The sequence below is a fragment of the Chelonia mydas genome, chromosome 5, assembly GCF_015237465.2.
Source record: "Chelonia mydas isolate rCheMyd1 chromosome 5, rCheMyd1.pri.v2, whole genome shotgun sequence".
NCBI classification, from domain to species: domain Eukaryota; kingdom Metazoa; phylum Chordata; order Testudines; family Cheloniidae; genus Chelonia; species Chelonia mydas.
The window spans coordinates 110182084-110299028 of NC_051245.2; the positions used below are offsets into that span (position 1 = coordinate 110182084).

Consider the following 116945-nt stretch of genomic DNA (forward strand, 5'->3'; position numbering starts at 1 on the left):
ACACCAACCAGGCACGGGTTGTGTATTTCCCCTCACTGAGGAAGCCCAAGCCAAGCTTCAGAGACTTCCCAGCTGATATCCAAGCCAGGGTGACCAGACAGCAAGTGTGAAAAATCGAAGCGGGGGATAATAGGCGCCTAGATAAGACAAAGCTCCAAATATGGGGACTGTCCCGATAAAATCGGGACATCTGGTCACCCTAATCCCAGCTGCCCAAAAATGACACTTTAAAAGGTTGTCTGGGGCAACTGCATGCAGCCTGGAGCAGCCCTGGGAAATACTACTTGGCACTGAAAAGGCGGGGGCAGAGAATCTAACTAATACTACTTGGCACTGAAAAGGTGGGGACCAGAGCTGAGAGAGATGCTGCAGATCTCTGTGTCTCGAGAGACCTTTTTGATCGGTGCAGAAACCATAGAATCTGCTGAGTGTGGAGATGGAACGACAGCCACTTCCATGAGGAAGTCTACGGATGAACCCGCCCCTCCTTCTTCCTGCCCCTGAGTGGAAGCATGTGGGAGAATCTCAGAGGGAGATATTTACAATTTTTTCCTCTCTTTTAAGAAGTGTGAGCTGGTTTTTTCCACAGGCATGGCTGCTCCTTATGATACGGGTGATATTGTCAGAGCTCAGCTGAACATTGCGTTCAGCATTCCCCTTCTTTTATTAAAGATGTGATGGAATGAAGGGGAATAGTTTTCCCCCAGAGCTGAATGGGTTTGGGGTTGTTAGACTTTTTCAGAAGAATTCCATAGTTTTCGTGGGCAGTAACTGACTGACGCATTCCACCCAATGGGGAAATGCGTTTTAGAGGTGACAAAGAGAAACTTTGATAATTCTAATACAGAATGCCCCATTCCTGCTCTCATTATTCACATGTAATTGGTGAGTGTTAAGGGGTGCATGCACTCTTGCTTAGTGGGGGAAAGGGCACCAATCTAGCCTCTTCCAACACAACTGTCTACTACACCAAACATCCAAATTGACAAGTTTTTGGGGGGACAAGTAACCTGGTAAAAAGTAGAATAGTAAAAGGTGGGAGAATTCAGGTGTGGTGTGTGGTCTGTTTGAATGGAAAGGCTAATTATCGTTCTGTAAGGATTATTTTTAAAATGGAATTAGTGCAAATTGGGACACTGGTTCATCAATGTATTGAAGCATGTTCCCAACTGGAAGCACTAATATGAGCGGGATGGCTCACCTACTTTAAGTTAGTCACATGCATAAGTACTCTCTGGAATTGGGGTTTTCAGGCTGAACAATTACAGGGGTTTTTTTATTCTCCTTTTCTTTCTTTTTGGTTCAATCGGTATTTTATTCAAATCATTACTGGTATAGGTTGCCATTTTATATAAAATAATTATTTATTGGTAAGTAACAAATATCTATGATAAATACATAAATAAGAACAATAAATAAATAATAGATTGACATAAATGCCCTGTTACAAATATCGTAAACGGATCTGAAAATATTTTCAGAAGATATAGTAACACCACCTTTTAAAATTCCACTGCATCAGATTTTAAATCATGTAAAAATTATTACATGATTTCGGTTAGTACTTCTAAAAATGTTGATATTTAAATTTCTAAACTTCTTTGTGAGTTTATCCAACATTTGAAAACCCCATAATTCCGCATGGATTCTCCTGGTAGCAGAGAGGCTGAACGGCTTGTCTTTTATGAAAGAATTGGTATCTCTTCACGTTCATCCTGGGAAACTGTTGGTCCTTTCTTCCTGGTCAGAGAGTCCCATTTTCCATCGCTGCAGCCGAACGTCTCCAGGTGTCCAACTTGCTGATGAGTCTGCGCTGTAATCTCTGAATGGAACTCCCACCTCAGGTAGTTTTGGAGAGATTTTTGCCAAAGCGGCAGGAAATATGTTGGAAGATTTCCTGGATTGCCACTTGGGCATTCCCCTTCAGGGACACTCGAGGCCTGAAAACCTCTTGGGGCCACCTGAAACGTCTCTCTTCATTTCGACATTAGAGGAAAATTATGCACATCTTTTTTGTTGGAAAGTTTTTCCAGTTCACATTTGTTTTGCTGTTGTACTGTGGTTAAGCTGCATGTTACGGTTCAGAGATGAGATTTGATCAGAGAAGAGTTTAACTATAGAGCAAACATATTTTGAGTGAGTGTATTGCATAATACAAGGACAATATTATGGAGTCTGAGAAGTCTTAGACGTCACTGTGGGAAGGATCAGTAGAGAGGACGGAATCCACTGAACGGTACAATTTCATCCAACTGTTTTAACCTCTGTAGTCGCTGCATCCTCAGCTGGAGTGAAATGAGATTTGGTTGAAACAAAAAGGAAAAAATACAATAGAAAATTTATGAATGTCAATCTTTTCTGCAGCTCATCATCTTATGAGTCTGACGCTATGTTCATATTTTTTATAAATGTCTCTAGGAAACTTCTCAAGCTGTGGTATAGGATGAGGACAGATTAATAAATAGCAACCATGCTCATAATAGAAACATACTACATGTATAGAAGTCAGAGTACTTTGGGGGTATCATTATCTGATGACCAAAGTACTGGTGAGGTGGCTAAGGATTCCAAATATACGTACTTTATTGCATGGTCTGCCAATTATGCAATACATAACATCACCTGATATGTGAGAAATTATGAAGAATCGCAAACCTAAATGACAGTAGAAACACAGAAAAATAATGACAGGTTTCAGAGTAAAAGCCGTGTTAGTCTATATTCGCAAAAAGAAAACGAGTACTTGGGCACCTTAGAGACTAACCAATTTATTTGAGCATAAGCTTTCGTGAGCTACAGCTCACTTCATCGGATGCACGATGAAGTGAGCTGTAGCTCACGAAAGCTTATGCTCAAATAAATTGGTTAGTCTCTAAGGTGCCACAAGTACCCCTTTTCTTTTTACAGAAAAATAAATGCATGTAATTGCAAATCCATTTCCAGTACAGGACAGGAAGAGCCTGAAGCTGCTGCCAAGGAAATCAGTTGCGATTTGGCCATTGACCCTGTAGAAGAAGGATCAGGCCCTATATAAGCAGAGTTCTAAAATATCCGTTATCTCTGTTCAGCTGTATAAATTACCTTAATGTGAATTCATTTACTCCAGGGAAAAGTTTTGTACTGTACCTTAGTTACTCAGCCTTCGAGTGAGTTTGTCAACCAGCACAAAACATCTGGGTATTTCCACGCGAATGATCTCCCAGGCGCACAGGCTGTATTGCTTTTCTTTCAGGAAAGCATCTATCCCCTGAAAGTATTGTTTCACACTCCGACTGGTGAGCTGGAGGTCCTGACTTTCCGGGTTGGTTAATTCCTTCTCCATCTGTGCTCTCAAACATGCCTCCAGCCGCTGAATTTGCTGGTAAAGGCCATTTTGGAACTTGACTATGGAAGTGGCATCCCAGGCACTTTGGGTGAGGTTTTTGGTAAAGATGTTGAAGATCTCTTGGAGGATCTCTTGAATTACCACCTTGGCATTCTCCTTCTGGGCCACTGAAAGTTGGACAATATCCTGGGTGGGCTTGAAAGTTGCCCTTTCATTTGTGCATTGTGAGGGGAAATTTCTGCTCCTTTTCTGCAGAAGCTCTAAGCTCTCTTTGTTCACTTTGTTCTGCTGGAAGTGAAGCATGGTACAGAGTCGAGATGAGATTTCAGTGGAGAAGAGCAGTATGAGGCAAACGTGCAGCAAAAACCTGGTGGTCATGATGATACCTTTTCGCTCCTTTACTTTGTGTGGAATCTGGAGCCTGGAGTTCGTTGAGGGTCCTAGGTAGACTGCTGTGTCTTTCCTTTTTGTCTCGGAATTTAAGTATTTGGTTGGAGAATGTTTCTTTGATCATTTTCTGTTTACAAGATTTTCCTTCTTGAAGGTTGCAGAATTTTTCTTTCTGTTTTTCTTGCTGTTTTCTAGTTCTTTTACCACACTTCCTTTTTCTTTCTTTCTTTCTTTCTTTCTTTCTTTCTTTCTTTCTTTCTTTCTTTCTTTCTTTCTTTCTTTTTGTGTGTGTGTGAAAGTGACCGCCCCTGACATACAGGCATTTTGTCATATTTTAATTTCTGTGATTGAAGAAGGTCAGCCACAATTCCACAGTGGTACAGAAAAGACCTCTAATTGGTCAGACAGTGCACTTGCCATTCATTACCTCCTTCATTTGAGAGACAGAAATAGTTTAGGAATATTTAAAGTTCACCAGGCATTGAAGAAGTAAATGTGGGAGGAACGGGTTAGGCCTCCCCAAAATATTGGCAAATCTCTACTTTAACGATTTCCTCCATTTAGAAGGCACATTTAAAATCTAGACAGCACAAACCATCGACATCTTCCTTCTGTGAAACCATAAGAGAGAGAGTGCTCTGAGAAAATGACACCTTAACTCATTGTTATTTCCAGGTCTTAATATACACAGTGGAGCTTAGGAATAGATGAAGCTGAAAGGTGTGAAAATCATGTCCTGTCGATCACTCCAAGTAGCTGACAGGAGTAAAAAATTGAGAAGAATTCATAAAACAGGATGAGTAATTAGTATAGTAACACATGCTAGAGAGATACCCACGTGGATGACTATGATTTACAGTGTGGTCAGAAGGAGGTTATGCAGAGAAGTCACATTATGTGTTTTTTACCAAGTGTGTCCCGGAATGAAAGAATTCAAATGTATTTTTTTTAAATGAAATTCAGTGTTCACCATTTTTGCTGGTTCCTTCTCTTTTAATATTGGCCTTCCCTTGGGCTTGGGCAGGGAAATTCTTCTGGTTTGTTTAATTCTGTTCACTTCCTGTGGACACGTTTCATTTTCTGGATCTCAAGCCCTAGCACAGACTGTTGTTTGGAGTTTCCATCATGGCAGGGAAATCTGTTTTAATTCAAGAAGAAAACTATTTTCACTGAAATTAAAAAAGACAAATCACACGAAGAAAGCATGAAAACATTTTTGTGCATATTAATTTTAGTTAGAGTCTCCCAAGTCTTCCTGCACTTTTGTAAGAAATTTGAGATTATAGCTTTAAATTTTTGAAAGACACCCTGCAAAGCAGAGAAAGCAGACTTACCGCAGCCCCCAGGTTGTAATGGGCTCTGCTCCCTATTCTCCCATGACTTTCCAGGGTTGTTGGGCATCTGTATTCCACACCCGGGTGAAATCCCAGGGGAAGACGTTGCAAGGTACTGAAAGCAAATGAGCAACACTGCAAACCCAGGATATAAATGAGACCATGCTTTTGGTCGCTCTTATTGAAGTTTCACACCCCCAGCAGCCATTGTTCCAGCTTGGGGCAGCCCTGACAGGGTGACTGTAATGGAACCACGCTGATAGGGACTGGAAGGGAGGTCTGACAAAGCCCTAGAAGTGATGCAGACACTCAGGTGCACTGTTTGGAAAGATTTTGTGTTCTGTGCAGAAGCCATCGTGTCATCAGTTTCCCCAGCTTTCATCACAGAAATCATTTCCTCCTGCCTGCTAGTGGAATGAAAAGGAGGAGCTTAAGTGGGGATGTATTGGTGGTGTTTTTCTCCCTTTTGTCCACCTGTGGTTGGCTTTCCCACAGGAAGACCTAAAGTCATAGATGATGGATAACACTAAATGGCTCTTAAGTAGATTAAAAGCTTCTTCCACGCAGCACAGCTTCAAAACAATGTGATAGAATGATTGTCAGGCAGTTCTCCTCTGCACGATAGGGGTAGTGAAGAAGTTAGACTTTGAAGAAGAGTTTGTATGGCTCCAGGTGCAATGTGACCAGGTCAAGGCCCCTCTTCAGCCACTCCCCAAAATTGAGGTTCTGTTTCAGCATGTAGCTGTAGATATTCTGGGTCCTTTCCCTAAGAAGACACCCAGAAGAATGGTGAACAAACTGACTTGCAGGGCCGCAAGGGCAGGGCCAGCACCTCCTCTGGCCACAAGTTTCATAAAGATGTGTCCAGCTACTGAAAATCTAATCCTCCCAGAAGAAATGGAACAGTTTCACGGTGAGACATTCTACACCTCGTGGGAACAGCCTACACCTCCATGTTCATCCCTATAATATGATTGTGTGGTATCTAATGCAAAGTTTGTTGTGTCGGGTGTCTTTGGAAGACTCAAGATGCACTGAGCATTGTGGTCATAGTGATGTGATAGTAATTGTTGTTACTGCAGTGTTATAGTAATGTTATAGGTTCTAATTCCATGTCTAGAGTTGTGAGGCTGAAAATGTGTCTTCATGGCTTAAAATAAGCCAAAGCAAAAACTCTCGAAGAGCAGAGAGGCAGTTCACGCCTCATCAGGGCATGTACGGGAGAAACCCAGCCCAGCCTCACAGGAACAAAGGATGCTGGCCTAGGTAGCAACAAAAGAATCTGTTGGACTCTCCAGGAGTCACCGCCTCCAGTTCCTGTGGACAGTTTGGGACTGCGATGGGGTAATGCTCACCTGACTTTGAAGTGGTGGGCGGAGGGGGCAAAGCCAAGAGGGAAGAAATAACATGAAAAAAGGGAGAGATGTTTGCCATGCTCTTCCTCTCTCTTCCAGCTACGCCTACAGCCACCACACCAAGCCACTGAAGGGCTGATGGTAGGGGAGAGCTTGGCTGAGGAGCAACCCTCCCAGAAGACATGTAACATATTCATGGAGTCTCATTATGATTGTGATATGTTTTCACCCAATAGTATACAGAACTCCATTGGTGAAATGCTGTTGAACTAATATGGAAGCATAATTAGTCCAAATAAGAAGGTCCAAATTATGGTAATCTTTGCTCGTGGGCTACTTCACAGTAAAGCAGGGAGAGCTTGTATTGAACAAACTACTTGTATTTAAACGTAGTGGAACACAGTAACCAGGGACTGGACTAGTCAACCTAAGGGTGGCAGAATCTGGCCCAACATGAGAACAATGGGCCAGATCCTCAGCTCATGGAATGCAGCCTGGCACCATTGGCTGGCCCAATATCATTAGAAGAAAACAGATAAGCCAGAGTAGAAGTCAGTTACAGTGATTGGTGTAAGAGGGTCAGAGCCAGAGGCTGAGAATAAAATTAATCTCCATATGGAGAGAGAGAGATGAACACTCAGAGATCATCCAGAGCTCTGAGATGATACTAATAGAGAGCCCCTGACTGAGCCAGCCCTGATACCAGAGTGGGCCCCACCTGAGAGAAATTAGGTGATTCCAGGTTTAACTGCTGAGTGGGCCCAGCTAAGGAAGGGCTGGAGGAAAGAAAATGCAGGGAGTCAGAAGGTGCCTGCAGGGTCTGGAGTGAGCAGGGAGGCACCCAGAATAACCAGGGGACAGATTGGAAGACCTAGAAGGGAAGTAAAGAGGTGAGGAAGGAAATGGCGCAGGGAAAACTGCAATATGGGTAGAGGATTTGACGTAGCTGTGCAATATTCTCCATAGATTGTGCTGCTTTGGAACAATAAGTAAACTCCAAACTAGAAAAGGCACAAAACGAAAATCTGTTTCTTTACTGATTGTTTTCCCCTCAATTTAACATAGACGTGGTAACTTGTAGGGAGTTAGGAGAACTCACCTTGATGGTGTCCCTTCTTGGCATGCAAATATTTTATTTATAAAAGTGGATATTATTGTTACTGACCTTCTGGGAAGGACTTACGGACAGGCAGAAGATATCGAAAAGGTGGCGGCAATCTTTCAAAGCCATTAAATAAATTAGCTATCTGCTTTAGAAGTAGGTTTTAGTTTCCTGTTTGAGTGCTAGCTAACAGATCTTTTAGAGCCAAACCTCGGCATTTGCACCAAGTCTTATGGAAATCCAGAAACTACACGTAACTGACCAATTTGCCTTGCAAATAAATCTGCCTACAAATGTTGAGGAAGCCTTTCAGGAGGTCTGTTAAACATTTGGCCCTGAGAGTCATACAAGAAAGGTAGAAATGTAAAACTTGTTCCACTTATTTGTCGCAGATTGCTTCTCTAATGTCCATGTCCAGCATATGTACGTGTGTCTGTATGACAACAGTTAAGGGACTGGGTGAATCCGCTTTAAATTGAAAAATCTGGTGGGAAGAGGGACATTGTCGGTAGCCTCTGTTTGCCCGAAGTTGGGAATGGGCGATGGGTTGGATCACGTGATGATTACCTGTTCTCTTCATTCCCTCTGAAGCACCTGGCATTGGCTACTGTTGGAAGACAGGGTACTGGGCTAGATGGACCTTTGGTCTGACCCAGTATGGCCATTCTTGTGTTGAATACGTTTCATTAAAGATGTGTTCAGCTTTTCAGGATCTAATCGTCCCAGAAGAAATGTAACCTTTTCATGGATTCTTGTTGTGCCGGCGCCCGACTCTGGCGGCAAGGGTTTCACTACATAGTTTACCTCATTCAGCTGCCTGATGACCTTCAAGGGCCCATCCCAGGCATCCTGTAGTTTGTCCATTGTCAAGGGAATGGGAACCGTCACCTGGTCCCCGGTAGCATAGGAGCAGGCACACGCTGAGCGATTGTACCAGTCTTTTTGCTTCTGTTGGGCCCTGGCTAAATTCCCCCTGTTCAAGTCCGAGACCTCAGCAAGCTTTTCTGGGAAAGTCAGTACGTACTCCACCACTGATTTTTTCCATCTGGGGAAGCCTTTCCCTCCCATTCGTCCTTCATCAAGTCCAGGGGTCCCCTCACTCTCCACCCATAAAGGAACTGGAAAGGAGAGAACCCGGTTGATTCCTGGGGCACTTGCCGGTACGTGAACAGCAGGTGGGGTAAGTGCTTGTCCCAGTCCTGTGGGTGCTGGTTCATAACGGTTTTCAGAATCATCTTTAGGGTCCCATTGAACCTCTTCACCAGCCCGTTGGACTGAGGGTGATACGCTGAGGCCCAGGTGTGTTGGATCCCACGCCTCTCCCACAACTCTCCCGGAGCAGAGTTGACATGAAATTGGAGCCCCTAGTCTGTAAGGACCTCCTTGGGGAACCCCACTCTGCCGAAAACAGTCAGCAGTGCATCTGCCACAGTGTCTGCCTCGATAGAGGACAAGGCCACTGCCTCTGGACAGGGAGTAGTGAAATCTACCACCATCAGGATGTATTTTTTCCCTGTCCGAGTTGCTTTGCTGAGGGGTCCCACTATGTCCAGGGTCACCTTCTGGAGAGGCTCCTCTATGATGGGTAGGGGCCTCCAAGCTACTTTCCCTTTGTCCCGGGCCTTCCCTACTCTCTGGCAGGGGTCGCAGGACCTGCAGTACTTCTGGATGGTATCAAAGATCCAGGGCCAGTAAAAGTACGGTAGCAGCCTCTGCTTGCTGCACTGGATTCCCTGGTGTCCTGAGAGAGGGACATTGTGGACCAGGTACAGTAGCCTGCGGCGGTACTTCTGGGGGACCCTCCTCCGGCTGGGCTCCCACCCAGTTAACCCTTTGAGGGCTCAGTTTGCTCATCCTGTCCCTTTGCTTTTGGCACCGGCCCCATCTGTGGGCCCCCCTGCCCACAGTAATTACACCTCAGGTCCAGCTGGTCCTCTTGGTGGGCCTGTCCCCCTGGGATTTCATTCCATATCCCAACCTGCTGTCTACAAACTCATCAGGCAGCTGCCCTGCATGGCGCAGGTCCTTCAGCCTCTTGTCCATGAACCACATCCTCAGGTCAGGGGGACGGAGTTCATGTCATCGCTCCAGCCCCATTAGTTCAATCACATCCTCCTTGGTCTGGACCCTGGCCCCATTTACCGATTGGTGGGTGTATTTCCCCCATCAGCGTGACCAGTTTCAGAAAGGTCATCCCCTGGGTCTTCTGCACACTCCGGAACCTTTTCCTGTATGGCTTGGGGTCAGCTCAGATGTGCGCAGCAGGGCTTGTTTGAAGAGTTCATTGTCCCCTGCTTCCACCTCATCTATCTGGCTGAACATCTCTATGGCTTTGGGACCCAGTAAGGGGGCCAGATGCCGAAGCCCGTCTGCAAGCCAACCTGATGCACATTGCAGGGCTTCTCAAAGGCAGTGAGGAAGGCATCTGTATCATCCCCTTCCTTAAACGGAGGCAGTTTCAGTCCCATTTCCAACTCCAGCCGTCTCAGCTCCACCAACTGGGAACTCGGTCGGGAAGATCTCCTTCTGGTCAGATAAGTGGATCCTGGGGCTGCCTGGCTGCTTTCAGCCCCTCCCGCATCCCCAGTTGGGTCAGTGGCTGGGATGACCCCCGGGGCTGCCTGGCTGCTCCCAGCCTCTCTCGCGGCCCCAGCTGGCTCAGGAACCGGCTACTTCGCGTGATCATTCTCTTCCAACTGGGCAATCAGCTGTGCCTTGGTGAATTTTCCAATTCCAACGCGCAGCCCTCTCCCTTTGCACAGCTCTACAATGTCTGGCTCAGGATTTCCAAGATGGACTTGGCTGAAAGTCACCGAAGTCTGTAAAGCAAGCTCCGTTCTATGCTGTGTTCCTGTTGATGACTAAACCTTCTGTTAACGCTGGCTAAGAGTCACCTCTGACTAGGGAGTTGGGGCACAGGGCTCTTTCGCTTCCCCAGGACCCCGCCTGTGCGGACTCACTGTGGGAAGCGCACAGTGTGAAAAGGGGATGCTGAATACTCTAAGGTCAGACCCAGGAAGGTCGAAGCTGTGTAAGCTTCTTGCCCTGGAAACACTATAGTAAAAGAGAGGAGGCATGCTCCCAGAGAGTCCTGACTGGCGTCGTATGGAGTAGTTCCAGAGCGTCGCACAGTGACTCTGCGACAACTGGAATCAAATGTGCACCGCGTGGACAGAGAATCCTGCAGTAACTGACTGGAGAGCAGCAAAACAAAGGGGGATGAGCGAGAGACAGGCATGCTGGAATCTCCAAGAGGTGAAATTACAGGAGGCGGAGGAGCCTACGGCTTAACCGGTGGCCGCAAGGCCAGAGGGGGGCCAGTGGCTGCAAGTTTTGTGAAGCTGTTGTGCTAAATGAAGGTGGGGAGGAAGCTCCCTTTTATGGACAGCCAGTTAGATGTAAAATCCATCGTAGCAGCTGTTCTCTACTTGCTTTACCTGTAAAGGGGTAAAAAGGCTCTTTGCAAAGCATAAGTGAAAGGAAGTGGGTGCTCACCATGCTGGAACTTCTTAAAATGGAGGAAAAACTCTCCCTTTATCTGTCTGTCTGTCCTCCCAACTGGAGAGTTCGAGAAGGCAGCAGCTCTGCTGTCAGAAGCCTGGGGCCAGGTATGAAATATCATCAGTATCATACCTAGAAACTACTCATTTGAAACCCCAGATATCTACGTAGATCAGGAAATGTCTAGAAAGACGCAATTAGCTTTCTCTCTCTCTCTCTCTCTCTTTTTTTTAATATTTACCTTTTTTAAGAACAGGGTTGTATTTTTGATGTCTTACGAGGTTTGTGCACAGGGTTTTTACTTAGCTGGTGGCAACAGCTGATTTCTATTTTTTTTCCTTTTCCTTTCTCAGCTCTTCCCTGGAGGGGGAGTGAAATTATAGTGATAAACCTGCTGGTGGCATCAGATCTAGTGAGGCTCCACCTCTCCACCAAGTTTTGTGTAGGTGGATCATAGATCTGAAAATACTCTTTGGCACTGAAAGGACTGGGAATCTAATGGGACCAGAGCTCAGACAGATGCTGCAGATCTGTGTCCGGAGAGACCTTTTTGCTGGGTGCAGAAACCATAGAATCTGCTGAGTGTGGAGATGGAACGACAGCCACTTCCATGAGGAAGGCTGGGGTCCAACCTGCTCCTCCTCCTTCCTGCCCACCATTGGAAGGATGTGGGAGAACTTCAGTGGGGGATATTTACACAGTTTTCCTCTCTTTTAAGAAATGGGAGCTGGGATTCCCCACAGGCATTGGCTGCTCCTTATGATACAGGTGATATTGTCAAAGAGCTCAACTAAATTCTCCACTCAGCATGGCCCCTTTTTTAATTTAAGGTCTGCTGGCATGAATGGGAATAGTTTCTCTCTCGCACAGAATAGGTTTGGGGCAGTTAGACTTTTTCAGAAGAATTCAGTATTGTTCTTGGATAGTAACTGACTGATGTATTCCCCCTGTCATAAGTATAAAGGGAAGGGTAACACCTTTCTGTATACAGAACTATAAAATCCCTCAGCCAGAGGCAAAACCCTTTCACCTGTAAAGGGTTAAGAAGCTAGGATAACCTTGCTGGCACCTGACCAAAATGACCAATGAGGAGATAAGTTACTTTCAAAGCTGGAGTGGAGGGGGACAAATGGTCTGTCTGTCTGTCTGTGTGATGCTTTTGCCGGGAACAGATCAGGAACGCTCTTCAGAACTCCTGTAAAAAGTTAGGAAGCAATCTAGCAAGAAATGCATTAGATTTCCTTTTGTTTAAATGGCTGGTAAATAAGCTGTGCTGAATGGAATGTATATTTTTGTAACTTAAGGTTTTGCCTAGAGAGATTCTCTATATTTTGAATCTGATGACCCTGTAAGGTATTTACCATCCTGATTTTACAGAGGTGATTCTTTTACTGTTTCTTTCATTAAAATTCTTCTTTTAAGATCCTGATTGCTTTTTCATTGTTCTTAAGATCCAAGGATTTGGGTCTGTGTTCACCTATGCAAATTGGTGAGGATTTTTATCAAGCCTTCCCCAGGAAAGCGGGTGTAGGGCTTGGGGGGATATTTTGGAGGGAAGACCTCTCCAAGTGGGCTCTTTCCCTGTTTGTACCTTGAGGAAGATTTTAACCTAAGCTGGTAAGAATAAGCTTAGGGGGTCTTTCATGCTGGTCCCCACATCTGTACCCTAGAGTTCAGAGTGGGGAAGGAAGCTTGACACCCCCAAACTGGGGGCTGCATTTTAGAGGTGACAGAGAAGTTTGATAATCCTCATTCTAATGCCCTATTCCCGCTCTCATTACACACATGTACTTTTGTTTGTGGTGTGCACTCAAGAATGAATTTTGTCTGTGATGCGCTCACACAAAAATGATGGAACCGAATGTGTATGTGGGACACACAAATGATGAGCATTCATGGAAGCCCACACTTAATGGGCGGGGGTGGTGCTTGTAAATGTATTGTGGGGAGGTGGTATGTGAAGGCACACAAACCTGATTGACGGAGTTATGAGCAAGCTAATTAAATGGTAACTTAACTGGTGTGTGTTTGAGGGTGTATACTGTCTTGATTGGTGCCCTCTTCTCCCCTCCTCTACCCCTCCTGGCAGTAGTTTGGCCTCTTCCAGCACATCTACTCCACCAAACATCCACAAGAAGAAGTTATCTGCTCGGGGAAAACAACCAAGGAAAAAGTAGCAGAGGAAAAAGAGGCAGAGATCAGGTGTGGTGCATGTTTTGTTATCGTGGAAAGATTAATTATCACTCCATACCTTCTTTTTTCCTATGGAAGTACAGTAAACTTGCACACTGATTCATCCGTGTATCTAAGTATGTTCCCAACTGGAAGCATGAACACCAGTAGGATGGGTCACATACTATAAGTCACGTGCATAGGTACTTTCTGGACTTGGGGTTTTAAGGCTGAACAATAATAGAGTGTTTGGTTGGATTTTTTTTTGACCAAATCACTACCACTCTGTTGCCATTTTGTATAAAATAATAATTTATTCCAATTAATCTATGATAAAATATAAATAAGAGCAATGAATAATAGACTGATATAAATATCCTGTTACAAATATCATAAAATGCCCTGAAACTATTTCCACAATGCACAAATAGAATAAGTAGTCACAACAGCTTTTAAAAGTCCACTGTATCTCATTGTAAATCATGTCTAAAATGTTCATTGATTTCAGTTAGTCCTTCTAAAACGGTTGGTATTTTTAACTTCTAAACTTCTTTGTGACTTTGTCCTGTAGTTGAAAACTGCGTAATTCCACTTGGATTCTCTTGCCAGCGCTGATGCTGAACTGCTTGTCTGCTAGAGGAAATAACTGGTATCTCTTCATCTTCATCCTGGTGAGCTGAAGGTCCTTCCTTCCTTCGTGGTAAAAGAGTCCCGCTTTCCATCATTGCAACCAGACCTGTCTCCAGATGCCCAGCTGGCTGATGAGTCTATGTTGGAATCTCTGAATGGAACTCCTGCCTCAGGTAGCTTGTTCGGAAGCTGTTCCAGTTCACATGTGTTATGCTGTTATACTGTGGTTATACTGCATGTTACAGTTCAGAGGTGAGATTGGATCACAGAAGAGATCATAGAAATATAGAGCAAACACACAATGTCAACAATGTTTAAGGTCCAACCCTTTCTTTTAAAATTCTTAATTGTCTTGTAACTTTTTTGCATCGATATCCTTCATTTTGCATTTTAAACACTGAGTAAATGAACAGAATATTGTCACATAAAATGAAATTTGTGCAGTTGGAATTTCATGAGAGTGAATGTACGGCATAATACGTCAAGCACTATGGAGTGTTAGACGTCACTGTGGGAAGAACCTGCAGAGAGGAGGGATTCCACTGTATCTGTCTGTCTTCACCTCAGTAGTTGCAGCATCCGGAGCTGAAATGAAGTTGGAAATCGTTGAAACACAAAGGGAAAATATATAATCTTCATTGAATTGATCTCAAGAAATTAAATGACAATATCGTTTCCACACATAAGCTCGCAAGTCTTTTAGTATGTTCATATTTTTTTAAAAAGTCTCTAGGAAGCTTCTCAAACCTTGGAATAGTAGAAATAGTTCTCATGAGGACAAATTAATTAATAGCCATGCTGATAATTGTAGAAACACACTACGTATGTCGAAGTCAGAGTGCTTTGGTCATCAGATAATGATACTTCCTTCCCTCCCACACCACAAAGTGCTGGTGAGGTGCCGAAGGATTCCACATATGTGTACTTTGTTGCATGGTCTGCCAATTCCCTACTGCACAACAGTACTGATATGTGAGAGATTATGAAGAGGTGCAAAAATAAATAATAGTAGAAACACCAAAAAATAAATCCATGTCACTGAAAATCCATTTCCAGGACAGGACAGGAAGAGCCTAAAGCTGCTGCCATGGAAATCAGTTGCAATTTGGCCACTGATCCTATAGAAGAAAGATCAGGCCCTATATAAGCGGAGTTATAAAATATCCATTATCTCTGTTCAGCTGTATAAATGACCTTAATGTGAATTGATTTACTCCAGGGAAAAGTTTTGTACTGTACCTTAGTTACGAAGTTTTCGAGTGAGTTTTTCAACCAGCACAAAACATCTGGGTATTTCCACGCGAATGATCTCCCAGGCACACAGGCTGTATTGCTTTTCTTTCAGGAAAGCATCTATCCCCTGAAAGTATTTTTTCACTCTCTGACTGGTGATCTGGAGGTCCTGACTTTCCGGGTTGGTTAAATCCTTCTCTGTCTGTGCTCTCAAACATGCCTCCAGCCGCTGAATTTGCTGGTAAAGGCCATTTTGGAACCTGACTATGGAAGCGGCATCCCAGGCACTTTGGGTGAGGTTTTTGCTAAAGATGTTGAAGATCTCTTGGAGGATCTCTTGAATTGCCACCTTGGCATTCTCCTTCTGGGACACTGGGAGTTGGAGGACATCCTGGGTGGGTTTGAAAGCTGCCCTTTCATTTATGCATTGTGAGGGGAGATTTCCGCTCACTTTCTCCAGAAGCTCCAAGCTCTCTTTGTTCACTTTGTTCTGCTGGAAGTGAAGCATGGTACAGAGCTGAGATGAGATTTCAGTGGAGAAGAGCAGTATGAGGCAAATGTGCAGCAGACACCTGGTGGTCATGCCGATGTCTTCCACTTCTTTTCTTTGTGTGAACCTTGAGCCTGGAGTTTGTTGAGGGTCCTATATAGACTGCTGTGTTTTTCCTTCATGTCTCTGACTTTAAATAATTGGCTGCAGAATTTTTGTTTCATCATTTTCTGGGTTTTTTTTAAAGGTTTTTCCCTCCTGGAGGCTTCAGTCTTTTTCTTTCTGTATAATTCACTGCTTTCTAGATTCTTTTACCACGCTTCCTCCTTTTTGTATTGTTATGAAAGTGACCAAACCCCTTTCACTTATGCTGGATCCACATACATACAGGCTTTTCATGATGCATTAATTTAAAGATCTAATTTAATAAGATCATCCACACTTCAGAAGTGGTAGTGAGAAGACCGCCAATTCATCAAACCCTACACTTTTCTCATTCATCACTTCCTGCATTTGACAGACAAAACTAGTTTAGGAATATTTAAAGTTTTGAGGCCTGGAGGAAGTGGGAGGAAAGGGTTGGCCTCAGGGGAGCTGGAACAGTTTGTGTAGTGGGGCTGTTGAGAGCCATTGAACCAAACTGTAAACCGTGAAAATGAAGGAAACCACTTCAAGCCAGGGGGTATGGTAGCACCTATGTTAGGCCTCCCAAAAATAATGGTAAATTTCAACTTCAGTCATGCAACCTGAAAAGCACACTTAATATGTAGACACCAGAAAATATCGGTATCTTCCTTCTGGGAAAACACAGGAGATAGAGAGTGAGCTCTGAGAGAATGGAAACTTTTTTCATTTTATGTTTACTTCCAGATCTGAATGTATATACTGTAGCTGAGCAATCGATGCAGTTAGACGGTGTGAACCTGTTGTCCTGTTGGTCACTCTGAGTAGCTGACAGTGGTGAAAAATGGAGGGTAATTCGTAAAAGAGGATGAGCAATTAGTTACACATACTAGAGAGGTACCCACATGGATGATTGTGATTTACAGGGTGACCAGAAGGAGGTTATGAAGAAAAGTCCTGATTTGTATTTTTAAGAGGCATGTCCCTGGGTTGTAGTCATTCAAAGAAGTTTTTAAAAATCAAAATCAGTGTTCACCATTTTGGCTAGTTCCTTCTCTTAACTTTTTTGTTTTCCCCTTGGCGTGGGCAGGGAAATTCTTCTGCTTTGTTTTAGCCTCTTTGTTTCCCTGTGGTCACATTTCATTTTCTGGTTCTCTTCCCCTAGCACAGACTGTTGTGCTGGATTTTGCCATCATGGCAGGAAAATGTGTTTTCCTCCAAAAAGAAAACTCTTTTCACTGAAATTAGAAAGGAAGAATCACCTGAATAAACCATGAAAACATTTCTGTGCATATTAATTTGGTTAGAGTCTCCCAAGGCTTCCTGCACTTTGATAAGAAATATCAGAGTCTTGCATCAGCTACATGAAAGTTTCTGAATAGTGCAGAGAAAGCAGACTTACCAGAGCCCCCGGATTGCCACGCACTACACTCCCCATTCTCGCATTACTTTCCATGGGTGTTGGGGATGTTTATCCCACACGAGGGTGAAGTCCAGAGAAGATGTTGAGGAGAGAGGGAAATAAGTACTGTAGTATGAATACTAGGAGAGGATAAGGTAACAAAGTAATCAGAGGGTAATGTGGAGCGGGGGAGCCAAATCATCTTTTTCAGTAAATCTATATGGTGACAGCAATTTAGCGGCACTGGAATACTTGTTGTTGTATGGCTGCTGAAAGCCATTGAACAAAACTGTAATCACTGTATATGATGGAGACCATGCATTCACTTGCTAATATTACGTGATGCTGCTCAACCCCAGCACCCCTACTTCCATCTTCCCTGCAGCAAGTAGGCAAAGAACCAGTCTATTATTTGAGAAAAGTTGGTTACAAGGGCCTCAGAGCCTACTGCAGAGGATCCATGCAGGGGTAGAGCCCTCTGCTTATGCCTTTTATCTGTGCCACATGGAAGTGTGTGTGGGGTGAGATGAGGTGCCATGGAGTCAGAAGCTTTTGCACCCAGTTCCCTCTCGGGGTGTTCTCCATACAGTTATGATCCATGTGTGGGGTCTGGAATGAGCAGACGCGCATTGAGCTGGGGCAGTGCTACTCCAGGTCTGGTGGGTGCATCTCTCCATGTCAGCTGCACAAAAAGGACACCTACAGAGAGTGTCTGAGGCAACTGCAGTCTGAAGGAAACCCTGGTATCATGGCTGTAATGGAACCTCGCTGACAGGGACCGGAACGGGGCTCTGAGTGGTCCCAGCAACTGATGCAGAAACTCAGTAGCTCTGTGTGAAAAGACCTAATGTTCTGTGTAGAAGCCACAGGCTCATCTGCTTCTATGATGAAGGCTGGGGACAAACCTGTGAGTATCCCCTCCTGCCTGCCAGCGGAAGGATAAGAGAGAGCTGAAGTGGGGATGTATTATTAGCATGTTCCTCCCTTTTTATCCCCCTGTGGTTGGCTTTCCCACAGGAAGGCGTGAAATCTTAGATGATACATGTCATCAGATGGCTTCTTCAATAGATGAATGGATTGTTTTCCACATAGCACAGCTCATAAACAATATGATGGGATGAATGTCAGGAGGTTCCCCATTGCACTCCATGGGCAACAAAGCAGTTAGAGTCTGAAGAGTTTGAATGCCTCCAAGTGTTATATGATGGCCATGTTCCATCAGAGGGGGGGGGATAAATTATGGGGGTGGTGATTTTGTAATCCTTGACTTTTTCATGCAGTCTAATTTTGCTCTTATTATTCTCAGATGATTGTGTTGTGTCAATATAACCTTTGGCTCCAACTACATGAAGGAATGAATGAAGGGAGAAAGATTTGGGCAGGAAAGAACTTGGACAGCTGATGGCTACAGCTCTTGGAATAAACTGCACCACAAGAAAGGAGAGGCATTTGTTTTAAGAGTTAACTCCTTGTACATGCCTCTAAACCAGCAGGTCCCAAACTGAGTTTCTGAATCAGTGGCAGTACATGGAGTACTGGGTGATGGTCTTCAGAGAACTGGGAGATCCCACGTTCCTTTAAAGACCGCTAAAATTATATAAATGCGTTTCTAGTACTACCTTTCTTTGTAAGCATTTGGTGTACCTGCCACACAAATGTTACCTGATCCTGAATGGGAGGGGAAAGGATCAATTTTTGTAAGATGAGGCCCACATAATGATATGTTTGAGAACCCCTCAGCTAAAGAGAACAGAGGGCAAAAGCTTCTGCAGTGCTGCCATCTGTTGACTGTGAAGAATTTAGTCTCCTATTAGAGACATCATAGTTTGGACTGTGTTAGAAAAGGGATTTAAAATGGGACATACCTTCCTGGTTTTTTTCCCAAAGGCAGTCTTTTCCCAATCAGTGTAAAAATTCACACACACTTTGTTTTTTTACTATTTGAACATTTAATGTAGTGGTTGTTTGACATCTTTAAAAACTTTTAAATAAGAAATCTCCAGATTTAGAGTGTGACTTAAAGTAATGCTAGACAATGATGGGACTGAGTAATAGCTCTTCAAAAATACTATCTACATACCCGAACTTGGCAAAGAGATCCTTACAAGATTTGGTCCAATGGATGGTTTTTGTTTTTGTTTTTTGCTTTCAGGTAATTTTTAACTATTGGGTTTAGGGTAATTTTTAGTCATTCACAGCTCAACTGAAATTTTGATGCACTGTGCTCCTTCAGCTGGTGGTTGTTGGTGCAACATGCAGTCCCTAAGCACACACGCTTGTTTTGGGAGCACCCGGGGGAGAGCAAAGGGAAGCAGCAGCAGATGCTTACAAGCCTGAATGACAGGAGAGGTTGGGTATGTACAAGCTTGATAGTGTTTGTGAGCCAAGTGTACCCAAACCTGACTGGTGGAGAGGGAAAATTAGACCCACATAAGCCTCCCTGATGGTGGTGGTGTGGGAGATACGGAGTCTGCGTACATGGAAACCTGACAGTTCACACACATCTCATTGGGGAGGAAGGGGACAAGCAACTTTGTACCACGACAGCCTGAAGTCTTCCCCTTAGGATGCCTGTGTCTCCATCCTCCCTTTCATTTCATCACAATGAGCTACTGCTCCAAACACTTGCAACTACAAATGTTGTGGGTGAAAATGATCTGTTAACGGGCAGAAACAAAAAAGCTGCAGAGTTGAGGTTGTGGTGTGTGGTCTGTTGGAGTGGTAAAACTAGTTACCCAAGCTATTTTTCTTATGGAGTCACTGCTGAATCAGGGTTTATGTTCACAATGTACTTGAGCATGTTCTCAAGTTTAACTACTTATGTCAAAGGAAACCTTGTGTACTTAAAGTTAGGCAAATGTTTACAAGTCCTTTTCTGAACTGGAGTCTTAAGGTAAAACAAGAGAAGATTTTTATTGGGTCTCTGTTTTTTTAAAAAATCTACTTAGTATAAATCACTACTGCTGTAGGTTGCTATTTTGTAGAAATAAATATTTATTTATAAATATTATAAAACCTCTGAAAAAATAAATAAAAGCAATACATTAATATTGTGAATAAATATAAATGGATCAACATAAAAACACTTTTACAAATCCAGTAAAATGATCAGAAAATCTTTTCACAGTGCAGGAAAAGAATATATATTTGCACTAGTTTAAAATTTCAGAGTGCCTAATTATAAGTGATCTAGAAACTGGGATATTCTTCTTTCTTTGTTATCCTTGCCACAAAATACACCTCCAGAAGTTTCCCTTGCTTATGAGTCCCTGGCAGGATCTTTCCATGCGACTATCTTTCCAGGCAGCTAGTGAGGGTATTTTGCATGAGATGTAGGCAGAGGTGAAAATAAGGCGGCCCGGTCTGGTCCAATATAACGGCAAGAGCCGGTACACCATGCCATACTAGACCAGCTTCATGAGGCTGGCCATTTAAAGGGTCTAGGGCTCCTGGCAGCGGCCAGAGCCCCTCGGTAGCGGAGGCAGCTCAGGCTGTGATTTAAAGGGCCCTTTAAATCCCCACCGAAGCCCCTGGCTGCCGCCGCTACACCGGGGGCTCTGGCAGGGGGCTCGGAGAGTGATTTAAAGAGCCCGGGGCTCCAGCCGATGCAGGGAGCCCCAGGCCCTTTAAATCTCCACCAAAGCCCTAAGCCCCGGGGTAGCGGAGGCAGCCGAGAGCCCCTGGGGCTCTGTCCGAGATTTAAAGGGTCCGGGGCTCCACTGCGGTAGCAGTGGACGGAGCCCTAGGCCCTTTAAATCACTCCCAAGCTCCGGGACACCCAGCCGCCTCTGCAGCTGGTAGCCCAGGATTTAAAGACCTGGGATTTAAAGGCTGGGCCTCTTCCGGTTGAAGCCACGCCTCTTACAGTTGAGGCCTACCCCCTGCTCAGGACTCTGTCATACCGGTAAGTCCTTTAAGTTACTTTCACCCTTGGATGTAGGAAATCTGTTGGAGGATCTCGTGGATGGCCACTTTGGCAGTCTCTTTCTGGGTTTCTCTGGGCTTGAGAAAATTTTGGGGCCATGTTAGGTGTCTTTCTTCATTCTGCCTTTGGAGGAAAATTATACTTCCATTTTTTTTGGAAATTGTCCTGGTTCATATTTGTTATGCCGAAGCGAAGCCTGTTACAGTAAAGAGGTAAGATTTCATTTTTAAAAGCAGCCCAAGGCAAATTCGGAGCAAACGCGTAATATCAATGATTAAGAAATAGTAAGGTTTTTCTCCTTCGGTTCAAATACTGCGCTGTCTTCTGCAATATTTTCAGCAAAATCTTCTGTTTTACATATTCTCATGTGAATAAATCAGTCTTGGTAATGGCAAGGAGGCTATAAATAGTGCAGTTGAAGTTTGGCAGTTTGCTTAATTCAAGATGGACTGAGAGGAGTCTCGAAAGCTGCTGATTCGAGAATCAATTTAGAGAGGAAGGACTCCAGTGGAGGTGCAGTTTCATTCAGCTGTTTTCATAGCATCATTACTGGAAGCATCACGTGCTGGAATGAAAAAGGGGAATGGTTCAAAAATGGAGAGATTCAAATGCCAAATAGAGGCCATCTTTTTCTAACCAGATGTCAAATCCTAAATCCTGAGCCTTCGTGCACTTGTCATCTTGTCACAATTTGTTGTTACTAAAGCTGTTGAATTTAGCGGTAACCAAAAGAAAGAAAAGCAGAATAAGAACCCTTGGCCATCCCTATGTGCAAAATGAGCTGATGGAATAGAAGAGTGTGAACACAGACCCCCCGTTTTCTGGTGTCCTAACTGGAACGTTGTCTAACGAGGCAGTTGTTGAAACGGGGCTTCTCACTGTTCTTTTCTATTTGGCATAGTTAGTTATCACTTAACAATATTTTGTCTTTAGTTAGCAGTTATGATATATTTGTGTATTTTTTCATATAGAATATTGTGTGTGGTAGAGAAGCACTAAATTATATGCTACTGTGAGGAGATTTGAGCACGCGTTTGAAATAGCTGTATGCATAAAATTACTGTGGGAGAAAGATTGGGCCCGACGTATTAGGAGTTATAACCCTATCAGCCATCTTTCACCAGCTGTTTTATTCAAATAATATTATTTGAGTTTTTCTAGGAAAAAAGAAAAGATGGTACCTTCATTTTCAAGTCTCTTGGTGAGTTTGTCGAGCATGAGGAAACATCTGGATATTTCCACACGGATGATCTCCCAGGCACACCGGCTGTATTGCTTTTCTTTCAGGAAATCCTCTATTGTCTGGAAGTATCTCTTCAGTTTGAGGCTGGTGAGCAGGAGGTTCTCATTTCCTGGGTAGGTTACCTCCTTTTCCATCTCAGCACTCAAACACGTCTCCAGCTTCTCAATCTGCTGGTGAAGTCCATTTTGGAATTCCTTTATGGAAGTCCCATTCCAGGCAGCTTGGGTGAGATTGTTGTTAAAGATATGGAAGAGCTCTTGGAGGATCTGCTGGATGGCTACCTTGGCATTCTCTTGGTGGGACAGTCGGAGCTTGAGGATATCTTTGGGCTTGGAAGCTGTCCCTTCATTTAGACATTGGAAGGGAAAGTTGCCACCCATTTTCTCCAGACGCTCTAAACTCTCACTGTTCATTCTGGTTTGTAGAACATGCAGCCTGTTACAGTCCAGACATGAGATTTCCCTGGAGAAGAGCAGCACGAGGCAAAATTGCAGCAAACTCCTGCTGATCATGATGATGTCTTAGATTCCCTGTGTTTGTGTAGAACTTGAGCAACTGGTGTCTGTTCAAGGTCTTCTGTAAACTTTTGTGTTTTCGACCCCTGTCTCTGAATTTAAGCATTCTGTCAGAAAAGATTTTTCTTTCATCACTTTCTACTTTTCAAGGTTTTTTCTGCTTGAGGTTTTTACTTTTGGTTTCCTTCTTTTTAGTTAGTGGAAGCGAACAAGGCATTAGAAGAACCAAATCACAGTTGGTAACTACTTTAATATTACTGAACCCCAACATTTCTTTCCTTCGGTCCCCCCTGCCCTCTTAGATAACGAAAATGTAAAAGGTAAGAAGAATATGATGATGAACAGTGTCATCCAGTTACAGGTTAGAGTAGGGACCTGTCTGTCTACTCCCAAGTTCCTGTAGTTAGCACCGCTAGTCAGGGTCTGAATGTCTGTCACATCAGCAAGACTATCCATGCTTTTAAGTGATAACAATGAATTTTGGCAGATGGGGGGAACTACTGCAGAGCTTCTTTTTGCTAGACTCTGCAAATAACAGCAGTGAAGTGATGTGTAAAGCTGCTGTTCCTTCACTTTGCCAGCAGGTGGAAAACTTTCCCTTTCTGGTGTGGCACTCAAAATCAGAAAAGCCTGCTATGCTCTGGCTGTCTCATTCCTTCCTTCCAGCCTTTGAGAGGGAGTAATACTATAGGGACCTCTTAATATTTGATAAGCCTGGAAAGAATTTCTGTGGGAGATTGGGGCCAGAGAAGTCTCTATTAATCTCTCGCAATTTCCTGGCCATTTGAAATATGAGAGATGAAAAACGATGTGTGTAGGCCAATACCAGAGGATGGACAGAGAGCAGGTTTACTTAAGAACCTGATACCAGTTGTGAAAAGCCCAAGGAACAGGTACAGTTGAAGGGTGTGAACATGCTGTCTTCTTGGGCACTTCTGAGTAGTTCCCAGTGATGTAGTGTAGTGACATGGAAGGGAGTTGTCCAAAAAGATTGTGTGGCTGGTAATAAATATGCTAGAGCGACTGACATAAATGCATCCTATGCTATGCATCCGATGAAGTGAGCTGTAGCTCACGAAAGCTCATGCTCAAATAAACTGGTTAGTCTCTAAGGTGCCACAAGTACTCCTTTTCTTTTGACATAAATGAATGTCACTTTCAAATGTGTTTGCCTTTTCACCATTCAAGCTTCATTCTTTTTTCAATGTGCATTTCACTGAGCTTGGACACTGAAATTCAAGTGGTCTGATGAGTGTTTGCAGCCTTCTTTCTGTAGCAAGTTTCACTTTCTGTTTTTCATACCATAGCACTAGGCTGTCATGTTGGAGTTTCCATCAGTGAAGGGGAATGGTTTTCAACCCAAAAATTGAAAAGGAATGTTTTCATATTAATTTTAAAGAAGGAAAAGTAGAAAAACATGACCATATTTCTGTTCGTGTCACTTCTTTTACATCTCCCTCTCCCATCACCTCGAGCACTTTTAAAAATCATAATCTAGAGTTTTGCCTGAACGATTTGGAAATGTCACTTTAAAGAATGCAGTTTATTGTACATAAGTATACCACATAAGGGACCCAATCATACCAGAGGCGCTGCACCCCAATCTTGCATTTACTCCACTGGGAGTTCTGCGTGTGCATTTCCTGGCAAGTTGAAGCTTCAGGAGATAATAGTTATGTGAAGGAGAGAAATTAAATAATCTGAATTTAAGCTTTTCCTGTTAAATTAAGAAAGCTATGGGAGGAAAGACACATAGTCTTTCAGCATATTTTCATCAGTAATGAGCCTGTTTTCCGGGAAAGGTTAGATGGAGACTGAGCTGGTTGAAATATTTGCTCGAATTTGATTAAATCCTGTCCATTTAAATTTCAGTGAAAATAGCAGGAAATATTATTGGAATTTTTTTTTCTGTGTCAGCCAGCTTAATTTGAATATGAAATAAGAGATTAGTTTAGCCCATTTTCCTATTTGCAAATAATTTGCAAAGAAATTCAGAATTTGCCAATGTATTTATTTTAAATGATTTGACAAATGATTTATACACATTCCACTCTGATTGCTCAGGACCTTGTCACCACATCTTTTCCCTTTGCTGTTCATAATTTGCTACTTGTTCTGTGTGATGGTTCACCTGAGTCAATGCTATTGTGTCTGTTCCTGGGATGGTTGCCTTCAAATTCAAAACTGCTTTCCAGATGGCTGCAGGAACTTTTCTGGAAAAAGTCTCTTTAAAATATGTATTTATATGAGTGTTTCTTATACTTTCTGACTGCAGAGATATTCTTTTCCAACAAAAACTCACACGTACAAATATTTCAGAAAATATTTACAAAGGGCCAAACATTTTTCATAAAGGTTTAATCAGTCTCAAATGTTCAGGCTGTGGCTGAATTATGTGGTTAGCAGCGCTACTGTTGACTGATAGCTCTTCAGAACTACTATCCACCTACACCAAACTTGGTAGAGAGGAGGATCCTCACTAGATCTGATGCCACCGGCAGGTTTATTACTATAATTTTAAATGTTGGGTTTAGGTAATTTTTAGGCATTGTTGATGTTATAACTGAAAGTTTAATCCATTCTGTGCACCAAACTGGTTGTTGGTGGCAAGGAGCACACACGCCTGATGTGGAGGGTGTGGAGGGGTGGCACCAGCTGGTCAGAAAACTGGGGGATAGAATTGCTGACTTGAGTGTACACAAGCCTGATTCATATGGCTTGATTTTTGTGTGTGTATGTGTGTGTGTGTGTGTCAGGCGGAGGCCGGGGGAAGGGGGGGAGTCTCTGTAAGACTTGTTAATTTTAAAGTGATATTATGAAGTTGTTGTCATGAAATTTCATCATCGTAGGAAACCTCTTTCTATGTGTATCCATCCGGTTGGACAGGACCTCGAGAAGGTACTCACTAGGCTGAGGACAACGGGAAACCAGTTGGGAAACCAGTTTGGTGAAGTTGGTGTTGAGGAGAATGGGGATTAGGAGTGGAAAGTTACTGAAGGTCAACAAAGAGCAGATGACAAAACCAAAAGGTTCTAAAAGAAATCACAGGGGGAAGACCCACAGGACATTTGGGCAAGAGGAAGGAAGGGGATGAACTGGCCAAGGCCAGGTTATGTGAGCTGGAGGAGAATGCTCTGTTTTTGTGCGTATAAGTGATGCATTGCAACAGAAGGATGTTGGATGACCCCAAGTGATTCTGATACAGGCTCATAGAATGGCCTGGTGTGTTGAGGAAACTGAGGCAGGGAATTGCGGATAGGGTTTACAATTTTTGTTCCATTTTCTGTATTTCCGAGTGATTAAGTAAATAGCAATAGCGTGTTAGAATCCTGTGCAAAGTGTCTCCGTATTATAATCTACACGTACTACATGGCCCCTGGAAGAGGTAAACACCTCTGGGTATATTTCTGGGAGAGGACATGTTAAAGCACATTCTGAGCTTCAAAGACTTCCCAGTTGACATGTTAGATGAGCCCCCACTTGTAACGTTGACAGGCTGAAGTTGTCAGCGGGCAGGATTGAACCTTGGACATTTGAACCTTAGTGTATGAGCCTTGACTGTGTGAACATGTCATAATGCGTCTTAAGCCAGGGTTGTAGCTCTTCAATCTCTAAATGGTTCAGGTGCCAGTAGAGGGTGACAGAGCACCACACCAACCAGGCACGGGTTGTATATTTCCCCTCACTGAGGAAGCCCAAGCCAAGCTTCAGAGATTTCCCAGCTGATATCCCAGCTAGGGTGACCAGACAGCAAGTGTGAAAAATCGAAGCGGGGGGTAATAGGTGCCTAGATAAGACAAAGCTCCAAATATGGGGACTATCCCGATAAAATCGGGACATCTGGTCACCCTAATCCCAGCTGCCCAAAAATGACACTTTAAAAGGTTGTCTGGGGCAACTGCATGCAGCCTGGAGCAGCCCTGGGAAATACTACTTGGCACTGAAAAGGCGGGGACAGAGAATCTAACTAATACTACTTGGCACTGAAAAGGTGGGGACCAGAGCTGAGAGAGATGCTGCAGATCTCTGTGTCTCGAGAGACCTTTTTGATCGGTGCAGAAACCATAGAATCTGCTGAGTGTGGAGATGGAACGACAGCCACTTCCATGAGGAAGTCTACGGACGAACCCGCCCCTCCTTCTTCCTGCCCCTGAGTGGAAGCATATGGGAGAATCTCAGTGGGGGATATTTACACAGTTTTCCTCTCTTTTAAGAAATGCGAGCTGGGCTTTCCCACGGGCATTGGCTGCTCCTTATGATACAAGTGATATTGTCAAAGAGCTCAACTGAATTCTCCACTCAGCCTGGCCCCTTTTTTAATTTAAGGTCTGCTGGCATGAATGGGAATACTTGCTCTCTCGCACAGAATAAGTTTGGGGCATAGACTTTTTCAGAAGAATTCAGTATTGTTCCTGGATAGTAACTGACTGATGTATTCCCCCTGTCATAAGTATAAAGGGAAGGGTAACCACCTTTCCGTATGCAGAACTATAAAATCCCTCCTGGCCAGAGGCAAAACCCTTTCACCTGTAAAGGGCTAAGAAGCTAGGATAACCTTGCTGGCACCTGACCAAAATGTCCAACGAGGAGATAAGTTACTTTCAAAGCTGGAGTGGGGGGGGGGGGCGGGAACAAAGGGTCTGTCTGTCTGTCTGTCTGTCTCTGTGATGCTTTTGCCGGGAAGAGATCAGGAACGCTCTTCAGAACTCCTGTAAAAAGTTAGGAAGCAATCTAGCTAGAAATGCATTAGATTTCCTTTTGTTTAAATGGCTGGTAAATAAGCTGTGCTGAATGGAATGTATATTTTTGTAACTTAAGGTTTTGCCTAGAGGGATTCTCTATATTTTGAATCTGATGACCCTGTAAGGTATTTACCATCCTGATTTTACAGAGGTGATTCTTTTACTGTTTCTTTCATTAAAATTCTTCTTTTAAGATCCTGATTGCTTTTTCATTGTTCTTAAGATCCAAGGATTTGGGTCTGTGTTCACCTATGCAAATTGGTGAGGATTTTTATCAAGCCTTCCCCAGGAAAGCGGGTGTAGGGCTTCGGGGGATATTTTGGGGGAAGACCTGTCCAAGTGGGCTCTTTCCCTGTTTGTACCTTGAGGAAGATTTTAACCTAAGCTGGTAAGAATAAGCTTAGGGGGTCTTTCATGCAGGTCCCCACATCTGTACCCTAGAGTTCAGAGTGGGGAAGGAAGCTTGACACCCCCAAACTGGGGGCTGCATTTTAGAGGTGACAGAGAAGCTTTGATAATCCTCGTTCTAATGCCCTATTCCTGCTCTCATTACTCACATGTAATTTTGTTTGTGGTGTGCACTCAAGAATGAATTTTGTCTGTGCTGTGCTCACACAAAAATGATGGAACCGAATGTGTGTGTGGGACACACAAATGATGAGCATTCATGGAAGCCCACACTTAATGGGCGGGGGTGATGCTTGTAAATGTATTGTGGGGAGGTGGTATGTGAAGGCACACAAACCTGATTGACGGAGATATGAGCAAGCTAATTAAATGGTAACTTAACTGGTGTGTGTTTGAGGGTGTATACTATCTTGATTGGTGCCCTCTTCTCCCCTCCCGCACCCCTCCCGGCAGTAGTTTGGTCTCTTCCAGCACATCTACTCCACCAAACATCCACAACAAGAAGTTATCTGCTCGGGGAAAACAACCAAGGAAAAAGTAGCAGAGGAAAAAGAGGCAGAGATCAGGTGTGGTGCATGGTTTGTTACCGTGGAAAGATTAATTATCACTCCATACCTCCTTTTTTCCTATGGAAGTACAGTAAACTTGCACACTTATTCATCTGTGTATCTAAGTATGTATCCAACTGGAAGCATGAACACCAGTAGGATGGGTCACATACTATAAGTCATGTGTATAAGTACTTTCTGGACTTGGGGTTTTAAGGCTGAACAATAATAGAGTGTTTGGTTGGATTTTTTTTTGACCAAATCACTACCACTCTGTTGCCATTTTGTATAAAATAATAATTTATTCCAATTCATCTACGATAAAATATAAATAAGAGCAATAAATAATAGACTGATATAAATATCCTGTTACAAATATCATAAAATGCCCTGAAACTATTTCCACAATGCACAAATAGAATAAGTAGTTGCAACAGCTTTTAAAATTCCACTGCATCTCATTGTAAATCATGTCTAAAATGTTCATTGATTTCAGTTAGTCCTTCTAAAACGGTTGGTATTTTAATTTCTAAACTTCTTTGTGACTTTGTCCTGTAGTTGAAAACTGCATAATTCCGCTTGGATTCTCTTGCCAGCGCTGATGCTGAACTGCTTGTCTGCTCTAGGAAATAACTGGTATCTCTTCACCTTCATCCTGGTGAGCTGAAGGTCCTTCCTTCCTTCGTGGTAAAAGAGTCCCGCTTTCCATCATTACAACCAAACCTGTCTCCAGATGCCCAGCTGGCTGATGAGTCTATGTTGGAATCTCTGAATGGAACTCCCGCCTCAGGGAGCTTGTTCGGAAGCTGTTCCAGTTCACATGTGTTATGCTGTTATACTGTGGTTATACTGCATGTTACAGTTCAGAGGTGAGATTGGATCAAAGAAGAGATAATAGAACAATATATCAAACACAATGTCAACAATGTGTAAGGTCCAACCCTTTCTTTTAAAATTCTTAATTGTCTTGTAACTTTTTTGCATCGATATCCTTCATTTTGCATTTTAAACACTGAGTAAATGAACAGAATATTGTCACATAAAATGAAATTTGTGCAGTTGGAATTTCATGAAAGTGAATGTACGGCATAATACGTCAAGCACTATGGAGTGTTAGACGTCACTGTGGGAAGAATCTGCAGAGAGGAGGGATTCCACTGCACCCGTCTGTCTTCACCTCAGTAGTTGCAGCATCCGGAGCTGAAATGAAATCAGAAATAGTTGAAACACAAAGGGAAAATATATAATCTTCATTGAATTGATCTCAAGAAATTAAATGACAATATCTTTTCCACACATAAGCTCGCAAGTCTTTTAGTATGTTCATATTTTTTTAAAAAGTCTCTAGGAAGCTTCTCAAACCTTGGAATAGTAGAAATAGTTCTCATGAGGACAAATTAATTAATAGCCATGCTGATAATTGTAGAAACACAGTATGTATGTCGAAGTCAGAGTGCTTTGGTCATCAGATAATGATACTTCCTTCCCTCCCAAACCACAAAGTGCTGGTGAGGTGCCGAAGGATTCCACATATGTGTACTTTGTTGCATGGTCTGCCACTTCCCTACTGCACAACAGTACTGATGTGTGATAGATTATGAAGATGTGCAAAAATAAATAATAGTAGAAACACCAGAAAATAAATCCATGTCACTGAAAATCCATTTCCAGGACAGGACAGGAAGAGCCTAAAGCTGCTGCCATGGAAATCAGTTGCGATTTGGCCACTGATCCTATAGAAGAAAGATCAGGCCCTATATAAGCAGAGTTATAAAATATCCGTTATCTCTGTTCAGCTGTATAAACTACCTTAATGTGAATTCATTTACTCCAGGGAAAAGTTTTGTGCTGTACCTTAGTTACTCAGCCTTCGAGTGAGTTTGTCAACCAGCACAAAACATCTGGGTATTTCCACGCGAATGATCTCCCAGGCACACAGGCTGTATTGCTTTTCTTTCAGGAAAGCATCTATCCCCTGAAAGTATTTTTTCACTCTCCAACTGGTGATCTGGAGGTCCTGACTTTCTGGGTTGGTTAAGCCCTTCTCTGTCTGTGCTCTCAAACATGCCTCCAGCCGCTGAATTTGCTGGTAAAGGCCATTTTGGAACCTGACTATGGAAGTGGCATCCCAGGCACTTTGGGTGAGGTTTTTGCTAAAGATGTTGAAGATCTCTTGGAGGATCTCTTGAATTACCACCTTGGCATTCTCCTTCTGGGCCACTGGGAGTTGGAGGACATCCTGGGTGGGTTTGAAAGCTGCCCTTTCATTTATGCATTGTGAGGGGAGATTTCCGCTCACTTTCTCCAGAAGCTCCAAGCTCTCTTTGTTCACTTTGTTCTGCTGGAAGTGAAGCATGGTACAGAGCTGAGATGAGATTTCAGTGGAGAAGAGCAGTATGAGGCAAATGTGCAGCAAACACCTGGTGGTCATGCCGATGTCTTCCACTTCTTTTCTTTGTGTGGAACCTTGAGCCTGGAATTTGTTGAGGGTCCTATGTAGACTGCTGTGTCTTTCCTTCATGTCTCTGATTTTAAATAATTGGCTGCAGAATTTTTGTTTCATGATTTTCTGTTTTTTTTTTTAAAGGTTTTTCCCTCCTGGAGGCTTCAGTCTTTTTCTTTCTGTATAATTCACTGCTTTCTAGATTCTTTTTCCACGCTTCCTCCTTTTTGTATTGTTGTGAAAGTGACCAAACCCCTTTCACTTATGCTGGATCCACATACATACAGGCTTTTCATGATGCCTTAATTTAAAGATCTAATTTAATAAGATCATCCACACTTCGGAAGTGGTAGAGAGAAGTGGTAGAGAGAAGACCGCAAATTCATCAAACCCTACAGTTCCCATTCATCACTTCCTGCATTTGACAGACAAAACTAGTTTAGGTATATTTAAAGTTTTGAGGCCTGGAGGAAGTGGGAGGAAAGGGTTGGCCTCAGGGGAGCTGGAACAGTTTGTGTAGTGGGGCTGTTGAGAGCCATTGAACCAAACTATAAAGCGTGAATATGAAGGAAACCACTTCAAGCCAGGGGGTATGGCAGCACCTATGTTAGAGCCTGCTGCAGAGGATCCATGCAGGGGTAAAGCCCTTTGTTTATGCCTCTTATCTGTGCCACATGGAAGGGTGTGTGGAGTGAGATGAGGTGCCCTGGACTCAGATGCTTTTGCACCCAGTTCCCTCTCGGGGTGTTCTCCATACAGTTATGACCCATGTGTGGGGCCTGGAATGAGCAGACGCGCATTGAGCTGGGGCAGTGCTACTCCAGGTCTGGTGGGTGCATCTCTCCATGTCAGCTGCACAAAAATGATACCTAAAGAGAGTATCTGAGGCAACTGCAGTCTGAAGGAAGCCCTGTTTTCATGGCTGTAATGGAACCTCGCTGACAGGGACCGGAACGGGGCTCTGAGTTGTCCCAGCAACTGATGCAGAAACTCAGTAGCTCTGTGTGAAAAGACCTTGTGTTCTGTGTAGAAGCCACAGGCTCATCTGCTTCTATGATGAAGGCTAGGGACAAACCTGCGAGTATCCCCTCCTGCCTGCCAGCGGAAGGATAAAAGTGAGCTGAAGTGGGGATGTATTATTAGCATGTTCCTCCCTTTTTATCCCCTTGTGGTTGGCTTTCCCACAGGAAGGCCTGAAATCTTAGATGATACATGTCATGAAATGGCTTCTTCAATAGATGAATGGATTGTTTTCCACATAGCACAGCTTATAAACAATATGATGGGATGAATGTCAGGAGGGTCCCCACTGCACTCCGTGAGCAACAAAGCAGTTAGAGTCTGAAGAGTTTGAATTCCTCCAAGTGCTATATGATGGCAATGTTCCATCAGAGGGGGGAGATTTTGTCATCCTCGACTTTTTCATGCAGTCTATTTTTGCTCTCATTATTCTCAGATGATTGTGTTGTGTCAATATAACTTTTGACTCCAACTACATGAAGGAATGAATGAATGAAGGGAGAAGAATTTGGGCAGGAAAGAACTTGGACAGCTGATGGCTACAGCTCTTGGAAAAAACTGCACCATAAGAAAGGAGAGGCATTTGGTTTAAGAGTTAACTCCTTGTACATGCCTCTAAACCAGCAGGTCCCAGATTGAGTTTCCTGAATCAGTGGTAGTACATGGAGTACTGGGTGATGGTCTTCAGAGAACTGGCAGATCCCACATTCCTTTAAAGACCGCTAAAATTATATAAATGCGTTTCTTGTACTACCTTTCTTTGTAAGCATTTGGTGTACCTGCCATACAAATGTTACCTGATCCTGAATGGGAGGGGAAAGGATCAATTTTTGTAAGATGAGGCCCACATAATGAAATGTTTGAGAACCCCTCAGCTAAAGAGAACAGAGGGCAAAAGCTTCTGCAATGCTGCCATCTGTTGACTGTGAAAAATTTAGTCTCCTACTAGAGACACCATAGTTTGGACTGTGTTAGAAAAGGGATTTAAAATGGGACATACCTTCCTGGTTTTTTTCCCAAAGGCAGTTTTTCCCCAATCAGTGTAAAAATTCACACACACTTTGTTTTTTTACTATTTGAACATTTAATGTAGTGGTTGTTTGACATCTTTAAAAACTTTTAAATAAGAAATCTCCAGATTTAGAGTGTGACTTAAATTAATGCTAGACAATGATGGGACTGAGTAATAGCTCTTCAAAAATACTATCTACATACCCAAACTTGGCAAAGAGATCCTTACAAGATTTGGTCCAATGGATGGTTTTTGTTTTTGTTTTTTGCTTTCAGGTAATTTTTAGTCATTCACAGCTCAACTGAAATTCTGATGCACTGTGCTCCTCCAGCTGGTGGTTGTTGGTGCAACATGCAGTCCCTAAGCACACACGCTTGTTTTGGGAGCACCGGAGGGAGAGCAAAGGGAAGCAGCAGCAGATGCTTACAAGCCTGAATGACAGGAGGGGTTGGGTATGTACAAGCTTGATGGTGTTTGTGAGCCAAGGGTACCCAAACCTGACTGGTGGAGGGGGAAAATTAGACCCACGTAAGCCTCCCTGATGGTGGTGGTGGGGGAGATACGGAGTCTGCGCACATGGAAACCTGACAGTTCACACACATCTCATTGGGGAGGACGGGGACGAGCAACTTTGTACCAGGACAGCCTGAAGTCTTCCCCTTAGAATGCCTGTGTCTCCATCCTCCCTTTCATTTCATCACAATGAGCTACTGCTCCAAACACTTGCAACTACAAATGTTGTGGGTGAAAATGATCTGTTAATGGGCAGAAACACAAAAGCTGCGGAGTTGAGGTTGTGGTGTGTGGTCTGTTGGAGTGGTCAAACTAGTTACCCAAGCTATTGTTCTTATGGAGTCACTGCTGAATCAGGGTTTATGTTCACAATGTACTTGAGCATGTTGTCAAGTTTAACTACTTATGTCAAAGGAAAGCTCGTGTACTTAAAGTTAGGCAAATGTTTACAAGTCCTTTGCTGAACTGGAGTCTTAAGGGAAAACAAGAGAAGATTTTTAGTGGGTCTCTGTTTTTTAAAAAAAATCTAATTAGTACAAATCACTACTGCTGTAGGTTGCTATTTTGTAGAAATAAATATTTATTTATAAATATTATAAAACCTCTGAAAAAATAAATAAAAGCAATACATTAATATTGTGAATAAATATAAATGGATCAACATAAAAACACTTTTACAAATCCAGTAAAATGATCAGAAAATCTTTTCACAGTGCAGGAAAAGAATATATATTTGCACTAGTTTAAAATTTCAGAGTGCCTAATTATAACTGAACTAGAAACTGGGATATTCTTCTTTCTTTATTATCCTTGCCGCAAAATACACCTGCAGAAGTTTCCCTTGCTTATGAGTCCCTGTCAGGATCTTTCCATGCGACTGTCGTTCCAGGCAGCTAGTGAGGGTATTTTGCATGAGATGTAGGCAGAGGTGAAAGTAAGGCGGTCCGGTCCGAAATACTGGCAAATGCCGGTACACTGTGCCATACCAGATCGGCTTCCTGAGGCTGGCCATTTAAAGGGTCTTGGGCTCCTGGCAGCGGCTGGAACCCAAGGCCCTTTAAATTGCCGCCAGAGCCCTGCTGCCAGAGCCGCTGGGTAGCGGAGGCAGCTCAGGCCATGATTTAAAGGGCCCTTTAAATCCCCACCGAAGCCCTTGGCCACCGCCGCTACACCGGGGGCTCTGGCAGGGGGCTCGGATAGCGATTTAAAGAGCCCGGGGCTCCAGCCGATGCAGGGGGCCCCAGGCCCTTTAAATCTCCACTAGAGCCCCAACCCTGGGGTAGTGGAGGCAGCCGAGAGCCCCTGGGGCTCTGTCGTCGATTTAAAGGGCCCGGGGCTCCATTGCGGTAGCGGCGGACAGAGCCGCAGGCCCTTTAAATCACCCCGAGCTCTGGCACACCCAGCCGCCTCTGCAGCTGGTAGCCCGGGATTTAAAGACCTGGGATTTAAAGACTGGGCCTCCTCCAGTTGAGGCCATTCCTCTTCCTGTTGAGGCCTACCCCCTGCTCAGGACTGTGGCATACTGGTAAGTCCTTTAAGTTACTTTCACTCCTGGATGTAGGAAATCTATTGGAGGATCTCCTGGATGGCCACTTTGGCAGTCTCTTTCTGGGTTTCTCTGGGCTATTTTCAGCAAAATCTTCTGTTTTACATTTTCTCATGTGAATAGATCAGTCTGGTAATGGCAAGGAGGACATAAATAGTGCAGTTGAAGTTTGGCAGTTTGCTTAATTCAAGATGGACTGATAGGAGTCTCAAAAGCTGCTGATTCGAGATTCAATTTAGAGACGAAGGACTCCAGTGGAGGTGCAGTTTCATTCAGCTGTTTTCATAGCATCATTACTGGAACAGCACGTGCTGGAATGAAAAAGGGGAATGGTTCAAACACTGGAGAGATTCAAATGCCAAATAGAGGCCATCTTTTTCTAACCAGATGTCAAATCCTAAATCCTGAGCCTTAGTGCACTTGTCATCTTATCACAATTTGTTGTTACTAAAGCTGTTGAATTTAGCGGTAACCAAAAGAAAGAAAAGCAGAATAAGAACCCTCGGCCATCCCTATGTGCAAAATGAGCTGATGGGATAGAAGAGTGTGAACACAGACCCCCCGTTTTCTGGTGTCCTAACTGGAACGTTGTCTAATGAGGCAGTTGTTGAAAGGGGGCTTCTCACTGTTCTTTTCTTTTTGGCATAGTTAGTTATATCTTAACAATATTTTGTCTTTAGTTAGCAGTTATGATATATTTGTATATTTTTCATATAGAATATTGTGTGTGGTAGAGAAGCACTAAATTATATGCTACTGTGAAAAGATTTGAGCACGCGTTTGAAATAGCTGTATGCATAAAATTACTGTGGGAGAAAGATTGGGCCCGACGTATTAGGAGTTATAACCCTATCAGCCATCTTTCACCGGCTGTTTTATTCAAATAATATTATTTGAGTTTTTCTAGGAAAAAAGAAAAGATGGTACCTTCATTTTCAAGTCTCTTGGTGAGTTTGTCGAGCATGAGGAAACATCTGGATATTTCCACACGGATGATCTCCCAGGCACACCGGCTGTATTGCTTTTCTTTCAGGAAATCCTCTATTGTCTGGAAGTATCTCTTCAGTTTGAAGCTGGTGAGCAGGAGGTTCTCATTTCCTGGGTAGGTTACCTCCTTTTCCATCTCAGCACTCAAACACGTCTCCAGCTTCTCAATCTGCTGGTGAAGTCCATTCTGGAATTCCTTTATGGAAGTCCCATTCCAGGCAGCTTGGGTGAGATTGTTGTTAAGGATATGGAAGAGCTCTTGGAGGATCTGCTGGATGGCTACCTTGGCATTCTCTTGGTGGGACAGTCGGAGCTTGAGGATATCTCTGGGCTTGAAAGCTATCCTTTCATTTAGACATTGGAAGGGAAAGTTGCCACCCATTTTCTCCAGACGCTCTAAACTCTCGCTGTTCATTCTGGTTTGTAGAACATGCAGCCTGTTACAGTCCAGACATGAGATTTCCCTGGAGAAGAGCAGCACGAGGCAAAATTGCAGCAAACTCCTGCTGATCATGATGATGTCTTAGATTCCCTGTGTTTGTGTAGAACTTGAGCAACCGGTGCCTGTTCAAGGTCTTCTGTAAACTTTTGTGTTTTCGACCCATGTCTCTGAATTTAAGTAGGAATTTAAGGATTCTGTAGGAAGAGATTTTTCTTTCATCACTTTCTACTTTTCAAGCTTTTGCCTGCTTGAGGTTTTTACTTTCATTTTCTTCCTTTCTATTTAGTGGAAGCGAACAAGTCATTGGAGGAACAAAATCACAGTCATTACCTTTTTTTAGAAGAAAGAATCCCTATATTTCTTTCCTTAGGGCCCCCGCCCCACCCTCTTAGATAAAGAAAATTTAAAGGTAAGAAGAGTGATGCTTAACTGTTTCATCCAGTTACAGGTTAGAGTAGGGACCTGTCTGTCTACTCCCAAGTATCTGTAGTTAGTAGTGCTAGGCAGATCTAAATATCTGTTACATCAGTAAGTTACATCAGCAAGACTATCGGTCTTATGAGAGAGGAAAATCCCTGTGTGTAGGGAATAGCAGAGGATGGACAGAGTGCACTGAGAAACTGGGAGGTTTACTTAAGAAACTGATAACTGAAAATACTGTTCCAGAGTAGGAGCCGTGTTAGTCTGTATTTGCAAAAAGAAAAGGAGGACTTGTGGCACCTTAGAGACTAACAAATTTATTTGAGCACAAGCTTTCTTGAGCTACAGCTCAATTTGTTAGTCTCTAAGGTGCCACAAGACCTCCTTTTCTTTTTGAAAAGACTGTATGGTTGGTAATATGCTAGAGTGACTGACATAAATGAATGTTACTTTCAAACGTGTTTCCCTTTTCACCATTCAAGCTTTATTCTTTTTTTCAATGTGCATTTCACTGAGCTTGGGCATTGAAATTCAAGTGGGCTGATGAGTGAAGTTTGCATCCTGTAGCAAGTTTCACTTTCTGTTTTTCATACCATAGCACTAGGCTGTCATGTTGGAGTTTCCATCAGTGAAGGGGAATGGTTTTCAACCCAAAAATTGAAAAGGAATATTTTCATATTAATTTTAAAGAAGGAAAAGAAGAAAACATGACCATATTTCTGTTCGTGTCACTTCTTTTACATCTCCCTCTCCCATCACCTCAAGCACTTTTTAAAATCATAATCTAGAGTTTTGCCTAAACGATTTGGAAGTGTCACTGTAAAGAAGGCAGTTTATTGTACATAAGGGACCCAATCATACCAGAGGCGCTGCACCCCAATCTTGCATTTACTCCACTGGGAGTTCTGCGTGTGCATTTCCTGGCAAGCTGAAGCTTCAGGAGATAATAGTTATATGAAAGAGCGAGAAATTAAAAAAATCTGAATCTTAGCTGTTCTTGTTCAAGTAAGAAAGCTATGGGAATAAAGACACAAAGTCTCTCAGCATATTTTCATCAGCAATGAGCCTGTTTTCTGGGAAAGGTTAGATGCAGACTGAGCTGGGTGAAATATTTGCTAGAATTTGATGAAATCCTGTATATTTAAATTTCAGTGAAAAGATCAGGAAATTTTATTGGAATATTTTTCTTCTGTGTCAGCCAGCTTAATTTGAATGTGAAATAAGAGATTAGTTTAGCCCCTTTTCCAATAGGCAAATCTGCAAATAAATTCAGAATTTGCTAATGGATTTATTTAAACTGATTTGACAAATGATTTATACACATTCCGCTCTGATTGCTCAGGACCTCGTCGCCACCCTCATTTCCCTATGAGTATTTGCTATTCATAATTTGCTACTTGTTCTGTGTGATGGTTCACCTGAGTCAATGCTATTGTGTCTGTTCCTGGGATGGTTGCCTTCAAATTCAAAACTGCTTTCCAGATGGTTGCAGGAACTTTTCTGGAGAAAAGTCTCTTTAAAATATGTATTTATATGAGTGTTTCTTATACTTTCTCACTCCAGAGATGTTCTTTTCTAACAAAAACTCACACGTAGAAATATTTCAGAAAATGTTTACAAAGTGCCAAACATTTTTCATAAATGTTTAATCAGTCTCAAATGTTTAGGCTGTGGCTGAAGTATGTGGTTGGCAGCGGTACTGTTGACTGATAGCTCTTCAGAACTACTATCCACCTACACCAAACTTGGTAGAGAGGAGGATCCTCACTAGATCTGATGCTACCGGCAGGTTTATTACTATAATTTTAAATGTTGGGTTTAGGTAATTTTTAGGCATTGTTGATGTTATAACTGAAAGTTTAATCCATTCTGTGCACCAAACTGGTTGTTGGTGGCAAGGAGCACACACGCCTGATGTGGAGGGTGTGGAGGGGTGGCACCAGCTGGTCAGAAAACTGGGGGATAGAATTGCTGACTTGAGTGTACACAAGCCTGATTCATATGGCTTGATTTTTATGTGTATGTGTGTGTGTGTGTGTCAGGCGGAGGCCGGGGGAAAGGGGAGGAGTTTCTGTAAGACTTACTACTTTTAAAGTGATATTATGAAGTTGTTGTCATGAAATTTCCTCATCATAGGAAACCTCTTTCTATGTGTATCCATCCGGTTGGACAGGACCTCCAGAAGGTACTCTCTAGGCTGAGGACAACGGGGACACTTAACTTTAAAACTGTGTTTCCGAGTTGGTGTTAAGGAGAATGGGGGTTAGGAGTGGAAAGTTACTGAAGGTCAACAAAGAGACAGATGACAAAACCAAAAGGTTCTAAAAGAAATCACAGGGGGAAGACCCACAGGACATTTGGGCAAGAGGAAGGAAGGGGATGAACTGGCCAAGGCCAGGTTATGTGAGCTGGAGGAGAATGCTCTGTTTCTGTGCATATAAGTGATGCATTGCAACAGAAGGATGTTGGATGACCCCAAGTGATTCTGATACAGGCTCATAGAATGGCCTGGTGTGTTGAGGAAACTGAGGCAGGGAATTGCGGATAGGGTTTACAATTTTTGTTCCATTTTCTGTATTTCCGAGTGATTAATTAAAGAGCAATAGTGTGTTAGAATCCTGTGCAAAGTGTCTCCGTATTATAATCTACACATACTACATGGCCCCTGGGAGAGGTAAACACCTCTGGGTATATTTCTGGGAGAGGACATGTTAAAGCACATTCTGAGCTTCAAAGACTACCCAGTTGACAGCAGGCAGGATTGAACCTTGGACATTTGAACCTTAGTGTATGAGCCTTGACTGTGTGAACATGTGATAATGCGTCTTAAGCCATGGTTGTAGCAGACTCCTCAGTCTCTAAATGGTTCAGGTGCCAGTAGAGGGTGACAGAGCACCACACCAACCAGGCACGGGTTGTTCCTCGCTGAGGAAGCCCAAGCCAAGCTTCAGAGACTTCCCAGCTGATATCCCAGCTAGGGTGACCAGACAGCAAGTGTGAAAAATCGGGGCAGGGGGTGAGGGGTAATAGGCATCTAGATACGACAAAGCTCCAAATATGGGGACTGTCCTGATAAAATCCAGCTGCCCAAAAATGACACTTTAAAAGATTGTATGGGGCAACTGCATGCAGCCTGGAGAAGCCCTGGGAAATACTACTTGGCACTGAAAAGACGGGGGCAGAGAATCTAATGGGACCAGAGCTGAGAGAGATGCTGCAGATCTCTGTGTCTGGAGAGACGTTTTTGATCGGTGCAGAAACCATAGAATCTGCTGAATGTGGAGATGGAATGACAGCCACTTCCATGAGGAAGTCTACGGACAAACCCACCCCTCCTTCTTCCTGCCCCTGAGTGGAATTCTGTGGGAGAATCTCAGAGAGAGATATTAACATTTTTTTCCTCTCTTTTAAGAAGTGTGAGCTGGGCTTTCCCACATGCATGGCTGCTCCTTATGATACGGGTGATATTGTCAGAGCTCAGCTGAACATTGCGTTCAGCATTCCCCTTCTTTTATTAACGGTGTGATGGAATGAAGGGGAATAGTTTTCCCCCAGAGCTGAATGGGTTTGGGGTTGTTAGACTTTGTCAGAAGAATTCCATAGTTTTCGTGGGCAGTGACTGACTGACGCATTCCACCCAATGGGGAAATGCGTTTTAGAGGTGACAAAGAGAAACTTTGATAATTCTAATACAGAATGCCCCATTCCTGCTCTCATTATTCACATGTAATTGGTGTGTGTTAAGGGGTGCATGCACTCTTGCTTAGTGGGGGAAAAGGCACCAATCTAGCCTCTTCCAACACAACTGCCTACTACACCAAACACCCAAATTGAAAAGTTTCTGGGGGGACAAGTAACCTGGTACAAAGTAGAATGGTAAAAGGTGGGAGAATTCAGGTGTGGCGTGTGGTCTGTTTGAATGGAAAGGCTAATTATCATTCTGTAAGGATTATTTTTAAAATGGAATTAGTGCGAATTGGGACACTGATTCATCAATGTATTGAAGCATGTTCCCAACTGGAAGCACTAACATGAGCGGGATGGCTCACCTACTTTAAGTTAGTCACATGCATAAGTACTTTCTGGAATTGGGGTTTTCAGGCTGAACAATTACAGGGGTTTTTTTATTCTCCTTTTCTTTCTTTTTGGTTCAATCAGTATTTTATTCAAATCATTACTGGTATAGGTTGCCATTTTATATAAAATAATTATTTATTGGTAAGTAACAAATATCTATGATAAATACATAAATAAGAACAATAAATAAATAATAGATTGACATAAATGCCTTGTTACAAATATCGTAAACGGATCTGAAAATATTTTCAGAAGATATAGTAACACCACCTTTTAAAATTCCACTGCATCAGATTTTAAATCATGTAAAAATTATTACTTGATTTCAGTTAGAACTTCTAAAAATGTTGATATTTAAATTTCTAAACTTTTTTGTGAGATTGTCTGACATTAGAAAACCCCATAATTCCGCATGGATTCTCCTGCTAGCAGAGAGGCTGAACGGCTTGTCTTTTATGAAAGAATTGGTATCTCTTCACGTTCATCCTGGGAAACTGTTGGTCCTTTCTTCCTGGTCAGAGAGTCCCATTTTCCATCGCTGCAGCCAAACGTCTCCAGATGCCCAATTTGCTGATGAATCTGTGTTGGAATCTCTGAATGGAATTCCCACCTCAGGTAGTTTCGGAGAGATTCTTGCCAAAGAGGCAGGAAATATGTTGGAAGATTTTCTGGAATGCCACCTTGGCATTCCCCTTCAGGGACACTCAAGGCTTGAAAACCTCTTGGGGCCACCTGAAATGTCTCTCTTCATTTCGACATTAGAGGAAAATTATGCACATCTTTTTTGTTGGAAAGTTTTTCCAGTTCACATTTGTTATGCTGCTGTACTGTGGTTTAGCTGCATGTTACGGTTCAGAGATGAGATTTGATCAGAGAAGAGTTGAACAATAGAGCAAACACATAATGTCAACAATGTTTAAGGTCTAACCCTTTCTTAATTTTCTTGTAACTTTTTTGCATCGATATCCTTCATTTACAATTTAAATTTTGAGTGAGCGTATTGCACAATACAAGGCCAAGTAGTATGTAGTCTTAGAAGTCTTAGACATCACTGTGGGAAGGATAAGCAGAGGGGAGGGAATCCACCCCATGGTACAATTTCGTCCAACTTTTTTAACCTCTGTAGTCGCTGCAACCTCAGCTGGAGTGAAATGAGATTTGGTTGAAACACAAAGGAAAAAATACAATTAGAAAATTTATGAATGTCAATCTTTTCTACACCTCATAATCTTACGAGTCTTACGCTATGTTCATATTTCTTATAAATATCTCTAGGAAACTTCTCAAGCTGTGGTATAGGATGAGGACAGATTAATAAATAGCAACCATGCTCATAATAGAAACATACTATATGTATAGAAGTCAGAGTACTTTGGGGGTATCATTATTTGATGAGCAAAGTACTGGTGAGGTGGCTAAGGATTCCAAATATATGTACTTTGTTGCATGGTCTGCCTATTATGCAATACATAACATCAGCTAATGTGTGGGAGATTATGAAGAATCACAAACCAAAATGAGAGTTGAAAAAATAAATCCATGTAATTGCAAATCCATTTCCAGGACAGGACAGGAAGAGCCTGAAGCTGCTGCCAAGGAAATCAGTTGGGATTTGGCCACTGACCCTATAGAAGAAGGATCAGGCCCTATCTAAGCAGAGTTATAAGATATCCGCTATCTCTGTTCAACTGTATAATTGACACTAATATTTAATTCATTTACTCCAAGGAAAAGATTTGTACTGTACCTTAGTTACTCAGCCGTCGAGTGAGTTTGTCAACCAGCACAAAACATCTGGGTATTTCCACGCGAATGATCTCCCAGGCACACAGTCTGTATTGCTTTTCTTTCAGGAAAGCATCTATCCCCTGAAAGTATTGTTTCACTCTCCGACTGGTGAGCTGGAGGTCCTGACTTTCCGGGTTGGTTAATTCCTTCTCCATCTGTGCTCTCAAACATGCCTCCAGTCGCTGAATTTGCTGGTAAAGGCCATTTTGGAACCTGACTATGGAAGTGGCATCCCAGGCACTTTGGGTAAGGTTTTTGCTAAAGATGTTGAAGATCTCTTGGAGGATCTCTTGAATTACCACCTTGGCATTCTCCTTCTGGGCCACTGAAAGTTGGACAATATCCTGGGTGGGCTTGAAAGCTGCCCTTTCATCTATGCATTGTGAGGGGAAATTTCCGCTGCTTTTCTGCAGAAGCTCTAAGCTCTCTTTGTTCACTTTGTTCTGCTGGAAGTGAAGCATGGTACAGAGCCGAGATGAGATTTCAGTGGAGAAGAGCAGTATGAGGCAAATGTGCAGCAAAAACCTGGTGCTCATGATGATGTCTATACGCTCCTTTGCTTTGTGTGGAACCTTGAGCCTGGAGTTCGTTGAGGGTCCTGGGTAGACTGCTGTGTCTTTCCTTTTCGTCTCTGAATTTAAGTATTTGGTTGGAGAATGTTTCTTTGATCATTTTCTGTTTACAAGATTTTCCTTCTTGAAGGTTTCAGAATTTTTCTTTCTGTTCTTCTTGCTGTTTTCTAGTTCTTTTACCACATTTCCTTTTTCTTTCTTTCTTTCTTTCTTTCTTTCTTTCTTTCTTTCTTTCTTTCTTTCTTTCTTTCTTTCTTTCTTTCTTTCTTTCTTTTTGTGTGTGCGTGAAAGTGACCACCCCTGACATACAGGCATTTTGTCATATTTTAATTTCTGTAATTGAAGAAGGTCAGCCACAATTCCACAGTGGTACAGAAAAGACCTCCAATTGGTCAGACAGTGCACTTGCCATTCATTACCTCCTTCATTTGAGAGACAGAAATTGTTTAGGAATATTTAAAGTTCGCTAGGCATTGAAGAAGTAAATGTCGGCGGAAAGGGTTAGGTCTCCCAAAAATATTGGCAAATCTCAACTTTAATGATTTCCTCTGTTTTGAAGTCACATTTAAAATCTAGACAGCACAAACTATTGGCATCTTCCTTCTGTGAAACCATAAGAGAGAGAGTGCTCTGAGAAAATGACACCTTAACTCATTGTTATTTCCAGGTCTTAATATACACAGTGGAGCTCAGGAATAGATGCAGCTGAAAGGTGTGAAAATCATGTCCTGTTGATCACTCCAAGTAGCTGACAGGAGTAAAAAATTGAGAAGAATTCATAAAACAGGATGAGCAATTAATATACACGTTGCATCCGAGAGTGCTAAAGGAATTGGCTGCCGTGATTGCAGAGCCATTGGCCATTACCTTTGAAAACTCGTGGTGAATGGGGGAAGTCCCGGGTGACTGGAAAAAGGCTAATGTAGTGCCAATCTTTAAAAAAGGGAAAAAGGAAGATCCTGGGAACTACAGGCCAGTCATCCTCACCTCAGTCCCCGGAAAAATCATGGAGCAGGTCCTCAAGGAATCAATCCAGAAGCACTTACACGAGAGGAAAGTGATCAGGAACAGTCAGCATGGATTCACCAAGGGAAGGTCATGCCTGACTAATCTAATCGCCTTCTATGATGATATTACTGGTTCTGTGGATGAAGGGAACGCAGTGGATGTATTGTTTTTTGACTTTAGCAAAGCTTTTGACACGGTCTCCCACAGTATTCTTGTCAGCAAGTTAAAGAAGTATGGGCTGGATGAATGCACTATAAGGTGGGTAGAAAGTTGGCTAGATTGTCGGGCTCAACAGGTCGTGATCAATGGCTCCATGTCTAGTTGGCAGCCGGTATCAAGTGGAGTGCCCCAAGGGTCGGTCCTGGGGCCGGTTTTGTTCAATATCTTCATAAATGATCTGGAGGATGGTGTGGATTGCACTCTCAGCAAATTTGCAGATGATACTAAACTAGGAGGAGTGGTAGATACGCTGGAGGGCAGGGATAGGATACAGAGGGACCTAGACAAATTGGAGGATTGGGCCAAAAGAAATCTGATGAGGTTCAACAAGGATAAGTGCAGGGTCCTGCACTTAGGACGGAAGAACACAATGCACCGCTACAGACTAGGGACCGAATGGCTAGGCAGCAGTTCTGCGGAAAAGGACCTGGGGGTGACAGTGGACGAGAAGCTGGATATGAGTCAACAGTGTGCCCTTGTTGCCAAGAAGGCCAATGGCATTTTGGGATGTATAAGTAGGGGCATAGCCAGCAGATCGAGGGACGTGATTGTTCCCCTCTATTCGACATTGGTGAGGCCTCATCTGGAGTGCTGTGTCCAGTTTTGGGCCCTGCACTACAAGAAGGATGTGGATAAATTGGAGAGAGTCCAGCGAAGGGCAACAAAAATGATTAGGGGTCTGGAACACATGACTTATGAGGAGAGGCTGAGGGAACCGAGATTGTTTAGTCTGCAGAAGAGAAGAATGAGGGGGGATTTGATAGCTGCTTTCAACTAGCTGAGAGGTGGTTCCAAAGAGGATGGTTCTAGACTATTCTCAGTGGTAGAACAGGACAGGACAAGGAGTAATGGTCTCAAGTTGCAGTGGGGGAGGTTTAGGTTGGATATTAGGAAAAACTTTTTCACTAGGAGGGTGGTGAAACACTGGAATGCGTTACCTAGGGAGGTGGTAAAATCTCCTTCCTTAGAAGTTTTTAAGGTCAGGCTTGACAAAGCCCTGGCTGGGATGATTTAATTGGGGATTGGTCCTGCTTTGAGCAGGGGGTTGGACTAGATGACCTCCTGAGGTCCCTTCCAACCCTGATATTCTATGATTCTATGATTCTATAGTAATGCATGCTAGAGAGGTACCCACGTGGATGACTATGATTTACAAAGTGGTCAGAAGGAGGTTATGCAGAGAAGTCACATTATGTGTTTTTTACCAAGTGTGTCCTGGAATGAAAGAATTCAAATATTTTTTTAAAAAATGAAATTCAGTGTTCACCATTTTTGCTGGTTCCTTCTCTTTTAATATTGGCCTTCCCCTGGGCTTGGGCAGGGAAATTCTTCTTGTTTGTTTAATTCTCTTCACTTCCTGTGGACACGTTTTATTTTCTGGATCTCAAGCCCTAGCACTGTTGTTGTGGAGTCTCCCTCATGGCAGGGAAATCTGTTTTAATTCAAGAAGAAAACTATTTTCACTGAAATTAAAAAAGAAAAGTCACATGAAGAAAGCATGAAAACATTTTTGTGCATATTAATTTGGTTAGAGTCTCCCAAGTCTTCCTGCACTTTTATAAGAAATTTGAGATTTTTAGCTTTAAATTTTTGAAAGACACCCTGCAAAGCAGAGAAATAAGACTTACCGCAGCCCCCAGGTTGTAATGGGCTCTGCTCCCCATTCTCCCATGACTTTCCAGGGATGTTGGGCATCTGTATTCCACACCCGGGTGAAATCCCAGAGGAAGATGTTGCAGGGTACTGAAAGCAAATGAACAAAACTGCAAACCCAGGATATGAATGAGACCGTGCTTTTGGTCACTCTTATTGAAGTTACACACCCCCAGCAGGCATTGTTTCAGCCTGGGGCAGTCCTGACAGGTGACTGTAATGGAACCACGCTGATAGGAACCGGAAGGGAGATCTGACAAAGCCCTGGAAGTGATGCAGACACTCAGGCGCACTGTTTGGAAAGATTTTGTGTTCTGTGCAGAAGCCATCGTGTCATCAGTTTCCCCAGCTTTCATCACAGAAATCATTTCCTCCTGCCTGCTAGTGGAATGATAAGGGGGAGCGTAAGTGGGGATGTATTGGTGGTGTTTTTCTCCCTTTCGTCCACCTGTGGTTGGCTTTCCCACAGGAAGATCTAAAGTCATAGATGATGGATAACACTAAATGGCTCTTAAGTAGATTAAAAGCTTCTTCCACGCAGCACAGCTTCAAAACAATGTGATAGAATGATTGTCAGGCAGTTCTCCTCTGCACGATAGGGGTAGTGAAGAAGTTAGACTTTGAAGAAGAGTTTGTATGGCTCCCAGGTGCAATGTGACCAGGTCAAGGCCCCTCTTCAGCCACTCCCCAAAATTGAGATTCTGTTTCAGCATGTAGCTGTGGATATTCTGGATCCTTTCCCTAAGAAGACACCCAGAGGAAAGGTGTACATACTGACTTGCAGGGCCGCAAGGGCAGGGCCAGCACCACCTCTGGCCACAAATTTCATAAAGATGTGTCCAGCTACTGAAGATCTAATCCTCCCAGAAGAAATGGAAGAGTTTCATGGTGAGACGTTCTATACCTCGTGGGAACAGCCTACACCTCCATTTTCATCCAATATGATTGCAAAGTTTGTTGTGTCGGGTGTCTTTGGAAGACTCAAGATGCACTGAGCATTGTGGTCATAGTGATGTGATAGTAATTGTTGTTACTGCAGTGTTATAGTAATGTTATAGGTTCTAATTCCATGTCTAGAGTTGTGAGGCTGAAAATGTGTCTTCATGGCTTAAAATAAGCCGAAGCAAAAACAAGAGCAGAGAGGCAGTTCACGCCTCATCAGGGCATGTACGGGAGAAACCCAGCCCAGCCTCACAGGAACAAAGGATGCTGGCCTAGGCAGCAACAAAAGAATCTGTTGGACTCTCCAGTGAGTCACCGCCCCCCGTTCCTGTGGACAGTTTGGGACTGTGATGGGGTAATGCTCACCTGACTTTGAAGTGGTGGGCGGAGGGGGCAAAGCCAAGAGGGAAGAAATAACATGAAAAAAGGGAGAGATGTTTGCCATGCTCTTCCTCTCTCTTCCAGCTACGTCTACAGCCACCACACCAAGCCACTGAAGGGCTGATGTTAGGGGAGAGCTTGGCTGAGGAGCAACCCTCCCAGAAGACATGTAACATATTCATGGAGTCTCATTGTGATTGTGATATGTTTTCACCCAATAGTATACAGAACTCCATTGGTGAAATGCTGTTGAACTAATATGGAAGCATAATTAGTCCAAATAAGAAGGTCCAAATTATGGTAATCTTTGCTCGTGGGGTACTTCACAGTAAGGCAGGGAGAGCTTGTATTGAACAAACTACTTGTATTTAAACATAGTGGAACACAGTAACCAGGGCCTGGACTAGTCAACCTAAGGGTGGCAGAATCTGGCCCAACATGAGAACAATGGGCCAGATCCTCAGCTCATGGAATGCAGCCTGGCACCATTGGCTGGCCCAATATCATTAGAAGAAAACAGATAAGCCAGAGTAGAAGTCAGTTACAGATCGGTGTAAGAGGGTCAGAGCCAGAGGCTGAGAATAAAATTAATCTCCATATGGAGAGAGAGAGATGAACACTCAGAGATCATCCAGAGCTCTGAGATGATACTAATAGAGAGCCCCTGACTGAGCCAGCCCTGATACCAGAATGGGCCCCACCTGAGAGAAATAAGGTGATTCCAGGTTTAAATGCCGAGTGGGCCCAGCTAAGGAAGGGCTGGAGGAAAGAAAGTGCAGAGAGTCAGAAGGTGCCTGCAGGGTCTGGAGTGATCAGGGAGGCACCCAGAATAACCAGGGGACAGATTGGAAGACCTAGAAGGGAAGTAAAGAGGTGAGGAAGGAAATGGCGCAGGGAAAACTGCAATATGGGTCGAGGATTTGACGTAGCTGTGCAGTACAGGGCCCTGGGCTGTAACCCAGAATTGAGGTTGGGACTGGATTCCCCTACCAGCCCCAAGGAAGTGGTGCGCAAGGGTAGCTGATCCCAGCGAGGGGGCTACAGGCTGAATGTGACCTCGGTGAAGAAGAGCTGTGGAGAGGGTGGAAGCTTTTCATTTCTGTTCAGATAGTTTTGAACTTTAGTTTGGATAGCTGACCCTGGAAGGAACGGGCTAAAGACTGTGCCCTGGCTGGAGGGATGAGTTATCTGAAAGAAACCACCACAGCCCCAGAGTGACTGGTGACCAGGGCTGCTACCCCACAAGGACACTGCGATGCCAGGCCTGGCCCTGAGGAAGTGCATCATGGTGAGTAAACCCTGTTACAATGCTTTTTCTTACATTACTGTAACTGCAGCATGTCTGAAACAACGATATTTTTGTAGTTTTCCTTGTCTACTCTCTTTTCCTACACCCCATGGAAAGCGCTGTATCTCTGCCCTAGTCTATATCCAGCTCCTTCTTCCTTCAAAGGCAGTCTCACTGATGATATCGCCTTTTGCATAAACTAAATGACGGACTGTCCTTGACCACTTTTATATTGTGTGAGTACATGTGCTGCCAGACCCCTATCTGCAGAAGGGATTCTTTCAGCAGCAACTTAACAAGAAGTGATTTACTTTGCCCGTATTGGGCACACGGTTAAGGGGCTGGGGGTGGGGAATCACCTCAGGTTGCGCTTGCTTTTGAAATCTTTGCTTCCATGTTCCATAAGTCCTTTGGAAGAAATTTCATACAAAATGAAATCAAAGATTGCCTACTTGAAATTTCTTTTTTGGATGGGTAAGTATTGCTGGTAAGTCATATAAATAATTGTGCTGCTAAGATTTGAATTTACTTAGCTCCTGGCCTAGCCCAAATGTGTGGGGGTTTTTTGTTGTTGTTGTTGTTTTTTAATTCTCCATAGATTGTGCTGCCTTGGAACAATAAATAAACTCCAAACTAGAAAAGGCACAAAACAAAAATCTGCTTCTTTACTGATTGTTTTCGCTTCAATTTAACATAGACGTGGTAATTCATTGTAGGGAGTTAGGAGAACTCATCTTGATGGTGTCCTTTCTTGGCGTGCAAATATTTTATTTATTGAAAGTGAATATTATTGTTACTGACCTTCTGGGAAGGACTTACGGACAGGCAGAAGATATTGAAAAGGTGGCGGCAGTCTTTGAAAGCCAGTAAATAAATTAGCTATCTGCTTTAGAAGTAGGTTTTCCTGTTTGAGTGCTAGCTAACAGATCTTTTAGAGCCAAACCTCGGCATTTGCACCAAGTCTTATGCAAATCCAGAAACTACATGTAACTGACCAATTTGCCTTGCAAATAAATCTGCCTACAAATGTTGAGGAAGCCTTTCAGGAGGTCTGTTAAACATTTGGCCCTGAGAGTCATACAAGAAAGGTAGAAATGTAAAACTTGTTCCACTTATTTGTCGCAGATTGCTTCTCTAATGTCCATGTCCAGCATATGTACGTGTGTCTTTATGACAACAGTTAAGGGACTGGATGAATCCGCTTTAAATTGAAAAATCTGGTGGGAAGAGGGACATTGTCGGTAACCTCTGTTTGCCCGAAGTTGGGAATGGGCGATGGGTTGGATCACGTGATGATTACCCGTTCTCTTCATTCCCTCTGAAGCACCTGGCATTGGCCACTGTTGGAAGACAGGCTTTGGTCTGACCCAGTATGGCCATTCTTGTGTTGAATACGTTTCATTAAAGATGTGTTCAGCTTTTCAGGATCTAATCGTCCCGGAAGAAATGTAACCTTTTCATGGACTCTTGTTGTGCCGGCGCCCGACTCTGGCCGCAAGGGTTTCACTACATAGTTTAACTCATTCAGCTGCCTGATGACCTTCAAGGGCCCATCCCAGGCAGGTGGGGTTAAATGCTTGTCCCAGTCCTGTGGGTGCTGGTTCATAACGGTTTTCAGAATCATCTTTAGGGTCCCATTGAACCTCTTCACCAGCCCGTTGGACTGAGGGTGATACGCTGAGGCCCAGGTGTGTCGGATCCCACGCCTCTCCCACAAGCACCGGAGCAGAGTTGACATGAAATTGGAGCCCTAGTCTGTAAGGACCTCCTTGGGGAACCCCACTCTGCCGAAAACAGTCAGCAGTGCATCTGCCACAGTGTCTGCCTCGATAGAGGACAAGGCCACCGCCTCTGGACAGGGAATAGTGAAATCTACCACCATGAGGATGTATTTTTTCCCTGTCCCAGTTGCTTTGCTGAGGGGTCCCACTATGTCCAGGGTCACCTTCTGGAGAGGCTCCTCTATGATGGGCAGGGGCCTCAAAGCTGCTTTCCCTTTGTCCCGGGCCTTCCCCACCCTCTGGCAGGGGTCGCAGGACCTGCAGTACTTCTGTATGGTATCAAAGATCCTGGGCCAGTAAAAGTACGGTAGCAGCCTCTGCTTGCTGCACTGGATTCCCTGGTGTCCCGAGAGAGGGACATCGTGGGCCAGGTACAGTAGCCTGCGGCGGTACTTCTGGGGGACCCTCCTCCGGCTGGGCTCCCACCCAGTTAACCCTTTGAGGGCTCAGTTTGCTCATCCTGTCCCTTTGCTTTTGGCACCGGCCCCATCTGTGGGCCCCCCTGCCCACAGTAATTACACCTCAGGTCTAGCTGGTCCTCTTGGTAGGCCTGTCCCCCTGGGATTTCATTCCATATCCCAACCTGCTGTCTACAAACTCATCAGGCAGCTGCCCTGCATGGCGCAGGTCCTTCAGCCTCTTGTCCATGAACCACATCCTCAGGTCAGGGGGACGGAGTTCATATCATCGCTCCAGCCCCATAAGTTCAATCACATCCTCCTTGGTCTGGACCCTGGCCCCATTTACCGATTGGTGGGTGTATTTCCCCCATCAGCGTGACCAGTTTCAAATAGGTCATCCCCTGGGTCTTCTGCACACTCCGGAACCTTTTCCTGTATGGCTTGGGGTCAGCTCAGATGTGCGCAGCAGGGCTTGTTTGAAGCGTTCATTGTCCCCTGCTTCCACCTCATCTATCTGGCTGAACATCTCTATGGCTTTGGAACCCAGTAAGGGGGCCAGATGCTGAAGCCAGATGCCGAAGCATGCTCCCCCAGAGTCCTGACTGGCTTCATATGGAGTAGTTCCAGAGTGTCGCACAGTGACTCCGTGACAACTGGAATCAAAGTGCACCGCGTGGACAGAGAATCCTGCAGTAACTGACTGGAGAGCAGCAAAACAAAGGTGGATGACCGAGACACAGGCAAGCTGGAATCTCCAAGAGATGAAATTACAGGAGGCGGAGGAGCCTACTGCTTAGCCGATGGCCGCAAGGCCAGAGAGGGGCCGGTGGCCGCAAGTTTTGTGAAGCTATTGTGCTATATGAAGGTGGGGAGGTAGCTCCCTTTTATGGACAGCCAGTTACCTGTAAATTCCATTGTAGTAGCTGTTTTCTACTTGCTTTACATGTAAAGGGGTAAAAAGTCTCTCTGCAAAGCATAAGTGAAAGGAAGTGAGTGCTCACCATGCTGGAACTTCTTAAAATGGAGGACAAACTCTCCCTTTATTTGTCTGTCTGTCCTCCCAACTGGAGAGTTCGAGAAGGCAGCAGCTCTGCTGTCAGAAGCCTGGGGCCAGGTATGAAATATCATCAGTATCATACCTAGAAACTACTCATTTGAAACCCCAGATATCTACGTAGATCAGGAAATGTCTAGAAAGACACAATTAGCTTTCTCTCTCTCTCTCTTTTTTGTTTTTAATATTTATGTTTTTTAAGAACAGGGCTGTATTTTTGGTGTCTTATGAGATTTGTGCACATGGTTTTTACTTAGCTGGTGACAACAGCTGATTTCTATTTTTTTTCCTTTTCCTTTCTCAGCTCTTCCCTGGAGGGGGAGTGAAATTATAGTGATAAACCTGCTGGTGGCATCAGATCTAGTGAGGCTCCACCTCTCCACCAAGTTTTGTGTAGGTGGATCGTAGTTCTGAAAATACTCTTTGGCACTGAAAGGACTGGGGCGGGGAATCTAATGGGAGCAGAGCTGAGACAGATGCTGCAGATCTGTGTCTGGAGAGACCTCTTTGATCAGTGCAGAAACCATAGAATCTGCTGAATGTGGAGATGGAACGACAGCCACTTCCATGAGGAAGTCTACGGACGAACCCGCCCCTTCTTCTTCTTGCCCCTGAGTGGAAGGATGTGGGAACACTTCAGTGGGGGATATTTACACAGTTTTCCTCTCTTTTAAGAAATGCGAGCTGCGCTTTCCCACAGGCATTGGCTGCTCCTTATGATACAAGTGATATTGTCAAAGAGCTCAACTGAATTCTCCACTCAGCATGGCCCCTTTTTTAATTTAAGGTCTGCTGGCATGAATTGGAATAGTTGCTCTCTCGCACAGAATAGTTTTGGGGCATAGACTTTTTCAGAAGAATTCAGTATTGTTCCTGGATAGTAACTGGCTGATGTATTCCCCCTGTCATAAATATAAAGGGAAGGGTAACCACCTTTCTGTATACAGAACTATAAAATCCCTCCTGGCCAGAGGCAAAACCCTTTCACCTGTAAAGGGTTAAGAAGCTAGGATAACCTTGCTGGCACCTGACCAAAATGACCAATGAGGAGACAAGTTACTTTCAAAGCTGGAGTGTGGGGGGCGGACAAAGGGTCTGTGTGTGTGTGTGTGTGTGTGTGTGTGTATGTGATGCTTTTGCCGGGAACAGATCAGGAATGCTCTTCAGAACTCCTGTAAAAAGTTAGGAAGCAATCTAGGTAGAAATGCATTAGATTTCCTTTTGTTTAAATGGCTGGTAAATAAGCTGTGCTGAATGGAATGTATATTTTTGTAACTTAAGGTTTTGCCTAGAGAGATTCTCTGTGTTTTGAATCTGATGACCCTGTAAGGTATTTACCATCCTGATTTTACAGAGGTGATTCTTTTACTGTTTCTTTCATTAAAATTCTTCTTTTAAGATCCTGATTGCTTTTTCATTGTTCTGAAGATCCAAGGGTTTGGGTCTGTGTTCACCTATGCAAATTGGTGAGGATTTTTATCAAGCCTTCCCCAGGAAAGCGGGTGTAGGGCTTGGGGGGATATTTTGGGGGAAGGGCTCTCCAAGTGGGCTCTTTCCCTGTTTGTACCTTGAGGAAGATTTTAACCTAAGCTGGTAAGAATAAGCTTAGGGGGTCTTTCATGCAGGTCCCCACATCTGTACCTAGAGTTCAGAGCGGGGAAGGAAGCTTGACACCCCCAAACTGGGGGCTGCATTTTAGAGGGGACAGAGAAGCTTTGATAATCCTCGTTCTAATGCCCTATTCCCGCTCTCATTACTCACATGTAATTTTGTTTGTGGTGTGCACTCAAGAATGAATTTTGTCTGTGCTGTGCTCACACAAAAATGATGGAACCGAATGTGTGTGTGGGACACACAAATGATGAGCATTCATGGAAGCCCACACTTAATGGGCGGGGGTGATGCTTGTAAATGTATTGTGGGGAGGTGGTATGTGAAGGCACACAAACCTGATTGATGGAGTTATGAGCAAGCTAATTAAATGGTAACTTAACTGGTGTGTGTTTGAGGGTGTATACTGTCTTGATTGGTGCCCTCTTCTCCCCTCCCGCACCCCTCCCGGCAGTAGTTTGGCCTCTTCCAGCACATCTACTCCACCAAACATCCACAAGAAGAAGTTATCTGCTCGGGGAAAACAACCAAGGAAAAAGTAGCAGAGGAAAAAGAGGCAGAGATCAGGTGTGGTGCATGATTTGTTATCGTGGAAAGATTAATTATCACTCCATAGCTCCTTTTTTCCTATGGAAGTACAGTAAACTTGCACACTGATTCATCCGTGTATCTAAGTATGTTCCCAACTGGAAGCATGAACACCAGTAGGATGGGTCACATACTATAAGTCATGTGCATAAGTACTTTCTGGACTTGGGGTTTTAAGGCTGCACAATAATAGAGTGTTTGGTTGGATTTTTTTTTGACCAAATCACTACCACTCTGTTGCCATTTTGTATAAAATAATAATTTATTCCAATTAATCTACGATAAAATATAAATAAGAGCAATGAATAATAGACTGATATAAATATCCTGTTACAAATATCATAAAATGCCCTGAAACTATTTCCACAATACACAAATAGAATAAGTAGTCGCAACAGCTTTTAAAATTCCACTGCATCTCATTGTAAATCATGTCTAAAATGTTCATTGATTTCAGTTAGTCCTTCTAAAAAGGTTGGTATTTTTAATTTCTAAACTTCTTTGTGACTTTGTCCTGTAGTTGAAAACTGCGTAATTCCGCTTGGATTCTCTTGCCAGCGCTGATGCTGAACTGCTTGTCTGCTAGAGGAAATAACTGGTATCTCTTCATCTTCATCCTGGTGAGCTGAAGGTCCTTCCTTCCTTCGTGGTAAAAGAGTCCCGCTTTCCATCATTACAACCAAACCTGTCTCCAGATGCCCAGCTGGCTGATGAGTCTACGTTGGAATCTCTGAATGGAACTCCCGCCTCAGGGAGCTTGTTTGGAAGCTGTTCCAGTTCACATGTGTCATGCTGTTATACTGTGGTTATACTGCATGTTACAGTTCAGAGGTGAGATTGGATCAAAGAAGAGATCATAGAACAATATATCAAGCACAATGTCAACAATGTTTAAGGTCCAACACTTTCTTTTAAAATTCTTAATTGTCTTGTAACTTTTTTGCATCAATATCCTTCATTTTGCATTTTAAACACTGAGTAAATGAACAGAATATTATCACATAAAATGAAATTTGTGCAGTTGGAATTTCATGAAAGTGAATGTATGGTGTAATACGTCAAGCACTATGGAGTGTTAGATGTCACTGTGGGAAGAATCTGCAGAGAGGAGGGATTCCACTGTATCTGTCTGTCTTCACCTCAGTAGTTGCAACATCCGGAGCTGAAATGAAATCGGAAATAGTTGAAACACAAAGGGAAAAAATATAATCTTCATTGAACTGATCTCAAGAAATTAAATGACAATATCTTTTCCACACGTAAGCTCGCAAGTCTTTTAGTACGTTCATATTTTTTTAAAAAGTCTCTAGGAAGCTTCTCAAACCTTGGAATAGTAGAAATAGTTCTCATGAGGACAAATTAGTTAATAGCCATGCTGATAATTGTAGAAACACACTACGTATGTCGAAGTCACAGTACTTTGGTCATCAGATAATGATACTTCCTTCCCTCCCAAACCACAAAGTGCTGGTGAGGTGCCGAAGAATTCCACATATGTGGACTTCGTTGCATGGTCTGCCAATTCCCTACTGCACAACAGTACTGATATGTGAGAGATTATGAAGATGTGCAAAAATAAATAATAGTAGAAACACCAAAAAATAAATCCATGTCACTGAAAATCCATTTCCAGGACAGGACAGGAAGAGCCTAAAGCTGCTGCCATGGAAATCAGTTGCGATTTGGCCACTGATCCTATAGAAGAAGGATCAGGCCCTATATAAGCAGAGTTATAAAATATCTGTTATCTCTGTTCAGCTGTATAAATTACCTTAATGTGAATTCATTTATTCCAGGGAAAAGATTTGTACTGTACCTTAGTTACTCAGCCGTCGAGTGAGTTTGTCAACCAGCACAAAACATCTGGGTATTTCCACGCGAATGATCTCCCAGGCACACAGGCTGTATTGCTTTTCTTTCAGGAAAGCATCTATCCCCTGAAAGTATTTTTTCACACTCCGACTGGTGATCTGGAGGTCCTGACTTTCCGGGTTGGTTAATTCCTTCTCCATCTGTGCTCTCAAACATGCCTCCAGCCGCTGAATTTGCTGGTAAAGGCCATTTTGGAACCTGACTATGGAAGTGGCATCCCAGGCACTTTGGGTGAGGTTTTTGCTAAAGATATTGAAGATCTCTTGGAGGATTTCTTGAATTACCACCTTGGCATTCTCCTTCTGGGCCACTGAAAGTTGGACAATATCCTGGGTGGGTTTGAAAGCTGCCCTTTCATTTATGCATTGTGAGGGGAAATTTCCGCTCTTTTCTGCAGAAGCTCTAAGCTCTCTTTGTTCACTTTGTTCTGCTGGAAGTGAAGCATGGTACATAGCCGTGATGAGATTTCAGTGGAGAAGAGCAGTATGAGGCAAATGTGCAGCAAAAACCTGGTGGTCATGATGATGTCTTTTCGCTCCTTTACTTTGTGTGGAACCTTGAGCCTGGAGTTCGTTGAGGGTCCTAGGTAGACTGCTGTGCCTTTCCTTTTTGTCTCTGAATTTAAGTATTTGGTTGGAGAATGTTTCTTTGATCATTTTCTGTTTACAAGATTTTCCTTCTTGAAGGTTTCAGAATTTTTCTTTCTGTTCTTCTTGCTGTTTTCTAGTTCTTTTACCACATTTCCTTTTTCTTTCTTTCTTTCTTTCTTTCTTTCTTTCTTTCTTTCTTTCTTTCTTTCTTTCTTTCTTTCTTTCTTTCTTTCTTTCTTTTTGTGTGTGCGTGAAAGTGACCACCCCTGACATACAGGCATTTTGTCATATTTTAATTTCTGTAATTGAAGAAGGTCAACCACAATTCCACAGTGGTACAGAAAAGACCTCCAATTGGTCAGACAGTGCACTTGCCATTCATTACCTCCTTCATTTGAGGGACAGAAATTGTTTAGGAATATTTAAAGTTCATTAGGCATTGAAGAAGTAAATGTCAGCGGAAAGGGTTAGGTCTCCAAAAAATATTTGGCAAATCTCAACTTTAATGATTTCCTCTGTTTTGAAGTCACATTTAAAATCTAGACAGCACAAACTATTGGCATCTTCCTTCTGTGAAACCATAAGAGAGAGAGTGCTCTGAGAAAATGACACCTTAACTCATTGTTATTTCCAGGTCTTAATATACATAGTGGAGCTCAGGAATAGATGCAGCTGAAAGGTGTGAAAATCATGTCCTGTTGATCACTCCAAGTAGCTGACAGGAGTAAAAAATTGAGAAGAATTCATAAAACAGGATGAGCAATTAGTATAGTAACGCATGCTAGAGAGGTACCCACGTGGATGACTATGATTTACAATGTGGTCAGAAGGAGGTTATGCAGAGAAGTCACATTATGTGTTTTTTACCAAGTGTGTACAGGAATGAAAGAATTCAAATATTTTTTTAAAAATGAAATTCAGTGTTCACCATTTTTCGCTTGTTCCTTCTCTTTTAATATTGGCCTTCCCTTGGGCTTGGGCAGGGAAATTCTTCTGGTTTGTTTAATTCTCTTCACTTCCTGTGGACACGTTTCATTTTCTGGATCTCAAGCCCTAGCACAGACTGTTGTTCTGGAGTTTCCATCGTGGCAGGGAAATCTGTTTTAATTCTGGAAGAAAAGTATTTTCACTGAAATTGAAAAAGAAAAATCACATGAAGAAAGCATGAAAACATTTTTGTGCATATTAATTTGGTTAGAGTCTCCCAAGTCTTCCTGCACTTTTATAAGAAATTTGAGATTTTTAGCTTTAAATTTTTGAAAGACACCCTGCAAAGCAGAGAAAGCAGACTTACCGCAGCCCCCAGGTTGTAATGGGCTCTGCTCCCTATTCTCCCATGACTTTCCAGGGTGTTGGGCATCTGTATTCCACACCCGGGTGAAATCCCAGGGGAAGATGTTGCAGGGTACTGAGAGCAAATGACCAAAACTGCAAACCCAGGATATGAATGAGACCGTGCTTTTGGTCACTCTTATTGAAGTTTCACACCCCCAGCAGGCATTGTTCCAGCCTGGGGCAGCCCTGACAGGGTGACTGTAATGGAACCACGCTGATAGGGACCGGAAGGGAGGTCTGACAAAGCCCTGGAAGTGATGCAGACACTCAGGCGCACTGTTTGGAAAGATTTTGTGTTCTGTGCAGAACCCATCGTGTCATCAGTTTCCCCAGCTTTCATCACAGAAATCATTTCCTCCTGCCTGCTAGTGGAATGATGGGGGGGAGCTTAAGTGGGGATGTATTGGTGGTGTTTTTCTCCCTTTTGTCCACCTGTGGTTGGCTTTCCCACAGGAAGACCTAAAGTCATAGATGATGGATAACACTAAATGGCTCTTAAGTAGATTAAAAGCTTCTTCCACGCAGCACAGCTTCAAGACAATGTGATAGAATGATTGTCAGGCAGTTCTCCTCTGCACGATAGGGGTAGTGAAGAAGTTAGACTTTGAAGAAGAGTTTGTATGGCTCCCAGGTGCAATGTGACCAGGTCAAGGCCCCTCTTCAGCCACTCCCCAAAATTGAGGATGCTGTTTCAGCATGTAGCTGTGGATATTCTGGATCCTTTCCCTAAGAAGACACCCAGAGGAAAGGTGTACATACTGACTTGCAGGGCCGCAAGGGCAGGGCCAGCACCACCTCTGGCCACAAATTTCATAAAGATGTGTCCAGCTACTGAAGATCTAATCCTCCCAGAAGAAATGGAAGAGTTTCATGGTGAGACGTTCTATACCTCGTGGGAACAGCCTACACCTCCATTTTCATCCTTATAATATGATTGTGTGGTGTCTATTGCAAAGTTTGTTGTGTCGGGTGTCTTTGGAAGACTCAAGATGCACTGAGCATTGTGGTCATAGTGATGTGATAGTAATTGTTGTTACTACAAGTGTTATAGTAATGTTATAGGTTCTAATTCCATGTCTAGAGTTGTGAGGCCTGAAAATGTGTCTTCATGGCTTAAAATAAGCCAAAGCAAAACTCTCCGAAGAGCAGAGAGGCAGTTCACGCCTCATCAGGGCATGTACGGGAGAAACCCAGCTCAGTCCTCACAGGAACAAAGGACTGCTGGCCTAGGCAGCAACAAAAGAATCTGTTGGACTCTCCAGTGAGTCACCGCCCCCCCATTCCTGTGGACAGTTTGGGACTGTGATGCGGTAATGCTCACCTGACTTTGAAGTGGTGGGCGGGGGACAAAGCCAAGAGGGAAGAAATAACATCATAAAAGGGAGAGATGTTTGCCATGCTCTTCCTCTCTCTTCCAGCTACATCTACAGCCACCACACCAAGCCACTGAAGGGCTGATGATAGGGGAGAGCCTGGCTGGGGAGCAACCCTCCCAGAAGACATGTAACATATTCATGGAGTCTCATTGTGATTGTGATATGTTTTCACCCAATAGTATACACAACTCCTTCTGTCCACCAAAGTACCATTGCTCCGAGATGGAGTTCCTACAGCAATGGAAAACCCCTTCTGGTGCTGTAGTCTGTCTACACTACACACTTACAGCAGCATAGTTACAACACCATAACTATGCTGCTGTAGTGCCCAGGGTGTAGACATGGCCTGAATGCAAGCAAGGCACTGTTAGTATCCATCAGCCGCTCAAAGGGGTCATGTGTGGCCAGTGGGTGAAGAGCATGACCATAGACACACCCCTTGTATGCGCATGCAGTAGTGGTGGGCGGGGTGGGGTGGCCGTAACCCTCCAGGCAAGTGTGTGTCGGCCTGCACTAAAGAGAACGTGTATTATTGTTGGTCTGTAGATGCAGCAATTGCCACTTGAGGGGCACTGTGAGAGTATGCTCCCAAGACTAGGAATGCCTTTAGCCTCCACCACTCAGGCAGTGCAGCTCCCCCCCCACTCTTAGAGCCATAACTGAGTGCCACATGTGTGTATTTGTTCTAACATTGCATTGGCCATGAAGCATCACTTTATATTGTACATGCTACATTGTGACTGTAAGATCATATTTCCTTTTGTCAAAATGTAACCACCTTATGTAAAATTGAGCAAAATGCTTTAAACGGGTCAGGCACATGATGTGAGGAAAATATACACACTGAAACTGTGTTGTGGTTACAGATGTATGTCCCAGGCTGATCGCCCTCAGTCCTGCGTCTCAGGGTATACGACACTCTAGATCTGCTAGAAGCTGTACAAAGGGAGACTGTCTCTACAGTGTAAACAGGTGAAGTGGTCTAAGACATACTTGCTTTTCTTGGGCAAGATCTCATAAGGTCAGACTGACATGTCCTTCCATTTTGCTCAGTTTTGCTGTGTAACAGAATGAAAGCCGGCACCTCCTAGAGCAGAAAACCTCCCAAACATTTTAGAAACTAATCAGCCACTATATTAAGTCACACGTGCTACCCTCCCCTCTGTTTATGTCCAAAGCAGAATACAAGCAGAATAGCTGTACTGTGCTGAGAGCAGGGTGTGCTGGGAGGTCGCTACGCCCCTTGGACTCTGTCGTGCCTTTCTTAGCAACAGAATGGAGGGCTGTGGGTGTCGCCACTAGACAGGTCTGTGCTGCAGTAGGTGACAACCAAAGTATGAGGTGTATAGGAACCCATTTGTCTCTACCACTAGAGCACCAGTGCAGCTATTCCATGCCAACCCAGCAGGCTCAGGGGCAAAATAGTCCACCCAAAGCCAGATTTTTGAGCTTTGTTGAGAGGTGGCACCATTTGGCCCCATGTGTTCTGTATTTCTTGCCTCATTTCCTTGCTAAGGATATTTGTATATCATAATCTTCCCCTTTCTGTGACCACATAACTTCCTTAGCGAGTTGTTTCTAATGTCATGAGCAGTGGTGACATGTGGTAGATAAGCAGCAGTAGATGACCTTAAAACGTACAATGCGTAGCATGTCCTCAAGCTTAAGGGGGAGAAAGCCTGTGTATTGATTTGTTCTTAATCTTTATTTACAGCCTTCTACCACATTTTCTGAATTTATTTGAACACATTGGATTAGAATGAACAATCCTGGATCCTCTGGTAAATGAGGGTAATTTAATGACAAATAACAATGGAAACCAAGTGCTCCACCTAAAAAAAAAGTAATAACTTGGGAGTTCTCAGGACTAGGCAGATACAGGGCCAGAATAAGGTGTAGTGATCCTTTCCCCAAGTACAGGGTACATATCTAGCACTCAAGATAATGTTAAAAGGTGCAGTCCAGGTACCCCACGCTACTACATTGCCCAAGGAAATGTGGTTCCCTAAGAAGGGGGCAAAGCTATGCACCAACTAGTGCATTCCAAGATAATACATAGTCGTCATCTTCCGCACAGACGTACAATGTATATGCATGGTCATGAACAAAATGATGCCTGCTTGACTAATGGCAGAATTGTCAATTCCATATCCATGCCATCTTATTTTATCCTTTTCGTCTGACCACTTTTCCTTGCCAAACTCTAAAGCAAAGATCAAGCAGAGTGCACGCTAGCTGTTCTGAAGCACCAAGGTAAACCAGTTGAATGTCAAAATTGCAAAACCGATACGGAGTGAGGCTAACCCAGATATGATCCCATATTTTATTGCATTTGATAACGTGCCACACAGAATTGAAAGTGGTGGTATATTACACTTTTATACAAAGAAGTAGCATCATGGGTTTTCTATATTTCCCAAACTTGGATGACCTGCTGAGGGGGAAAATTGCTCTTATGAAACCACTAGAGTTTAGCATATCAAGTGTAGACACTTTACTTTGACAGAATGGGCAAGAAAAATATTGGCCTAGCCAAAGCATCGAAGCAACTTGATGTAACCTCTCTTCAAGCAGGCCATTTTAACTCTTCACTTTTACATACTATCTTCAGAGGCTTTCTGTAAACTCCCCGTCAGTAATGACTAAACTGGGAAAGTCTAGGATAGAAAAAGCAGATGTAGATCATCCAAATAGACTGTTGTTGCCAAGTCTGTTGGCATCTACAGAAAACCAAGAAGGTCAGCAAGGCCAGGGCCGGCGCCGACTCTTCATGAAAAAAAAAATCCCATTTTTAGACCCACTCATGAGATTTTGGCTACTTTACACCTGAACCTGGAAGAAGCACACCTACTGATTTTGGGATCTGTTTTTGATTCTTAACCATGGAGCAAATTCATATCCCACCTGTCAAAAAACAGGGAAAGCGAGAGATATTTTTCCTGTGGTGGTTTCTTTTCCCAATTTTTAGTGTCTTTTTTCTTCATGTTCATCCCTGTATATTTATACAAGGCACCCAGTTTACTGTTCCACCGTTTTTGTTTTGGGGAGGATGTTTTCTCCATTCTACTAGACACTGTTATGTTTATTGTCCTGCTGTATGGGGAGATTTTGGCAAACCAGGAAAGCGCCTTAAACCACGATTGCTTATTGCATGTGTGTCATGTCAGCAGGCTGTAAAGTGGCCATGCAGCCGCCTCAGCTTGACCAAGGCAGGAGGGGTGGGGCATTTGGGTGCCATAGAAAGAGCAGCTCAACCCCGTGTCCTTCCTGATAAGAATCGTGTTGAAGTTGCTGATACATGCATTTTAGAAGAGCAGGATGTGCACTCAGAAATGTCGAATAGGACCTCAAGGCTGCAAACTCTGGGAAAAACCCACACCTGGGTAATCAATAATCAGAAGAAAACCTCTTGCTTGACCACTGAAACCGCTTGCTTAACAAGTTTTCTTTAAGGAACATGTCATTGTTTTATAATGTGTAAAATAAGGGGGAAAAGTTTGATGTAGTGGGACTCTTCAGGACGGGACTCTCTCTCTGGATGTATCTTGCGTTCTCCAGCGGCAGACAGGCTGCCGCTGTGTCACTCGAGAGCCACACTCAGCTTGGATAATTATCAAGGGTTGGGAGTGTTTTACTAACCTGGTTGAGACTGAGTAAAGTTTAGCTTTAAGTGAAAGCACTCTTGTCTTGTTCTGTTTGTGCCAGCCATCTATCGTTCGGACGGCCGTGTCTCCCCTGATTTATCTCCTGACAGCAGCTCACACACAGTAAAAGTTACCAAGAGCTTTGGGTTGAAAGAACCCCGGGTAACACTGCCACCACCATAAAAACTGTTTCACAAAGCTAGAGGTTTTATAAAATGCCAAATGCTGTTGGGCTGTCCAGTCCATAAATAGCTTTTAGAAAATAACAGATCTTCCAACCAGGTCTAAATAATTATCTTCTAGATTTCCCTTACTCCTACTTTTCATCTAAGAACTATGGCACCACAACAAAATTCATGGCATATTTCCCACATCGTTTCTCCTCCTTTTCTTCTCTCTTCGTCTGTGTCAAGCTTGCCTGTACTTTTCCTTTTATGGACAGCTTCATCTCCCTGTTAGACCAAAACTGTGCTAGATAACCAGTAAGGGCCATGAAATAAACCCCTTTAATCCTAATTTCCCTTGAGGGGCTTTCCAACCTTGGGGAGCTTTTTGGCTAAAAGACAAGCTCATCTTGGCCTTTATTCCTCTGAACTTCTGACAACGTGGCAACGCTTTTCATCACAACTCCTTTCACAAAAGAACAATTTCATATCTGGTGGGTTGATTGTTTTCAATTACTTGACTGTGTAGTCATGCGGGTGATGGTCAAATCCACAGATAATTGCAGCATGTATGCAACTGACATTAGCAAAATAATAAAATGTTAAATTTTCTTCTATGTTGAAATTTTATGACTTTCAAAAATATATACTAAATATGCAAGTCAGAATGCATCAATTCTCCCCATGTATAAATCTGTATGGTATCAATCTGCTCCTTGAACATCTCTGAGATACTTCTTTGTATAATGTCTGAGAAGATGTAAGTGCACTGATATGACACACAGGATCAGAACACGGACTGACGTGCAAGCAGAAGGACATAAATAGACAAGACAGAGGTGCTATAGTTGTTATCTAAACACAGAATCTTACACAAGGTGAAGAACCTCCACAGGCTATGGCAAAGGTGATTCCAAGTCACAGGAATGATGTTTTTCATGCTCATACTCACAGAGTAAAACATACTCTTCAGTCTAGATTTGTTTTCATTTCAGGTCAAGGAAAAACATCACAGAAAGGGCTTTACCCTAACAGGCACTAACCGCTTCCTACTGAGCACCCTGAACTCCCAGTGAACTAGTGGGTGCTCAGCACTTCTCAGAATTGGGCCCAAAGACCGAACAAATAGAAATTTTCCATGACAGAGAAAACATAGTGACTGTAACATGCTGCATCTTAAGGACAAGATGGCAGCCGCACTAGGCAGGGCGAAAATCTACTTTAAAAAGTGTAGTATTTAGAAAACAGCCTTTAATTTACATTGCTACGAGTAGAAAGAATAGTTAGACAAAATAGGCAAGATTCTGCCACCCCTACTCACACTGAGTAATACCACACTCCACTAACACTGATTTCAGTGGGGCTTGCTTGTGGGGTATTGGACTAGTCAACCTAAGAGTGGCAGAATCTGGCCCAACATGAGACCAATGGGCCAGATCCTCAGCTCATGGAATGCAGCCTGGCACCATTGGCTGGCTCAATATTATTAGAAGAAAACAGATAAGCCAAAGTAGAAGTCAGTTACAGTGATTGGTGTAATAGCGTCAGAGCCAGAGCCTGACAATAAAATTCATATATATATGGGGAGAGAGAGATGAATACTCCAAAGTCAGACCCAGAAAGGTCGAAGCTGTGTAAGCTTCTTGCCCTGGAAACAGTATGCTCAAAGAGAGGAGGCATGCTCTCCCAGAGTCATGACTGGCTTCGTATGGAGTAGTTCCAGAGCATCGCCCTGTGACTCCGCGACAACTGGAATCAAAGTGCACCGCGTGGACAGAGAATCCTGCAGTAACTGACTGGAGAGCAGCAAAACAAAGGGGGATGAGTGAGAGACAGGCGTGCTGGAGTCTCCAAGAGGTGAAAATACAGGAGGCGGAGGAGCCTACGGCTTAACTGGTGGTCGCAAGGCCAGAGCGGTGCCGGTGGGCGCAAGTTTTGTGAAGCTGTTGTGCTAAATGAAGGTGGGGAGGTAGCTCCCTTATATGGACAGCCAGTTAGATGTAAAATCCATTGTAGCAACTGTTCTCTACTTGCTTTACCTGTAAAGGGGTAAAAAGTGTCTCTGCAAAGCAAAAGGGAAAGGAAGTGAGTGCTCACCATGCTGGAACTTCTTAAAATGGAGGAAAAACTCTCCCTTTATCTGTCTGTCTGACCTCACAACTGGAGAGTTCGAGAAGGCAGCAACTATGCTCTAAGAAGCCCGGGGCCCGGTATGAACTATCATCAGTATCATACCTAGAAACTACTCATTTGAAACCCCAGATATCTACGTAGATCAGGAAATGTCTAGAAAGACGCAGTTAGCTTTCTCTCTCTCTCTCTCTCCGTCTCTTTTTTTAATATTTACCTTTTTTAAGAACAGGGTTGTATTTTTGTTGTCTTACGAGGTTTTTTCACAGGGTTTTTACTTAGCTGGTGGCAACAGCTGATTTCTATTTTTTTTTTCCTTTTCCTTTCTCAGCTCTTTCCTGGAGGGGGAGTGAAATTATAGTGATAAACCTGCTGGTGGCATCAGATCTAGTGAGGGTCCACCTCTCCACCAAGTTTTGTGTAGGTGGATCGTAGTTCTGAAAATACTCTTTGGCACTGAAAGGACTGGGGCAGGGAATCTAATGGGACCAGAGCTGAGACAGATGCCGCAGATCTCTGTGTCTGGAGAGACCTTTTTGATCGGTGCAGAAACCATAGAATCTGCTGAGTGTGGAGATGGAACGACAGCCACTTCCATGAGGAAGGCTGGGGTCCAACCTGCTCCTCCTCCTTCCTGCCCACCATTGGAAGGATGTGGGAGAACTTCAGTGGGGGATATTTACACAGTTTTCCTCTCTTTTAAGAAATGGGAGCTGGGATTCCCCACAGGCATTGGCTGCACCTTATGATACAGGTGATATTGTCAAAGAGCTCAACTGAATTCTCCACTCAGCATGGCCCCTTTTTTAATTCAAGATCTGCTGGCATGAGTGGGAATAGTTTCTCTTTTGTGGCACAGAATAGGTTTCGGGGCAGTTAGACTTTTTCAGAAGAATTCAGTATTGTTCCTGGATACTGATGTATTCCCCCTGTCATAAATATAAAGGGAAGGGTAACACCTTTCTGTATACAGAACTATAAAATCCCTTCTGGCCAGAGGCAAAACCCTTTCACCTGTAAAGGGTTAAGAAGCTAGGATAACCTTGCTGGCACCTGACCAAAATGACCAACGAGGAGATAAGTTACTTTCAAAGCTGGAGTGGGGGGGAACAAAGGGTCTGTCTGTCTGTCTGTGTGATGCTTTTGCTGGGAACAGATCAGGAACGCTCTTCAGAACTCCTGTAAAAAGTTAGGAAGCAATCTAGCTAGAAATGCATTGGATTTCCTTTTGTTTAAATGGCTGGTAAATAAGCTGTGCTGAATGGAATGTATATTTTTGTAACTTAAGGTTTTGCCTAGAGGGATTCTCTATGTTTTGAATCTGATGACCCTGTAAGGTATTTACCATCCTGATTTTACAGAGGTGATTCTTATACTGTTTCTTTCATTAAAATTCTTCTTTTAAGATCCTAATTGCTTTTTCATTGTTCTTAAGATCCAAGGGTTTGGGTCTGTGTTCACCTATGCAAATTGGTGAGGATTTTTATCAAGTCTTCCCCAGGAAAGCGGGTGTAGGGCTTCGGGGGATATTTTGGGGGAAGACCTCTCCAAGTGGCCTCTTTCCCTGTTTGTACCTTGAGGAAGTTTTTAACCTAAGCTGGTAAGAATAAGCTTAGGGGGTCTTTCATGCAGGTCCCCACATCTGTACCCTAGAGTTCAGAGTGGGGAAGGAAGCTTGACACCCCCAAACTGGGGGCTGCATTTTAGAGGTGACAGAGAAGCTTTGATAATCCTCATTCTAACGCCCTATTCCCGCTCTCATTACACACATGTAATTTTGTTTCTGGTGTGCACTCAAGAATGAATTTTGTCTGTGCTGTGCTCACACAAAAATGATGGAACCGAATGTGTGTGTGGGACACACAAATGATGAGCATTCATGGAAGCCCACACTTAATGGGCGGGGGTGATGCTTGTAAATGTATTGTGGGGAGGTGGTATGTGAAGGCACACAAACCTGATTGATGGAGTTATGACCAAGCTAATTAAATGGTAACTTAACTGGTGTGTGTTTGAAGGTGTATACTGTCTAGATTGGTGCCTTCTTCTCCCCCCCGCACCCACTCCCAGCAGTAGTTTGGCCTCTTCCAGCACATCTACTCCACCAAACATCCACAAGAAGAAGTTATCTGCTCGGGAAAAACAACCAAGGAAAAAGTAGCAGAGGAAGAAGAGGCAGAGATCAGGTGTGGTGCACAGTTTGTTAGAGTTGAAAGACTAATTATACTCCATAGCTCCTTTTTTCCTATGGAAGTACAGTGAACTTGCACACTGATTCATCCATGTATCTAAGTATGTTCCCAACTGGAAGCATGAACACCAGTAGGATGACAGGTTTCAGAGTAACAGCCGTGTTAGTCTGTATTCACAAAGAGAAAAGGAGTACTTGTGGCACCTTAGAGACTAACCAGTTTATTTGAGCATAAGCTTTCGTGAGCTACAGCTCACTTCATACTGTCTTTCCACAGTATGCATCCGATGAAGTGAGCTGTAGCTCATGAAAGCTTATGCTCAGATAAATTGGTTAATCTCTAAGGTGCCACAAGTACTCCTTTTCTTTTTACCAGTAGGATGGGTCACATACTATAAGTCACGTGCATAAGTACTTTCTGGACTTGGGGTTTTAAGGCTGAACAATAATAGAGTTTTTGGTTGGATTTTTTTTAACCAAATCACTACCACTCTGTTGCCATTTTGTGTAAAATAATAATTTATTCCAATTAATCTACGATAAAATATAAATAAGAGCAATAAATAATAGACTGATATAAATATCCTGTTACAAATATCATAAAATGCCCTGAAACTGTTTCCACAATGCACAAATAGAATAAATAGTCGCAACAGCTTTTAAAATTCCACTGCATCTCATTGTAAATCATGTCTAAAATGTTCATTGATTTCAGTTAGTCCTTCTAAAAAGGTTGGTATTTTTAATTTCTAAACTTCTTTGTGACTTTGTCCTGTAGTTGAAAACTGCATAATTCCGCTTGGATTCTCTTGCCAGCGCTGATGCTGAACTGCTTGTCTGCTAGAGGAAATAACTGGTATCTCTTCACCTTCATCCTGGTGAGCTGAAGGTCTGTCCTTCCATCCTGGTAAAAGAGTCCCGCTTTCCATCATTACAACCAAACCTGTCTCCAGATGCCCAGCTGGTTGATGAGTCTATGTTGGAATCTCTGAACGGAACTCCCGCCTCAGGGAGCTTGTTCGGAAGCTGTTCCAGTTCACATGTGTTATGCTGTTATACTGTGGTTATACTGCATGTTACAGTTCAGAGGTGAAATTGGAACAGATAAGAGATGAACCATAGAAATATAGAGCAAACACACAATGTCAACAATGTTTAAGGTCCAACCCTTTCTTTTAAAATTCTTAATTGTCTTGTAACTTTTTTGCATTGATATCCTTCATTTTGCATTTTAAACCTGAGTAAATGAACAGAATATTATCACATAAAATGAAATTTGTGCAGTTGGAATTTCATGAGAGTGAATGTACGGCGTAATACGTCAAGCACTATGGAGTGTAAGACGTCACTGTGGGAAGAATCTGCAGAGAGGAGGGATTCCACTGCACCCGTCTGTCTTCACCTCAGTAGTTGCAGCATCCAGAGCTGAAATGAAATCGGAAATAGTTGAAACACAAAGGGAAAAAATATAATTTTCATTGAATTGATCTCAAGAAATTAAATGACAATATCTTTTCCACACGTAAGCTCGCAAGTCTTTTAGTACGTTCATATTTTTTTTAAAAAGTCTCTAGTAAGCTTCTCAAACCTTGGAATAGTAGAAATAGTTCTCATGAGGACAGATTAATTAATAGCCATGCTGATAATTGTAGAAACACACTACGTATGTCAAAGTCAGAGTACTTTGGTCATCAGATAATGATACTTCCTTCCCTCCCATACCACAAAGTGCTGGTGAGGTGCCGAAGGATTCCACATATGTGTACTTTGTTGCATGGTCTGCCACTTCCCTACTGCACAACAGTACTGATATGTGAGAGATTATGAAGATGTGCAAAAATAAACAATAGTAGAAACACCAAAAAGTAAATCCATGTCACTGAAAATCCATTTCCAGGACAGGACAGGAAGAGCCTAAAGCTGCTGCCATGGAAATCAGTTGCGATTTGGCCACTGATCCTATAAAAGAAGAATCAGGCCTTATATAAGCAGAGTTATAAAATATCCGTTATCTCTGTTCAGCTGTATAAATTACCTTAATGTGAATTCATTTACTCCAGGGAAAAGTTTTCTACTGTACCTTAGTTACGAAGTTTTCTAGTGAGTTTGTCAATCAGTACAAAACATCTGTGTATTTCCACGCGAATGATCTCCCAGGCACACAGGCTGTATTGCTTTTCTTTCAGGAAAGCATCTATCCCCTGAAAGTATTTTTTCACTCTCCGACTGGTGATCTGGAGGTCCTGACTTTCCGGGTTGGTTAAGCCCTTCTCTGTCTGTGCTCTCAAACATGCCTCCAGCCTTTGAATTTGCTGGTAAAGGCCATTTTGGAACCTGACTATGGAAGTGGCATCCCAGGCACTTTGGGTGAGGTTTTTGCTAAAGATGTTGAAGATCTCTTGGAGGATCTCTTGAATTGCCACCTTGGCATTCTCCTTCTGGGCCACTGGGAGTTGGAGGACATCCTGGGTGGGTTTGAAAGCTGCCCTTTCATTTATGCATTGTGAGGGGAGATTTCCGCTCACATTCTCCAGAAGCTCCAAGCTCTCTTTGTTCACTTTGTTCTGCTGGAAGTGAAGCATGGTACAGAGCTGAGATGAGATTTCAGTGGAAAAGAGCAGTATGAGGCAAATGTGCAGCAAACACCTGGTGGTCATGCTGATGTCTTCCACTTCTTTTCTTTGTGTGAACCTTGAGCCTGGAGTTTGTTGAGGGTCCTATGTAGACTGCTGTGTCTTTCCTTCATGTCTCTGATTTTAAATAATTGGCTGCAGAATTTTTGTTTCATCATTTTCTGGTTTTTTTTTAAAGGTTTTTCCCTCCTGGAGGGTTCATTCTTTTTCTTTCTGTATAATTCACTGCTTTCTAGATTCTTTTACCACGCTTCCTCCTTTTTGTATTGTTGTGAAAGTGACCAAACCCCTTTCACTTATGCTGGATCCACATACATACAGGCTTTTCATGATGCCTTAATTTAAAGATCTAATTTAATAAGATCATCCACACTTCAGAAGTGGTAGTGAGAAGACCGCCAGTTCATCAAACCCTACACTTTTCTCATTGATCACTTCCTGCATTTGACAGACAAAACTAGTTTACAAAGTAACAGCCATGTTAGTCTGTATTCGCAAAAAGAAAAGGAGTACTTGTGGCACCTTAGAGACTAACCAATTTATTTGAGCATGAGCTTTCGTGAGCTACAGCTGACGAGCTGTAGCTCACGAAAGCTCATGCTCAAATAAATTGGTTAATCTCTAAGGTGCCACAAGTACTCCTTTTCTTTTTGCGAAAACTAGTTTAGGTATATTTAAAGTTTTGAGGCCTGGAGGAAGTGGGAGGAAAGGGTTGGCCTCAGGGGAGCTGGAACAGTTTGTGTAGTGGGGCTGTTGAGAGCCATTGAACCAAACTGTAAACCGTGAATATGAAGGAAACCACTTCAAGCCAGGGGGTATGGCAGCACCTATGTTAGGCCTCCCAAAAATAATGGTAAATTACAACTTCAGTCATGCAACCTGAAAAGCACACTTAATATGTAGACACCAGAAAATATCGGTATCTTCCTTCGAGGAAAACACAGGAGATAGAGAGTGAGCTCTGAGAGAATGGAACCTTTTTTCATTTTTTGTTTACTTCCAGATCTCAATGTATATACTGTAGCTGAGCAATCGATGCAGTTAGATGGTGTGAACATGTTGTCCTATTGGTCACTCTGAGTAGCTGTCAGTGGTGAAAAATGGAGGGTAATTCGTAAAAGAGGATGAGCAATTAGTTACACATACTAGAGAGGTACCCACATGGATGATTGTGATTTACAGTGCGGCCAGAAGGAGATTATGAAGAGAAGTCCTGATTTGTATTTTTAACAAGGCATGTCCCTTGGTATAGTCATTCAAAGAATTTTTTAAAAATCAAAATCAGTGTTCACCGTTTTTGCTAGTTCCTTCTTTTAACTTTTTTGTTTTCTCCATGGGCAGGGAAATTCTTCTGCTTTGTTTCAGCCTCTTTGTTTCCTGTGGTCACATTTCATTTTCTGGTTCTCTTCCCCTAGCACAGACTGTTGTGCTGGATTTTGCCATCGTGGCAGGAAAATGTGTTTTCATCCAAAAAGAAAACTATTTTCACTGAAATTGGAAAGGAAGAATCACATGAAGAAACCATGAAAACATTTCTGTGCATATTAATTTGGTTAGAGTCTCCCAAAGCTTCCTGCACTTTTATAAGTGTAAGCAGAGTCAGGATGGGCTCCACCCTGACATCTGGTGGTGAGGTGTGGCAAGTAGTGGAAAAGAACTTCAGGGGCTGATCTCAATTTGCATAGGCACACCCACCCCGCCTAGAATGAGGCCATAACTGCCCAAATGGTCACTTTGGCTGTTGTGGGATCCCCAGTGTCTTTGTTATTGGGGCAGGAAGAGTAAATTGTTATTACCCTGATTATGGGAACTGTGCTTGGAACTGTACTTGGCCTTTTGTTATGATGGAGGGACTCACCATCAACTGAGTAGCACTCGCTAGGCAAGGGACATGGGTTCCAAAACTCTGTGAATTGAGAGAGACTTGAGACAGGTATTAGTACCTGGTGGTGTGGGCCCCTTTGTGAGGGCCTGAAGCACCAATTGCACCTCTGTCTCTCTCCACTGTGGAATGTCAGAGCTAATTTTGGGTCTATTAAGAGTCTTGCTGCAGGCACTGTGCTGCATTCACTTTGGCCTTATGGTGCACCAGCACTAAGGCCCCCACTACTATGAGCTGAAATCACTGAGAGCTGAAATCACTAAGAGCTGAAATCACTAAGAGCACTGTGTCAAGTAGTGGGGAGCCAGAAGATCTAGAGTGCAGTGGTGCTGTTCGTGAGACAGCGGCGTGTTCGTGAGACGGTGAGCTGAGCAGAGCCGTTCGTGAGACGGCGAGCTGAGCTGAGCAGAGCCGTTCGTGAGACGCGGAGCTGAGCGGAGCCGTTCGTGAGACGGCGAGCGGAGCTGAGCGGAGCCGTTCGTGAGACGGCGAGCGGAGCTGAGCGGAGCCGTTCGTGAGACGGCGAGCTGTGCAGAGCGGAGCTGAGCGGAGCTGTTCGTGAGACGGCGAGCGGAGCTGTTCGTGAGACGGCGAGCTGAGCTGAGCAGAGCTGTTCGTGAGACGGCGAGCGGAGCTGAGCAGAGCTGTTCGTGAGACGGCGAGCGGAGCTGAGTGGAGCCGTTCATGAGACGGCGAGCTGTGCAGAGCGGAGCTGTTCATGAGACGGCGAGCTGTGCAGAGCGGAGCTGTTCGTGAGACGGCGAGCTGAGCTGAGCTGAGCGGAGCTGTTCGTGAGACGGCGAGCTGTGCAGAGCGGAGCCGGTCGTGGTGGAGCAGAGCCGTTCGTGAGACAGCGTAGCAGAGCAGAGCCCTGTGGGGCAGTCAGCTTCAGGACACGTAAGGTACCCCTTACCTCTTTCCCCCACACACAGGCATATCTTAGCCAGACTGGGGAGTAACACTCTGCAGATGAACTTTTGAACTCTGGGGCTGGACTTTTTGGATTTTGGGTGATTTGAGGATTGCTGGACTCAAGAGACGTTTGGGTTCTGGGACTCAAGAACCTGAGGGAAAGGAGGTGGCCCAATTTTCTGGGGTGGGTCTTTGCTCATGGTTTGGTTAATGAACACTAGTTGTGGTGTTTCCCCAATTTAACGCTGATGTCGTTTACCTCATGTTATTAAAGATTCTCTACTACACCGAGACTCTGTGCTTGCGAGAGGGGAAGTATTGCCTCATTGAGGCGCCCAGGGGGTGTGTAAGATTTTCCCAGGTCACTGGGTGGGGGCTCGAGCCAGTTTTGTATTTACTTTGATGAGAGGGAACCCCTGTGTACTGAACCCGGCCCTTGCTGCTATCAACTTGGCCTGGCAGAAGGGTTACATTTTTGGGGGCTCGTCCGGGATAAGACTGGGTCAGTACCCCTCGCAAGCACATCTTAGGTGAGTCATTAAATTGGGAAAACCCAGCATCTGGTTGTTGTTGTTTTGATCTGTTATATTTGGGAAAGAAATTACAGTTTGTATAATGGCTCTACATTTGCTAGAGGATTGGTGCAGGGGGATGAATATTAACCCTAGGAACTGTGTCCTGGTGACCGGGGTGCCGGAGGCGTTCGATGAAGGCTCGATAGAGCCTACCTTAAGGGCATCCACTGAGTACCTGAGTAAGTGTAAAATGCGTGGGCGCATATTTGTGAGGGAGGATGGAGATTTTGCGGTACTGTGTGAACTGCCGTCGGCTGTGGACCCTCTACAGGTTCCAGGCACGATAGCAGTGGAAGATGGTGAGTGGAAGGTAATAACTACTGGGAGCCAGCCCTCACCAGCCCCTGCCTCTGAAGTGGAGTTTTTAAAGAAAATGTCAGCCTTTTTGGGGAAAGAGGGGAAGACCTTGGCTGATATGCCGGGTCTGTTGGGCCTTGACCCAGGAGTCCCACCCCGGGAGGCTGCTCCATCACCTGATGAGTGGGTGAAGGCTTTGGGGCAAGCATTAGAGAAGGTTGTGCCACCCCATCCTGAGTCAAGCCCCTATCGTAAACTAAGGTTGTTTTCTGGGGGTCCCACCCCAATACCTGGGGAGGAAGCATTTGAACCCTGGCTGGAACACACCACTGAAATGCTGCAGGAGTGGGCAGTACCTGATGCTGAAAAGAGAAGGCGACTAGTAGAGTGCCTCAGGGGGCCAGCCCTAGATGTGATTCGCACCCTGAAGCTCAGTAACCCTGGGGTCAAGGTAAAGGACTGCCTAGAGGCCCTTGATCATGCCTTTGGGAGAACCGAGGGCTCAGAGGATGTTTATTGCAAGTTCCTCAATGCCAGGCAACAGAAGGGAGAGAAAGTTTCTGCCTACATGCAGAGGTTGGAGAAATTATTACAGAGAGCCATCATGAGGGGAGCAGTAGCGGTTGAGCAAATGGACCGGACTAGATTGGCTCAGATTGTGAGGGGAATTCAATATCAGAACCCAATCCTTCTCCACCTTCGATTAAGGGAGCGCCAAGACAATCCACCGGGTTACTCTCGACTGATAAAAGAGGTCCGAGAGGAGGAAGAGAGGCAGGCAGCTGGTGAGGTTTGGGAGGTTCAGCCACCCCAGGCAACTGCCACAACATCCATACGAATGCCCAAGACGCTGATGGTGAATCCTCAAGAGGAACTTACCCAACGAGTGCAGGTCCTGACACAGAAAGTGGCTGAACTAGAGAATACTATCGATTCAGCAAAGACTTCAGGGTACAAGGAACCCCGCGTTACCGCGGTCCAGAAGACTACATTTAGAACCTCTGCCCCACCCCGGCAACACAGGAAAGGGCAATCCTCCTTCTGCTACCGGTGTGGCCAGGATGGGCACATTGCTGCCAGGTGTCAGAATGCAGAGAATCCCCCGCTAGTATACCAAAAGCTGAGGACCACCTGGGGAAAGTCGGGAAACGGCCCCAGGGCCTGGGAAGGGAGCCGCCTAGGCCTGCAGGGTTTGGAGGCTCCCCTGCGAAGAACCATGCCACCCAAATCCCACCAGGATTGATAGGACCTCGAGCAGAGGTCACTGTAAAGGTTGAAGGGACAGAATGTAGAGCAGTGCTTGACACGGGATCCCAAGTGACTATCATATTCCAGTCCTTCTACCAGCAGATGCTTATGCATCTGCCTATACAGCCCTTGACAGGGCTTGGCCTGTGTGGTCTCAGCATGGATGAATACCCGTATCAGGGGTATGTCATTGTACACCTGGAATTCCCAGAAGAGATCGCTGGGGTAAGACAGGAGGTGGACACTGCAGCTTTAATATGCCCCGACCCTAAAGGTGTCTCTGATGTGTCCGTGCTAATAGGGACCAACTCCAGCCTCTTTAAGGTACTTGCAGATTACTGCAGACAACGAGCAGGGGACCAATACCTGAATACCTTGGTGATACACACACATTGTGCCGCAGCCTACAGAAAAATTGAGGACGCAAAAAGAGTGATGCCTGATTTGCCGGTGGGAGCATTGAGGTACACAGGCCCGATCCCCTTAGTGGTGCCTGCAATGACAGAAAAGGAGGTGATTGTCATGAGTACCTGCCTGAAAGGCAGTAAGAGAACATTAGCAGTGGTAGAGCAGCCGACCGAGGGAGGGCTCCCTGAAGGAGTGCTGGTTCTTGGTGGAGTCATAACCCTACCTGCTGAAGCCCAGGAAGAGGTGACTATACTGATTGCTAATGAAACAAGTCGTGATATTTTTGTGAAGCAAGGACAAAAGATAGCAGACCTCTTTGAGCCCGAGTCAATTGTAACCCCCCAGTGGGAAACTCAAGTTCCAATGATAGACCCAGCAAAGTTTGACTTTGGAGATTCACCAGTGTCCGAGGAGTGGAAAGATCGCCTGAGGAAGAAACTTTGTGAAAGATCCAAGGTGTTCTCACTGCATGAGTGGGATGTGGGATGTGCAAAAGGAGTAGAACACAATATCAGACTCCATGACTCTCGACCTTTCAGGGAGAGATCTAGGAAGATTGCTCTCTCTGAGATGGAAGATGTGCGACATCATCTTCAAGAGCTGGCTGCGAATGGCATCATTACAGAGTCCCGCAGCCCATACGCCTCACCCATTGTGGTAGTACGTAAAAAGAATGGGAAAATCCGGATGTGTATTGACTATCGCACCCTAAACAGCCGTACTGTGGTCGACCAGTACACTATGCCTCGAGTGCAAGATGCCTTAGACTGTTTGCTGGGAAGCCAGTGGTTCTCTGTGTTGGATCTTCGAAGTGGATACTACCAGATCCCTCTGGGAGAAGAAGATAAGGAGAAGACAGCCTTCATCTGCCCATTAGGGTTTTATCAGTTTGAACGCATGCCCCAAGGGATTTCTGGAGCACCTGCCACCTTTCAACGTCTCATGGAGAGAGTTGTGGGAGACATGAATTTACTGCAAGTGTTAGTTTATTTGGATGACCTGATTGTGTTTGGAAGAACCTTAGAGGAGCATGAAGAAAGACTTCTTAAAGTGCTTGATAGGTTGGAGGATTATGGTCTGAAGCTTTCAATTGACAAATGCCAGTTCTGCAGAACCTCAGTGAAGTATGTGGGTCACATCGTGTCCCAAGAGGGTGTGAGTACTGATCCTGATAAAATAGAAGCACTCACTACATGGCCACGTCCAAGTAACTACAGAGAACTCAAGACCTTTCTCGGATTTAGTGGCTACTACCGCAGATTTGTGAAAAACTATGCTACAATTGTAAAGCCTCTGAATGATCTTACCAGGGGACATCAGTCCAGCAAGAACAAATCTAAGTCCAAGAATAAGGGGAGGTCCCCAAAGCCCCCCGTGCAGAGACACTATGGCCCATTTGAACCATTTGGGCCACGGTGGGATGAGAGATGTGAAAGGGCTTTTCGAGAAATCATTATTTGCCTAACTCATGCTCCAGTCCTAGTTTTTGCTGACCCAAGCAAACCATTTATCCTGCATACTGATGCCAGTTTGGAGGGTTTGGGAGCAGTCCTGTACCAGGAAGTGGAAGGCAAACGTAAACCTGTAGCCTTTGCCAGCCGAGGATTGTCTGATAGTGAAACTCGCTATCCCACCCACAAGCTGGAATTTTTGGCCCTGAAATGGGCCATCACTGAGAAATTTCGAGACTACTTGTATGGTGCTCAGTTCCAGGTGTGGACAGACAACAATCCACTGACTTATGTGTTAACAAGTGCTAAGCTGGATGCTACAGGGCAGAGATGGGTGGCCGCCTTGGCTAGCTATGAGTTCAGCATTCAGTACCGATCAGGGAGAAGCAATGTAGATGCAGATGCATTGTCCAGGCGTCCGCAGGCTCCAGAAGTTGCTGTGATACCCACAGATGGAGTGAGAGCTATTTGCAGTGTGAGTCGCCGAGAGCCAGAGGCCCGTGAGAGCCTTCAGGGATGTGTTGCAGAAGCTTTGGGCCTGCCCCCTGAATGCATGCCTTCTGCTTCAGTGAACTATATTGCCTTAGACCAATCTCCTTTGCCCATGCTCAATGCGGCTGACTGGCAAGAAGCCCAGCGACAAGATATTGACATTCGTGATACACTACTTGCCAAAAGGGAGGGGCGAAGCCCAGCTGCGGTTGTCCCACCTAACCCGGAGGGTAAACTACTATTGAGAGAATGGACCAAACTAAAACTGATTCAGGGAGTGCTACACCGAATGACCACTGACCCTTTACAAAAACAACGAGCACAACTAGTGCTGCCAAAAAAGTACAGAGCCCTGGCCATGAGGGCTCTGCATGATGACTTTGGGCATTTAGGGATGGAGAGGACCCTGGAACTTATTCGTAGTAGGTTCTATTGGCCCCGAATGGCTGAAGATGTTCGCAGGAAATGTGAGACTTGCGCTCGATGTGTTCAAAGGAAAACTCTGCCCACGAGGGCTGCATATCTCAAGAACATCACCAGCAACAAACCTTTGGAACTGGTATGCATTGATTTCTTGTCTGTAGAGGTAGACAAGAGGAATGTTGGGAACATTCTAGTAGTGACTGACCATTTTACACGGTATGCACAGGCATATCCCACACGTGATCAGAGGGCCACGACCGTCGCTCGAGTATTGTGGGACAAATATTTCTCAGTCTATGGATTCCCGGCTCGGATACACTCTGATCAGGGGCGGGATTTTGAGAGTCACCTTCTGAAGGAGGTGCTGAATATAGCAGGAATTAAAAAGTCTAGGACAACGCCTTATCACCCCCAAGGTGATCCTCAGCCAGAGAGGTTCAACCGAACCCTATTAGATATGTTGGGAACTTTGCGACCAGAGCAGAAGGCAACCTGGAGCCAGCATGTCGCATTTCTGGTGCATGCCTACAATGCCACAAAGAACGATGCTACGGGAGTCACCCCATATCTGTTGATGTTTGGGCGAGAACCAAGATTACCCATAGACTTGTGCTTTGGTGTATCAGAGGATGGAGATAGCTATGAAACTCACCAGCAATATGTATCCCAACTAAGAGAAAAGCTGCGGGATGCTTATCGCTTAGCTACCGCTGCAGCTCGGAAGAACGCGGACCGCAACAAACATCGATATGATGCTAGAGTGCGTTCGCAGGAGCTCCAGCCGGGGGACAGAGTCCTGCTGCGAAATTTGGGTATTGCTGGCAAACACAAGATAGCTGACAGATGGAAGGCAATACCTTACCTGGTGATGGAAAAGCTGGGAGATCTGCCAGTCTACAAGATCAAACCTGAAGACGGTCCAGGGCAAATAAAGACGGTGCATAGAAACCTTTTGCTCCCTGTGGGGGAATTGGTAAGCATCCCTTATGAGACGGGCCACGACAGGGCAGCCGGGCAGAACAGAGGTGCTAGACCAAAGCCGCCATCCAACACAGACAGCGGGCCCCGTGCAGCTAACTTACCCCTATTCTGCACATCTGAGAGTGAGTCTGAGGAGGAAGACACAACCCTGGTGTATCCTGAGATGGAGACAAGATTTCAGTCTCGATCAGCTGAACCAAACGAGAGTTTTCCCTCTTCCACCCTAAACCCCATGGCGGAATTATTTAGGCCCATTTCTGACACCCCTGCGCCGCTGATGAGACCCTCGTGTGACGACACACACAGGTTATTGGACAGTGGAGACACACAGGTAGAGGATGTCCTGGGCACCTTGGACCCTCCAGCGTTAGAACTAGGAGTGCAGGGGCCTACGCCAGTAGTCGAGGGACCCTCAAAGGAAGCCTCTCCATCCGTCAATCAAGAGGATGTTCCCCCTACCTCGGCAACAGAGATTCTCAATAGACGAGACAGGGTGATAAGACCAGTAAAACGGTTGACTTATGATGCACCTGGGGTGACTAGTGAGGAGCCAATACATTTAGCACACAGGATTGTGGAAGCCAAAGTGGGCTTTCTGAGGCCCTTTGGAGGAAACCAATGAGTTGGTATAAAGGGAGTATGATTTGTCGGGACGCCAAATTCTCGGCTGGGGGGAGGATGTAAGCAGAGTCAGGATGGGCTCCACCCTGACATCTGGTGGTGAGGTGTGGCAAGTAGTGGAAAAGAACTTCAGGGGCTGATCTCAATTTGCATAGGCACACCCACCCCGCCTAGAATGAGGCCATAACTGCCCAAATGGTCACTTTGGCTGTTGTGGGATCCCCAGTGTCTTTGTTATTGGGGCAGGAAGAGTAAATTGTTATTACCCTGATTATGGGAACTGTGCTTGGAACTGTACTTGGCCTTTTGTTATGATGGAGGGACTCACCATCAACTGAGTAGCACTCGCTAGGCAAGGGACATGGGTTCCAAAACTCTGTGAATTGAGAGAGACTTGAGACAGGTATTAGTACCTGGTGGTGTGGGCCCCTTTGTGAGGGCCTGAAGCACCAATTGCACCTCTGTCTCTCTCCACTGTGGAATGTCAGAGCTAATTTTGGGTCTATTAAGAGTCTTGCTGCAGGCACTGTGCTGCATTCACTTTGGCCTTATGGTGCACCAGCACTAAGGCCCCCACTACTATGAGCTGAAATCACTGAGAGCTGAAATCACTAAGAGCTGAAATCACTAAGAGCACTGTGTCAAGTAGTGGGGAGCCAGAAGATCTAGAGTGCAGTGGTGCTGTTCGTGAGACAGCGGCGTGTTCGTGAGACGGTGAGCTGAGCAGAGCCGTTCGTGAGACGGCGAGCTGAGCTGAGCAGAGCCGTTCGTGAGACGCGGAGCTGAGCGGAGCCGTTCGTGAGACGGCGAGCGGAGCTGAGCGGAGCCGTTCGTGAGACGGCGAGCGGAGCTGAGCGGAGCCGTTCGTGAGACGGCGAGCTGTGCAGAGCGGAGCTGAGCGGAGCTGTTCGTGAGACGGCGAGCGGAGCTGTTCGTGAGACGGCGAGCTGAGCTGAGCAGAGCTGTTCGTGAGACGGCGAGCGGAGCTGAGCAGAGCTGTTCGTGAGACGGCGAGCGGAGCTGAGTGGAGCCGTTCGTGAGACGGCGAGCTGTGCAGAGCGGAGCTGTTCATGAGACGGCGAGCTGTGCAGAGCGGAGCTGTTCGTGAGACGGCGAGCTGAGCTGAGCTGAGCGGAGCTGTTCGTGAGACGGCGAGCTGAGCAGAGCTGTTCGTGAGACAGCGAGCTGAGCAGAGCGGAGCCGGTTGTGAGACAGCGGTGTGTTCGTGAGACGGCGAGCTGAGCAGAGCTGTTCGTGAGACGGCGAGCTGTGCAGAGCTGAGCCGGTCGTGGTGGAGCAGAGCCCTTCGTGAGACAGCGTAGCAGAGCAGAGCCCTGTGGGGCAGTCAGCTTCAGGACACGTAAGGTACCCCTTACCTCTTTCCCCCACACACAGGCATATCTTAGCCAGACTGGGGAGTAACACTCTGCAGATGAACTTTTGAACTCTGGGGCTGGACTTTTTGGATTTTGGGTGATTTGAGGATTGCTGGACTCAAGAGACGTTTGGGTTCTGGGACTCAAGAACCTGAGGGAAAGGAGGTGGCCCAATTTTCTGGGGTGGGTCTTTGCTCATGGTTTGGTTAATGAACACTAGTTGTGGTGTTTCCCCAATTTAACGCTGATGTCGTTTACCTCATGTTATTAAAGATTCTCTACTACACCGAGACTCTGTGCTTGCGAGAGGGGAAGTATTGCCTCATTGAGGCGCCCAGGGGGTGTGTAAGATTTTCCCAGGTCACTGGGTGGGGGCTCGAGCCAGTTTTGTATTTACTTTGATGAGAGGGAACCCCTGTGTACTGAACCCGGCCCTTGCTGCTATCAACTTGGCCTGGCAGAAGGGTTACATAAGAAATATCAGAGTCTTGCATCAGCTACATGGAAGTTTCTGAATAGTGCAGAGAAAGCAGACTTACCAGAGGCCCCAGATTGCCATGCACTACCCTCCCCATTCTCGCATTACTTTCCATTGTTGTTGGGGATGTTTATCCCACACGAGGGTGAAGTCCAGAGAAGATGTTGAGGAGAGAGGGAAATAAGTACTGTAGTATGAATACTAGGAGAGGATAAGGTAACAAAGTAATCACAGGGTAATGTGGGGCGGGGGAGCCAAATCATCTTTTTCAGTAAATGTATACGGTGACAGCAATTTTGGGGCACTGGAATACTTGTTGTTGTATGGCTGCTGAAAGCCAGTGAACAAAACTGTAAACCCTGCATATGATGGAGACCATGCATTCACTTGCTAATATTACGTGATGCTGCTCAACCCCAGCACCCCTACTTCCATCTTCCCTGCAGCAAGTAGGCAAAGAACCAGTCTATTATTTGAGAAAAGTTGGTTACAAGGGCCTCAGAGCCTGCTGCAGAGGATCCATGCAGGGGTAGAGCCCTCTGCTTATGCCTCTTCCCTGTGCCACATGGAAGTGTGTGTAGGGCGAATTGAGGTGCTGTGGAGTCAGATGCTTTTGCACCCAGATCCCTCTCGGGGTGTTCTCCATACAGTTATGATCCATGTGTGGGGTCTGGAACGAGCAGACGCGCATTGAGCTGGGGCAGTGCTACTCCAGGTCTGGTGGGTGCATCTCTCCATGTCAGCTGCACAAAAGGACACCTACAGAGAGTGTCTGAGGCAACTGCAGTGTGAAGGAAGCCCTGGTTTCATGGCTGCAATGGAACCTCGCTGACAGGGACCGGAACGGGGCTCTGAGTGGTCCCAGCAAGTGATGCAGAAACTCAGTAGCTCTGTGTGAAAAGACCTAGTGTTCTGTGTAGAAGCCACAGGCTCATCTGCTTCTATGATGAAGGCTGGGGACAAACCTGCGAGTATCCCCTCCTGCCTGCCAGCGGAAGGATAAAAGAGAGCTGAAGTGGGGATGTATTATTAGCATGTTCCTCCCTTTTTATCCCCCTGTGGTTGGCTTTCCCACAGGAAGGCCTGAAATCTTAGATGATACGTCATCAAATGGCTTCTTCAATAGATGAATGGATTGTTTTCCACATAGCACAGCTTATAAAAAATATGATGGGATGAATGTCAGGAGGTTCCCCACTGCACTCCATGAGCAACAAAGCAGTTAGAATCTGAAGAGTTTATATGGCTCCCAGGTGCTATATGACGGCCATGTTCCATCAGAGGGGGGGGATACATTATGGGGGTGGTGATTTTGTCATCCTTGACTTTTTCATGCAGTCTAATTTTGCTCTCATTATTCTCAGATGATTGTGTTTTGTCAATATAACCTTTGGCTCCAACTACATGAAGGAATGAATGAAAGGAGAAATATTTGGGCAGGAAAGAACTTGGACAGCTGATGGCTACAGTTCTTGGAAAAAACTGCACCATAAGAAAGGAGAGGCATTTGTTTTAAGAGTTAACTCCTTGTATATGCCTCTAAACCAGCAGGTCCCAGACTGAGTTTCCTGAATCAGTGGCAGTACATGGAGTACTGGGTGATGGTCTTCAGAGAACTGGCAGATCCCACGTTCCTTTAAAGACCGCTAAAATTATATAAATGCGTTTCTAGTACTACCTTTCTTTGTAAGCATTTGGTGTACCTGCCACACAAATGATACCTGATCCTGAATGGGAGGGGAAAGGATCAATTTTTGTAAGATGAGGCCCACATAATGAAATGTTTGAGAACCCCTCAGCTAAAGAGAACAGAGGGCAAAAGCTTCTGCAATGCTGCCGTCTGTTGACTGTGAAGAATTTAGTCTCCTACTAGAGACAGCACAGTTTGGACTGTGTTACAAAAGGATTTGAAATGGGAAATACCTTCCTCGTTTTTTTCCCAAAGGCAGGTTTCCAATCAGTGTAAAAATTCACACACACTTTGTTTTTTCACTATTTGAACATTTAATGTAGTGGTTGTTTGACTTCTTTAAAAACTTTTAAATAAGGAATCTCCAGATTTAGAGTGTGGCTTAAATTAATGCTAGACAATGATGCGACTGAGTAATAGCTCTTCAAAAATACTATCTACATACCCGAACTTGGCAAAGAGATCCTTACAAGATTTGGTCCAATGGATGGTTTTTGTTTTTGTTTTTGTTTTTTGCTTTCAGGTAATTTTTAGTCATTCACAGCTCAACTGAAATTCTGATGCACTGTGCTCCTCCAGCTGGTGGTTGTTGGTGCAACATGCAGTCCCTAAGCACATACGCTTGTTTTGGGAGCACCAAGGGGAGAGCAAAGGGAAGCAGCAGCAGATGCTTACAAGCCTAAGTGACAGGAGGGATTGGGTATGTACAAGCTTGATGGTGTTTGTGAGCCAAGTGTACCCAAACCTGACTGGTGGAGAGGGAAAATTAAACCCACATAACCCTTCCTGATGGTGGTGGTGGGGGAGATACGGAGTCTGCGCACATGGAAACCTGACAGTTCACACACATCTCATTGGGGAGGAAGGGGACAAGCAACTTTGTACCACGACAGCCTGAAGTCTTCGCCTTAGAATGCCTGTGTCTCCATCCTCCCTTTCATTTCATCACAATGAGCTCCTGCTCCAAACACTTGCAACTACAAATGTTGTGGGTGAATATGATCTGTTAATGGGCAGAAACACAAAAGCTGCAGAGTTGAGGTTGTGTTGTGTAGTCTGTTGGAGTGGTCAAACTAGTTACCCACGCTATTTTTCTTATGGAGTCACTGCTGAATCAGGGTTTATATTCACAATGTACTTGAGCATGTTGTCAAGTTTAACTACTTTTGTCAAAGGAAAGCTCGTGTACTTAAAGTTAGGCAAATGTTTACAAGTCCTTTGCTGAACTGGAGTCTTAAGGGAAAACAAGAGAAGATTTTTATTGGGTCTCTGTTTTTTTAAAAAATCTAATTCGTACAAATCACTACTGCTGTAGGTTGCTATTTTGTAGCAATAAATATTTATTTATAAATATTATAAAACCTCTGAAAAAATAAATAAAAGCAATACATTAATATTGTGGATAAATATAAATGGATCAACATAAAAACACTTTTACAAATCCAGTAAAATGATCTGAAAATCTTTTCACAGTACAGCAAAAGAATATATATTTGCACTAGTTTAAAATTTCAGAGTGCCTAATTATAAGTGACCTAGAAACTGGGATATTCTTCTTTCTTTGTTATCCTTGCCACAAAATACACCTCCAGAAGTTTCCCTTGCTTATGAGTCCATGTCAGGATCTTTCCATGCGACTGTCTTTCCAGGCAGCTTGTGAGGGTATTTTGCATGAGATGTAGGCAGAGGTGAAAGTAAGGCGGCCCGGTCCGGTCCAATATAACGGCAAGAGCCGGTACACCATGCCATACCAGACCGGCTTTCTGAGGCTGGCCATTTAAAGGGTCTAGGGCTCCTGGCAGCGGCCAGAGCCCCTCGGTAGCGGAGGCAGCTCAGGCTGTGATTTAAAAGGCCCTTTAAATCCCCACCGAAGCCCCTGGCTGCCGCCACTACACCGGGGGCTCTGGCAGGGGGCTCGGAGAGCGATTTAAAGAGCCCGGGTCTCCAGCCGATACAGGGAGCCCCAGGCCCTTTAAATCTCCACCAAAGCCCTAAGCCCCGGGGTAGCGGAGGCAGCCGAGAGCCCCTGGAGCTCTGTCCGAGACTTAAAGGGCCCGGGTCTCCACTGCAGTAGCAGTGAACGGAGCCCTAGGCCCTTTAAATCACCCCCGATCTCCGGGATACCCAGCCGCCTCTGCAGCTGGTAGCCCGGGATTTAAAGACCTGGAATTTAAAGGCTGGGCCTCTTCTGGTTGAGGCCACACCTCTTCCGGTTGAGGCCTACCCCCTGCTCAGGACTCTGTCATACCGGTAAGTCCTTTAAGTTACTTTCACCCCTGGATGTAGGAAATCTGTTGGAGGATCTCGTGGATGGCCACTTTGGCAGTCTCTTTCTGGGTTGCTCTGGGCTTGAGAAAATTTTGGGGCCATGTTAGGTGTCTTTCTTCATTCTGCCTTTGCAGGAAAATTATCCTTCCATTTTTTTTGGAAATTGTCCTGGTTCATATTTGTTATGCCGAAGCGAAGCCTGTTACAGTAAAGAGGTAAGATTTCATTTTTAAAAGCAGCCCAAGGAAAATTCGGAGCAAACGTGTAATATCAATGATTAAGAAATAGTAAGGTTTTTCTCCTTCGGTTCAAATACTACGCTGTCTTCTGCAATATTTTCAGCAAAATCTTCTGTTTTACATTTTCTCATGTGAATAAATCAGTCTTGGTAATGGCAAGGAGGCTATAAATAGTGCAGTTGAAGTTTGGCAGTTTGCTTAATTCAAGATGGACTGAGAGGAGTCTCGAAAGCTGCTGATTCGAGAATCAATTTAGAGAGGAAGGACTCCAGTGGAGGTGCAGTTTCATTCAGCTGTTTTCATAGCATCATTACTGGAAGCATCACGTGCTGGAATGAAAAAGGGAAATGGTTCAAACATGGAGAGATTCAAATGCCAAATAGAGGCCATCTTTTTCTAACCAGATGTCAAATCCTAAATCCTGAGCCTTAGTGCACTTGTCATCTTGTCACAATTTGTTGTTACTAAAGCTGTTGAATTTAGCGGTAAACAAAAGAAAGAAAAGCAGAATTAGAACCCTCGGTGTCCCCAAGTGCAAAATGAGCTGATGGGATAGAAGAGTGTGAACACAGACCCCCCGTTTTCTGGTGTCCTAACTGGAACGTTGTCTATCGAGGCAGTTGTTGAAATAGGGCTTCTCACTGTTCTTTTCCCCAGCTTAGACACTTACTGGTCAAAGATCTATTTGGCATAGTTAGTTATCACTTAACAATATTTTGTCTTTAGTTAGCAGTTATGATATATTTGTATATTTTTCATATAGAATATTGTGTGTGGTAGAGAAGCACTAAATTATATGCTACTCTGAAAAGATTTGAGCACGCGTTTGAAATAGCTGTGTGCATAAAATTACTGTGGGAGAAAGATTGGGCCCAGCATATTAGGAGTTATAACCCTATCAGCCATCTTTCACCAGCTGTTTTATTCAAATAATATTATTTGAGTTTTTCTAGGAAAAAAGAAAAGATGGTACCTTCATTTTCAAGTCTCTTGGTGAGTTTGTCGAGCATGAGGAAACATCTGGATATTTCCACACGGATGATCTCCCAGGCACACCGGCTGTATTGCTTTTCTTTCAGGAAATCCTCTATTGTCTGGAAGTATCTCTTCAGTTTGAGGCTGGTGAGCAGGAGGTTCTCATTTCCTGGGTAGGTTACCTCCTTTTCCATCTCAGCACTCAAACACGTCTCCAGTTTCTCAATCTGCTGGTGAAGTCCATTTTGGAATTCCTTTATGGAAGTCCCATTCCAGGCAGCTTGGGTGAGATTGTTGTTAAAGATATGGAAGAGCTCTTGGAGGATCTGCTGGATGGCTACCTTGGCATTCTCTTGGTGGGACAGTCGGAGCTTGAGGATATCTTTGGGCTTGAAAGCTGTCCCTTCATTTAGACATTGGAAGGGAAAGTTGCCACCCATTTTCTCCAGACGCTCTAAACTCTCGCTGTTCATTCTGGTTTGTAGAACATGCAGCCTGTTACAGTCCAGACATGAGATTTCCCTGGAGAAGAGCAGCACGAGGCAACATTGCAGCAATGACCTGCTGATCATGATGATGTCTTAGATTCCCTGTGTTTGTGTAGAACTTGAGCAACTGGTGCCTGTTCAAGGTCTTCTGTAAACTTTTGTGTTTTCGACCCCTGTCTCTGAATTTAAGCATTCTGTCGGAAAAGATTTTTCTTTCATCACTTTCTACTTTTCAAGGTTTTTTCTGCTTGAGGTTTTTACTTTTGGTTTCCTTCTTTTTAGTTAGTGGAAGCGAACAAGTCATTAGAAGAACCAAATCACAGTTGGTAACTACTTTAATATTACTGAACCCCAACATTTCTTTCCTTCGGTCCCCCCTGCCCTCTTAGATAACGAAAATGTAAAGAGTAAGAAGAATATGATGATGAACAGTGTCATCCAATTACAGGTTAGAGTAGACCTGTCTGTCTACTCCCAAGTTCCTGTAGTTAGCACTGCTAGGCAGTCTGAATGTCTGTCACATCAGCAAGACTATCCATGCTTTTAAGTGATACCAATGACTTTTGGCAGATGGGGGGAACTACTGCAGAGCTTCTTTTTGCTAGACTCTGCAAATAACAGCAGTGAAGTGATGTGTAAAGCTGCTGTTCCTTCACTTTGCCAGCAGGTGGAAAACTTTCCCTTTCTGGTGTGGCACTCAAAATCAGAAAAGCCTGCTATGCTCTGGCTGTCTCATTCCTTCCTTCCAGCCTTTGAGAGGGAGTAATACTATAGGGACCTCTTAATATTTGATAAGCCTGGAAAGAATTCCTGTGGGAGATTGGGGCCAGAGAAGTCTCTGTTAATCTCTCGCAATTTCCTGGCCATTTGAAATATGAGAGATGAAAAACCATGTGTGTAGGCCAATACCAGAGGATGGACAGAGAGCACTGAGAAACTGTGAGGTTTACTTAAGAACCTGATACCAGTTGTGAAAACCCAAGGAACAGGTACAGTTGAAGGGTGTGAAAATGCTGTCTTCTCGGGCACTTCTGAGAGTTCCCAGTGATGTAGTGTAGTGACATGGAAGGGAGTTGTCCAAAAAGATTGTGTGGCTGGTAATAAATATGCTAGAGCGACTGACATAAATGAATGTCACTTTCAAATGTGTTTGCCTTTTCACCATTCAAGCTTTATTCTTTTTTCAATGTGCATTTCACTGAGCTTGGGCATTGAAATTCAAGTGGGCTGATGAGTGAAGTTTGCAGCCTTCTTTCTGTAGCAAGTTTCACTTTCTGTTTTTCATACCATAGCACTAGGCTGTCATGTTGGAGTTTCCATCAGTGAAAGGGAATGGTTTTCAACCCAAAAATTGAAAAGGAATGTTTTCATATTAATTTGAAAGAAGGAAAAGAAGAAAACATGACCATATTTCTGTTCGTGTCACTTCTTTTACATCTCCCTCTCCCATCACCTCGAGCACTTTTTAAAATCATAACCTAGAGTTTTGCCTAAACGATTCGGAAATGTCACTTTAAAGAATGCAGTTTATTGTACATAAGTATACCATATAAGGGAGCCAATCATACCAGAGGCGCTGCACCCCAATCTTGCATTTACTCCACTGGGAGTTCTGCGTGTGCATTTCCTGGCAAGTTGAAGCTTCAGGAGATAATAGTTATGTGAAGGAGAGAAATTAAATAATCTGAATTTAATCTTTTCCTGTTAAATTAAGAAAGCTATGGGAGGAAAGACACATAGTCTTTCAGCATATTTTCATCAGTAATGAGCCTGTTTTCCGGGAAAGGTTAGATGGAGACTGAGCTGGTTGAAATATTTGCTCGAATTTGATTAAATCCTGTCCATTTAAATTTCAGTGAAAATAGCAGGAAATTTTATTGGAATTTTTTTTTCTGTTTCAGCCAGCTTAATCTGAATATGAAATAAGAGATTAGTTTAGCCCATTTTCCTATTTGCAAATAATCTGCAAAGAAATTCAGATTTTGCCAATGTATTTATTTTAAATGATTTGACAAATGATTTATACACATTCCACTCTGATTGCTCAGGACCTTGTCACCACATCTTTTCCCTGTGAGTATTTGCTATTCATAATTTGCTAGTTGTTCTGTGTGATGGTTCACCTGAGTCAATGCTATTGTGTCTGTTCCTGGGATGGTTGCCTTCAAATTCAAAACTGCTTTCCAGATGGCTGCAGGAACTTTTCTGGAAAAAGTCTCTTTAAAATATGTATTTATATGAGTGTTTCTTATACTTTCTGACTACAGAGATATTCTTTTCCAACAAAACTCACACGTACAAATATTTCAGAAAATGTTTACAAAGGGCCAAACATTTTTCATAAATGTTTAATCAGTCTCAAATGTTCAGGCTGTGGCTGAATTATGTGGTTGGCAGCGGTACTGTTGACTGATAGCTCTTCAGAACTACTATCCACCTACACCAAACTTGGTAGAGAGGAGGATCCTCACTAGATCTGATGCCACCGGCAGGTTTATTACTATAATTTTAAATGTTGGGTTTAGGTAATTTTTAGGCATTGTTGATGTTGTAACTGAAAGTTTAATCCATTCTGTACACCAAACTGGTTGTTGGTGGCAAGGAGCACACACGCCTGATTTGGAGGGTGTGGAGGGGTGGCACCAGCTGGTCAGAAAACTGGGGGATAGAATTGCTGACTTGAGTGTACACAAGCCTGATTCATATGGCTTGATTTGTTTGTGTGTGTGTGTGTGTCAGGTGGAGGCCGGGGGAAGGGTGGAGAGTCTCTGTAAGACTTGTTAATTTTAAAGTGATATTATGAAGTTGTTGTCATGAAATTTCATCATCATAGGAAACCTCTTTCTATGTGTATCCATCTGGTTGGACAGGACCTCGAGAAGGTACTCACTAGGCTGAAGACAACGGGAAACCAGTTGGGAAACCAGTTTGGTGAAGGAGAATGGGGGTTAGGAATGGAAAATTACCGAAGGTCAACAAAGAGCAGATGACAAAACCAAAAGGTTCTAAAAGAAATCACAGGGGAAAGACCCACAGGAAATTTGGGCAAGAGGAAGGAAGGGGATGAACTGGCAAAGGCCAGGTTATGTGAGCTGGAGGACAATGCTCTGTTTTTCTGCATATAATGATGCATTGCAACAGAAGGCTGTTGGATGACCCAAGTGATTCTGATACAGGCTCATAGAATGGCCTGGTGTGTTGAGGAAACTGAGGCAGGGAATTGCGGATAGGGTTTACAATTTTTGTTCCATTTTCTGTATTTTCCGAGTGATTAAGTAAATAGCAATAGTGTGTTAGAATCCTGTGCAAAGTGTCTCCGTATTGTAATCTACACGTATTACATGGCCCCTGGAAGAGGTAAACACCTCTGGGTATATTTCTGGGAGAGGACATGTTAAAGCACATTCTGAGCTTCAAAGACAACCCAGTTGACATGTTGGATGAGCCCTCACTTGTAACGCCGAGAGGCTGAAGTTGTCAGCAGGCAGGATTGAACCTTGGACATTTGAACCTTAGTGTATGAGCCTTTACTGTGTGAACATGTGATAATGTGTCTTAAGCCATGATTGTAGAAAATTCCTCAATCTCTAAATGATTCAGGTGCCAGTAGAGGGTGACAGAGCACCACACCAACCAGGCACGGGTTGCATACTTCCTCTCACTGAGGAAGCCCAAGCCAAGCTTCAGAGACTTCCCAGCTGATATCCCAGCTAGGGTGACCAGACAGCAAGAAGAATTCAGAAGAATTCAATAGTTTTCGTGGGCATTAACTGATTGATGCATTCCACCCAATGGGGAAATGCGTTTTAGAGGTGACAAAGAGAAACTTTGATAATTCTAATACAGAATGCCCCATTCCTGCTCTCATTATTCACATGTAATTGGTGTGTGTTAAGGGGTGCATGCACTCTTGCTTCGTGGTGGAAAGGGCACCAATCTAGCCTCTTCTAACACAAATGTCTACTACACCAAACATCCAAATTGACAAGTTTTTGAGGAGACAAGTAACCTGGTACAAAGTTGAATAGTAAAAGGTGGCAGAATTCAGGTGTGGTGTGTGGTCTGTTTGAATGGAAAGGCTAATTATCGTTCTGTAAGGATTATTTTTAAAATGGAATTAGTGCAAATTGGGACACTGGTTCATCAATGTATTGAAGCATGTTCCCAACTGGAAGCACTAACATGAGTGGGATGGCTCACCTACTTTAAGTTAGTCACATGCGTAAGTACTCTCTGGAATTTGGGTTTTCAGGCTGAACAATTACAGGGGTTTTTTTATTCTCCTTTTCATTCTTTTTGGTTCAATCGGTATTTTATTCAAATCATTACTGGAAAAGGTTGCCATTTTATATAAAATAATTATTTATTGGTAAGTAACAAATATCGATGATAAATACATAAATAAGAACCATAAATAAATAATAGATTGACATAAATGCCCTGTTACAAATATCCTAAACAGATCTGAAAATATTTTCAGAAGATATAGTAATAACATCTTTTAAAATTCCACTGCATCAAATTTTAAATCATGTAAAAATTATTCCTTGATTTCGGTTAGTACTTCTAAAAATGTTGATATTTAAATTTCTAAACTTCTTTGTGAGTTTATCCAACATTTGAAAACCCCATAATTCCGCATGGATTCTCCTGCTAGCAGAGAGGCTGAACTGCTTGTCTTTTATGAAGGAATTGGTATCTCTTCACGTTCATCCTGGGAAACTGTTGGTCCTTTCTTCCGGGTCAGAGAGTCCCATGTTCATATTTTTTATAAATGTCTCTAGGAAACTTCTCAAGCTGTGGTATAGGATGAGGACAGATTAATAAATAGCAACCATGCTCATAATAGAAACATACTACATGTATAGAAGTCAGAGTACTTTGGGGGTATCATTATTTGATGACCAAAGTACTGGTGAGGTGGCTAAGGATTCCAAATATATGTACTTTGTTGCATGGTCTGCCAATTATGCAATACATAACATCACCTGATATGTGAGAGATTATGAAGAATCGCAAACCTAAATGACAGTAGAAACACAGAAAAATAATGACAGGTTTCAGAGTAACAGCCGCGTTAGTCTGTATTCGCAAAAAGAAAACGAGTACTTGTGGCACCTTAGAGACTAACCAATATATTTGAGCATAAGCTTTCGTGAGCTACAGCTCACTTCATCTGATGTATCCGATGAAGTCAGCTGTAGCTCACGAAAGCTTATGCTCAAATAAATTGGTTAGTCTCTAAGGTGCCACAAGTACCCCTTTCCTTTTTACAGAAAAATAAATCCATGTAATTGCAAATCCATTTCCAGTACAGGAAAGGAAGAGCCTGAAGCTGCTGCCAGGGAAATCAGTTGCGATTTGGCCATTGACCCTGTAGAAGAAGGATCAGCCCCTATATAAGCAGAGTTATAAAATATCCGTTATCTCTGTTCAGCTGTATAAATTACCTTAATGTGAATTCATTTACTCCAAGGAAAAGATTTGTACTGTACCTTAGTTACTCAGCCGTCGAGTGAGTTTGTCAACCAGCACAAAACATCTGGGTATTTCCATGCGAATGATCTCCCAGGCACACAGGCTGTATTGCTTTTCTTTCAGGAAAGCATCTATCCCCTGAAAGTATTGTTTCACACTCCGACTGGTGAGCTGGAGGTTGTGACTTTCCGGGTTGGTTAAGCCCTTCTCCATCTGTGCTCTCAAACATGCCTCCAGCCGCTGAATTTGCTGGTAAAGGCCATTTTGGAACTTGACTATGGAAGTGGCATCCCAGGCACTTTGGGTGAGGTTTTTGCTAAAGATGTTGAAGATCTCTTGGAGGATCTCTTGAATTACCACCTTGGCATTTTCCTTCTGGGCCACTGAAAGTTGGACAATATCCTGGGTGGGCTTGAAAGCTGCCCTTTCATTTATGCAGTGTGAGGGGAAATTTCTGCTCCTTTTCTGCAGAAGCTCTAAGCTCTCTTTGTTCACTTTGTTCTGCTGGAAGTGAAGCATGGTACAGAGCCGAGATGAGATTTCAGTGGAGAAGAGCAGTATGAGGCAAACATGCAGCAAAAACCTGGTGGTCATGATGATGCCTTTTCGCTCCTTTGCTTTGTGTGGAACCTTGAGCCTGGAGTTCGTTGAGGGTCCTACGTAGACTGCTGTGTCTTTCCTTTTTGTCTCTGAATTTAAGTATTTGGTTGGAGAATGTTTCTTTGATCATTTTCTGTTTACAAGATTTTCCTTCTTGAAGGTTTCAGAATTTTTCTTTCTGTTTTTCTTGCTGTTTTCTAGTTCTTTTACCACATTTCTTTCTTTCTTTCTTTCTTTTTGTGTGTGTGTGAGAGTGACCACCCCTGACATACAGGCATTTTGTCATATTTTAATTTCTGTAATTGAAGAAGGTCAACCACAATTCCACAGTGGTACAGAAAAGACCTCCAATTGGTCAGACAGTGCACTTGCCATTCATTACCTCCTTCATCTGAGAGACAGATATAGTTTAGGAATATTTAAAGTTCACCAGGCATTGAAGAAATAAATGTGGGAGGAACGGGTTAGGCCTCCCAAAAATATTGGCAAATCTCTACTTTAACGATTTCCTCCTTTTAGAAGGCACATTTAAAATCTAGACAGCACAAACCATCGGCATCTTCCTTCTGTGAAACCATAAGAGAGAGAGTGCTCTGAGAAAATGACACCTTAACTCATTGTTATTTCCAGGTCTTAATATACGCAGTGGAGCTGAGGAATAGATGAAGCTGAAAGGTGTGAAAATCATGTCCTGTTGATCACTCCAAGTAGCTGACAGGAGTAAAAAATTGAAAAGAATTCATAAAACAGGATGAGCAATTAGTATAGTAACACATGCTAGAGAGGTACCCATGTGGATGACTATGATTTACAATGTGGTCAGAAGGAGGTTATGCAGAGAAGTCACATTATGTGTTTTTTACCAAGTGTGTCCTGGAATGAAAGAATTCAAATATATTTTTTTAAATGAAATTCAGTGTTCACCATTTTTGCTGGTTCCTTCTCTTTAAATATTGGCCTTCCCTTGGGCTTGGGCAGGGAAATTCTTCTCGTTTGTTTAATTCTCTTCACTTCCTGTGGACATTTTCTGGATCTCAAGCCCTCGCACAGACTGTTGTTCTGGAGTTTCCATCATGGCAGGGAAATCTGTTTTAATTCAAGAAGAAAAGTATTTTCACTGAAATTAAAAAAGAAAAGTCACATGAAGAAAGCATGAAAACATTTTTGTGCATATTAATTTGGTTAGAGTCTCCCAAGTCTTCCTGCACTTTTGTAAGAAATTTGAGATTTTAGCTTTAAATTTTTGAAAGACACCCTGCAAAGCAGAGAAAGCAGACTTACCGCAGCCCCCAGGTTGTAATGGGCTCTGCTCCCTATTCTCCCATGACTTTCCAGGGTTGTTGGGCATCTGTATTCCACACCCGAGTGAAATCCCAGGGGAAGATGTTGCAGGGTACTGAAAACAAATGAGCAAAACTGCAAACCCAGGATATGAATGAGACCATGCTTTTGGTCGCTCTTATTGAAGTTTCACACCCCCAGCAGCCATTGTTCCAGCTTGGGGCAGCCCTGACAGGGTGACTGTAATGGAATCACGCTGATAGGGACCGGAAGGGAGATCTGACAAAGCCCTAGAAGTGATGCAGACACTCAGGCGCACTGTTTGGAAAGATTTTGTGTTCTGTGCAGAAGCCATCGTGTCATCAGTTTCCCCAGCTTTCATCACAGAAATCATTTCCTCCTGCCTGCTAGTGGAATGATGAGGGGGAGCTTAAGTGGGGATGTATTGGTGGTGTTTTTCTCCCTTTCGTCCACCTGTGGTTGGCTTTCCCACAGGAAGACCTAAAGTCATAGATGATGGATAACACTAAATGGCTCTTAAGTAGATTAAAAGCTTCTTCCACGCAGCAGAGCTTCAAAACAATGTGATAGAATGATTGTCAGGCAGTTCTCCTCTGCACGATAGGGGTAGTGAAGAAGTTAGACTTTGAAGAAGAGTTTGTATGGCTCCAGGTGCAATGTGACCAGGTCAAGGCCCCTCTTCAGCCACTCCCCAAAATTGAGGTTCTGTTTCAGTGTGTAGCTGTGGATATTCTGGGTCCTTTCCCTAAGAAGACACCCAGAGGAAAGGTGAACACACTGACTTGCAGGGCCGCAAGGGCAGGGCCAGCACCTCCTCTTGCCAGAAGTTTCATAAAGATGTGTCCAGCTACTGAAGATCTAATCCTCCCAGAAGAAATGGAACAGTTTCATAGTGAGACATTCTACACCTCGTGGGAACAGCCTACACCTCCGTGTTCATCCTTATAATATGATTGTGTGGTATCTGATGCAAAGTTTGTTGTGTTGGGTGTCTTTGGAAGACTCAAGATGTACTGAGCATTGTGGTCATAGTGATGTGATAGTAATTGTTGTTACTGCAGTGTTATAGTAATGTTATAGGTTCTAATTTCATGTCTAGAGTTGTGAGGCTGAAAATGTGTCTTCATGGCTTAAAATAAGCCAAAGCAAAAACTCTCCAAGAGCAGAGAGGCAGTTCACGCCTCATCAGGGCATGTACGGGAGAAACCCAGCTCAGCCTCACAGGAACAAAGGATGCTGGCCTAGGCAGCAACAAAAGAATCTGTTGGACACTCCAGTGAGTCACTGCCCCCCGTTCCTGTGGACAGTTTGGGACTGCGATGGGGTAATGCTCACCTGACTTTGAAGTGGTGGGCGGAGGGGGCAAAGCCAAGAGGGAAGAAATAACATGATAAAAGGGAGAGATGTTTGCCATGCTCTTCCTCTCTCTTCCAGCTACGTCTACAGCCACCACACCAAGCCACTGAAGGGCTGATGATAGGGGAGAGCTTGGCTGAGGAGCAACCCTCCCAGAAGACGTGTAACATATTCATGGAGTCTCATTGTGATTGTGATATGTTTTCACCCAATAATATACAGAACTCCATTGGTGAAATGCTGTTGAACTAATATGGAAGCATAATTAGTCCAAATAATAAGATCCAAATTATGGTAATCTTTGCTCGTGGGCTACTTCACAGTAAGGCAGGGAGAGCTTGTATTGAACAAACTACTTGTATTTAAACATAGCGGAACACAGTAACCAGGGCCTGGACTAGTCAACCTAAGGGTGGCAGAATCTGGCCCAACATGAGAACAATGGGCCAGATCCTCAGCTCATGGAATGCAGCCTGGCACCATTGGCTGGCCCAATATCATTAGAAGAAAACAGATAAGCCAGAGTAGAAGTCAGTTACAATGATCGGTGTAAGAGGGTCAGAGCCAGAGCCTGAGAATAAAATTAATCTCCATATGGAGAGAGAGAGATGAACACTCAGAGATCATCCAGAGCTCTGAGATGATACTAATAGAGAGCCCCTGACTGAGCCAGCCCTGATACCAGAATGGGCCCCACCTGAGAGAAATTAGGTGATTCCAGATTTAACTGCTGAGTGGGCCCAGCTAAGGAAGGGCTGGAGGAAAGAAAATGCAGGGAGTCAGAAGGTACCTGCAGGGTCTTGAGTGAGCAGGGAGGCACCCAGAATAACCAGGGGACAGATTGGAAGACCTAGAAGGGAAGTAAAGAGGTGAGGAAGGAAATGGCGCAGGGAAAACTGCAATATGGGTAGAGGATTTGACGTAGCTGTGCAGTACAGGGCCTTGGGCTGTAACCCAGAATTGAGATTGGGACTGGATTCCCCTACTAGCCCCAAGGAAGTGGTGGCCAAGGGTAGCTGATCCCAGCGAGGGTGCTACAGGCTGAATGTGACCTCGGTGAAGAAGAGCTGTGGAGAGGGTGGAAGCTTTTCATTTCTGTTCAGATAGTTTTGAACTTTAGTTTGGATAGCTGACCCTGGAAGGATCAGGAAGGAATAGCTGACCCTGGAAGGAAGACTGTCCCCTGGCTGGAGGGATGAGTTATCTGAAAGAAACCACCACAGCCCCAGAGTGACTGGTGACCAGGGCTGCTACCCCACAAGGACACTGTGATGCCAGGCCTGGCCCTGAGGAAGTGTATCATGGTGAGTAAACCCTGTTACAATGCTTTTTCTTACATTACTGTAACTGCAGCATGTCTGAAACAATGATATTTTTGTAGTTTTCCTTGTCTACTCTCCTTTCCTACACCCCATGGCAAGCACTGTATCTCTGCCCTAGTCTATATCCGGCTCCTTCTTCCTTCAAAGGCAGTCTCACTGATGAAAAGGTGGCGGCAGTCTTTCAAAGCCAGTAAATAAATCAGCTATCTGCTTTAGAAGTAGGTTTTCCTGTTTGAGTGCTAGCTAACAGATCTTTTAGGGCCAAACCTCGTCATTTGCACCAAGTCTTATGCAAATCCAGAAACTACATGTAACTGACCAATTTGCCTTGCAAATAAATTTGCCTACAAATGTTGAGGAAACCTTTCAGGAGGTCTGTTAAACATTTGGCCCTGAGAGTCATACAAGAAAGGTAGAAATGTAAAACTTGTTCCACTTATTTGTCGCAGATTGCTTCTCTAATGTCCATGTCCAGCATATGTACGTGTGTCTTTATGACAACAGTTAAGGGACTGGGTGAATCCGCTTTAAATTGAAAAATCTGGTGGGAAGAGGGACATTGTCGGTAGCCTCTGTTTGCCCGAAGTTGGGAATGGGCGATGGGTTGGATCACGTGATGATTACCTGTTCTCTTCATTCCCTCTGAAGCACCTGGCATTGGCCACTTTTGGAAGACAGGGTACTGGGCTAGATGGACCTTTGGTCTGACCCAGTATGGCCATTCTTGTGTTGAATATGTTTCATTAAAGATGTGTTCAGCTTTTGAGGATCTAATCGTCCCAGAAGAAATGTAACCTTTTCATGGACTCTTGTTGTGCCGGTGCCCGACTCTGGCCGCAAGGGTTTCGCTACGTAGTTTACCTCATTCAGCTGCCTGATGACCTTCAAGGGCCCATCCCAGGCATCCTGTAGTTTGTCCATTGTCAAGGGAATGGGAACTGTCACCTGGTCCCTGGTAGCATAGGAGCAGGCACACGCTGAGCGGTCGTACCAGTCTTTTTGCTTCCGTTGGGCCCTGGCTAAATTCTCCCTGGTCAAGTCCGTGAGCTCAGCAAGCTTTTCTGGGAAAGTCAGTACGTATTCCACCACTGCTTTTTTCCATCTGGGGAAGCCTTTCCCTCCCATTCGTGCTTCATCAAGTCCAGGGGTCCCCTCACTCTCCACCCATAAAGGAACTGGAAAGGAGAGAACCCGGTTGATTCCTGGGGCACTTGCCGGTATGCGAACAGCAGGTGGGGTAAGTGCTTGTCCCAGTCCTGTGGGTGCTGGTTCATAACGGTTTTCAGAATCATCTTTAGGGTCCCACTGAACCTCTTCACCAGCCCGTTGGACTGAGGGTGATACGCTGAGGCCCAGGTGTGTCGGATCCCATGCCTCTCCCACAAGCACCGGAGCATAGATGACATGAAATTGGAGCCCCTAGTCTGTAAGGACCTCCTTGGGGAACCCCACTCTGCCGAAAACAGTCAGCAGTGCATCTGCCACAGTTTCTGCCTCGATAGAGGACACGGCCACCACCTCTGGACAGGGAGTAGTGAAATCTACCACCATCAGGTTGTATTTTTTCCCTGTCCTAGTTGCTTTGCTGAGGGGTCCCACTATGTCCAGGGTCACCTTCTGGAGAGGCTCCTCTATGATGGGCAGGGGCCTCAAAGCTGCTTTCCCTTTGTCCCGGGCCTTCCCCACCCTCTGGCAGGGGTCGCAGGACCTGCAGTACTTCTGGATGGTATCAAAGATCCTGGGCCAGTAAAAGTACGGTAGCAGCCTCTGCTTGCTGCACTGGATTCCCTGGTGTCCCGAGAGAGGGACATCGTGGGCCAGGTACAGTAGCCTGCGGCGGTACTTCTGGGGGACCCTCCTCCGGCTGGGCTCCAACCCAGTTAACCCTTTGAGGGCTCAGTTTGCTCATCCTGTCCCTGAGCTTTTGGCACTGGGTCCATCTGTGGGCCCCCCTGCCCACAGTAATTACACCTCAGGTCCAGCTGGTCCTCTTGGTGGGCCTGTCCCCCTGGGATTTCATTCCATATCCCAACCTGCTGTCTACAAACTCATCAGGCAGCTGCCCTGCATGGCGCAGGTCCTTCAGCCTCTTGTCCATGAACCACATCCTCAGGTCAGGGGGACGGAGTTCATATCATCGCTGCAGCCCCATTAGTTCAATCACATCCTCCTTGGTCTGGACCCTGGCCCTATTTACCGATTGGTGAGTGTATTTCCCCATCAGCGTGACCAGTTTCAGATAGGTCATCCCCTGGGTCTTCTGCACACTCCGGAACCTTTTCCTGTATGCCTCGGGGTCAGCTCAAATGTGCTCAGCAGGGCTTGTTTGAACAGTTCATTGTCCCCTGCTTCCACCTCATCTATCTGGCTGAATATCTCTATGGCTGTGGGACCCAGTAAGGGGGCCAGATGCCGAAGCCCATCGGCAAGCCAACCCGGTGCACATTGCAGGGCTTCTCAAAGGCAGTGAGGAAGGCATCTGTGTCATCCCCTTCCTTAAATGGAGGCAGTTTCAGTCCCATTTCCAACTCCAACCGTCTCAGCTCCACCAGCTGGGAACTCGGTCGGGAAGATCTCCTTCTGGTCAGGTAAGTGGATCCTGGGGCTGCCTGGCTGCTTTCAGCCCCTCCCACATCCCCGGTTGGGTCGGTGGCTGGGATGACCCCAGGGGCTGCCTGGCTGCTCCCAGCCTCTCTCGCGGCCCCAGCTGGCTCAGGAACAGGCTACTTAGCGTGATCATTCTCTTCCAACTGGGCAATCAGCTGTGCCTTGGTGAATTTTCCAATTCCAACGCGCAGCCCTCTCCCTTTGCACAGCTCTACAATGTCTGGCTCAGGATTTCCAAGATGGACTTGGCTGAAAGTCACCAATGTCTGTAATAGCAAGCTCCGTTCTACGCTGTGTTCCTGTTGACGACTAAATCTTCTGTTAACGCTAGCTAAGAGTCACCTCTGACTAGGGAGTTGGGGCACAGGGCCCTTTCACTTCCCCAGGACCCCGCCTGTGCGGAATCACTGTGGGAAGCGCACAGTGTGAAAAGGGGATGCTGAATGCTCTAAGGTCAGACCCAGGAAGGTCGAAGCTGTGTAAGCTTCTTGCCCTGGAAACACTATGGTGAAAGAGAGGAGGCATGCTCCCCCAGAGTCCTGACTGATTTCGTATGGAGTAGTTCCAGAGCGTCGCACAGTGACTCCGGGACAACTGGAATCAAAGTGCACCGCGTGGACAGAGAATCCTGCAGTAACTGACTGGAGAGCAGCAAAACAAAGGGGGATGAGCCAGAGACAGGCATGCTGGAATCTCCAAGAGGTGAAATTAAAGGAGGCGGAGGAGTCTATGGCTTAACCGGTGGCCCCAAGGCCAGAGGGCGGCCGGTGGCTGCAGGTTTTATGAAGCTGTTATGCTAAATGAAGGTGGGGAGGTAGCTCCCTTTTATGTACAGCCAGTTAGATGTAAAATCCATAGTAGCAGCTGTTCTCTACTTGCTTTACCTGTAAAGGGGTAAAAAGTCTCTTTGCAAAGCATAAGTGAAAGGAAGTGAGTACTCACCATGCTGGAACTTCTTAAAATGGAGGAAAAAGTCTCCCTTTGTCTGTCTGTCTGTCCTCCCAACTGGAGAGTTCAAGAAGGCAGCAGCTCTGCTGTCAGAAGTCTGGGGCCAGGTATGAAATATCATCAGTATCATACCTAGAAACTACTCATTTGAAACCCCAGATATCTACGTAGATCAGGTAATGTCTAGAAAGACGCGATTAGCTTTCTCTCTCTCTCTCTGTTTTTTTTTTAATATTTACCTTTTTTAAGAACAGGGTTGTATTTTTGGTGTCTTACGAGGTTTGTGCACATGGTTTTTACTTAGCTGGTGGCAACAGCTGATTTCTATTTTTTTTCCTTTTCCTTTCTCAGCTCTTCCCTGGAGGGGGAGTGAAATTATAGTGATAAACCTGCTGGTGGCATCAGATCTAGTCCACCTCTCCACCAAGTTTTGTGTAGATGGATCGTAGTTCTGAAAATACTCTTTGCCACTGAAAGGACTGGGGCGGGGAATCTAATGGGAGCAGAGCTGAGACAGATGCTGCAGATCTGTGTTTGGAGAGACCTTTTTGATCGGTGCAGAAACTATAGAATCTGCTGAGTGTGGAGATGGAACGACAGCCACTTCCATGAGTAAGGCTGGGGTCGAACCTGCTCCTCCTCCTTCCTGCCCACCATTGGAAGGATGTGGGAGAATTTCAGTGGGGGATATTTACACAGTTTTCCTCTCTTTTAAGAAATGGGAGCTGGGATTCCCCACGGGCATTGGCTGCTCCTTATGATACAGGTGATATTGTCAAAGAGCTCAACTGAATTCTCTACTCAGCATGGTCCCTTTTTTAATTCAAGGTCTGCTGGCATGAGTGGGAATAGTTTCTCTTTTGTGGCACAGAATAGGTTTCGGGGCAGTTAGACTTTTTCAGAAGAATTCAGTATTGTTCCTGGATAGTAACTGACTGATGTATTCCCCCTGTCATAAATATAAAGGGAAGGGTAACACCTTTCTGTATACAGAACTATAAAATCCCTTCTGGCCAGAGGCAAAACCCTTTCACCTGTAAAGGGTTAAGAAGCTAGGATAACCTTGCTGGTACCTGACCAAAATGACCAACGAGGAGATAAGTTACTTTCAAAGCTGGAGTGGGGGGGAGCAAAGGGTCTATCTGTCTGTCTGTGTGATGCTTTTGCCGGGAACAGATCAGGAACACTCTTCAGAACTCCTGTAAAAAGTTAGGAAGCAATCTAGCTAGAAATGCATTAGATTTCCTTTTGTTTAAATGGCTGGTAAATAAGCTGTGCTGAATGGAATGTATATTTTTGTAACTTAAGGTTTTGCTTAGAGGGATTCTCTATGTTTTGAATCTGATGACCCTGTAAGGTATTTACCATCCTGATTTTACAGAGGTGATTCTTTTACTGTTTCTTTCATTAAAATTCTTCTTTTAAGATCCTGATTGCTTTTTCATTGTTCTTAAGATCCAAGGGTTTGGGTCTGTGTTCACCTATGCAAATTGGTGAGGATTTTTATCAAGCCTTCCCCAGGAAAGCGGGTGTAGGGCTTGGGGAGATATTTTGGGGGAAGACCTCTCCAAGTGGCCTCTTTCCCTGTTTGTACCTTGAGGAAGTTTTTAACCTAAGCTGGTAAGAATAAGCTTAGGGGGGTCTTTCATGCAGGTCCCCACATCTGTACCCTAGAGTTCAGAGTGGGGAAGGAAGCTTGACACCCCCAAACTGGGGGCTGCATTTTAGAGGTGACAGAGAAGCTTTGATAATCCTCATTCTAACGCCCTATTCCCGCTCTCATTACTCACATGTAATTTTGTTTGTGGTGTGCACTCAAGAATGAATTTTGTCTGTGCTGTGCTCACACAAAAATGATGGAACCGAATGTGTGTGTGGGACACACAAATGATGAGCATTCATGGAAGCCCACACTTAATGGGCAGGGCTGATGCTTGTAAATGTATTGTGGGGAGGTGGTATGTGAAGGCACACAAACCTGATTGATGGAGTTATGAGCAAGCTAATTAAATGGTAACTTAACTGGTGTGTGTTTGAGGGTGTATACTGTCTTGATTGGTACCCTCTTCTCCCCTCCCCCACCCCTCCCGGAAGTAGTTTGGCCTCTTCCAGCACATCTACTCCACCAAACATCCACAACAAGAAGTTATCTGCTCGGGGAAAACAACCAAGGAAAAAGTAGCAGAGGAAAAAGAGGCAGAGATCAGGTGTGGTGCATGGTTTGTTACCGTGGAAAGACTAATTATACTCCATAGCTCCTTTTTTCCTATGGAAGTACAGTGAACTTGCACACTGATTCATCCGTGAATCTAAGTATGTTCCCAACTGGAAGCATGAACACCAGTAGGATGACAGGTTTCAGAGTAACAGCCGTGTTAGTCTGTATTCGCAAAAAGAAAAGGAGTACTTGTGGCACCTTAGAGACTAACCAATTTATTTGAGCATAAGCTTTCGTGAGCTACAGCTCACTTCATACTGTCTTTCCACAGTATGCATCCGATGAAGTGAGCTGTAGCTCATGAAAGCTTATGCTCAAATAAATTGGTTAATCTCTAAGGTGCCACAAGTACTCCTTTTCTTTTTACCAGTAGGATGGGTCACATACTATAAGTCACGTGGATAAGTACTTTCTGGACTTGGGGTTTTAAGGCTGAACAATAATAGAGTTTTTGGTTGGATTTTTTTTAACCAAATCACTACCACTCTGCCATTTTGTATAAAATAATAATTTATTCCAATTCATCTACGATAAAATATAAATAAGAGCAATAAATAATAGACTGATATAAATATCCTGTTACAAATATCATAAAATGATCTGAAACTATTTCCACAATGCACAAATAGAATAAATAGTCGCAACAGCTTTTAAAATTCCACTGCATCTCATTGTAAATCATGTCTAAAATGTTCATTGATTTCAGTTAGTCCTTCTAAAAAGCTTGGTATTTTTAATTTCTAAACTTCTTTGTGACTTTGTCCTGTAGTTGAAAACTGCATAATTCCGCTTGGATTCTCTTGCCAGCGCTGATGCTGAACTGCTTGTCTGCTAGAGGAAATAACTGGTATCTCTTCACCTTCATCCTGGTGAGCTGAAGGTCTGTCCTTCCGTCCTGGTAAAAGAGTCCCGCTTTCCATCATTACAACCAAACCTGTCTCAAGATACCCAGCTGGCTGATGAGTCTTTGTTGGAATCTCTGAACGGAACTCCCACCTCAGGTAGCTTGTTTGGAAGCTGTTCCAGTTCACATGTGTTATGCTGTTACACTGTGGTTATACTGCATGTTACAGTTCAGAGGTGAAATTGGAACAGATAAGAGATGAACCATAGAAATATAGAGCAAACACACAATGTCAACAATGTTTAAGGTCCAACCCTTTCTTTTAAAATTCTTAATTGTCTTATAACTTTTTTCCATCGATATCCTTCATTTTGCATTTTAAACCTGAGTAAATGAACAGAATATTATCACATAAAATGAAATTTGTGCAGTTTGAATTTCATGAGAGTGAATGTACGGCGTCATACGTCAAGCACTATGGAGTGTAAGACGTCACTGTGGGAAGAATCTGCAGAGAGGAGGGATTCCACTGCACCCGTCTGTCTTCACCTCAGTAGTTGCAGCATCCGGAGCTGAAATGAAATCGGAAATAGTTGAAACACAAAGGGAAAAAATATAATTTTCATTGAATTGATCTCAAGAAATTAAATGAAAATATCTTTTCCACACGTAAGCTCGCAAGTCTTTTAGTATGTTCATATTTTTTTAAAAAGTCTTTAGGAAGCTTCTCAAACCTTGGAATAGTAGAAATAGTTCTCATGAGGACAGATTAATTAATAGCCATGCTGATAATTGTAGAAACACACTACGTATGTCAAAGTCAGAGTACTTTGGTCATCAGATAATGATACTTCCTTCACTCCCATACCACAAAGTGCTGGTGAGGTGCCGAAGGATTCCACATATGTGTACTTTGTTGCATGGTCTGCCACTTCCCTACTGCACAACAGTACTGATATGTGAGAGATTATGAAGATGTGCAAAAATAAACAATAGTAGAAACACCAAAAAGTAAATCCATGTCACTGAAAATCCATTTCCAGGACAGGACAGGAAGAGCCTAAAGCTGCTGCCATGGAAATCAGTTGCGATTTGGCCACTGATCCTATAAAAGAAGAATCAGGCCCTATATAAGCAGAGTTATAAAATATCTGTTATCTCTGTTCAGCTGTATAAACTACCTTAATGTGAATTCATTTACTCCAGGGAAAAGTTTTCTACTGTACCTTAGTTACGAAGTTTTCGAGTGAGTTTGTCAATCAGTACAAAACATCTGTGTATTTCCATGCGAATGATCTCCCAGGCACACAGGCTGTATTGCTTTTCTTTCAGGAAAGCATCTATCCCCTGAAAGTATTTTTTCACTCTCCGACTGGTGATCTGGAGGTCCTGACTTTCTGGGTTGGTTAAGCCCTTCTCCATCTGTGCTCTCAAACATGCCTCCAGCCGCTGAATTTGCTGGTAAAGGCCATTTTGGAACTTGACTATGGAAGTGGCATCCCAGGCACTTTGGGTGAGGTTTTTGCTAAAGATGTTGAAGATCTCTTGGAGGATCTCTTGAATTACCACCTTGGCATTCTCCTTCTGGGCCACTGGGAGTTGGAGGACATCCTGGGTGGGTTTGAAAGCTGCCCTTTCATTTATGCATTGTGAGGGGAGATTTCCGCTCACATTCTCCAGAAGCTCCAAGCTCTCTTTGTTCACTTTGTTCTGCTGGAAGTGAAGCATGGTACAGAGCTGAGATGAGATTTCAGTGGAGAAGAGCAGTATGAGGCAAATGTGCAGCAAACACCTGGTGGTCATGCCGATGTCTTCCACTTCTTTTCTTTGTGTGAACCTTAAGCCTGGAGTTTGTTGAGGGTCCTATGTAGACTGCTGTGTCTTTCCTTCATGTCTCTGATTTTAAATAATTGGCTGCAGAATTTTTGTTTCATCATTTTCTGGTTTTTTTTTAAAGGTTTTTCCCTCCTGGAGGGTTCATTCTTTTTCTTTCTGTATAATTCCCTGCTTTCTAGATTCTTTTACCACGCTTCCTCCTTTTTGTATTGTTGTGAAAGTGACCAAACCCCTTTCACTTATGCTGGATCCACATACATACAGGCTTTTCATGATGCATTAATTTAAAGATCTAATTTAATAAGATCATCCACACTTCAGAAGTGGTAGTGAGAAGACCACCAATTCATCAAACCCTACACTTTTCTCATTGATCACTTCCTGCATTTGACAGACAAAACTAGTTTACAAAGTAACAGCCATGTTAGTCTGTATTCGCAAAAAGAAAAGGAGTACTTGTGGCACCTTAGAGACTAACCAATTTATTTGAGCATGAGCTTTCGTGAGCTACAGCTGACGAGCTGTAGCTCACGAAAGCTCATGCTCAAATAAATTGGTTAATCTCTAAGGTGCCACAAGTACTCCTTTTCTTTTTGCGAAAACTAGTTTAGGTATATTTAAAGTTTTGAGGCCTGGAGGAAGTGGGAGGAAAGGGTTGGCCTCAGGGGAGCTGGAACAGTTTGTGTAGTGGGGCTGTTGAGAGCCATTGAACCAAACTGTAAACCGTGAATATGAAGGAAACCACTTCAAGCCAGGGGGTATGGCAGCACCTATGTTAGGCCTCCCAAAAATAATGGTAAATTACAACTTCAGTCATGCAACCTGAAAAGCACACTTAATATGTAGACACCAGAAAATATCGGTATCTTCCTTCGAGGAAAACACAGGAGATAGAGAGTGAGCTCTGAGAGAATGGAACCTTTTTTCATTTTTTGTTTACTTCCAGATCTCAATGTATATACTGTAGCTGAGCAATCGATGCAGTTAGATGGTGTGAACATGTTGTCCTATTGGTCACTCTGAGTAGCTGTCAGTGGTGAAAAATGGAGGGTAATTCGTAAAAGAGGATGAGCAATTAGTTACACATACTAGAGAGGTACCCACATGGATGATTGTGATTTACAGTGCGGCCAGAAGGAGATTATGAAGAGAAGTCCTGATTTGTATTTTTAACAAAGCATGTCCCTTGGTATAGTCATTCAAAGAATTTTTTAAAAATCAAAATCAGTGTTCACCGTTTTTGCTAGTTCCTTCTCTTAACTTTTTTGTTTTCTCCTTGGCGTGGGCAGGGAAATTCTTCTGCTTTGTTTTAGCCTCTTTGTTTCCTGTGGTCACATTTCATTTTCTGGTTCTCTTCCCCTAGCACAGACTGTTGTGCTGGATTTTGCCATCGTGGCAGGAAAATGTGTTTTCATCCAAAAAGAAAACTCTTTTCACGGAAATTAGAAAGGAAGAATCACAGGAAGAAACCCTGAAAACATTTCTGTGCATATTAATTTGGTTAGAGTCTCCCAAGGCTTCCTGCACTTTGATAAGAAATATCAGAGTCTTGCATCAGCTACATGAAAGTTTCTGAATAGTGCAGAGAAAGCAGACTTACCAGAGCCCCCAGATTGCCATGCACTAACTACGCTCCCTATTCTCGCATTACTTTCCATGGGTGTTGGGGACGTTTATCCCACACGAGGGTGAAGTCCAGAGAAGATGTTGAGGAGAGAGGGAAATAAGTACTGTAGTATGAATACTAGGAGAGGATAAGGTAACAAAGTAATCACAGGGTAATGTGGGGCGGGGGAGCCAAATCATCTTTTTCAGTAAATGTATACGGTGACAGCAATTTTGGGGCACTGGAATACTTGTTGTTGTGTGGCTGCTGAAAGCCAGTGAACAAAACTGTAAACCCTGCATATGATGGAGACCATGCATTCACTTGCTAATATTACGTGATGCTGCTCAACCCCAGCACCTCTACTTCCATCTTCCCTGCAGCAAGTAGGCAAAGAACCAGTCTATTATTTGAGAAAAGTTGGTTACAAGGGCCTCAGAGCCTGCTGCAGAGGATCCATGCAGGGGTAGAGCCCTCTGCTTATGCCTCTTCCCTGTACCACATGGAAGTGTTTGTAGGGCGAATTGAGGTGCCGTGGAGTCAGATGCTTTTGCACCCAGTTCCCTCTCGGGGTGTTCTCCATACAGTTATGATCCATGTGTGGGGCCTGGAACGAGCAGACGCGCATTGAGCTGGGGCAGTGCTACTCCAGGTCTGGTGGGTGCATCTCTCCATGTCAGCTGCACAAAAAGGACACCTACAGAGAGTGTCTGAGGCAACTGCAGTGTGAAGGAAGCCCTGGTTTCATGGCTGTAATGGAACCTCGCTGACAGGGACCGGAACGGGGCTCTGAGTGGTCCCAACAACTGATGCAGAAACTCAGTAGCTCTGTGTGAAAAGACCTTGTGTTCTGTGTAGAAGCCACAGGCTCATCTGCTTCTATGATGAAGGCTGGGGACAAACCTGCGAGTATCCCCTCCTGCCTGCCAGCGGAAGGATAAAAGTGAGCTAAAGCGGGGATGTATTATTAGCATGTTCCTCCCTTTTTATCCCCCTGTGGTTGGCTTTCCCACAGGAAGGCCTGAAATCTTAGATGATACATGTCATCAAATGGCTTCTTCAATAGATGAATGGATTGTTTTCCACATAGCACAGCTTATAAACAATATGATGGGATGAATGTCAGGACGTTCCCCACTGCACTCCATGAGCAACAAAGCAGTTAGAGTCTGAAGAGTTTGTATGGCTCCCAGGTGCTATATGAAGGCCATGTTCCATCAGAGGGGGGGATACATTATGGGGGTGGTGATTTTGTATCCTTGACTTTTTCATGCAGTCTAATTTTGCTCTCATTATTCTCAGATGATTGTGTTTTGTCAATATAACCTTTGGCTCCAACTACATGAAGGAATGAATGAAAGGAGAAATATTTGGGCAGGAAAGAACTTGGACAGCTGATGGCTACAGTTCTTGGAAAAAACTGCACCATAAGAAAGGAGAGGCATTTGTTTTAAGAGTTAACTCCTTGTACATGCCTCTAAACCAGCAGGTCCCAGACTGAGTTTCCTGAATCAGTGGCAGTACATGGAGTACTGGGTGATGGTCTTCAGAGAACTGGCAGATCCCACGTTCCTTTAAAGACCGCTAAAATTATATAAATGCGTTTCTAGTACTACCTTTCTTTGTAAGCATTTGGTGTACCTGCCACACAAATGTTACCTGATCCTGAATGGGAGGGGAAAGGATCAATTTTTGTAAGATGAGGCCCACATAATGAAATGTTTGAGAATCCCTCAGCTAAAGAGAACAGAGGGCAAAAGCTTCTGCAATGCTGCCATCTGTTGACTGTGAAGAATTTAGTCTCCTACTAGAGACACCATAGTTTGGACTGTGTTACAAAAGGGATTTGAAATGGGAAATACCTTCCTCGTTTTTTTCCCAAAGGCAGGTTTCCAATCAGTGTAAAAATTCACACACACTTTGTTTTTTCACTATTTGAACATTTAATGTAATGGTTGTTTGACTTCTTTAAAAACTTTTAAATAAGAAATCTCCAGATTTACAGTGTGGCTTAAATTAATGTTAGACAATGATGGGACTAACTAATAGCTCTTCAAAAATACTATCTACATACCCAAACTTGGCAACGAGATCCTTACAAGATTTGGTCCAATGGATGGTTTTTGTTTTTGTTTTTGTTTTTTTGCTTTCAGGTAATTTTTAGTCATTCACAGCTCAACTGAAATTTTGATGCACTGTGCTCCTCCAGCTGGTGGTTGTTGGTGCAACATACAGTCCCTAAGCACATACGCTTGATTTGGGAGCACCCGGGGGAGAGCAAAGGGAAGCAGCAGCAGATGCTTACAAGCCTGAGTGACAGGAGGGGTTGGGTATGTACAAGCTTGATGGTGTTTGTGAGCCAAGTGTACGCAAACCTGACTGGTGGAGGGGGAAAATTAAACCCACATAACCCTTCCTGATGGTGGTGGTGGGGGAGATACGGAGTCTGCGCACATGGAAACCTGACAGTTCACACACATCTCATTGGGGAGGAAGGGGACAAGCAACTTTGTACCACGACAGCCTGAAGTCTTCGCCTTAGAATGCCTGTGTCTCCATCCTCCCTTTCATTTCATCACAATGAGCTCCTGCTCCAAACACTTGCAACTACAAATGTTGTGGGTGAAAATGATCTGTTAATGGGCAGAAACACAAAAGCTGCAGAGTTGAGGTTGTGGTGTGTGGTCTGTTGGAGTGGTCAAACTAATTACCCAAGCTATTTTTCTTATGGAGTCACTGCTGAATCAGGGTTTATGTTCACAATGTACTTGAGCATGTTGTCAAGTTTAACTACTTATGTCAAAGGAAAGCTCGTGTACTTAAAGTTAGGCAAATGTTTACAAGTCCTTTGCTGAACTGGAGTCTTAACGGAAAACAAGAGAAGATTTTTATTGGGTCTCTGTTTTTTTAAAAAATCTAATTAGTACAAATCACTACTGCTGTAGGTTGTTATTTTGTAGAAATAAATATTTATTTATAAATATTATAAAACCTCTGAAAAAATAAATAAAAGCAATACATTAATATTGTGGATAAATATAAATGGATCAACATAAAAACACTTTTACAAATCCAGTAAAATGATCTGAAAATCTTTTCACAGTACAGGAAAAAAATATATATTTGCACTAGTTTAAAATTTCAGAATGCCTAATTATAAGTGACCTAGAAACTGGGATATTCTTCTTTCTTTGTTATCCTTGCCACAAAATACACCTCCAGAAGTTTCCCTTGCTTATGAGTCCATGTCAGGATCTTTCCATGCGACTGTCGTTCCAGGCAGCTTGTGAGGGTATTTTGCATGAGATGTAGGCAGAGGTGAAAGTAAGGCGGTCCAGTCCGGTCCAATATAACGGCAAGAGCCGGTACACCATGCCATACCAGACTGGCTTTCTGAGGCTGGCCATTTAAAGGGTCTAGGGCTCCTGGCAGTGGCCAGAGCCCCTGGGTAGCGGAGGCAGCTCAGGCCATGATTTGAAAGGCCCTTTAAATCCCCACCGAAGCCCCTGGCTGCCACCACTACACCGGGGGCTCTGGCAGGGGGCTCGGAGAGCGATTTAAAGAGCCTGGGGCTCCAGCCGATACAGGGAGCCCCAGGCCCTTATCATCTCCACCAAAGCCCTAAGCCCCGGGGTAGCGGAGGCAGCCGAGAGCCCCTGGGGCTCTGTCCGAGATTTAAAGGGCCCGGGTCTCCACTGCGGTAGCGGTGGACGGAGCCCTAGGCCCTTTAAATCACCCCCGATCTCCGGGACACCCAGCCGCCTCTGCAGCTGGTAGCCCGGGATTTAAAGACCTGGGATTTAAAGGCTGGGCCTCTTCCGGTTGAGGCCACACCTCTTCCGGTTGAGACCTACACCCTGGTCAGGACTCTGTCATACCGGTAAGTCCTTTAAGTTACTTTCACTCCTGGATGTAGGAAATCTGTTGGAGGATGTCGTGGATGGCCACTTTGGCAGTCTCTTTCTGGGTTGCTCTGGGCTTGAGAAAATTTTGGGGCCATGTTAGGTGTCTTTCTTCATTCTGCCTTTGCAGGAAAATTATCCTTCCATTTTTTTTGGAAATTGTCCTGGTTCATATTTGTTATGCCGAAGCAAAGCCTGTTACAGTAAAGAGATAAGATTTCATTTTTAAAAGCAGCCCAAGGCAAATTCGGAGCAAACGCGTAATATCAATGATTAAGAAATAGTAAGGTTTTTCTCCTTCGGTTCAAATACTACGCTGTCTTCTGCAATATTTTCAGCAAAATCTTCTGTTTTACATTTTCTCATGTGAATAAATCAGTCTTGGTAATGGCAAGGAGGCTATAAATAGTGCAGTTGAAGTTTGGCAATTTGCTTAATTCAAGATGGACTGAGAGAAGTCTCGAAAACTGCTGATTCGAGAATCAATTTAGAGAGGAAGGGCTCCAGTGGAGGTGCAGTTTCATTCAGCTGTTTTCATAGCATCATTACTGGAAGCATCATGTGCTGGAATGAAAAAGGGGAATGGTTCAAACATGGAGAGATTCAAACGCCAAATAGAGGCCATCTTTTTCTAACCAGATGTCAAATCCTAAATCCTGAGCCTTAGTGCACTTGTCATCTTGTCACAATTTGTTGTTACTAAAGCTGTTGAAGTTAGGGGTAAACAAAAGAAAGAAAAGCAGAATAAGAACCCTCGGTGTCCCTAAGTGCAAAATGAGTTGATGGGATAGAAGAGTGTGAACACAGACCCCCCGTTTTCTGGTGTCCTAACTGGAACGTTGTCTAACGAGGCAGTTGTTGAAAGGGGGCTTCTCACTGTTCTTTTCCCCAACTTAGACACTTACTGGTCAAAGATCTATTTGGCATAGTTAGTTATCACTTAACAATATTTTGTCTTTAGTTAGCAGTTATGATATATTTGTATATTTTTCATATAGAATATTGTGTGTGGTAGAGAAGCACTAAATTATATGCTACTCTGAAAAGATTTGAGCACGCGTTTGAAATAGCTGTATGCATAAAATTACTGTGGGAGAAAGATTGGGCGCGACGTATTAGGAGTTATAACCCTTTCAGCCATCTTTCACCAGCTGTTTTATTCAAATAATATTATTTGAGTTTTTCTAGGAAAAAAGAAAAGATGGTACCTTCATTTTCAAGTCTCTTGGTGAGTTTGTCGAGCATGAGGAAACATCTGGATATTTCCACACGGATGATCTCCCAGGCACACCGGCTGTATTGCTTTTCTTTCAGGAAATCCTCTATTGTCTGGAAGTATCTCTTCAGTTTGAGGCTGGTGAGCAGGAGGTTCTCATTTCCTGGGTAGGTTACCTCCTTTTCCATCTCAGCACTCAAACACGTCTCCAGCTTCTCAATCTGCTGGTGAAGTCCATTTTGGAATTCCTTTATGGAAGTCCCATTCCAGGCAGCTTGGGTGAGATTGTTGTTAAAGATATGGAAGAGCTCTTGGAGGATCTGCTGGATGGCTACCTTGGCATTCTCTTGGTGGGACAGTCGGAGCTTGAGGATATCTCTGGGCTTGAAAGCTGTCCCTTCATTTAGACATTGGAAGGGAAAGTTGCCACCCATTTTCTCCAGACGCTCTAAACTCTCGCTGTTCATTCTGGTTTGTAGAACATGCAGCCTGTTACAGTCCAGACATGAGATTTCCCTGGAGAAGAGCAGCACGAGGCAACATTGCAGCAAACTCCTGCTGATCATGATGATGTCTTAGATTCCCTGTGTTTGTGTAGAACTTGAGCAACTGGTGTCTGTTCAAGGTCTTCTGTAAACTTTTGTGTTTTCGACCCCTGTCTCTGAATTTAAGCATTCTGTCGGAAAAGATTTTTCTTTCATCACTTTCTACTTTTCAAGGTTTTTTCTGCTTGAGGTTTTTACTTTTGGTTTCCTTCTTTTTAGTTAGTGGAAGCGAACAAGGCATTAGAAGAACCAAATCACAGCTGGTAACTACTTTAATATTACTGAACCCCAACATTTCTTTCCTTCGGTCCCCCCTGTCCTCTTAGATAAAGAAAATGTAAAGAGTAAGAAGAATATGATGATGACCAGTGTCATCCAGTTACAGGTTAGAGTAGGGACCTGTCTGTCTGCTCCCAAGTTCCTGTAGTTATCACTGCTAGGCAGGTCTGAATGTCTGTCACATCAGCAAGACTATCCATGCTTTTAAGTGATACCAATGACTTTTGGCAGATGGGGGGAACTACTGCAGAGCTTCTTTTTGCTAGACTCTGCAAATAACAGCAGTGAAGTGATGTGTAAAGCTGCTGTTCCTTCACTTTGCCAGCAGGTGGAAAACTTTCCCTTTCTGGTGTGGCACTCAAAATCAGAAAAGCCTGCTATGCCCTGGCTGTCTCATTCCTTCCTTCCAGCCTTTGAGAGGGAGTAATACTATAGGGACCTCTTAATATTTGATAAGCCTGGAAAGAATTCCTGTGGGAGATTGGGGCCAGAGAAGTCTCTATTAATCTCTTGCAATTTCCTGGCCATTTGAAATATGAGAGATGAAAAACGATGTGTGTAGGCCAATACCAGAGGATGGACAGAGAGCACTGAGAAACTGTGAGGTTTACTTAAGAACCTGATACCAGTTGTGAAAAGCCCAAGGAACAGGTACAGTTGAAGGGTGTGAACATGCTGTCTTCTCGGGCACTTCTGAGTAGTTCCCAGTGATGTAGTGTAGTGACATGGAAGGGAGTTGTCCAAAAAGATTGTGTGGCTGGTAATAAATACGCTAGAGCGACTGACATAAATGAATGTCACTTTCAAATGTGTTTGCCTTTTCACCATTCAAGCTTTATTCTTTTTTCAATGTGCATTTCACTGAGCTTGGACATTGAAATTCAAGTGGTCTGATGAGTGAAGTTTGCAGCCTTCTTTCTGTAGCAAGTTTCACTTTCTGTTTTTCATACCATAGCACTAGGCTGTCATGTTGGAGTTTCCATCAGTGAAGGGGAATGGTTTTTCAACCCAAAAATTGAAAAGGAATGTTTTCATATTAATTTGAAAGAAGGAAAAGAAGAAAATATGAACATATTTCTGTTCCTGTCACTTCTTTTACATCTCCCTCTCCCATCACCTCGAGCACTTTTTAAAATCATAATCTAGAGTTTTGCCTAAACGATTTGGAAATGTCACTTTAAAGAATGCAGTTTATTGTACATAAGTATACCACATAAGGGACCCAATCATACCAGAGGCGCTGCACCCCCATTTTGCATTTACTCCACTGGGAATTCTGCGTGTGCATTTCCTGGCAAGTTGAAGCTTCAGGAGATAATAGTTATGTGAAGGAGAGAAATTAAATAATCTGAATTTAAGCTTTTCCTGTTAAATTAAGAAAGCTATGGGAGGAAAGACACATAGTCTTTCAGCATATTTTCATCAGTAATGAGCCTGTTTTCTGGGAAAGGTTAGATGGAGACTGAGCTGGTTGAAATATTTGCTCGAATTTGATTAAATCCTGTCCATTTAAATTTCAGTGAAAATAGCAGGAAATTTTATTGGAATTTTTTTTTCTGTGTGAGCCAGCTTAATTTGAATATGAAATAAGAGATTAGTTTAGCCCATTTTCCTGCTTGCAAATAATCTGCAAAGAAATTCAGAATTTGCCAATGTATTTATTTTAAATGATATGACAAATGATTTATACACATTCCGCTCTGATTGCTCAGGACCTTGTCACCACATCTTTTCCCTTTGCTGTTCATAATTTGCTGCTTGTTCTGTGTGATGATTCACCTGAGTCAATGCTATTGTGTCTGTTCCTGGGATGGTTGCCTTCAAATTCAAAACTGCTTTCCAGATGGCTGCAGGAACTTTTCTGGAGAAAAGTCTCTTTAAAATATGTATTTATATGAGTGTTTCTTATACTTTCTGACTACAGAGATATTCTTTTCCAACAAAACTCACACGTACAAATATTTCAGAAAATGTTTACAAAGGGCCAAACATTTTTCATAAAGGTTTAATCAGTCTCAAATGTTCAGGCTCTGGCTGAATTATGTGGTTGGCAGCGCTACTGTTGACTGATAGCTCTTCAGAACTACTATCCACCTACACCAAACTTGGTAGAGAGGAGGATCCTCACTAGATCTGATGCCACCGGCAGGTTTATTACTATAATTTTAAATGTTGAGTTTAGGTAATTTTTAGGCATTGTTGATGTTATAACTGAAAGTTTAATCCATTCTGTACACCAAACTGGTTGTTGATGGCAAGGAGCACACACTACTGATGTGGAGGGTGTGGAGGGGTGGCACCAGCTGGTCAGAAAACTGGGGGATAGAATTGCTGACTTGAGTGTACACAAGCCTGATTCATATGGCTTGATTTGTTTGTGTGTGTGTGTGTGTGTGTGTGTCAGGCGGAGGCCGGGGGGAAAGGGGGAAGTCTCTGTAAGACTTGTTAATTTTAAAGTGATATTATGAAGTTGTTGTCATGAAATTTCGTCATCATAGGAAACCTCTTTCTATGTGTATCCATCTGGTTGGACAGGACCTCGAGAAGGTACTCACTAGGCTGAGGACAATGGGAAACCAGTTGGGAAACTAGTTTGGTGAAGTTGGTGTTAAGGAGAATGTGGGTTAGGAGTGGAAAGTTACCGAAGGTCAACAAAGAGACAGATGACAAAACCAAAAGGTTCTAAAAGAAATCACAGGGGGAAGACCCACAGGACATTTGGGCAAGAGGAAGGAAGGGGATGAACTGGCCAAGGCCAGGTTATGTGAGCTGGAGGAGAATGCTCTGTTCTTGTGCATATAAGTGATGCATTGCAACAGAAGGATGTTGGATGACCCCAAGTGATTCTGATAAAGGCTCACAGAATGGCCTGGTCTGTTGAGGAAACTGAGGCAGGGAATTGCGGATAGGGTTTACAATTTTTGGTCCATTTTCTGTATTTTCCGAGTGATTAATTAAAGAGAAATAGTGTGTTAGAATCCTGTGCAAAGTGTCTCCGTATTATACTCTAGACGTACTACATGGCCCCTGGAAGAGGTAAACACCTCTGGGTATATTTCTGGGAGAGGACATGTTAAAGCACATTCTGAGCTTCAAAGACTACCCAGTTGACATGTTGGATGAGCCCCCACTTGTAACGCCGACAGGCTGAAGTTGTCAGCAGGCAGGATTGAACCTTGGACATTTGAACCTTAGTGTATGAGCCTTGACTGTGTGAACATGTGATAATGCGTCTTAAGCCAGGGTTGTAGCAGACTCCTCAATCTCTAAATGGTTGAGGTGCCAGTAGAGGGTGACAGAGCACCACACCATCCAGGCACGGATTGTATATTTCCCCTCGCTGAGGAAGCCCAAGCCAAGCATCGGAGACTTCCCAGCTGATATCTCAGCTAGGGTGACCAGACAGCAAGTGTGAAAAATCGGGGCAAGGGGTGAGGGGTAATAGGCATCTAGAAATGACAAAGCTCCAAATATGGGGACTGTCCCGATAAAATCCAGCTGTCCAAAAATGACACTTTAAAAGGTTGTCTGGGGCAACTGCATGCAGCCTGGAGCAGCCGTGGGAAATACTACTTGGCACTGAAAAGACGGGGGCAGAGAATCTAATGGGACCAGAGCTGAGAGAGGTGCTGCAGATCTCTGTGTCTGGAGAGACCTTTTTGATCGGTGCAGAAACCATAGAATCTGCTGAATGTGGAGATGGAACAACAGCCACTTCCATGAGGAAGTCTACGGACAAACCCACCCCTCCTTCTTCCTGCCCCTGAGTGGAATTCTGTGGGAGAATCTCAGAGAGAGATATTAACATTTTTTTCCTCTCTTTTAAGAAGTGTGAGCTGGGCTTTCCCACAGGCATGGCTGCTCCTTATGATATGGGTGATATTGTCAGAGCTTAGCTGAACATTGCGTTCAGCATTCCCCTTCTTTTATTAAAGGTGTGATGGAAGGAAGGGGAATAGTTTT

General features: G+C 44.0%; 13 protein-coding genes across 13 annotated transcripts in view; all 13 read right to left on the bottom strand.

Moving 5' to 3' along the window:
* Positions 1–3127: 3127 nt before the first annotated feature.
* Positions 3128–3703, bottom strand: LOC119566679 (interferon epsilon-like). The gene has a single exon (XM_037903070.1). The coding sequence runs from the start codon at positions 3701–3703 to the stop codon at positions 3128–3130; it is 576 nt and encodes a 191-aa protein (XP_037758998.1).
* Positions 3704–15049: 11346 nt separating this feature from the next.
* Positions 15050–15634, bottom strand: LOC119566680 (interferon beta-like). Its single transcript, XM_037903071.2, has one exon. It carries the CDS (start codon positions 15623–15625, stop codon positions 15050–15052), a length of 576 nt encoding a protein of 191 aa, XP_037758999.1. The 5' UTR covers positions 15626–15634.
* Positions 15635–21503: 5869 nt separating this feature from the next.
* LOC119566681 (interferon beta-like) lies at positions 21504–22749 on the bottom strand. The gene is made up of 2 exons (XM_037903072.2): positions 22164–22749; positions 21504–21547 (listed from the first exon to the last, which is right to left on the bottom strand). The coding sequence occupies exons 1-2, from the start codon at positions 22735–22737 to the stop codon at positions 21504–21506; spliced, it is 618 nt and encodes a 205-aa protein (XP_037759000.1). The 5' UTR covers positions 22738–22749.
* Positions 22750–30293: 7544 nt separating this feature from the next.
* Positions 30294–31534, bottom strand: LOC119566682 (interferon beta-like). The gene has a single exon (XM_037903073.2). It carries the CDS (start codon positions 30999–31001, stop codon positions 30294–30296), a length of 708 nt encoding a protein of 235 aa, XP_037759001.2. The 5' UTR covers positions 31002–31534.
* Positions 31535–35861: 4327 nt separating this feature from the next.
* On the bottom strand, positions 35862–36485 carry LOC119566683 (interferon beta-like). The gene has a single exon (XM_037903074.2). It carries the CDS (start codon positions 36471–36473, stop codon positions 35862–35864), a length of 612 nt encoding a protein of 203 aa, XP_037759002.1. The 5' UTR covers positions 36474–36485.
* Positions 36486–42646: 6161 nt separating this feature from the next.
* On the bottom strand, positions 42647–44084 carry LOC119566684 (interferon epsilon-like). The gene has a single exon (XM_037903075.1). It carries the CDS (start codon positions 43220–43222, stop codon positions 42647–42649), a length of 576 nt encoding a protein of 191 aa, XP_037759003.1. The 5' UTR covers positions 43223–44084.
* Positions 44085–56001: 11917 nt separating this feature from the next.
* LOC122465766 (interferon epsilon-like) lies at positions 56002–57412 on the bottom strand. Its single transcript, XM_043546246.1, is given in 2 exon segments — positions 56002–56444; positions 56447–57412. Coding segments are annotated over 2 exon segments (573 nt in total). The 5' UTR covers positions 56577–57412.
* Positions 57413–69567: 12155 nt separating this feature from the next.
* LOC119566685 (interferon beta-like) lies at positions 69568–70068 on the bottom strand. Its single transcript, XM_037903077.2, has one exon. It carries the CDS (start codon positions 70066–70068, stop codon positions 69568–69570), a length of 501 nt encoding a protein of 166 aa, XP_037759005.2.
* Positions 70069–85745: 15677 nt separating this feature from the next.
* LOC119566686 (interferon beta-like) lies at positions 85746–87019 on the bottom strand. The gene is made up of 2 exons (XM_043546541.1): positions 86434–87019; positions 85746–85789 (listed from the first exon to the last, which is right to left on the bottom strand). Exons 1-2 carry the CDS (start codon positions 87005–87007, stop codon positions 85746–85748), a joined length of 618 nt encoding a protein of 205 aa, XP_043402476.1. The 5' UTR covers positions 87008–87019.
* Positions 87020–92419: 5400 nt separating this feature from the next.
* LOC119566687 (interferon tau-2-like) lies at positions 92420–93770 on the bottom strand. Its single transcript, XM_037903079.1, has one exon. It carries the CDS (start codon positions 92993–92995, stop codon positions 92420–92422), a length of 576 nt encoding a protein of 191 aa, XP_037759007.1. The 5' UTR covers positions 92996–93770.
* An 11055-nt stretch (positions 93771–104825) lies between these two features.
* LOC119566688 (interferon beta-like) lies at positions 104826–107054 on the bottom strand. Its single transcript, XM_037903080.2, has 2 exons — positions 107035–107054; positions 104826–105435 (listed from the first exon to the last, which is right to left on the bottom strand). The coding sequence occupies exons 1-2, from the start codon at positions 107052–107054 to the stop codon at positions 104826–104828; spliced, it is 630 nt and encodes a 209-aa protein (XP_037759008.2).
* Positions 107055–111462: 4408 nt separating this feature from the next.
* On the bottom strand, positions 111463–112736 carry LOC119566689 (interferon beta-like). Its single transcript, XM_037903081.2, has 2 exons — positions 112151–112736; positions 111463–111506 (listed from the first exon to the last, which is right to left on the bottom strand). The coding sequence occupies exons 1-2, from the start codon at positions 112722–112724 to the stop codon at positions 111463–111465; spliced, it is 618 nt and encodes a 205-aa protein (XP_037759009.1). The 5' UTR covers positions 112725–112736.
* A 3480-nt stretch (positions 112737–116216) lies between these two features.
* The window catches only part of LOC122465767 (interferon tau-2-like), a 2058-nt gene continuing 1329 nt past the window's right edge, over positions 116217–116945 (bottom strand). The window contains 1 exon segment of the mRNA XM_043546247.1: positions 116217–116371. Within this exon segment, the coding sequence (XP_043402182.1) occupies positions 116217–116371 (155 nt within the window).

What these genes read in the sequence shown, in the direction of transcription:
- LOC119566689 (XM_037903081.2), bottom strand. Translation starts at nt 112,724, where the DNA reads ATGATCAGCAGGAGTTTGCTGCAATGTTGCCTCGTGCTGCTCTTCTCC. An exon ending in CAAGAGACTTGAAAATGAAG is followed by an intron (nt 111,507 to 112,150) that starts GTACCATCTTTT and finishes TTTTCATTCCAG; the next exon opens with CACATGATGCTTCCAGTAAT.
- LOC119566688 (XM_037903080.2), bottom strand. Translation starts at nt 107,054, where the DNA reads ATGGCAATCTGGGGGCTCTG. An exon ending in ATGGCAATCTGGGGGCTCTG is followed by an intron (nt 105,436 to 107,034) that starts GTAAGTCTGCTT and finishes TCCAGGCTTAAG; the next exon opens with GTTCACACAAAGAAAAGAAG.
- LOC119566680 (XM_037903071.2), bottom strand. Translation starts at nt 15,625, where the DNA reads ATGACCACCAGGTGTCTGCTGCACATTTGCCTCATACTGCTCTTCTCC.
- LOC119566683 (XM_037903074.2), bottom strand. Translation starts at nt 36,473, where the DNA reads ATGATCAGCAGGAGTTTGCTGCAATTTTGCCTCGTGCTGCTCTTCTCC.
- LOC119566687 (XM_037903079.1), bottom strand. Translation starts at nt 92,995, where the DNA reads ATGACCACCAGGTTTTTGCTGCATGTTTGCCTCATACTGCTCTTCTCC.
- LOC119566679 (XM_037903070.1), bottom strand. Translation starts at nt 3,703, where the DNA reads ATGACCACCAGGTTTTTGCTGCACGTTTGCCTCATACTGCTCTTCTCC.
- LOC119566686 (XM_043546541.1), bottom strand. Translation starts at nt 87,007, where the DNA reads ATGATCAGCAGGTCATTGCTGCAATGTTGCCTCGTGCTGCTCTTCTCC. An exon ending in CAAGAGACTTGAAAATGAAG is followed by an intron (nt 85,790 to 86,433) that starts GTACCATCTTTT and finishes TTTTCATTCCAG; the next exon opens with CACGTGATGCTTCCAGTAAT.
- LOC119566685 (XM_037903077.2), bottom strand. Translation starts at nt 70,068, where the DNA reads ATGCTTCACTTCCAGCAGAACAAAGTGAACAAAGAGAGCTTGGAGCTT.
- LOC119566681 (XM_037903072.2), bottom strand. Translation starts at nt 22,737, where the DNA reads ATGATCAGCAGGAGTTTGCTGCAATTTTGCCTCGTGCTGCTCTTCTCC. An exon ending in CAAGAGACTTGAAAATGAAG is followed by an intron (nt 21,548 to 22,163) that starts GTACCATCTTTT and finishes TTTTCATTCCAG; the next exon opens with CACGTGATGCTTCCAGTAAT.
- LOC119566684 (XM_037903075.1), bottom strand. Translation starts at nt 43,222, where the DNA reads ATGAGCACCAGGTTTTTGCTGCACATTTGCCTCATACTGCTCTTCTCC.
- LOC119566682 (XM_037903073.2), bottom strand. Translation starts at nt 31,001, where the DNA reads ATGAAACAAAAATTCTGCAGCCAATTATTTAAAATCAGAGACATGAAG.